Consider the following 144,179-nt stretch of genomic DNA (forward strand, 5'->3'; position numbering starts at 1 on the left):
AATATTCTACATATTCCACAAGCCACCAAAAGTCTGATTTCTGTTCATAGATTTACCAAAGACAACAATGTCTATATTGAATTTCACCCTTGGTATTTTTATGTCAAGGATCTGGCCACGAGGAAGGTACTTCTCAAAGGTAGATGCATCAAGGGCCTCTACACCAATGTTTCTTCAGCACTATCCAATAATAAGCGAGCTTTTAGTGCCATCAAGCCTTCAGCTTCGAAATGGCATAGCCGCCTAGGACATCCCTCGTCTCGTATTGTTCAACAAATTATTAGTAAACATCAGCTTCCTTGCTCAAATAAGCCTAGTAGTGAGTCTATTTGTGATTCTTGTCAGAAAGCTAAAAGTCATCAATTGCCTTATGTAAGATCTACTAGTGTCTCCACTGCTCCTTTGCAACTTGTATTCAGTGATGTGTGGGGCCCTGCGCCATCCTCTGTAGGAAGAAAATCCTACTATGTAAGTTTCATTGATGACTATAGCAAGTTTGTGTGGATTTACCTTCTCAAGAAGAAGTCTGATGTCTATCAAATCTTTCATGATTTTCAAAATCTTCTTGAACGCCAATTTGATACAAAGATCCTTGCCATCCAATCCGATTGGGGTGGAGAATATGAGAAACTAAATTCTTTCTTCCAAAAATTCGGCATAGAACATCATGTCTCTTGTCCTCATGCACACCAACAAAATGGATCAGCTGAACGCAAACACCGACACATTGCAGAAGTCGGTCTTGCTCTCCTTGCCAATGCATCCATGCCTTTAAAATTTTGGGATGAAGCTTTCTTAACCGCCACCTATCTCATCAATATACTACCTTCAAAGGTCATAGCCAATGAAACCCCTATGGAACGCCTTTTTTCACAAATCTCCAGATTATGCATCTCTCCGTGTTTTTGGTTGTGCTTGCTGGCCCAACCTTCGCCCCTACAACAAACGAAAACTTGCTTTTCGATCCAAGCAGTGTGTTTTTCTTGGCTATAGTCATATGCACAAAGGTGTTAAATGTCTTGATGTCAAATCTGGTAGAGTCTATATCTCTCGTGATGTTGTTTTTGATGAAACGGTGTTCCCCTTTGCTGCCCTTAATCCCAATGCAGGCTCATTGCTACGGCGAGAAATTCTACTCCTTCCCGAGTCGCTTCGAAATCCATCGGTGTCATCTCATGAGGGGGAAAATAATTGTACTGATCTAACACCTAATGTCTCTGTAAATCCTGGTATTTCTAGTGCCTCTCAGGTACAGGAAGAAGTAGATTTTTTTTGGAGCAGAACGGTGTTGAAACGGACGCAAACGAAGCAGAAACATGTGCTACATCACATGTGTATGCGCCAGTCACGGAAGTCGATGTAGATTCGCCTGGGATCACGCGACGCGCCTCCGACACCAGCGGATTGGCATCGGGATCGCCACCGAATCCTCCGTCTCGATCCAGCATAGGCGCGCGGTCTGCCTCCTCACGTGGACGAGCAGGCACCGAGTCACCGCATGCCACGCGGAGCCGGTCGCTGTCGTCGGCCCACTCGCGGGACCCACAACGTGCGTCTCCTGCAATGGACACTGCGTCGACGCGCATGGACTCCTCCGTGGCGGGATCAGCGCCGCACCAGGACAGCACACACATGCATGCTCCAGGATCTTCTGCATCAAGGCTTCCTGCGGTGCAACCTGCAGCACCAGTTCACAGAACAAGATCAAAAACGGGTAACTCAAAACCAAAAACTTATACTGACGGTACAATTCGATATGGCTTATCTTGTACTGTAGATGAACCTGAAAATCTTGAAAAAGCTTTAGCAAATTCAAATTGGAAAAATGCTATGGATGATGAGTATAGGGCCTTAATGGAAAATAAAACATGGCACCTAGTACCATATAAAAAAGGTAGCAATCTTATAGATTGTAAATGGGTCTATAGAATTAAAAGAAAGGCTGATGGAACTATTGATAGATATAAGGCTAGGTTAGTAGCAAAAGGTTTTAAGCAAAGATATGGTATAGACTATGAAGATACTTTTAGTCCTGTTGTAAAAGCTGCTACTATCAGACTTGTTTTAGCCATTTCAGTTTCAAAAGGATGGACCCTAAGACAGCAAGATGTGAAGAATGTGTTTCTTCATGGCGTTCTGGAAGAAGAGGTTTATATGAAGCAGCCACCTGGTTATGAGAATTCACGAGCACCCTCCTTTGTGTGCAAACTGGACAAGTCATTGTATGGACTTAAACAAGCTCCAAGAGCATGGTTCTCCATGCTAAGTTCAAAGCTGCAAGCACTCGTTTTCTGGCATCCAAGGCAGACACATCACTATTCATATATAACATGTCAGGTATCACCATTTATGTGCTAGTGTATGTTGATGATATCATTGTCACTAGCTCCTCCAACAAAGCCATTACAGCACTCCTTCATGATCTTAATTCATCTTTTGCATTAAAAGATCTTGGTGACTTGCATTACTTCTTGGGAATTGAAGTTAAACAGTCTAATCATGGTATTGTTCTAACTCAAGAGAAGTATGCTTCAGACTTGCTTGACCGAGTTGGGATGAAAAAGTGTAAAACGTTTCCCACACCGTTGTCAACCTCAGAAAAACTCTCAGTCACAAGACGAGAACTTCTAGGACCTGAAGATAGTACAAGGTACAGAAGTATTGTTGGAGCATTACAGTACCTGACTCTTACACGGTCAGATATTGCTTTTTTTGTTAATAAGGTATGACAGTTTCTTCATGCCCCTACTACTGTACACTGGACAACTGTGAAAAGAATTTTGAGGTATGTCAGTGGTACAACAAGTACTGGATTAACCTTTCGGAGATCATCCTCTACTCTTATAAGTGCCTTCTCAGATGCTGATTGGGCAGGTTGTGTAGATGACAGAAGATCCACAGGGGGTTTTGCAGTATTCTTTGGGCCTAATTTAATTTCTTGGAGTGCTAGAAAACAAGCAACAGTGTCCAGGTCAATCACAGAGGCTAAATATAAATCTCTAGCTAATGCTACAGCTGAAGTCATTTGGATGGAGTCTCTTTTAGGAGAACTTGGCGTCAAGAGGAAACAAATTTCTTGCTTGTGGTGTGACAATATGGGAGCAACATATCTTTCAGCTAACCCTATTTTCCATACCAGAACAAAGCACACAGAAATAGATTTCCATTTTGTAAGAGAAAGAGTAGCAAATGAGCAATTAGAGATCAGATTTATTTCCTCTAAAGACCAAGTGGCAGATGGCTTCACAAAGGCATTACCAGCTCGAGAGTTTGAAGCATTCAAGAACAATCTCAACCTCAAGAAGGCTGTGATTGAGGAGGGGTGTTAAACAACATATACACGGTTAGAGATAGATAGAGTTGTTAGGAGTTTGTTCCCTATACAACTTGGGCTTCACGTTGTAAACCATCGGACCCAGATGAGGATCACGATGGCTCCTTCTTTCTCTCCCCTCTCGTTGTAACAACCTCTCGATGTAATCACTCGGGCTTTGCCCCTATATATTAACACGCAGACCGATGGGAGGCCAACCATCGTTAAACCCATTACGTGAACTATCACACTTAGTAGTTTTCATGCATCCTCGCGTTTGAGTAATTAAGTGCAACAATTTACCAAGCCATTCCTCTAATAAAAACTGACCATTTAAGACCACCGATCATGCTTGACATCTCCACTTATATCTCATCTGTGAACACCTCCACCTTAGCAGATTGCCATTGTGCTACCAGTCGTACTCACTCCCAGTTGAGGCCTCCACCATTTCGAAGATGCCCCAAGACAGGTCCTCATTTCTCTCTTTGAAATTAAAATTTGTTCTTGTGGATTACATGGAAAATATTATTTGCACATTGGGAACTTGCCGTATAGGAAGCTTTATATGCACATTGTTGCCATGCGGTATTGGGATCATATATTCGAACGATCTAAGGGATCTGATGCTTCTGGGACAATCCTCTCGTGCCTCTCATTTTTCTTTAGTTTTTTTTTTTTTTTTGCTTCTTGAATACTTTTGACTAATTCTATTCTGCTTTATGGCAAAGATGATGGCTAGATGAACTAATCCATTTCAACTCAACCATTTCAGATTCGTCCAAGAGTCAAGAAACTAATAAGTATTTCTAGATGAATTATTTGTATGTTGAGAATAGAAATACTTCTAAGCATGATATTTTAAGTGTTGGATGCAGAAGGGGAAAAACATGTAGGTAACCAAGCTGTAAAATTTTCTATTTACATGATTTTAAAATTATATCTGCTTTGGAAAATATATCCTATGAGTATGATGCCTCTTTGCAGAACAAAATGGAACATGCTGGGAAGAGGTAACTAAACTTTAATGATTTGCTACTTACCTCAATTATAAAAATATTGTATGTAGTGAAATGATATAGATAACGATGGAAGCATGCAACACTATAGTTTTTTATCACCATTGAGTATATGAAGTAGGCATATGCAGGTCACATGTTTGATATGTATGATTTTACTTTAACTGTAAAGCTGTCGTTCCGCTGTCTGATTTTTATTAACCTGATTAGTGTCTTAGGGATGAAGCTCAAAGAAATCCTAGGTGTTGCAACAAATAATATTCTAGGCAATGGTAAAAAATGCCTTTAGGTTAAATTCATTTTAGGGTTTAGTTAATTGTGTTGGTTGGTGAACAGAGCACTTCATAGCCCATACTTTCGATGATATTATCTCTCAGTTGTTCAAATATATCTTTATGCTTTAATTGTCAAAATCTACAAAGTGCGAGATTTGTATTTGCACAATTCGGATATAAATGAGTTTTGTTGGATAACTCTCTTTTCTTTCTCTCAAGTCTATATATGTAATGTTGTATATGCACCTATGCTATTGAAACGATACTTGATCGATATTAAACATTGTTAACTTCAGCTAATATGTAAGATGTATCCTCTGATAGTTCATATGTTTGCATTTTACTTATATCAAACAATTATTATTTATAATGTACTAGGTATTCTCGCTGCAACGCGCGGGTTATCATCTAATTAATTTAACGTAGGGCTGTTGTACAGCTTATAATGTTTAAAAGCTGAGGGTGGATATTTGTTTTTTTTTCTACAATCAATACCACATATATTCATAGTAACAAATAGTACATGGTAGAGATACATGAACTGACTTCAACGATTACAAAATAAAGTCTTAGAGATAGTAGCAAATCTTCAAGGTCTTCAAATTCTTTCTTCTTCCAGAACACAATCTTGTACACTTCTGAAGGCAGCCAAAGATCAATAACGAACCATAGACTTGTAAATACCGACGAAAGTTCAAGGCCTTGTTCGGTTTCATGGGATTGAATCCCAGTATCGATCTAATATAGATATGGTTTGGTTGATCCATATATGTCATCCAATCCCCTGCCGGTTAATTAATCATAATACATGTCTTAAGGTTTGCGTTCGGTTATCCCACAAACCCACGATGGAGGGTGGCGGAGGAGAGTGCGATGTGCTCTCTCCTGTCGTGGAAATCGTTGCACGCATGGAATGGAGATTATTTCTATCCAGACCCAGTCAATGCAAATGGAGGGGATGGACTAGGCAAGAAATACCATAGGGGGCAAAACGAACCATCTGAGGCTTTGACGGTCACTCAGAAAAGAGGGTGGTTAACAAGCAAACCCTAACCTTGTTGACGGCGGCGATGGAGGCGGAGCTTGGTGGTGGGGACTGCATCGGCCACAAGAGGGCAGATCCGGCGCGATTCTCCGGCGGCGGTGATGCCAAGAGGACGCGCGAGGGCAACAACGACCTCGACCGCTCCTCTGTGGAGATGGATGACGACGACGTCGACGAGGACTGCTCATCGCCGGAGAATACCCTCGACCACCATCGCAAGTGTTGGATGGACTCGTATGGCAGCTTCTACTCCTTCGAGGACGAGAGTACGAGCTATTTCTCATCTAGCTTTCCCGTCTCTTTATTTCCCCCCTTCAATTCTTGGTTTATACGTGTTTAATTTGCACATGCCTTATGTTACTAGTCTGATTGATGGTTGAATCTTGTCTTCGCGATGTATCATACCGGAAATTTCATACATTTTGCAGCTGAATTTCGTCCCATGGCCCACACCGACGGACCGATGCTGCCCCTTCATGTTGATCCCATGCACACTATGCAGATCTTCTCCGTGAAGGTGACTCAGATCAGCAGCGCCCTCCAGTGGCCTCTCGATGTCTATGGACTTGTTGCCGTGCGTGACTCCATGGATCATAAGCGCAACATCCTCTTCCGCCGTTGCAGGGATGAATGCCAGACCCTCACATCGCTGCAGGCATGCGCATAAGCCTTTTTGTCTATTTTATCCTAGTGTTCGATTCAATTTCAACTCTTTCGATATGTATTAACTATGTGCTGTAATTGTCTGTCATCATAGTATAGTACCCCTAACATCTAAAATTTCTGGGGAAATGAAAGAACGATCTACATGAGATGGATCAGGCATCAAGTTCCTTCATTGTTCTCTTTGAGTTCTTGTCTTCCCAACTATACGGTGTTGGTTAGTTCTTGTGCGATTTTCAAAATGAATATCATCATGGCCTTCATGTCATTTTTACAATCAAAGCGGTTTAATCCGTACAGCATATTGCTCTCATGTTAGTGTTGTTTTCTCTCTATTTTCTGTTGCTAGCGTCCCTATAAAATGCATCCATTTCATTATCTGCCATTGAAACATTAGGATGCAACTGTCTTACTTGCATCGGTCCACCATTAGCAGCAATCTAGAACTCACAGTAATGAAATCATGCCACAATTGACGCAAGAAAGATTTATGATATGACTTTCCACACTAGTGTTTTAATTTACTAATCTTGTGTACACTACGTTTCAGAGTTGATTAGCTGGCCTCACTTCTGTTTGTATAATTTGTACAGGATTCACTATTGGAACTTACAGGCCCAAGCCGCGCTGTTCTGCTGTTGGACTGCCCTGCTTTTGAGATTGACCTCAAAGTGAAGAGCAAAGAATCATCATCGCAAGACAAGACTTTAAGTTACTACGCCTTTATATACAACAACTATGCTTACCATGGCAACGCCAGCTACGCCATGACAGAGGTGCTGCCTAGCGAGCACAGCACGATGGAGGTCAGGTTTGCTCATCTTCCAAATGCTGTTGAGGCGACCATCACTGTCCGTGTTGTCAAGGGATCGAATGGTTTCCAGGCGTGCTTTACCGCTCGCACTAAGAGCATTGAGGATGATATGGTGCTTCTGGACTCCAAGTCTGCAAATGTGGCTGGTGACAACAGTGGACTTTTTGTATTGCAGCGCAATGTTGTTGTCGTGGAGGAGAAGGGCGAACTGATTCTTGGTGTCAAGGCTGCACAAGCTGATGGTGCTGTGGGGACTGAAGGTGTTGTTGCCAAGCAGAGAGCGTTCTGTGCAAGGTCCGCTTTGAGAAGTGAAGACTATTTCGATCTTGGCTTTAGCAGGCTGCATGTCGTGATCGCGTGGTCAATGCTTCCATAACTCATGGTTTCAAAGCAGCCATCTTAGTAGGTATGGTATGATAATTACCTCGTGGCTAGTAGTACCATGTATGACTTGTGAACCACACGTTGTGCGGCTCAGAGACTTAATTTTTTTTTTTTTTGAAGGAAAAAGCACGTGTTCATAGATAAAAAGCAAAGTTACAGCAGCAACACACGCACTCACACTCACGAAGGCACCAGAAGGCCACCTGTCCTGGAGAAAGTGCAAAAGAACCCTGGCTAAAACAAAAATAACAAAGAAGCCCCAGCAGGATCCCGTGCACAACCACCAACCAACTCGTCTTCGTCGAGCTGAAGCAGCACCGGATCGAGTCCGGCGAAGAAACCGACGAGCCCACCACACGCCTCGGACGACGCGAAGCTCGAAAGCAAACGCTGAAACACCGCAGAAAACATCCGGCCGACGCCGGAATCGACGACGAAGAAAGAGCATCGGTGGGGATGAAACCCTGAGCCACCGCCGCCTCGCCCTCGCCACATCCGGAAGACACCAGATCAGAATACGAAGACGCCCTCCAACAACCACAGAACCGCTCCAGAGCAGATCACCGCCTGATAGCCTCGGCCGAGGCTAGGCTGTTACGCAGACCTCTAGGTTCCCTCGGCGGCGCCGCAGCCGAGCACCTCCGAAGCAGCGGAGGAATCAGAGGACCAAAAGGCCGAGCAACGCCAGCACCGCCACTTCGCCGGCACCGCCCAAAGCCAGACTACCCCCAGCAAGCTCACCAGCGACGCCAACAACGCCGTCGGGGTGGAGATCGAGCTGCAGGGGACCAACTCCAAACGCCGGCAACACCTCCACCAAATCGCCGCCGAAAGGAGACCTAACCCTACTATTTACATGCCGGAGACACAGATCCGGGTTTCCCCCACTCTCCCGCCGCCGAAGCGGACGCCGGAGAGGGAAGGAAACCACGGCTTGGCCACCGACGGAACGAGGGGACCTGGACGCCTCCTTTTCGCCTCTCACGAACAGTGGTGGGGTGAAGGGGAAAGGGGTGATCCTCAGAGACTTAAATTTTGTTGCCTATAACTGTGCTCATCAGGTTCTTAGGCAGGACCTAAGTCAGCCTATCTACAGCTGTGTACGTTCAGCTCATGCTAATTCTCCATGTCCTGCTATCTCAATCTTGCAAAATTTAGTTTGCTAGGACTTTGTAATTCACGCTGTACTTTGCAATTGAGCTGAATGAAAATTTAGCGCCTCTGGCGCCTCTTGTTGTTCAAAAAAAAAAAAGGTGAACCATACGTTGTGCGGCTCAGAGGGACTATAAAAGAAGGAAAACGCTGAGGTTCCCCCGGACCATCGCGTCTTCGTTCCTCCGGATGCAGCGCGCTACGCGTGTCTCCGGGCCCACGTTATCTTCACCCAGCTCTTTCTTCCCGAGGAAAATATCTCCCTTAACTTCGATGGTTTCCAACTCCGATTCCTGCACGATCATCGGCGCTCCATATCGATTCCCACGCGCAGCCGCTGCCGGTACCCGCGCCGGCGGCGCGCCCTCCGGCGCCCGCCGCCGCTTTTGCTCGCGTAGCAGCTGCTGGTACCTGCGCAGACGTCGCGCACGCCGCCCCAGCCAAGCACCGCCGTAGCACTAGCCATGCGCCGCCACTTTTCCCCTCGCAGTTCTAGTGTCGCCGTTTCTCTCCTCCTAATCACACGCCGCCGCCGTTCCTCTCCCACCTCGCGTGGCCGCCTCCTCCCCTCCAGTTGGTGTGCGCTCGTATGAGCCCACGCCGAGCTCCGTCGGTCGAGCTTCTGGCCCTCGTACTTGCGGTGGCCTCGACGTCGACGTCGCCTCCCCAACAGCTGCGCGGATCCCCTGTCCGCTTCCGAGGGCACATGGGGCTCCTACATGTGTGGCGCCACCGGCGGTAGCCGTTCCTAGCAACTGTGGATGCCATTGGTAGCAGCGGCGGCCGCCGTTTGTAGCAGCCGCGGAAGCCGTGGTTAGCAGCGGTGGCGGCGCTCGATGGTGCTACAACTGGCGGCCGGTACTAGCAGCCACAGAGGCCATGGGTAGGAGCGAAGGCGGCCGTTCGCAGCAATGGCGTCGGCCGTGGGTAGCAGTGGCGGCGATGCCCGGCCTTGCTACAATCGGCGGTTGATAGTAGCGGCGGCGGTAGCAGCAGTGACGACTGTTCGCAGCAACGCGGTGGCCGTGGGTAGCAATGATGGCCTTTTTTTTATTTCATTCTGGCCAATAGGCTACATACCTATATTTTTCTTGCTATTTTCGTTATGTGTTTTTGCTATATTCAGATAAAATTCATGGTCCCAGGTTTTCAGAGTGAGTCTCCCACAAAGTCACTTTTGCTACTTTTGTTCTTGGTTTTTGCTATAATAGCATATTTTTTTGCTACAAGTTCTCCGGCGAGTCTTCGACGAGGTTGGTTTTGCTATAATAGCAAAAAAAGAATTGCTACTTGAGCATATATTTTTTGCTACTATGTCTCCGGTGAGTTTCCGGCTTTGCCTCCGGCGAGTTCCTGGGTGACATCTCCGGCGAGTTTTTTTGCGAGGTCTCCGATGAGATCGGTTTTGCTACAATACCAGAATTGTTTTGCTACAATAGTACAGCATGTTTGCTACATCGTCTCCGGCGAGTTTCCGACGAGATCTGTGTGTATTTTGGGTGAACCGTGTTTTGCTACAATTAGATTGATTTTGCTACAAACGAACCGTTTTTTGCTACTTTGGTACATTATGGTAGCAAAAGTGGGACTAAGATATACTGTGACACATGTTATGATCTGGACGGTCCAATCAAGCTAATCCAACGACTGTCCACCCGGGGGATTAGAAATCTAATCCCCCGGGGGACGCTCAGCAATCCCCATAAAAGAAGGACACTGCCGAGGATTCTCGGGATGATAAATTCGTTCCAGACTCCTGCTTCCCTGAAGTCCCACTTTTGCCTCATTGAAACATAAAATGGTTCGCCTAGAAATAACAAAATAAATCTGCCGGACACGGACCTTGCCGGAGACTTCGCCGAAGTCTCGCTAGAGACCTCGCTGGAGACCACACAGCACAATTTTTGTACTAAAGTAGCAAAATAGAAGAACAATTGTAACAAAAAAGAACGTCTATTGCATTGCAGCATTTTGTGCTATTATGGTAAAATCGAGCTCGTTGGAGTAGGCGAGGACCTCCACCAGCGGCCGGAGGTGAGGGCGCGGTGGATCGAGGATGTCCGCGAGCCAGGCGCATCTCTTTCGACGGGGAGAGGTGTTTGGGAAAACTAGGAGAGGATGAGGTGCAGGGCGGCACCGGCGGACGATAGGGAGGCGCAGTGCCGGCACGGTGGTCGGGAGCAGATCATGGTTTTAAATTTCAGTTTCATAAATATTTCAGTCGCTACCAAAATCGTTCAATTTCAGGCAATTTCAATGATTTCAATTTTCCTTTGGGCCGAAGGGCCGAAATTTTCTCCAAAAAGTCATCAAAATATTTATATTTTAAAAAATAATTTAAAATTCATTTGAAACCATGTGCATTACTGAAATTACTGAAATATTTTAATAAAACGTGTTTATTTCTGTGTCTACTGAAATCACTGAAGTTCAGTGAATTTCGATGAAATATCAGTGAAATTGATTTCCATGGAGCAGATACGGTGCTAGGTGGGGCTCCTGCTGCGTCGTTTCCACGGGTTGACCGCATGATTGAAACGATCGAACAGCCCCACATTCGGAGGTTGCATGCAACAGGTTCTCCACCTGATAATAATCATTTTTCATAGAAGAATTACCGCCCAGTGAAGGAGATGAAATAACGAATAGCAGTAGGGTGATACAAGATGGCCTATGAACACCCCATCTTTGGAGAATGTGTTGTGGTTGTCAATTTTTGTGATAGGTGACACAGAGTTTGCTTTTCGCAGCACCTCCGGCCCCGCAGCGACAAATCGGCCGCGTCGTCGCCGCTCCCCCAGCCCTCTCAGATTGCTTGAATTTGGCCACCGCCGACATCGATTTGCTGCGGCAGCCCCCCTCCCGCTTGCGTGCCTGGCCGACAACGGCGCACACAAGGTGCCAACATCGACTTCATCGTTTTTGTTCGTTGATTTAATGAGTAGTTCAATGCGCGTTTGTGTGTACATGAGTTTGTTGTACGATTCGGTCTGATGAGGAATGAGATCTTTAAGAAGAAGTCGATTTGAAATACCCATATCACCTTTTGGTTGTATATATTAATTTGTTGCCGTTTCTGCAATTGGGAAAATGGCACCATTCCGTTGATCTGAAAGTTCTGCTCTTGTTAACACTTCAGATAATAATATTGTTATTGACATAACTGAGCACGTACGGAGGAGCCTGAATCACACCACAGGCATGGCCGCATGGCGGAGAGGACGAAAGCTCTTCTCCATTACCATATTTTTTGGGGAATTGATGCAGCCCCGCTCAAGGACGGCACTACATCATGGCCAACTAATCCCCCAAGTGGAACGAGGACTCGAGCCCAAGTGCAAACTACCCATGACAAGGTGAACTCACTCCTCTCTATGCTTGACCTAGACACATCCCCGAATGGAATGCTACCTCATGCCAACATACATGTGTCATTAGGTACGGGTCTTGTCAATGATTCAAGGAGGAGGGAGCCCCATGGTCCAAGGAAGAAGAGGAGAGGATCAAGGAAGGTGAAGAGAAGAAAGAAGATGGAGAGAAGAAGAGAAGGTGGGTCAGACGGTCATACCGGCCCCCATGGCCGGTAAGACCGGCCCCCACCCCACTCAAGCTTCACATCGCGTCAAAGCATGGACCAGGAGCTCGGGCCGGTTAGACCGGCCGGCCAAGCCGGTACAACCGGGTGCACCCGGTATGACCAAGCCCCCAGGGCCGGTATAACCGGCTGCCCATCTTCCAGCGGCCACGGGCGAAACCAGGAGATCTGGCCGGTCATACCGGGTCCCCTGGCCGGTATGACCGGGTGGCCTCGGGCTGAAGCCCTTTGACCTCATCTCAACCATCCATTTAGCCATCTATGCTTAAGTAAACTTATGTGTAATGCCCCTTATGCCCTTGGACGAAATCTGGGCTATATGTATCTCTTTCCCCTCCCCCAATTAGGGTTAGACAAGATTTGGCTTAGACTACATGAGCTCTATCTCCCTAGAACTATGTTCTTTGTATCAAGGCAATCTTGAGGGATCTCTACTCTTCATGGATGATTCAAGGCTTATACCTCTCTCATCCAAGTTCTAGTTGAATCTCCATCACCAATCTCTCACTTCTTGGATTCTACCCAAGGATCTCTCCAAGGAGTGGTTCTATTGGCTTGGTCTAACCTACCAAGGGAATAAATTTGGTTTGTGTTGGGTTGTGTGTGTTTTGATTTGTGTTTTGCGTGTGTTCTTCCCCTTTCCCACCTTTCCCATCCACACACTTGGTCAAATTCGTGAGATCTGGACAAACCCTAGCCCTTAGGCCTCATCAGGAATCCTTCTAATACCATCGAAGGTTGCAATTGCTTAAACTTCAAATTGCAACATAGCTTATGTGAAATAAATCCCTCCGGGAAAATCTACTTGATATCTGAGCATTTAGTACACTATAAGCAAATCACGCTGCATATGTATTGTTTTTACCCCGAGTTTTTTAAACGTTAGTTTAACCAACTTTTAAGTTGTTTCCTAGTACTATTCCCTCACTCCTATTTCAGTGAGCAAAGGAGAGTTACAGGAACACCTTCATGATCTGCCTCAACCGGATATGGAGTATCCACCTTTCCAGTTCCAGTGAACAAGCATCTAGAGTAGACTTATTCTTGGGGATCTAACCCTCTAGAAGCCAGCTTGGCTTGCTTGTTGTTAATAGGACATCAGGAAACACCATTAACTTTGATCTTGCCATGGAGCTCATGCTCTCAGAAAAAAGCACAAGGTGTTTCTTGGTTGGCTTCTTCTCCATAGCATACTCAATACAAGGGAGATATTCCAAAGAAAAATATCTTCCCTGCTAGATCACAACATAGCAAAGGCATACATCAAGAGTTTTGAATCACCACATTAAAGACCAATGAGGGCACCATCCTGGAAAACATTGCCAAGTTTGTGGAGCTATGGATGAAGATAAATGAGGTGCAACTAACCCAGGGTACCGCAGACGAAATCACATGGAAGTTCACGACTTCGGGATCATACATGACAGGCCTATAGGGCCATATTTGAGAGCATGATCTGAACTCCTTCAAGCTGGAGGCGGTATGAAAAATTGACACCGCCGAAATGCAAGCTTTTTGCTTGGATTATCTTACAAGACCGGGTGTGGACGACCAATCGACTTCAAAGGAGTGGGTGACCAAATTGTGGTGGCTGTCAACTTTGCAGAAGGGAACCCTAAACCGCGGCTCACCTACTTTCTTGGCTAGGGATAATGTTGGTTGGACACATCAACTTGGGCAAACTTCGACACTGTGAACAATTGGTGTCTTAGCTCTATCTACCCCAATGGTACTAGAGGAAAAACTTACGAATCTCTCATCATGCTCACCTCTTGGGAGATTTGGAACGAGTGCAATGTAAGGTCTCCACGGTGCCAATTATTGTTGTGATTAAATTACTAGATGACTGGTTGCGCTATCGCGCAAATGGCGGAGGCTAACCATAAGGTTTGGCTTATTTTAGTACCGGAGGTTGTAGCGGAGCTCTTCCACCGAATAAAGGGGTATTAGGGTTAAATGGGCATCCAGTTTGAGCTATAGTAGTATCCGACGGGGTGTGTTGGAGCTCTTCTCTGGTTAGTGTGTTTGCTCACCATAAGTCTTGGTTTATTTCAATACCGGAGGCTCGGGAGCGCGAAGTGTATCTCTTTCGACCGCCATCATCATAGCAGTAGCAAAGTGGGAGTATTAGGTGAAATGGCCATCCATGGTGAGCTATAGTAATATCCGGCGTGTTTCGTTGGAGGAAATGCCCTTGAAGGCCCTTCTACTCTTGTTTGGCTACTCCGTTTGCTTCGGTTGAGTTATAGTATAATCGATGGGGTAGGCTGGAGAAAATGCCCTCGATGTCCCTTCCACTCTCCTTTGGATACTCCACTTGCTACCACTCGAGCGGTAACAGGGGAATATTACGGCTAAATGGCTGCGATTTCTTCTTCGGTCACTTGCACATTTGCCTCTTCCTCTTTCAACCTGTTAGACACACTCGGGAAGCAGGGCATTGGAGCTACTCGTAGTTGAATTCGGTGTATTGCATAACAACTTCATTTTTTGGTCAATTGATTGCATTACAACTGAAGACTTTATCAACTGATGGCAATAAAATATTAGAATATCGTCGTTCTGTCTAAGTTTACCTATGCAGGGCGTTTTAATAACTTTCAAATAATTTTTTATTGGGAGTGGGCTTACCAGGACTAATACCTGAAGGGTCGGTGATGTGTACAACTATGTGGCGAGGGAGCGGAGGGGTCGGCACATATAAAACCTTCGTCTCCCACAGCCGCATCCATTCCCCCCTTCCCCGGCCACCACTCCCAAAATCGCAAAAAAAAAAAATCTCTCCCTCTCGCTCACTCCGCCGCTAGTGTAGGTTTCTTATCGTGCGACTCCAGTAGAATAGGCGACGATGGAAGCTGGGGGAAGAGTAGGCAGTGTGGAAGATGAGAGGAACCACGATGTCACTGATGTTGCTGGAGCGGAGGAGGTCGTTGGAGGCGAATGTGTTGTTGTAGAGTCCACCATGAGCGCATGCGCTTTGAGGTCCATCGGCGTGGATTCCTCCGTCGTCGGCCCAACAGTCATCGGGTCAACCGGCATCGGCTCGATCATCGGGGAACCGGCAGATCTAGGAGCGATTGACTCGGCTACAGTAGGAGGCGAAGGCGATGCGGGAGCATCCACCATCGCCTGGCGCAACCGTCATTAGGATGGCGGGCCAAGCGTCCGCCGAGGTCTCACTGGTGAAGCCGGACATGCAAAAGGAGTTATCTGTTATGTGCGCATTTATTTGTTTTGGATTAGTCCGGCTTATTTTCTTCCCCTCCCCCACGAACAAAAATGTACCCAAAGTTGTTCTCAAAACAGAAACAAAAATTTGTTACTGAAGCCGTGCACATATTGTTGACAGTGGTGCATTCACTATATGATGCATAGCTTGTGCATTATTCTTCACACTCGACTCCAACTCTTCCATCTCGATGTCCACTGCCTTCAAAGCATCACTCAAAGCTGCCATCTTCGCCTTTGGGGCTTTCATCTCCTCTGTAGCATGGTCCTTCACGTGCAAAAGCAAGATCGCACATAACCATAAGTTTTAATCGGCTAATGTTAGGTCTTTGAGACCCTTCGACCTGTTGCTCCCCGGCACAAATGGCAAAAAGCAATATTCAAGCCATGTGTAATAGTATAATATATCCGATGCATGGGGAGGCTTCTTTTATGGTGTCGGTCACAGAACCTAATTATAGGCAAGTTTAACCGAACAAAAGCCATAATCCGATTACAAAATCATAAACCAAACACCTTGTTAGCATCCAGATGTGTGGTGACCATATGCACTAACACATTACAACAAGTTGGATATAAAACCATTGAACACTAAATGATACATAGCCCGAATACAACTTCAAGAATGAAACAAATTACATATTGATTATAGTCAATTTCCCGCTTTTTTACAGATTTTTTGTACAGAACAACTATAATTCCATTAATCACAGGCCCAGTAGCTGAGTCAGCAACGCTCTCAAGCTGCTGGCTCCCATAGGTATTTGCATATAAACTGCGCAGCCAGCTGTGAGGCAAACTGAACACCTTGAAAATAATCAACAGCAGAAAGACTTCGCATCACTCCAATCTCAGCTCCTAAGTGGGTGTATCAGGAACCGGGAATCAAAAGTTTCAATTTCAACATGGAGCATTTCCCAGCTCACCAGTCTTCATGCCGTGGAGATGGGTTTCTGTTCTCTTTGCAGTGCCCTGCTTGATATTTGATAAGAAAAACCATACATAAATCTGAAAAATGTTTTGAAACTGGAATTAAGAAAGATGCACGGGACTGCATGATAATTCATTGCCTATATTCTCGGAAAGATAATTCATTGCCCGAGCTGATGCATGTTTCATAGGGTAGTGGTTATTAATTATTATGAGAGTAATTGTAGAGGGGTATTTCCTATTTTCTTCTTAAATGCATTACCGAGCAAGAGATTTTACTGAAAAAGAAAAGCAGAGAGTTGACTCACAAGTTATCATGACAATGCAACTACTTGAAAGGCAATGTAAACCTTCTTGGTTAGATAACCATAATACTGGAAAATACTACATATATATGCTAAATAGTAAAAAAACTCGCAGAACGCAAAATAATAAATCACCATGACCTCTCGTTGCCATACAATTGTAGAAATTAAGTTACTTGCCACATCCTAAACGTGTTCCCTTGAACAGGCCTATAGAAAATGGTGCAATTTCAGGAAATCATAGCCGCAAAATGTGGCCTCTACAGAAAATTGTGAAATATTTATTGGCCGGAATGTGGAGTTTCAAATATGTTTTCTTTCTTCACTAAAATCAAGCAACCTACATGCTTATACAGGGTTTGCTAGTAGAATAATGTGGGTTCAGGACCGAGAACTTGCAGTGAAGTAATAAATCAAATACATATGAATCTATATTCCCCTTCTATATTCCACAGTTGTTTGGTTTTCTGAAAAAGAGGTTGCCTTCCGATTTCCATTTTCAGAAACTAAATTAGTAGTTGGTAATCTACCCCTAAGAAAATTAAAATAAAAAAAGGGACACCTAGCGAATTGAAAAATGACAGTGAGGGTAACAAATCATACCCGCTCGAGTGCCATGAAGACAATATTGTGGTACAATGGTCTTGGCCACCTCCACAAGCACTACCAAGTACAGGACCGCCACTTCAATTTGAAGGTAATTACAAAATCAGCATACACTACTACCTCAGAGCTGCCTAGTTGCTGCAACAATCCATAAGTAGATGTGCTCAGATAGGTTGCAACTTATAGAAACGACCAGTCCAAAGATACTCTTTCCTAATTGTAGTTAGGATTAAAACAAAGATTGTAGATAATTGTGATGGTATTTAAGGTGGATCTGAACTGGATAGGTTTGACATAGTGTTATCACCGGTTTTTAGCCAAATAAGGAGATGGGCCATAATTGAGATGGGCTTAGAGGATATGCACGCAAAATATTTCCGAATCGGCCTCGTACGAGAGTTTGGGCTAGATTGCCCGTGTATTTGTACATTATGGTAGATTTTGTTAGAATTAAGAGATAGAAAGTCCACGGACTATAAATATGTACCTAGGGTTATTGAAAAAGGAGGACGATCACGTTCACAACAAACCAATCTAGGCGCATAGCCACCCCTTGTTTCGAGGGTTTCTTCTGGGTAAGCGCCATGCTGCCCAGATCGCATCTTGCGATCTGAGCAGTATCAGTTTATTCGCTGTTCTGTGTGTTGCTCGTACTGAAGCCTTGTTGATGGCGAGTAGCACTGTTATCATAGGTGTTTTGGGGCTAGCGTCGATGCTTTCTTGATGTATTTGCTTAGTTATGCTATCCCTAGATATCTAGCTGCCCTTGCACCTATCTTAGGTGTAAGGGCAGCATCTTGCTTAGTCTTTATTCAGTAGATCTGATCTATTATGGTTGTTCCTTGGTCCCCAAGGATTAGTTTGATATCCGTATGGTTAGGCCTTGCAAACGGGTTGAATGATCCAGTAGTGCGTAAGGTATGGTTTGCCGATCCAAGAGGAGTCATTCCGGGAATCAACTCCATGTTGGTTTTTAGGCCTTTTCTAGGACTAGTTTTCCGTTATCTTGTGTATCTGCCAGGCTCAACTACGTGTAGGACGTTTCAGTTATGCGGTGAAAACCCTAGATCGTCGTAGTTCATTTTAACTTAATATTGATCAAGCAGGGCCTCCATGTTATCGTAGATCCAATACGAACCATGGGTGGATCGGCTCCTTGAGCCGATTCACAGGATAACCTGAGAGCCGATCGAGGCCCGGATTTAATGTTTGCGTGTCTGCCATGCAGGAAACTAGTTGAAGCAATCCATCACCTTCCTGATCAGGTATAGGTCAGGTGGCACGCCCTAGCACCAGCCAGGACGTGTGCCGGAGTTTTGCGGGCCGTTGCCCGAGGGACCAGGGCCCACCAGCAGTTCTGGGAGCCTCCCGGCTCTTCGTGTTGCTCGTCGCTGCTCGCCGGTGGGTTTTGGCAGGCAACACATTCTGGCACGCCCGGTGGGACTTTCTACATCAACTGCGTCAACATCTACAGCAACTGCGTCAACATCTGCAGCTGAGATGGCGGAAGCACCAATCACATACGAAGAACTGACTGAGGAGCACAAGAAGAAATATGATGAGATTAAAGCTGTCTTCGAAGCCGACCTCATCGGCTCTTTCGAGAGGACCCGTAAACATGGCATTAGGTGGAAAGGGTTCTCACCCGAAGGTGCTCTCGATGAAGTAGATCTGTCTCTCCCTTCAGAGGAACGCACCAGAGCTCTGCGCCAGGAAGTTAATTACATGGTGGCTCATTCGCTACACCGTCATTATGAGAGCCTGGTGAACGCTTTCGAGCGCGTTGCGGTTCGCGTGGTTCAGGAAATCATGAAACATCAGTACTCTCCGTCAGGACCTGCCCTAGGGACTCACCATGGAGAAATACCGTTCCAGACCAGACCGCAGCTGCCATTCTCGCTTGCAGCTCCAGAGCCGCTGGGTTCACCGGCATACGTCGTCTACAAGATTGGAGGCGATCCTGGTGATTACCAGTTCCTGCATGAACCGCCTAAAGAAATCCCGCATGGATACGTGTGCACGTACGTGCCGGACTGCAATAACTTGGCGCGCATGAACCAGATTGCAGCAGGAGGGATTTCTGGAGCAGCATGAGGGATTTCTGGAGCGGACACCGATAAACAGGCGTGGCTAGCTAAATATGCCACCGAAACGAGTCATGAAAGCTCAGCCCCTGCAGCTCATACCGTGGAACAAATCAGTACAATCTTGAGAGACCAGTTCGGCATTGTGCCAAAGAGGAGAACAATCGGCTATTCCAAGCCGTACCCCCAATGAATATGATTTGATTCCACTGCCGCCCAAGTATCGGCTCCCTGAGTTCTCAAAGTTTAATGGATTAGAAGGGTCTAGTTCAATTGAGCATGTGAGCCGATATTTGGCACAGTTGGGCATGATTTCAGCATCAGACCCGTTACGTGTAAGGTTTTTTGCGCAATCTCTCACAGGGCCAGCTTTTGGGTGGTACACCTCGTTGCCACCAGATTCAGTCCGGACGTGGAAGCAGCTGGAAGAGCAGTTTCATATTCAATATCACTCAGAAGCTACCGAGGCTGGCATTGCCGATCTGGCGCAAGTGCGACAGAAGCATGGAGAAACGGTGTCGGAATACATTCAGCGTTTCAGGACTGTCAAGAACCGATGTTATTCGGCTCGTTTGAATGAGAAAGAAGCAGTCGATCTGGCAGTGTTGGGCCTCGCGGCGCCGATCAAGGATCTGGCTTTCCAAGTGGAATACAATTCACTGGCGCACATGGCCCAGAAATTAACATTGTATGAGCAGCGCCACCCAGAATTGTATCAAGACAAGTTCAAACGCCCGATAGGCCTGGTCGAGACAGAAGAAGTTGGAGACCCTGCAGAAGACCAGGAAGTAGCCGTGGCTGAATGGGCTCGGGGGGCAGATCCCGTGTCCTGCAAATGGGTGAAACAACAAGGTCCTGCAAAAGGGTTTGACTTCGATGTAAGCAAAGCTGAGCAGATATTCGATTTATTGCTTAAGGAGAAACATCTGAAGTTACCCAAAGGCCATAAAATCCCTACGGCGCAAGAGATGAACGGAAGACCATACTACAAGTGGCATCACTCGTTCACCCATATCACCAATGATTGCAAAGAGTTGCGTCGGCATATCCAAATGGCGATAGAACAAGGCCGTCTGATCTTTGGTCAGTTTGCCATGAAAGTGGACACGCAACCATTTCCAGGCGTCAACATGGTGGAGTGCAATCACTCCGTGAGGCGTCAGCTAGATTTCTCATTCGGTGTTAACATGGCAGGGCCAGTGTACCACCATGGCAGGGATAAAGAAGAAAGCAGTCGCTCTCGTGGCAAGGAAAAGGAGGAGGCCAGCCCACGCGACCGGCCCCGATATGATGACAGATGGTACATCACAGAGGAACAAGTGAGAAACGTGCGGTACCAACGACCGCTCTCCGAGCATCTCCTTAACAAATATGAGCGTCAGTACGACCGACGTCGGCGATACGACGTAGACGACGAAAGAAATCGTCGGTCTGGTGTAGACAACAGAAAATATCGTCGGTATGATAGAGACGACGAAGGATATGAGCGCCGCGCTAAGGGGAAGCCAAGAGAGCAGGAAGACATGGACAAACACTGGGATTGTCCTTTCTTTAAGCACTGCTGGGATTCAGGAATGAGCCGATTGCCTACAATCGACAACTGCCCGGAATGCAGACAGAAGAAGGAGGACACAGGTGACGTGTCAGTGTTCAAACGTCCAGGGCCTCTCCCATCTCAGAACAGGCGAGCTGAGTCATCTCGGGTGGAAGATCTCGAGGAGTCGGAAGATGAAGAAGAAGAAAATGATAGATACAACCGGCCAAGGTGGTGCCCTGATGGACTCAGTCACTCCCAAAAGCGTAGGGTTCAGCGGCTACGTAGCTTGGAGGAAGCCGAGGCGCAGTACCTGCACACGTTGAGGAAAGCGCGGCACGATCTGGCCGTGAAAGTTCAGCAAACTTTGGACGCGGAAACTCGTCCACAGAAGAAAGAATGGTGCCCCAAACAAGTAAAAACCGATGCACAGACATCGGCTGGCACAAATATGGTGTTCATACTTCCGTCGGAGTTTTGTGCGCCAAGAACCGAAGAAGCGCCGGTGGCACAGTTTGACTGTGGCCCACGGCCAGTTATCTTTGAAAAGCCACGAGAGAAGAGCTACAAACATTTGAAGGCCCTGTACCTAAGAGGTTATATCAACGGGCAGCCTGTCAGCAAGATGTTAGTGGACACTGGAGCGGCGGTCAATATAATGCCATACTCCATGCTACGGTGTTTGGGACGCTCTAACGCAGATCTAATCAAAACCAACGTCACACTAAGCGACTTCAACGGCCAAGCATCAGAAACGCAAGGCGTTCTGAACATAGATCTAACCGTGGGCCGAAAAACCATCCCTACGTCATTCTTCATCATCGACAACAAAAGCACCTACGCTGTCCTGCTAGGGAGGGATTGGATTCACGCCAACTGCTGCATTCCATCCACAATGCACCAATGCCTGATACAGTGGGATGGAGATGAAGTGGAGGTCATCCATGCAGATGACTCAGTCGAGATCTCAATAGCTGGCATGAATATTTGGGATACGGAAGACCAACAGCCGATATCTGGAGTCAGTTTGGACGGCTGTGAGCGCATCGAAGCTACAAAAAACGGGGTGAGGCTGGTCTTATCCACCGGCCTGACAGAGTAGCAAGAGCAAAATCAATGGATGTACGTGGCAAGGCCGATCCCTGCGATCGGCCCCAAAAAATAAAAAGCAATGATCTCACCTCAAGCAGGTCACGTAGTCGTAGTAGAGCACCAATAAGTTGTAAACCTTCATTGAGCAATGCAATCAAAAGGGGGGCCGATTCCAGCAATCGGCCCAAATTATCCTCCCCATACGTTTTGCCTGTGTTCAGCATCGATCTAGCAGGCGACGGAAAGCTAGGATATGGGTTTACATCGGCTGATGAGCTACAAGAGATTGACATTGGTCCTGGGGATAAGCCACGACCAACTTTTATCAGCAAAAAGTTAGATCCGCATCTAAGGGGCCTGATGATAGCTCTGTTGAAAGAATACCCAGATTGCTTTGCCTGGGATTACATAGAAATGCCTGGGTTAGGCAGGAGCATCATTGAGCATCGGCTCCCTCTTAAGAAAGGATTTCGGTCGTTCCAGCAGCGAGCACGACAGATGAAGGCCGAGATTTTAGAAGAAGTCAAGAAAGAGATCGAGAAAATGTTGAACGCTGATACGTCTCCGACGTTTCGATAATTTCTTATGTTCCATGCCACATTATTGATGATATCTACATGTTTTATGCATACTTTATGTCATATTTATGCATTTTCCGGCACTAATCTATTAACGAGATGCCGAAGAGCCAGTTGCTGTTTTCTGCTGTTTTTGGTTTCAGAAATCCTAGTAAGGAAATATTCTCGGAATTGGACGAAATCAACGCCCAGGGGCCTATTTTGCCACGAAGCTTCCAGAAGACCGAAGAGGAGACGAAGTGGGGCCACGAGGTGGCCAGACACCAGGGCGGCGCGACCTGGGCCTTGGCCGCGCCGGCCTGTGGTGTGGGGCCCTCGTGTGGCCCCCTGACCTGCCCTTCCGCCTACATATAGTCTTCATCGCGAAACCCCCAGTACCGAGAGCCACGATACGGAAAACCTTCCAGAGATGCCGCCGCCGCCAATCCCATCTCGGGGGATTCAGGAGATCGCCTCCGGCACCCTGCCGGAGAAGGGAATCATCTCCCGGAGGACTCTTCACCGCCATGGTCGCCTCCGGAGTGATGAGTGAGTAGTTCACCCCTGGACTATGGGTCCATAGCAGTAGCTAGATGGTCGTCTTCTCCTTATGTGCTTCATTGTCGGGTCTTGTGAGCTGCCTAACATGATCAAGATCATCTATCTGTAATGCTATATGTTGTGTTTGTTGGGATCCGATGGATAGAGAATACTATGTTATGTTGATTATCAATCTATTACCTATGTGTTGTTTATGATCTTGCATGCTCTCTGTTATTAGTAGAGGCTCTGGCCAAGTTTTTGCTAGTAACTCCAAGAGGGGGTATTTATGCTCGATAGTGGGTTCATGCCTCCATTAAATCTGGGACAAGGATGTAAAAGTTCTAAGGTTGTGGATGTGCTGTTGCCACTAGGGATAAAACATTGATGCTATGTCCGAGGATGTAGTTATTGATTACATTACGCACCATACTTAATGCAATTGTCTGTTGTTTGCAACTTAATACTGGAAGGGGTTCGGATGATAACCTGAAGGTGGACTTTTTAGGCATAGATGCATGCTGGATAGCGGTCTATGTACTTTGTCGTAATGCCCAATTAAATCTCACTATACTCATCATATCATGTATGTGCATGGTCATGCCTCTCTATTTGTCAATTGCCCAACTGTAATTTGTTCACCCAACATGCTATTTATCTTATGGGAGAGACACCTCTAGGGAACTGTGGACCCCGGTCCATTCTTTTACACTGAATACAATCTACTGCAGTACTTGTTCTACTGTTTTCTACAAACAATCATCATCCACACTATACATCTAATCCTTTGTTACAGTAAGCCGGTGAGATTGACAACTTCGCTGTTACGTTGGGGCAAAGTACTTTGGTTGTGTTGTGCAGGTTCCACGTTGGCGCCGGAATCCCTGGTGTTGCGCCGCACTACATCTCGCCGCCATCAACCTTCGACGTGCTTCTTGACTCCTACTGGTTCGATAAACCTTGGTTTCTAACTGAGGGAAACTTACTGCTGTACGCATCACACCTTCCACTTGGGGTTCCCAACGGTCGCGTGTTGTACGCGTGTCAAGCTAAATTTCTGGCGCCGTTGCCGGGGAGATCAAGACACGCTGCAAGGGGAGTCTCCACATCCAATCTCTTTACTTTGTTTTTGTCTTGCTTTATTTTATTTACTACTTTGTTTGCTGCATTATATCAAAACACAAAAAAATTAGTTGCTAGTTTTACTTTATTTGCTATCTTGTTCGCTATATTAAAAACACACAAAAATTAGTTACTTGCATTTACTTTATCTAGTTTGCTTTATTTACTATTGCTAAAATGGGTACTCCTGAAAATACTAAGTTGTGTGACTTCACAACCACAAATAATTATGATTTCTTATGCACACCTAGTGCTCCACCTGCTACTACAGCAGAATTCTTTGAAATTAAACCTGCTTTACTGAATCTTGTTATGCGAGAGCAATTTTCTGGTGTTAGTTCTGATGATGCTGCTGCCCATCTCAATAATTTTGTTGAATTGTGTGAAATGCAAAAATATAAGGATGTAGATGGTGACATTATAAAATTAAAATTGTTTCCTTTCTCATTAAGAGGAAGAGCTAAAGATTGGTTGCTATCTCTGCCTAATAATAGTATTGATTCATGGACTAAATGCAAGGATGCTTTTATTGGTAGATATTATCCCCCTGCTAAAACTATATCTTTGAGGAGTAGTATAATGAATTTTAAACAATTGGATAATGATCATGTTGCCCAAGCATGGGAAAGAATGAAATCTTTGGTTAAAAATTGCCCAACCCATGGATTGACTACTTGGATGATCATCCAAACCTTTTATGCAGGACTGAATTTTTCTTCACGGAACCTATTGGATTCAGCTGCTGGAGGTACCTTTATGTCCATCACTCTTGGTGAAGCAACAAAGCTTCTTGATAATATGATGATTAATTACTCTGAATGGCACACGGAAAGAGCTCTACAAGGTAAGAAGGTAAATTCTGTCGAAGAAACCTCTTCCTTGAGTGATAAGATTGATGCTATTATGTCTATGCTTGTGAATGGTAGGACTAATGTTGATCCTAATAATGTTCCGTTAGCTTCATTGGTTGCTCAAGAAGAACATGTTGATGTAAACTTCATTAAAAATAATAATTTCAACAACAATGCTTATCGGAACAATTCTAGTAACAACTATAGGCCATATCCTTATAATAATGGCAACGGCTATGGTAATTCTTATGGGAATTCTTACAACAATAATAGGAACACACCCCCTGGACTTGAAGCTATGCTTAAAGAATTTATTAGTACACAAACTGCTTTTAACAAATCTGTTGAAGAAAAGCTTGAGAAAATTGATATACTTGCTTCTAAAGTCGATAGTCTTGCTGCTGATGTTGATCTTTTGAAATCGAAAGTTATGCCTAATGAAAATCATAATAATAAAATTGTTACTACAGCAAATGCCATCCAAGTTAGAATTAGTGAGAATATAAGATTGATGGCCGAATTGCGTGCTAGGTGGGAAAAAGAAGAAAATGATAAAGAAGATAATATAGCTAAAGTTTGGACTATTACCACCACTAGCAATGCTAATGCTCCACATGTTGCTGCATCTCCTACTAATAATGGTAAAATAATTGGTGTTAGCAATGTTTCCACTTCTAATGCAAAGCGCGAAAAACTGCCTGAAACAGCTAAAACTGCTGAAACTGCTTGTGATAAAACTGCTGAAATTTTTTCCAACATTGGGGATGATGATCCCATTGCTTTAGATTATAATGTTTTAGATTTTGATGATTTCCATATCTCTGAAGTTATAAAGTTCTTACAAAAACTTGCTAAGAGTCCTAATGCTAGTGCGATAAACTTGGCTTTCACAAAACATATTACAAATGCTCTCATAAAAGCTAGAGAAGAGAAACTAGAACGCGAAGCTTCTATTCCTAGGAAGCTAGAGGATGGTTGGGAGCCCATCATTAAGATGAAGGTCAATGACTTTGATTGTAATGCTTTATGTGATCTTGGTGCAAGTATTTTTGTTATGCCTAAGAAAATTTATAATATGCTTGACTTGCCACCATTGAAAAATTATTATTTAGATGTTAATCTTGCTGATAATTCTACAAAGAAACCTTTGGGGAGAGTTGATAATGTTCGCATTACCGTTAACAATAACCTTGTCCCCGTTGATTTTGTTGTCTTGGATATTGAATGCAATGCATCTTGTCCCATTATATTGGGAAGACCTTTTCTTCGAACTGTTAGTGCTGTTATTGACATGAAGGAAGGTAATATTAAATATCAATTTCCTCTCAAGAAAGGTATGGAACACTTCCCTAGAAAGAGAATGAAGTTACCTTTTGATTCTATTATTAGAACAAGTTATGATGTTGATACTTCGTCTCTTGATAATACTTGATATACACTTTCTGCGCCTAGGTGAAAGGCGTTAAAGAAAAGCGCTTATGGGAGACAACCCATGTTTTTACTACAGTACTTTTGTTTTATATTTGAGTCTTGGAAGTTGTTACTACTGTAGCAACCTCTCCTTATCTTATTTTGTTGCATTGTTGTGCCAAGTAAAGTCGTTGATAGTAAGGTTCATACTAGATTTGGATTACTGCGCAGAAACAGATTTCTTTGCTGTCACGAATCTGGGCCTAATTCTCTGTAGGTAACTCAGAAAATTATGCCAATTTACGTGAGTGATCCTCAGATATGTATGCAACTTTCATTCAATTTGAGCATTTTCATTTGAGCAAGTCTGGTGCCTCAATAAAATTCGTCTTTGCGAACTGTTCTGTTTTGACAGATTCTGCCTTTTATTTCGCATTGTCTGTTTTGCTATGTTTGATGGATTTTTCGATTCCATTAACTTTCAGTAGCTTTGTGCAATGTCCAGAAGTGTTAAGAATGATTATGTCACCTCTGAACATGTAAATTTTAATTGTGCACTAACCCTCTAATGAGTTGTTTTGAGTTTGGTGTGGAGGAAGTTTTCAAGGATCAAGAGAGGAGGATGATACAATATGATCAAGGAGAGTGAAAGCTCTAAGCTTGGGGATGCCTGATGTCTACGGGAGCTTCTATTCTTGTAGACAGTGTTGGGCCTCCAAGAGCAGAGGTTTGTAGAACAGCAGCAAGTTTCCCTTAAGTGGATCACCCAAGGTTTATCGATCTCAGGGAGGAAGAGGTCAAAGATATCCCTCTCATGCAACCCTGCAACCACAAAGCAAGAAGTCTCTTGTGTCCCCAACACACCTAATAGGTGCACTAGTTCGGCGAAGAGATGGTGAAATACAGGTGGTATGAATAAATATGAGCAGTAGTAACGGCGCCAGAAAAGTGCTTTGCTGTCCAGGACTGGCGTGTGGTTGATGGTGGTAATATTGCAGGAAGTACAGATGCAGTAAAACAGTAAACAAGCAGCGATAGCAGTATTTAGGAACAAGGCCTAGGGATCATACTTTCACTAGTGGACACTCTCAACATTGATCACATAACAGAATAAATAAATGCTAGACTCTACACCTCTTGTTGGATGATGAACACCACTAACTGTGTAGGATTACACGAACCCTCAATGCCGGAGTTAACAAGCTCCACAATATTCGATGTTCATATTTAAATAACCTTAGAGTGCATGACAGATCAACATAACCAAACCAAGTACTAACATAGCATGCACACTGTCACCTTCACGCTACGAAAGGAGGCATAGATCACATCAATACCATCATAGCAATAGTTAACTTCATAATCTACAAGAGATCACAATCATAGCCTACGCCAAGTACTAACACGATGCACACACTATCACCATTATACCGTGCAGGAGGAATAAACTACTTTAATAACATCACTAGAGTAGCACACAGATAAATTGTGATACAAAACTCATATGAATCTCAATCATGTAAGGCAGCTCATGAGATTATTGTATTGAAGTACATAGGAGAGAGATGAACCACATAGCTACCGGTACAGCCCCGAGCCTCGATGGAGAACTACTCCCTCCTCATGGGAGACAACAGCGTTGATGAAGATGGTGGTGGTGTCGATGGAGAAGCCTTCCGGGGGCACTTCCCCGTCCCGGCGGCGTGCCGAAACAGAGAGTCCTGTCCCCCAGATCTTGGCTTCGCGATGGCGGTGGCTCTGGAAGGTTTCTCGTACCGTGGCTTTTCTGTCTCGAAGTTTTAGGTCGAGGACCCTTAAATAGGCGAAGAGGCGGCGCCAGAAGGTCAACGAGGCGACGTCACCACAGGGGGGCGCGGGCCACCCCCAGGCCGCGCCGGCCTACCATCTGGTGGGCCTGTGGCCCCCCTCTGGCCTCTCTCGGATGTTCTGGATGCTTCCGGGGATTCTAAGATGCTGGGCGTTGATTTCGTTCGATTCCGAGAATATTTCCTTACTAGGATTTCTGAAACCAAAAAGAGCAGAAAACAGCAACTGGCCCTTCGGCATCTCGTCAATAGGTTAGTTCCGGAAAATGCATAAATATGACATAAAGAATGCATAAAACATGTAGATATCATCAATAATGTGGCATGGAACATAAGAAATTATCGATACGTCGGAGACGTATCAGCATCCCCAAGCTTAGTTTCTGCTCGTCCCGAGCAGGTAAACGATAACAAAGATAATTTCTGGAGTGACATGCCATCATAACCTTGATCATACTATTGTAAGCATATGTAATGAATGCAGCGATCAAAACAATGTAAATGACATGAGTAAACAAATGGATCATATAGCAAAGACTTTTCATGAATAGTACTTTCAAGACAAGCATCAATAAGTCTTGCATAAGTGTTAACTCATAAAGCAATAATTCAAAGTAAAGGTATTGAAGCAACACAAAAGAAGATTAAGTTTCAGCGGTTGCTTTCAACTTATAACATGTATATCTCATGGATAGTTGTCAATGCAAAGTAATATAACAAGTGCAATATGCAAGTATGCAGGAATCAATGCACAGTTCACACAAGTGTTTGCTTCTTGAGGTGGAGAGAGATAGGTGAACTGACTCAACAATAAAAGTAAAAGAAAGGTCCTTCAAAGAGGAAAGCATCGATTGCTATATTTGTGCTAGAGCTTTGATTTTGAAAACAAGAAACAATTTTGTCAACGGTAGTAATAAAGCATATGTGTTATGTAAATTATATCCTACAAGTTGCAAGCCTCATGCATAGTATACTAATAGTGCCCGCACCTTGTCCTAATTAGCTCGGATTACCTGGATTATCATTGCAATGCACATGTTTTAACCAAGTGTCACAAAGGGGTACCTCTAAGCCGCCTGTACAATGGTCTAAGGAGAAAGCTCACATCGGATTTCTCGCTATTGATTATTCTCAACTTAGACATCCATACCGGGACAACATAGACAACAGATAATGGACTCCTCTTTTATGCATAAGCATTCAACAATTAATTTCCTCATATGAGATTGAGGATATTTGTCCAAAACTGAAACTTCCACCATGGATCATGGCTTTAGTTAGCGGCCCATTGTTCTTCTCTAACATTATGCATGCTCTAACCATTCTAGCGGTAAATCTCCCTTACTTCAGACAAGACGGACATGCATAGCAACTCACATGATATTCAACAAAGAGTAGTTGATGGCGTCCCCAGGGACATGGTTATCGCACAACAAGCAACTTAATAAGAGATAAAGTGCATAAGTACATATTCAATACCACAATAGTTTTTAGGCTATTTGTCCCATGAGCTATATATTGCAAAGATAAAGGATAGAAATTTTAAAGGTAGCACTCAAGCAATTTACTTTGGAATGGCGGAGAAATACCATGTAGTAGGTAGGTATGGTGGACACAAATGGCATAGTTATTGGCTCAAGGATTTGGATGCATGAGAAGTATTCCCTCTCGATACAAGGCTTAGGCTAGCAAGGTTATTTGAAACAAACACAAGGATGAACCGGTGCAGCAAAACTCACATAAAAGACATATTGTAAACATTATAAGACTCTACCCCGTCTTCCTTGTTGTTCAAACTCAATACTAGAAATTATCTAGACCTTAGAGAGACCAATTATGCAAACCAGATTTTAGCAAGCTCTATGTATTTCTTCATTAATAGGTGCAAAGTATATGATGCAAGAGCTTAAACATGAGCACAACAATTGCCAAGTATCACATTATCCAAGACATTTTAGCAATTACTACATGTAGCATTTCCCGATTCCAACCATATAACAGTTAACGAAGCCGGAGGCGCTGGAAATCAAAGACTATAGGCCCATTAGCCTTGTTCATAGCTTCGCAAAGCTCTTCTCTAAGATCATTGCGAATCGACTCCGCCCCAGATTGGGCGAGTTGGTGAGTATGAACCAGTCCGCGTTCATCAAGCGCCGGAGCTTGCATGATAATTTTGTGCTCGTGAGACAAGTGGCTAGGAAGATCAACACTAGGAGACATACGGGGGTGCTCCTCAAGATTGACATTGCGCGTGCTTTCGACTCTATCTCTTGGAGTTTCCTGTTTGAGGTGTTGAGGAGAATGGGCTTTGGTGAGAGATTCCTGAAGTGGCTAGCGCTGCTACTTTATACCTCCAACACAAAGGTGATGGTGAACGAAGTTCCGGGAGGACGCTTTTTTCATCGGAGAGGCTTGAGACAAGGGGACCCCACATCCCCCATGATTTTTGTGGCGGCTATGGAGGCCCTGACCAGGATTGTTGTTAAGGCGGTGGAGGCAGGTTTATTTGGAGATTTGGCCTCTATCTCTCCCTTACAGAGGATTTCCGTGTACGCGGATGATGTGGTTCTTTTCCTCAAGCCGCTACAGGGGGAGCTATGGGCCACGAGACACATCTTGAGTCTTTTTGGTGAGGCGTCAGGGCCCCATGTGAACTTTCGAAAAACTACTGCCACGCTGATTCGTGGATCTCATGAGGAGGAGGAGAGGACGGCCAGGATCCTGGGATGTGAGCTGGCGGCCTTCCCAATCAGATACTTGAGGCTTCAGCTCGCACTCCGCCCCCTCACTAAGGCGGAGTGGCAACCACTTCTTGACCAAGTCACCAAGAGCGTCCCAGGGTGGCAGAGGGGACTCATTAGCAGAGAAGGCAGGCTTGTCCTTATAAACTCGGTGGTGGCGGCAAGAGCGGTCCACCAAATGGTGGTTGCGGAGGCACCGACCTGGATGTTGGAAGAGATAAACAAGTGGATGAGGGCCTTTTTCTGGGCCGGTAAGGAGGACGTGCATGGTGGATAGTGTCTAGTGGCATGGAGGAGCATATGTAAACCTAAGGAGCTCGGCGGGTTGGGGGTCAAGGAGTTGAGGCTACAGGGCCTCGCCCTTAGAGTGAGATGGTTATGGCTTAGACGCACAGACCCGGAGAGGCCTTGGCAGGGCCTACCTGGGCTAAAGGATCCAGAAGCAGAAGGGGTCTTTCAGAGCCTAGCACAGTTTACGGTGGGAGACGGACGTCTCACCTACTTCTGGAGGGACAGATGGATCGGAGGTTACACAGCGGAAGAGTTGGCACCGGAGGTTTTTGCTAGGGTCCCTACAAGGAGGAGGAACTCTCGCCTGGTGGCGGAGGCGCTGCAGGAGGACGTGTGGATTGATGACATTCATGGGGAGATGACTGTTGACCTTTGGATGCAATGCCTAAATCTGTGGGAGGCTGTCGAAGAGGTGGAGAAAGATAGCACGAGACCTGATAGCATCACCTGGAAAGGTGTGGAATCAGGAACCTACACGGCAAAGGGTACCTATAAGATGTTGTGTCAGGGAGGCATTCGCTGGGCCATGAGTAAGCCGGTGTGGGGTTCCTTCTCCCCCATGAAGTGCAAGGTGTTTGCTTGGCTGACCTTGAGATATAGGCTTTGGACCTCGGACAGGAGAGCGAGACATGGGCTCCAGGAGCATCCAGATTTGTGTTACATATGTCTACAAGAGGAGGACAACGTTGATCACATCTTCACCCTTTGCCCCTATGCCAGACAGGTGTGGTACAGAGTCCTTAGGAGCGCGAACCTACGGATTGCGGATCCTGGGTTCACGGGGAACCTACAACGATGGTGGACGGAGGCCCGTAAGCGGGTGAGGAGGTTCGACAGGAAGCGTTTTGACACCATGGTCATCTGCACGGCTTGGACGCTCTGGAAACAGAGGAACGCAAGGGCTTTTGGGAATGAAAGGGAGCAGAAAACGGTAGAACAAGTCCTAGTGCAGGTGAGAGATGATTTCCACCTCTGGGAGAGGGCTAAGAGAGGAGGGAGGCTAGGTGCAGCGAGAGAGTAGGCCTAGGCAGAGGGAGGTGGTGTGTGTGTGTGTTTCAGCACTCTTGTGCTTTCTTGTAAAACTTTTGCTTCTCCTTCTATAAAGATAAGGCACGCGTTTTGCGTGCTCTCGAAAAAAAAACAGTTAACGAAGCAGTTTCAACCTTCGCCATGAAAATTAAAAGCTAAGAACACATGTGTTCATATGAACCAGCGGAGCGTGTCTCTCTCCCACACAAGCATTTATTCAAACAAAAAAAAAAACAAAAGCACACAGACGCTCCAAGTAAAGTACATAAGATGTGACCGAATAAAAATATAGTTTCAAGAGAAGGAACCTGATAATTTGTCGATGAAGAAGGGGATGCCTTGGGCATCCCCAAGCTTAGATGCTTGAGTCTTCTTGAAATATGCAGGGGTGAACCACCGGGGCATCCCCAAGCTTAGAGCTTTCACTCTCCTTGATCATAGTATATCATCCTCCTCTCTTGACCCTTGAAAACTTCCTCCACACCAAACTCGAAACAAACTCATTAGAGGGTTAGTGCATAATCAAAAATTCACATGTTCAGAGGTGACACAATCATTCTTAACACTTCTGGACATTGCCCAAAGCTACTGGAAGTCAATGGAATCGAACATATCCATCGAACATATCAAAACAGGCAATCCGAAATAAAAGGCAGAATCTGTCAAAACAGAACAGTTTGTAAAGACGAATTTTATTGAGGCACCAGACTTGCTCAAATGAAAATGATCAAATTTAATGAAAGTTGCGTACATATCTGAGGATCACTCACGTAAATTGGCATAATTTTCTGAGTTACCTACAGAGAATTCAACCAAGATTCGTGACAGACAGAAATCTGTTTCTGCGCAGTAATCCAAATCTAGTATCAACCTTGCTATCAAAGACTTTACTTGGCACAACAATGCAACAAAACTAACATAAGGAGAGGTTGATACAGTAGTAACAACTTCCAAGACACAAATATAAAACAAAGGTACTGTAGTAAAATAAACACATGGGTTATCTCCCAAGAAGTTCTTTCTTTATAGCCATTAAGATGGGCTCAGCAGTTTTAATGATGCACTCGCAAGAAATAGTATTTGAAGCAAAAGAGAGCATCAAGAAGCAAATTCAAAACACATTTAAGTCTAACATGCTTCCTATGAAAAGGAATCTTGTAAATAAATAAATTCAAGAAGCATAATGCAACAAGCATAGAAAGATAAAACAAGTGCAGCTTCAAGATTTTCAGCAAAAAGAGAGGTGTTTTAGTAACATGAAAATTTATACAACCATATTTTCCTCTCTCATAATAACTTTCAGTAGCAACATGAGCAAACTCAACAATATAACTATCACATAAAGCATTCTTATCATGAGTCTCATGCATAAAATTATTACTCTCCATATAAGCATAATCAATTTTATTAGCAATAGTGGGAACGAATTCAACAAAGTAGCTATTATTATTATTCTCATCATCAAATATAGGAGGCATATTGTAATCATAATCAAATTTATCCTCCATAACAGACGGCAACAAAAGACTACTATCATTATAATCATAAATAGGAGGTAAAGTATCATCAAAGAAAATTTTCTCCTCAATGCTTGGGGGACTAAAAATATCATGCTCATCAAAGCCAGCTTCCCCAAGCTTAGAATTTTCCATATCATTAGCAACAATGGTGTTCAAAGTGTTCATACTAATATGTTCCATCGGTTTTTTAATTTTCGGATCAAACCATCCATGTCTTAAATCAGGAAATAGAATAAGAAGCTCATTGTTGTCCATTATGCCTTACTAGTGTAAACAAGAAACAAAAAGATGCAATTGCAGGATCTAAAGGAAATAGCTTCGAGCACACACACAATGGCGCCAGAAAAGTACTGTTACCTGAAACCGGAGTATGAGTGCCTTTTACCTTTCCTCCCCGGCAACGGCGCCAGAAAAGTGCTTGCTGGCGTGTAGTTGACGAGGGAGGAAATGGTGTAGCTTTCCTTCGTTCCCCGGCAACGGTGCCAGAAAAGTGCTTGATGTCTACGGGAGCTTCTATTCTTGTAGACAGTGTTGGGCCTCCAAGAGCAGAGGTTTGTAGAACAGTAGCAAGTTTCCCTTAAGTGGATCACCCAAGGTTTATCGATCTTAGGGAGGAAGAGGTCAAAGATATCCCTCTCATGCAACCCTGCAACCACAAAGCAAGAAGTCTCTTGTGTCCCCAACACACCTAATAGGTGCACTAGTTCGGCGAAGAGATGGTGAAATACAGGTGGTATGAATAAATATGAGCAGTAGTAACGGCGCCAGAAAAGTGCTTTGCTGTCCAGGACTGGCGTGTGGTTGATGGTGGTAATATTGCAGGAAGTACAGATGCAGTAAAACAGTAAACAAGCAGCGATAGCAGTATTTAGGAACAAGGCCTAGGGATCATACTTTCACTAGTGGACACTCTCAACATTGATCACATAACAGAATAAATAAATGCTAGACTCTACACCTCTTGTTGGATGATGAACACCACTAACTGTGTAGGATTACACGAACCCTCAATGCCGGAGTTAACAAGCTCCACAATATTCGATGTTAATATTTAAATAACCTTAGAGTGCATGACAGATCAACATAACCAAACCAAGTACTAACATAGCATGCACACTGTCACCTTCACGCTACGAAAGGAGGCATAGATCACATCAATACCATCATAGCAATAGTTAACTTCATAATCTACAAGAGATCACAATCATAGCCTACGCCAAGTACTAACACGATGCACACACTGTCACCATTACATCGTGCAGGAGGAATAAACTACTTTAATAACATCACTAGAGTAGCACACAGATAAATTGTGATACAAAACTCATATGAATCTCAATCATGTAAGGCAGCTCATGAGATTATTGTATTGAAGTACATAGGAGAGAGATGAACCACATAGCTACCGGTACAGCCCCGAGCCTCGATGGAGAACTACTCCCTCCTCATGGGAGACAGCAGCGTTGATGAAGATGGCGGTGGTGTCGATGGAGAAGCCTTCCGGGGGCACTTCCCCGTCCCGGCGGCGTGCCGGAACAGAGAGTCCTGTCCCCCAGATCTTGGCTTCGCGATGGCGGTGGCTCTGGAAGGTTTCTCGTACCGTGGCTTTTCCGTCTCGAAGTTTTAGGTCGAGGACCCTTAAATAGGCGAAGAGGCAGCGTCAGAAGGTCAACGAGGCGATGTCACCACAGGGGGGCGCGGGCCACCCCCAAGCCGCGCCGGCCTACCATCTGGTGGGCCTGTGGCCCCCCTCTGGCCTCTCTCGGATGTTCTGGATGCTTCCGGGGATTCTAAGATGCTGGGCGTTGATTTCGTTCGATTCCGAGAATATTTCCTTACTAGGATTTCTGAAACCAAAAACAGCAGAAAACAGCAACTGGCCCTTCGGCATCTCGTCAATAGGTTAGTTCCGGAAAATGCATAAATATGACATAAAGTATGCATAAAACATGTAGATATCATCAACAATGTGGCATGGAACATAAGAAATTATCGATACGTCGGAGACGTATCCATGCCCCGGTGGTTCACCCCTACATATTTCAAGAAGACTCAAGCGTCTAAGCTTGGGGATGCCCAAGGCATCCCCTTCTTCATCGACAACATTATCAGGTTCCTCCCCTGAAACTATATTTTTATTCCATCACATCTTATGTACTTTGCTTGGAGCGTCGGTTTGTTTTTGTTTTTTGTTTTTGTTTGAATAAAATGGATCCTAGCATTCACTGTGTGGGAGAGAGACACGCTCCGCTGTTGCCTATGGACAAATATGTCCTTAGGCTTTACTCATAGTATTCATGACGAAGGTTGAATCTTCTTTGTTAATTGTTATATGGTTGGAATCGGGAAATGCTACATGTAGTAATTCTAAAATGTCTTGGATAATTTGATACTTGGCAATTGTTGTGCTCATGTTTAAGCTCTTGCATCATATACTTTGCACCTATTAATGAAGAAATACATAGAGCTTGCTAAAATTTGGTTTGCATAATTGGTCTCTCTAAAGTCTAGATAATTTCTAGTATTGAGTTTGAACAATAAGGAAGATGGTGTAGAGTCTTATAATGTTTACAATATGTCTTTTATGTGAGTTTTGCTGCACCGGTTCATCCTTGTGTTTGTTTCAAATAACCTTGCTAGCCTAAGCCTTGTATCGAGAGGGAATACTTCTCATGCATCCAAAATCCTTGAGCCAACCACTATGCCATTTGTGTCCACCATACCTACCTACTACATGGTATTTCTCCGCCATTCCAAAGTAAATTGCTTGAGTGCTACCTTTAAAATTTCTATCCTCTACCTTTACAATACATAGCTCATGGGACAAATAGCCTATAAACTATTGTGGTATTGAATATGTACTTATGCACTTTATCTCTTATTAAGTTGCTTGTTGTGCGATAACCATGTTCCTGGGGACGCCATCAACTACTCTTTGTTGAATATCATGTGAGTTGCTATGCATGTCCGTCTTGTCTAAAGTAAGGGAGATTTACCACATATTTAATGGTTAGAGCATGCATATTGTTAGAGAAGAACATTGGGCCGCTAACTAAAGCCATGAATCATGGTGGAAGTTTCAGTTTTGGACATATATCCTCAATCTCATATGAGAAAATTAATTGTTGCTACATGCTTATGCATTAAAGAGGAGTCCATTATCTGTTGTCTATGTTGTCCCGGTATGGATGTCTAAGTTGAGAATAATCAAAAGCGAGAAATCCAATGCGAGCTTTCTCCTTAGACCTTTGTACATGCGGCATAGAGGTACCCCTTTGTGATACTTGGTTAAAACATGTGTATTGCGATGATAATCCCGGTAATCCAAGCTAATTAGGACAAGGTGCGGGCACTATTAGTATACTATGCATGAGGCTTGCAACTTGTAGGATATAATTTACATAACACATATGCTTTATTACTACCGTTGACAAAATTGTTTCTTGTTTTCAAAACCAAAGCTCTAGCACAAATATAGCAATCAATGCTTCCCTCTACGAAGGGCCTTTCTTTTACTTTTATGTTGAGTCAGTTCACCTATTTCTCTCCACCTCAAGAAACAAACACTTGTGTGAACTGTGCATTGATTCCTACATACTTGCATATTGCACTTGTTATATTACTTTACATTGACAACTATCCATGAGATATACATGTTATAAGTTGAAAGCAACCGCTGAAACTTCATCTTCCTTTGTGTTGCTTCAATACCTTTACTTTGATTTATTGCTTTATGAGTTAACTCTTATGCAAGACTTATTGATGTTTGTCTTGAAAGTACTATTCATGAAAAGTCATTGCTAAATGATTCAGTTGTTTACTCATGTCATTACCATTGTTTTGATCGCTGCATTCATTACATATGCTTACAATAGTATGATCAAGGTTATGATGGCATGTCACTCCAGAAATTATCTTTGTTATCGTTTACCTGCTCGGGACGAGCAGAAACTAAGCTTGGGGATGCTGATACGTCTCCGACGTATCGATAATTTCTTATGTTCCATGCCACATTATTGATGATATCTACATGTTTTATGCATACTTTATGTCATATTTATGCATTTTTCGGCACTAACCTATTAACGAGATCTTTGAAGAGCCGATTCTTTGTTCTGCTGTTTTTGGTTTCAGAAATCCTAGTAAGGAAATATTCTCGGAATTGGACGAAATCAACGCCCAGGGGCCTATTTTGCCACGAAGCTTCCAGAAGACCGAAGAGGAGACGAAGTGGGGCCACGAGGTGGCCAGACACCAGGGCGGCGCGGCCTGGGCCTTGGCCGCGCCGGCCTGTGGTGTGGGGCCCTCGTGTGGCCCCCTGACCTGCCCTTCCGCCTACATATAGTCTTCGTCGCGAAACCCCCAGTACCGAGAGCCACGATACGGAAAACCTTCCAGAGACGCCGCCGCCGCCAATCCCATCTCGGGGGATTCAGGAGATCGCCTCCGGCACCCTGCCGGAGAGGGGAATCATCTCCCGGAGGACTCTTCACCGCCATGGTCACCTCCGGAGTGATGAGTGAGTAGTTCACCCCTGGACTATGGGTCCATAGCAGTAGCTAGATGGTCGTCTTCTCCTTATGTGCTTCATTGTCGGGTCTTGTGAGCTGCCTAACATGATCAAGATCATCTATCTGTAATGCTATATGTTGTGGATATACTTCATAGGTATACCATCGACACTATATGTTGTGTTTGTTGGGATCCGATGGATAGAGAATACTATGTTATGTTGATTATCAATCTATTACCTATGTGTTGTTTATGATCTTGCATGCTCTCCGTTATTAGTAGAGGCTCTGGCCAAGTTTTTGCTAGTAACTCCAAGAGGGAGTATTTATGCTCGATAGTGGGTTCATGCCTCCATTAAATGCAGGACGATGTGAGAAAGTTCTAAGGTTGTGGATGTGCTATTGCCACTAGGGATAAAACATTGATGCTATGTCCGAGGATGTAGTTATTGATTACATTACGCACCATACTTAATGCAATTGTCTGTTGTTTGCAACTTAATACTGGAAGGGGTTCGGATGATAACCTGAAGGTGGACTTTTTAGGCATAGATGCATGTTGGATAGCGGTCTATGTACTTTGTCGTAATGCCCAATTAAATCTCACTATACTCATCATATCATGTATGTGCATGGTCATGCCCTCTCTATTTGTCAATTGCCCAACTGTAATTTGTTCACCCAACATGTTATTTATCTTATGGGAGAGACACCTCTAGTGAACTGTGGACCCCGGTCCATTCTTTTACACTGAATACAATCTACTGCAATACTTGCTCTACTGTTTTCTGCAAACAATCATCATCCACACTATACATCTAATCCTTTGTTACAGCAAGCCGGTGAGATTGACAACCTCGCTGTTACGTTGGGGCAAAGTACTTTGGTTGTGTTGTGCAGGTTCCACGTTGGCGCCGGAATCCCTGGTGTTGCGCCGCACTACATCTCGCCGCCATCAACCTTCGACGTGCTTCTTGACTCCTACTGGTTCGATAAACCTTGGTTTCTAACTGAGGGAAACTTACTGCTGTACGCATCACACCTTCCACTTGGGGTTCCCAACGGTCGCGTGCTGTACGCGTGTCAAACGCCGGGTTCATCAGGCCATGCAGGTATGCTGAATGGATTTCTAGTATCGTACCTGTACAGAAAAAAGACGGCCGATGGCGTGTCGCCATAGATTTTCGGGATCTCAATAGAGCCACTCCAAAGGATGAGTATCCGATGCCGGTAGCAGAGACATTGATCAATGCAGCTGCTGGTCATAAGGTTTTGAGTTTCATGGATGGCAATGCCGGCTACAACCAAATTTTCATGGCTCCAGAAGATATACACAAGACTGCATTCAGAGTACCAGGTTCGGTGGGCTTGTTTGAATATGTAGTCATGACATTTGGACTGAAAAATGCCGGCGCAACATACCAAAGAGCCATGAATTACATCTTTCATGATCTGATCGGCAAATTGGTGGAGATTTACATTGATGACGTGGTGGTCAAGTCTGTTTCATTAGAAGGACACTTGGAGGATTTGCGACGCATCCTGGACCGAACCAGAAAATTCGGGCTAAGAATGAATCCGAAGAAGTGTGCTTTTGGTGTAACGGCCGGTCAGTTCTTGGGTTTCTTGGTTCATGAACGCGGAATTGAGATCGGCCTGAAAAGCCAGGAGGCAGTGCGAACAATGAAGCCACCTACCACGAAGAAGGAACTCCAGTGTCTCATCGGCAAAATCAATTTCGTCAGAAGGTTCATCTCCAACCTGTCAGGGCGAATCGAGCCGTTCATGGGACTGGTGAAAATTAAATCTGATGAGGAATTTCGCTGGGGGCAGAGCAACAGCGAGAGTTTGACGAGATTAAAGAGTATCTGACAAAGCCACCTGTGTTGGTTCTGCCCCAGCAAGACAGACCATTCTATATTTACTTGGCAGTGGCTGACACTTCCATCGCATCAGTGGTGGTGCAACTTTATGATGGTCTGGAGAGAGTTGCTTTCTACCTCAGCAGAAGGATGTTGGATGCAGAAACTAGGTACCCTGAGATCGAGAAGTTGTGCCTCTGCCTATTTTTTACCTGCACCAAGCTTCGTCACATCTTGCTGTCAGCGGAAATTGTCATCATATGCAAATCAGATGTCATCAAACATATGTTGTCGGCTCCTGTATTGAAAGGCCGACTCGGTAAGTGGATGTTTGCATTATCGGAATTTGATCTCCGGTATCAGCCTGCGAAAGCAGTCAAGGGACAAGCGTTGGCCGATCTTATTGCTGAACGAATCAACACTGATATAGCAGCACTGTCTGTACGTGTATGGGCCATGTTTTTCGATGGATCGGCTTGTGATGATGGTTGCGGCATCGGCATTCTACTCGTGTCGCCCCGGGGGGCAACATACTCCTTCTCCATCAGGCTACCTACCCCTTGCACCAACAATGTCGCTGAGTATGAGGCAATACGCAAGGGAATGGAGTTGCTTTTGGAAGTCGGGGCAGAAGCAGTGGAACTTTTTGGAGACTCAAAATTGGTGATTTCCCAACTCACGGAAGAATACAAATGCGAGAGCGAGTCGTTCTTCCCATTATGGATGCAATGCCGTGAGCTGATGGCACAATTTAGGTACATAAACTTCAATTGGATCCCGAGGTCGCAAAATACCGAGGCCAACGATCTCGCACAGATGGCGTCAGGCTCCAAGGACGTAGCAGGTGGAGCCGATGTTCAGGTACAATTCCTGGAACCGGATGACTGGAGAGCCGATATCTTCAATTACTTGAAAGATCCGGCTCGGGGGGCACCTAAACGGATAAGGTACAAGGCCATGAAGTATGTCCTTATAGGAGATGACATGTTCTACAGGACTTTGGAAGGGTTACTTCTCAAATGTCTAGGACCAGCCGAGTCAAATCGGCTCTTACACAAGGTACACGAAGGCGCCTGTGGAACTCACCAATCGGCTCATAAGATGAAATGGTTGATCAGGCGATCGGGGTTTTATTGGCCCACCATGCTTGAGGATTGCTTTAAGTACTATAAAGGGTGTCAAGCGTGTCAGATGTTTGGGAAAATTCAGACGGTACCCGCATCAGCAATGAACCCCATCATCAAGCCTTGGCCATTTCGAGGTTGGGGCATGGATATGATCGGCAAAATCAATCCTCCATCAAGCAAAGGCCACGTGTGGATTTTGGCCATTACAAATTACTTCACTAAATGGGTGGAAGCCGTCCCTATGAAGTCAGTGAAATCAGAAGATGTTATCAATTTTGTGAAAGAACATGTCATTCATAGATTCGAGATTCCCCAGACTATCACGACCGATGGAGGTTCGGTCTTCATTTCTAAAGAGTTTAGAAAGTTCTGCGAGGACATGGGAATTAAGTTGATCCGATCGTCTCCATATTATGCTTAAGCAAATGGGCAAGCTGAAGCGTCCAACCAGAGCCTTATCAAGCTGATTAAGAGGAAGGTCGACGAGCACCCTAGACGTTGCCACGAGGTACTGTCAGAGGCTTTGTGGGCTTATCGCATGTCATGTCATGGAGCAATAAAAAACCTCGCCATACCATCTGGTCTATGGACAAGAAGCCGTATTGCCCTGAGAAATTACGGCTGGGTCGAGACGTATTACGTTTCAGAATGATTTAACAACTGAAGAATATGTAGCCCTGATGAGTGATAGCATTGAGGATCTAACGGAACTCAGACTTTGGTCGCTTGAGAAAATTAAAGAGAACAAAGCTAAGGTAGCTCGCGCATATAATAAGAAGGTGAGACCAAAGGAGTTCCACGTTAGTGACCTGGTATGGGAAGCTGTATTGCCATTGGGGACTAAGGATGCAGTGTATGGTAAATGGTCTCCAAATTGGCACGGGCCGTACAGAGTCGACCAAGTTTTAAAGGGTAATGCATACATGCTCGAGGAGCTGAACGGTGTGAACTTCCCAGTGGCTGTCAATCGTCAGCATCTCAAGAAATATTTCCCAAGTATGTGGGATGATGAACAGTAAAATATAGAGGCCGATGCATGAAATCGGCCAGTAAAAAAATTAAATATGCAAAGCAACAGGACACAAAGTACAGCCGATGCACGGACATCGACTTTAGACTAAAAAGCCGATGCACAGCCATCGACTCTAGAGGTACAAACTGTTACATAGATAGGCTCTACTGAAGGATTGCCTCGAAGGCACGAAGGGCGTCAACACGGACACGATCCACATTGGCGATCTCGGCCTCATCGTCTTCGTCCTTGCCCGTCACCAGCTGTTTGTTCAGGGCACGTATTTCTGCCAGATCAGTTTTCAGTTGAGCTTTGAGGCCTTCTGCTTCCTCTTGGGAACGGGCAATAAGAGCTTCCTTATCGTGGATAAGCTGTTTGGTTACCCGGACCCTCTCTTCAAGGTCCTCCAGTTCCTTTCGCAAGGTCTCAAGTTTGACGGTGCTGACAGAGGTGTCAGTTTTGGCGTCCAAGGCCTCCTTTTTCTCATTAAGCTGCTGACATTTGTCTGCAATATCGGCTTTCAGCGGGAGTTGAGCGTGGCGTAGATCGATTCTCTGACGAGCTGACTTCACCCTTGACCTGTAGGCAGATAGAGTCACAACTGGCCAAAGTTTCACCTGCAACGTTACCGGGAGGTGGTGCTGGATTTCTTCAAGAACGATCTTCACTTCCTCGGGGTCCTCGACCAATGTCTCGATCGAAGAGGAAAGCAGGGCTTTAAGACGCTGGAATTGACTCAGGACAGCGCTGGGTCGTGGTTCATCGCATGCCATAGAAGGAGCTGGTTCGATGGATTCAGGGTCGAACGTTAGCAAGCTCGAGAGGTCACAACCCTGACAAACAGAAACAGCGTCAGTATGCAGCAAAAGGGAAGGGTAAAGCCAAACAAAAGGAGCGTACCGCTCCTAAGACCAGAGGGACAGCCGATGATGAGGTGATCGGCTCTTGTGTTTCTGCTTGGGGCTTGGCCAAGTTGGCAACCTGGTCAACGACACCTTTAGAGGTTGCTACATCCAGGTCTGCGGAGGGCATCAGTACTTCCTCGACTTCCCCACTAGAAGTGTCATCGGTCTGCAAAGGAGGTGGTTAGCCGATGAGAGCAGCAATAGATTAGCAGGAAAGATGAGCCGGAGAGAGTATGGAGGGTAATTACATTTGAAGCCTCTTGGTTCGATGAAGGGGCTTGCGGTTCCTTTCGAGCTCTCTTGATGCATCGGCTCTTTGTGCGTAGACCGCCCTGCCCCGCTTTGATTGGAGCTTGGGGGCAGCAGGTTCAGGAACTGGCCTTTTCTTGGAAGCCGATGGTGGCAAATCTGGCTGGCTCTGCGTGGTGATTTTCCTAGAGTTGCCCGAGCTCGAATTCCCTCGACTGGATTGCGTTTCCTCGCTGGAGTTGTCTTCGGTGGAGGCCTATAAGAGAAGAGTTAGTAAGCATAAAGCATGTTTGCAGAAGCCCATGAGGATAAACGAAATCAGTCAAGGCATGGATCAACGTACATGCAAGCTCTCTTGATCCGGAGGAGGGCTCCAGCGCTTCAACGTCTTCCTGGCAGCTACTTTCCTTACTGCCGTTCTCGCCTTGACTGAGGCTCGGGGGGCAGCTGGCCCGGAAGATACTTTGATCTTGGAAGTCGATTTTGGTGAAATCGGCTGGCTCTGCATCACAACCTTTTTCAAGGGTGGTGAGCTTTTGCAGAAAAGGACCACCGGAGCTGGTGGGAGGAATTTAAAGGGGGAGCCGTCATCATGTGCAGGTTCTGGACCATCTTGTTGCTGCAAGGAGACAGAGCAAGGTTATAAAAATCATTGTAAGCCACTTCAAGAGAATTTGTGAGTAGTGGTACCTGTTCTGCAGGGATATCATATTCAGCATCAAGTTGTTTCAGCAACGGTCCCAGAGCTCTCCTGAAGGCATGAGTCTTCCACATTGACCACCAGGTCTCAAAACCATCGGTTGATGAGGTGAAATAGAGGTTGTTAGGGACTGGAATGGCTAGAGCATCAAAGAAGGAGTAACACCTCTGACCGGTGAGGACATCGGGCAACTCAGCTCTCTGTTAAGTGGTGGAGGAAGAAATGGGGAGACACCTGCCCAAGACCAAACTGCCGGGCTGCTACGACCGGCTGATATGACTCATATTCAGGTTTGATTATTCTGTTTGATGTGCTCATGCCAACTGGAAGGAAGCAGGGACGGATCATGGTGGAATACAATTGCCGGGTGCTGGTGTCATCGGCAAAGCTGTCTAGCCTGAAGGAGACTGGATTTTCAAAATTTTCAGACTCCGTGTAAGGAAAGAAGAGAGGATTGTCCAGGCCTTGGAAGAAAATTCTGAACCACTCTGATGCTTCCTTGGGGATCAGTTTACTGCCTGGAAGGCTATATAAAGCTTGGCCGTAGCTAGTGCATCGGATTTGCTTCCCGTTAGTATCTGGAAAGGTGCAAGTGGCCAAGAGTGGGAAGTTTGGGATGTGATTCTGGAAATACAGCTGAGCCCATAGCTGAATAAACCACCAGGGACCTCCTGTTTTGACTGTCTTTTGGGCAAACAAATTGACAGACATTAGTTGGAGATATCGATAGACCTCTCCAAGGAACAGTTTGCCGATACCAAGCTGGGTGCCTCTGGCGAGTTCATAGGCTAAAGAAAGATAGTTCTTGGTCGGAGCAAGTGAAGGGCCACAAAATATGAAGTGTTCCAGCCAGAAATTTAGGAAGGCCGTGTGTTCTTTCTCTGTTACAGGGCCTTTATTTTTCATGTGGCGTCGAAGATAAGCACCCCAGTTTGTGCACTCTGTTTTGGAGGAGAGTTTGAAAGGGACCTTTGGCAGCATAAAAGCAGAGGGGCTGGGGGATGTAACGTCTAGACCAGTGATCATGGCCACATCTAGTAGAGTTGGTGTCATGGGGCCGTGGCCAAACATGAAGCAGTTCAGAGCATCAGACCAGAAGTAGCCGATGGTTTTTAGAAGGTTTTCATGCTTCTCAAGGGGAGACAGTGATAAAGATAAAGCATCGGCTATTCCTGTGGTTTCCCATTTGGCTTGGTGAGTTTTGGATACTCTACTGTACCATGACACCCAATCTTTAGGAGGGTTAGGCCAGGCTCGTAAGCAGTCGGCCCAAGAAGTTAGATCTAAGTTCTGGTTCACGAAGGGAATTCTATTGGCCTCGCAAGAAATCAAATGGGCAGGACTCTCGGTAGTACGGGGGCCAATGCAAAGAGAATTTGGAAGAGAAGGATGCGGCAACAGAATGTCTGATACCTAAAATTAATGGTGAAATAAAGCATTAATTCAGATGTTGCTATTAGTTCTAGCACTATGCTCGGATGGTGATGGGCAGTTAAGGATTACCTTCAGGCCAGAGACCGTTGCGTTGGCGTTGGATGATTCCGCCATCAGATTTGCTGCGGAGATGAATCTGCACGATTAGGGATCTGGGATTCGCGTGGCTGTGAGTTGAATCTGTTCGATGGGCGATTTGGGGATCTGAGTTCGGTCCTTCAGACACGGGTCGCAGGTTACCGTTTGAATAGGCAACTAAGTCTGGCCTTACTAGCGTTTTATGGTAAAAGACCGATGCGTTGCCATCGGCTCTTTGTGCGTTGACCTACTTTGACAATCGGCAAAATCGACATGGAAGCATCCTTCATTGATGAAGAGGGTTTTTTACAAGAAGAGCCGATTGCTCACAAAAGGAAGATCTGCTACCTAATCTACTACTACTAGTCCTATTCTAGTAGTCCCTAATCTAGGGGCCGGCGCCGTCGCCACCGTCGCTGCCCTCGTCGTCGCCGTCCTCGCTGCCATTGGCGCTGCTGCCGGCGAAGTCCTCGTCGCTGCTGCCGAAGCCGTCGGTAGGGGCTTCTTCTTCTTCCTCGTCGTCGTCGTCGTCGTCCTCCGACCCGGCGCGGAAGCGCTTCGCCGGCGGGTACTCGTCGGAGGAGGTGTCGTCCTCCGCTTCCTCCTCCTCGTCGGAGGAGGTGTCGTCGCCCCAGGAGAAGGCGTCGTCGTCGCTCTCTTCCTCCAACTCCCCGTCAACGAGGAACTGGAGGTTGTCCTCCCCGTCGGTCAAGGGTTCGTCATCCCCTGACCCGACGGCGGTCAAGGGTTCGTCATCCGACTCGACGGTGAAGTCCCAATCCGCCTCGTCCCAATGCTCAGGAGCGAGGGCCTCGTACGCCGCTATCGGGTCGTACTCCGGCGTCGGCTCACGGGAGGAGGAGGATTGGAAGGAAAGACCCGAAGAGGCAGAGGAGGAGGAGGCCATTGTTGCAGAGGAAGGGGCTTCGATTGCTAATGTGGAGCAAGAGGATGAGGAGGCGAACTGCTCGGATGCGATTAAATAAAGGGGATATAGTGGAGATGATTCAATGTTGTGGCAGTTTTCGAGGATGCGATGCCAAAACTGTCAAATCGTGCACTACGGAGAAGTTGAGAAGACAACGCATCGTGATGGAAGGGTACTGTAGCGGTTCTGCTCTGCAACGCGTAAACCGGTGAAGGAAAAAAATGAAGTGGTTTTGGAATTACTATTGCCAAAACCAGGGGGGCATGTGTTATCACCGGTTTTTAGCCAAATAAGGAGATGGGCCGTAATTGAGATGGGCTTAGAGGATATGCACGTAAAATATTTCTGAATCGGCCTCGTACGAGAGTTTGGGCTAGATTGCCCGTGTATTTGTACATTATGGTAGATTTTGTTAGAATTAAGAGATAGAAAGTCCACGGACTATAAATATGTACCTAGGGTTATTGAGAAAGGAGGACGATCACGTTCACAACAAACCAATCTAGGCGCATCGCCACCCCTTGTTTCGAGGGTTTCTTCCGGGTAAGCGCCTCTGAGCAGTATCAGTTTATTCGCTGTTCTGTGTGTTGCTCGTACTGAAGCCTTGTTGATGGTGAGTAGCACTGTTATCATAGGTGTTTTGGGGCTAGCGTCGATGCTTTCTTGATGTATTTGCTTAGTTATGCTATCCCTAGATATCTAGCTGCCCTTGCACCTATCTTAGGTGTGAGGGCAGCATCTTGCTTAGTATTTATTCAGTAGATCTGATCTATTATGGTTGTTCCTTGGTCTCCAAGGATTAGTTTGATATCCGTATGGTTAGGCCTTACAAACGGGTTGAATGATCCAGTAGTGCGTAAGGTATGGTTTGCCGATCCAAGAGGAGTCGTTCCGGGAATCAACTCCATGTTGGTTTTTAGGCCTTTTCTAGGACTAGTTTTCCGTTATCTTGTGTATCTGCCAGGCTCAACTACGTGTAGGACGTTTCAGTTATGCGGTGAAAACCCTAGATCGTCGTAGTTTGTTTTAACTTAATATTGATCAAGCAGGGCCTCCATGTTATCGTAGACCCAATACGAACCATGGGTGGATCGGCTCCTTGAGCCGATTCACAAGATAACCTGAGAGCCGATCGAGGCTCGGATTTAGTGTTTACGTGTCTGCCATGCAGGAAACTAGTTGAAGCAATCCATCACCTTCCTGATCAGGTATAGGTCAGGTGACACGCCTTAGCACCAGCCAGGACGTGTGCCGGAGTTTTGCGGGCCGTTGCCCGAGGGACCAGGGCCCACCAGCAGTTCTGGGAGCCTCCCGGCTCTTCGTGTTGCTCGTCGCTGCTCGCCGGTGGGTTTTGGCAGGCAACACATAGGAAGGAATACATAGGAAGGTGGATCTATTTAAGGCATCCCACCATTGCAAAATATTTGAGCATTACTGGAGGCTCTAAAGGGAAGACAATAGACCTTCCCTTTGCAAAATATTTCAGCATTACTGGAGGGAGAAGCAAACCTGACCAAATCTCAGCCCATTGATGTCGTTGCTGCTTGACATCGAGAACAGTTTCCCTTGATACTGATTTGGAGATAATGGTATCGTTTCAGGAAACCACAACAGAAGCATTTGACCTCCTTTGTCCAGTCTCAGAAGTCTCTTCTACAGTTTGTGAGGTCTGCAGACCTAGACAGACAGTAGAAAGGTGTTCTTATGACACACAATTTTAGAAACTCGTGAACATGTTTCTCAGTGAAAACGATCAGAAATCTTAAGCGATGAACATATATGAATAAGGTAAAATTAGTATAGTAGTAATAATATAATTTCCCAGACTTTGCATGGCAGGATAACAAACAATTTGAGATTTAAAAACTAATAATTATATATTTTCAAATATTTAGATTTTTAAACTAATATGATGAAAAAACATGATGATTTCCTCTATAATAATGGCATTGCTTATAATTAAAGAGAACATTTTTTGGCAAGTAACTTTCATGAATCACAACAACTCAGTGGATTTTTGCAAGAGAACCTAAGCCAAGCCCTTGCGGCATTACTCTTTTTGGCAAAAGGCTTTCTCGCAGCGAGAAATGATATTTCTAACATACATGCAGACAATACGGGTTTGAATTGAAACGAAACAATTACCAGAAACATGCATGCCAAACTATGGATAATGAGAGGGCTCTTCCTATGTCCATCAACACAGGGCAGATTATAATCCTACACCACAAAGCATAAAACGATAGCGTACAAAAAAAAATCCTGAATTTCATTGGCTTGTGTAATTGTTGGATAAACCTAGAAATTGGCTCACATCCATCATCTAATCCCGCATCAGATGGGAGGATCCATTCCCACTACGAATAGATGCACAGTCAGGGATAATGCAGAGAAAAAAAGATTGACATCACATATACCTTGTGCTGGCCAGGAAATATCACCGGTTGGAGAGGAGCGGTGGGTCGACAAACTTTGGTTGATATTTTCAAAATGTTCTCAAACTGCTTGACATCCGCACATTGATAAGCATATATAAACAAATCTTGACTTCAGCCTATGATACAAATCTTCCAAATATACCTTCCACCGTGTCCAGTTCATCTGTAAAAGAAAAGGCAATACTAAGAAATAATTGGAGACATGATTATTACTATGTCGTGGTTCAAATCGACCCACAGCCAACAATATGGAATTCCAATAGGATTCTATTTTTCTTACCTAAAGTGGAGGTTGAAAATAAAGCACCACAATTTGAGAAAAATGGAGATGCAAGCCCCCCGCACCAGAGGAGAATTGATGACCTTTCCATTCTCGCCAGACCACGAAAACCACAATGAATATGAAGAAGCTTTATGAGCTCAAAATCCTGGTAATCTAGGAAGGCTGCAAGAAAAAATGGAGATATTTGATGACTTGCAGGAGAAGCAGATTCACCATCATATGTGTTAACGAATCCAGAGAGATATTTTAGCATGTTCTCACCACTCTAGGAGTGTTGTGCTCCTCACCGACTTCCATCAAGATCCCCTGGCCTTTGCTGGATCCAACACCACATAATCAATCGCAACGCAACCCAGCACGAACACCCATGGAATATTTAGTTACTAACAATAAGCACCAATTAAACAATTGCTCGGGTTAAACTTGATTGTGTTCACAAGAGAGATAAATCACCTTGGTCTTCTTCTCCACCATACTCTTTATCTAGAATCTGCTCTTCTTTCTCAGTCCTGCGCACATTGTGTTCAGGAAAAGAATCAATTAGCTAGCAATTGAAAATCAGAGTGCTTTACTCAAGAAAAAGAAAAAGACCAGAACGCTAGAGGATGACAACTATGAAGCACCTCAATAACAAACACACGGTCGCAAACCATCCTAAACCCAAGGCCTAATGCGGGTTGTGTACATATAATTTCAAGCTCAGATATGTCACAAACAAATTTGCACAGTTACTTGTTTATGATTAATTACCTCATTTGAAGATACGGTATCTACAACTACCTGCTTGTGTCTGATCTGAGCGGACTGCACCACCAGCGCACGGGACACAGAGGCCACATCAGTAAGTAAACCTGATGATGTCTTGCTCCCTTAAATTAGATTGTGAGAACCATTTTCTTAAAAAATAGAAAAGAAGGGACATGATGCGTTTTCTAGTAGAGCCATAACACTTAATTTAAGATGCACAGGGACAACAATAATAGGGACATAACACTTAATTCAGATGCTAAATAAATAAGTACCAAGAAGAAGGACAATCATGGAAAAGACTTGCATTATGTAGAAATGAAGATTTTCTTAATCTACATGCACTACTTTTATTTCAGTATACTAATGTAATAGTATCAATGAATTATAAAGAGCAGATAAAATCGGTAAAAGAATTATAGGTCATATATTCATCACGCATGTAGAAGGTCATCTCTAGTAATATGGATTGAGCTGGAATCTACATCAAATGAAGTAAATATAATTATGCATGTCAAGTACAGTACTGCTCCAAAATACTCTACATGTCAAGACGGGTGAAATATCCAGTGGTCTACTTTCCAAAAGAAAAACGTGAGGCAAATGGATGATTCTTACTCTAACCACCATGTTCATGCATCATATACGAATTAGAAGGACACATTGGTACACTTCTCAAAGTATTAATGCATGAATGGGTAATCAAATTCTTAAATACGGCCTAATGTACATCAATAAATTAGATTTGCGTCCAACTTTCAAAATATAAAGCCACCGATTTGTTTTCCAATGTTTGCCACTTAGAGTTCATAACTTTGAAACATGTAACGATGTATTTGCTGCTGGAGATAAATCGGGGAATGCAACATAAGCCTTTCCCACAACGAAACACTATTTTATTGTACATAGCAGCTTAACCAAAAATCTAACCATGTAGGGGAAAGAAGATAGCATGGATTGTCACATATAGAAACAATCAAAACCGAAACAAGGAAAAAAAACAAAAAAGAAGGAACAAAGCTTTCTCACCCTCCTCCAACACAACAGTTTTGACCAGTACTGGTCGCCTCCTTCCTACAAATCACCTTCGCGGGACTCTTCTTTTTTGCTCAGATCCATGACAAAGCTGCAAAAACAGCAGCAAATCCTCTTAACCATCAACAATTTTATAATGAGCTAAATAATAGTTACATCAATATTATTACGGCAACGTTGCTAATTAGTGTCCAGTGGAATCATTCAAGATTCAGAGCCATTCAGAACTTACTCCATTGCTGCCATCCTTTTGATGATGCCCATGATAATATGGAGGCTCCAAATAAGCTCGCATCAACAACCAGCGCCTTGCAAACCAACAAGGCCTTGAAGCTCTTCACCTTTAGACCAACCTACTCAAGAAAGAAGCAAAAGTTAAACCTCAAAAGCATCAGTTGGTGGCTGCAAGATTTACTACTACACTAACCACATCAAATCAGCAAGATTAGAACTTACACCATTGCTTCCATCCTATTGATGATGCCCAAGATAATCTGGAGGCTCCAAATAAGCTCGCATCAACAACCAGCACATTCCAAATCGACAAGGCCTTGAAGCTCTTCACCTTTAGACCAACCTACTCAAGAAAAAAGCAAAAGTTAAACCTCAAAAGCATCAGTTGGTGGCTGCAAGATTTACTACTACACTAACCACATCAAATCAGCAAGATTACAGCAGAAATAAAAACGATATATTTAGGATACACTAAGATGAGATTGTAGAACCACCTGATCTCCATATTATAAAAATACCACAACCCAGCCGGCATGAGCTCCTATTCTCTTCATCTCCATGCTCCTCAACCAGTACGGTTCATACACACCTTCTGATTTTCCACCTCTCAAGAAACATACCTCAATTTGGGAGCAAAAATAAGTTGAAAAAATCTCATAGTAAAAAGAAGGGTCTATAAATGAGCAAATAGCACCTCTCAGTATCAATCTCAGTCCAAATCTCACACTGAGCCTGCACTACAACCAGAGAAAACGTATTAGCCTATGTGAACAATTCATTGAATCAATTATACAAATTCAAAGCAGATCCAAAGCAGAATACATCAATCACGTCATCTCCTCCCAGCCAGGAAGAGCACACCCCCTGCGTGCCATCCTCCTTGTGCATCTTCTCCCCGTCACCAACTCCGTCGGCGCTCACCCCACTGCAGCGACTTCGACCCAGCTCCTCCGCAACGCGTGAGCCGTCTTAGGAACCCTTGTTCCGCCACGAGTCACCGCTGACCGAGGAAAAACTGGGGAGGAACTCCGCCAAGGATGTTGGCGGGGAAGATGCAGACGACGCCGGGGAGGAACGCTGCCACGGCCGCCTGCCCATCCTGACCATAGGCCGCGACATAGGCGAGCGCCGCGCAGTGGCCCGATGCGCTCCTTCCTCGCCAGAACGCCGGTACGGCCGCCTCCCCGCGCCGACATCCGAAGTGGAGAGGACGAGGCCGCGACGTAGACGAGCCGCGCCTGGCGCCTGCAGTCGCCACCGCCGTGGATCCGCCCCGCGCGAGCCCGTCGTCGCCGGAGCGGATCCACCCTGCACCGACCTATCTCCGGCCGCGCCCGGCGCCTCCAGTCGCCGCTGCCGCGGATCCTCCCAGCGCGATCTCGGCACGCACCACGAGTGGAGAGGCGGCGCGGCGCTCGCCTCCATCCACCTCCGAGATGCGGTCATCCAACGCCTTCTGCGGCTGGGAGAGTGCCCTCTCACGCTTCTCCAGCGCCTGGGGAGTGGCCTCTCCGGCCTCACGCGTGGCTGCAGCGGGAGAGAGAGGTCAGCCGGCGATTGGGGAGGAGAAGAGGCGTGGATTGGGGAGGAGAGGAGGAGCGGGGATTGGGGATTGGGGGGAGTGGATTGGGTGTGTCCCCGATCTAGGTTTTCACCGTTCAGCCGCTGTAGACTCAAAGCCGACGCGAATTAACACCCGTAGCTGCCTCTGACCGTTGGGCCCCGCATATTGCTGAACCCACGCGTCATAGACTCGTTGGGAAGATGAGCAGGTGAGGAAAAAACTCACCGATCGGACGGCTGTTGTGAAAAGTGGGACTGAGTATTTACTGTAGAGGGTGAAACGGACGACCAGGATTGATGTGCCCCTCTCAGGTGCCTTGGATGGCCGGGTCATCTTGGGACATTTATAGATAGAAATGTGTGAAGCGACTCGTTGGAGCATGATAGGTGCGAAGCAGTTGGGTTAAACATGCCACGAGAGTGATTATAGCTTGGCTTAGCCTGTAGCAAACCTAAACTTCTTCTTAATTAATAAATGGGCAAAGATTTTGCCCCTTTAAGAAGAACAACAACTGACAACTGCAGTCATCCATTGAAAACGTCCTATTTTTTGCGGGTTTTTTTTTTTTGCGGGGCATTGAAAACGTCCTATAAATCGCCATGATTTTTCGTTTTCTGAGTACATACTCAAAGCCCGCAAATTGGGGAAAAAGAAGTATGCGGCAAGAATTCTTATTGTTTCCTTGTATATACAAAAAAATGAACCATGGTTGATTGAAAATATTTATTCAGTGGAAGGCGGCGTTTCCGTCGATAGCGAGACGCCTGTGGTGACTTCGTCAATTTCAAGATCCAATCCGCGGCTCAGTCTTTCGAAGGTGCTCATAGGGATAGGGTGTACGTGTGTGCGTTTATAGGGGTGAGTGTATACGCGTGTATGTGAGTGTCTGTTTGTAATATGTTTCAAAAAAAAAAGTACGACGAGTGCTGCACATAGGCCAAGCCCAGTTACCAGTAGGCTATCGGTCAATCGGGCCCGACTCGTGCAGAAACGGGAAATCAGTATTACGTATTCCCCTGGAAGAGACGTATTCCGGAACCACTTCAACTCGCTTCCACCGCCGCGCGTGCCGTTTCAGGCGACCATCGCACAGCTCCGGCAGCCGCCACGGAACATCAGGACCAAATCCCCGCCGGCTACCCCGAGACGAGAGCGAGGAGGTCCAGAGACAGAGATGGTCTGGGCGCTGACCCCCGTCGTCACAGCGCGCGGTGCGCCAACCCCCGTCCCCGCTCCGATTTCACTGACCTCCTGTACTAGTTTTGGCTTTTAATCTTTTTTCCCCTGGGTTCTTGCAGGGGCGCAGAAGTACTACATCTCCGCCGCCGGGACGTACACGGTCGGCCGCAAAGGTGCCCTTTTGGCCCTCCCTCCCTTGCATCCCCTGTGATATTTATGGCTTGTGTTGGTTCACTCAGGTTTTGTTTCTGCATGCTATTATTGATCATCAGTACATATGTGGTGAATGAGATAGCTGTGTTTGTGGTTCAGTCCATGTTCTGGGATTCAGACATGCTGATTCCTACTATTTTTAGTCTGTGTCCTGTCTCTTCACTACATTTCTCTGAAATGCAGTCTAGTGAAGGCTTCTGTCTCTGCTATACTAAACCATTCGAGTATAAGACCCGTACTCTTGTTTCAGTAGAGTTCTGTATCGTCTCCGTATGTGCAGGCCCTAGAAACGATAGATTGTCAATATAATAGCATGTGATTTAGAAATGCTGGTTTATACAGTGAATATTGCTGTGCAATATTTGTAGATTAACGTTGGCATTCCTGCTATAGGTTGCGATATCACGCAAACGGACACATCCATGTCCCGAGTGCATGCGGAGATCGCAGTTGAAAAGATGGTTGCCTGGGATCCACAGTCTGGTGCTCCAGCCAGCCCTTCATGTGTTAGTCTAGTTGACCGCTCAAAATACGGCACATTTGTCAACAAGGTACAAGGATCCCAGGGCAGCCGGCTACGTAAAGATGAAGACGTGATGCTTAGCGATGGAGATCTTTTGACTTTTGGAACTGGCAACACAACCTTCAGGTGAGTATAAAAGAAAGTGTGGCTGCAACATGCTTGTGCCTTCCCTGCTTCTGCATCTCTTTTATTAGATGTGTGATTATATGTAAGAAGCAATTTTCAACGCATGCAATTATTTTTAATGTAATTGTTTGCTTAATTCATATATGACTGTTGTTTTGGTTCGAAAAGGTGGATGTATAACTTGTGCTTACTTCTGGTGATGTTCCTGACAGGTTGTCCTTTGTCCCCATAGTGGTATTTTTTCATGGCAAAAAGTCAGCACGAATTGATCGATCATTGCAGGCAGCAATGACATCTATTGGTTAGTAGTATAATCTGCACTTATATGATGTACTTAAAGTGTTGTTGATTAATTAGTGACCATATGTTTTGTCATGCTTGTTGCTATTCAATTTTTATAACCTGGTATCTCTTTATCTTTCTAAGGTGCATATGTTACTCGTAAGTGGAATGATGCATGTACACATGTCCTTGTGGATGAATCCTCTCCATTGACACCTGAGCTTCTCGATGCAATCGTCACAAAGAAGACCATCATCTTGGGAAGCTGGTTCAAGGTATGTTTCTTTTTCCCTATTGCTGTATTGCTTGAATGCTCTAATGCTATTTGTAGCTAGTAACTTGAATTGTATGAATTAAGTTAACACATTACTAGCTGGCATATAGAATATACGAGTACACAAGGAGGTCTCCGATGTGATTCATTAAATTTATGTGGCAATGAACAGCTAGTTCCCTTGTGCCACGTACACTTTTCTATTCGTATGTATATTCCAGGTTTGAGTTTTTTTTTTAAATCTGTTTTCAGGCAATCGCGGAAAAGAACATACACGCAGAGATTCCTTCTTGTACACAGTAAGCTGTGGGAAATCTTCAGTACCTGAGATTGTAGTTTCTATAGATTCTTGGATCAACTTGTGTTTCTCCCATAATCACATATCGATGAAATTTGTGGTACTTGATCCAGATATATTCCAAACCTGACTCTTGATGGGATGGATATAAAGATGGTTGAGAACAAGCTCATGGAAAATTGCATAGAAGGCCATACTTTTATTCTGGGATCATCAGAAAAGGTGGCGTATTTATAATGTTAAAGGATTTCATCAGGCATTTTGCTTGTGACTAATATTATTCAGTTGCAGTATAAATTTGGAGAGAAAATACAAGCGTTATTAGAATTAGCTGGAGCAAAATATCTCAATATCGAGGAGTATTGTGCTGACAGCGAGGTGAGTGCTCGAATATGTCATGAACATGTTCCTTCTTTCTTTTGAAGATATCTTAGAGGAGCTATGAATTTTCTCTTCAAAGAACTACTAAGGCACCCAAACTCAAGTTGAAGATGGCTTGAGCTGGCAATAGTATCGATTACTTTTTCTGGTGTTACCGTATGCGATTGCCTCATTGCCTATAGTCGCATGACGATTTATCTTGTTATTGTTGGATGTGTACTCTTTTTTATGGGAGGTGCAAACAGATGAATGACTTAAACATGAAATTAACAGAATTCTGGAACTGGAGAGAATGACCAACAGATTCTTCTTGTTCCTGCAAAATCTCCTCTGGAATTCAGTAAGATACGTGCTCTAACTCCCTTGGCCAAGGTCACTGACGTGAAGCTGTTTGCTGCTATATTGTCTGGTCGCTTGGAAGCAGCTGCTATTGAACCACCTGCTTGTAAGTATTAAAAGTACCATTCATATACTTTTTTGGAGAGCGTGCAAAATATATGGAGATCATATCATTAAGCAGTTGCATTTGCATATATACTAAAGTATACCACCAGCCTACATTTTTCTGTTGACTTCAGAGTTTACTTAGCATATAGCAAGCCTTTTCTGATGGTACTGTTTCCTTGTGTAACATCAAGCCTACAAATCTATATATTCAATTAATTTTGTTTCTGGCAGTCATAATTACATCCTCAGAGACAACGGATGAAACTATTGTGGCGGATTCTGACGTTGAAACTGATACTGCAATATCTGATCATACTGTTGGTGCTAGCAAGTCTGAGCATCATATTCAGCATATCTCAGACAATAAAGCAGAAGGCAAAGTTATAAGCGGTACGAATGCTGCAAATTTAGGAGAAGCAGAGGTCAACACTAGTATTCACGTGGACCTGGAGAAAGACAAAATTTCGGAATCCATGGAGGAAGATGTTCAGGTCATAGAGAAAACAGCAATTCCGAGGTTCAAAGCTGGAGGTGAGGATGTTCAGGTCATAAACAAGGTGCTGGAGGACGAGAACATTGACACTACCAGGGAAAAGACTTCTCATGCTGTTTTTGTAAACAAGGCGCTAAAGGACGAGAACTTGGGCACTAGTGGGGAAGAGACCTGTCATGTTATTTTTAGTCAAAATCTGATTGTCAAAAGGGTCCTTCGGCCAGCTCGTGCTGCATCAGCTAAAACTGGAGGCATTAACTTCAAACGATTTAAAAAGGTATGTTCTGTAGGCCTTATTCATGTTGTCTTGTTGGCACAAAACGTTGAATGCCAACACAGCACTAAATTCTTGACCTTCCAACTTCTCAGAGGGAAACCGTGTCTGGAAACAGCTTCAGGGCCCTGATTCCATTTGCACGAGAACCATACAGGTAAAGAATTAGGAAGAGTTCGGATGGAATTTGAAGTTGACCAGTAGGTTTGGCACTAAAAAGCTTACTAAACCTTCTTTCCTTTCCGTAGAGAGTCTGATCAGGAAAAGGGCACCTTAACTGATTTCATGAGAGAGGAGAAGCGGCGAAAACAAATGGAATCCATTGCAGAGGACCTCTTCAACAATCAGAAGGTATACCTTGTAGGCTTACACGGTACCCCCATAACCTTTGTGTATGTGTATTTAAACCCTGTTTTGTGATGGTGGATTTTCAGCCAAAGAAGAAGGCAGCTGCAGGCAGTTCCATTCAGACCCTACTCACCTGTTGCCGATGAAGTCTAGGAGAAAACTTGCAGCATATGCTTCTTCTGTTTGACTCTTCGCTGGAATACCCTCTCCCGAGGCACATTGTTTCTCAACTTTTTACCTTAGGATTTCTGGATAGGTGGTTGGCTGGCTTTTCTCTCCCAGGGTTTTTTCCTCGTCCCAACAAGAAGCAGCGAGCACAGGTACATAGGAATGGAAGGGTGTGTGTAGGATATGAACTGTGACCTTCTCATTTTGGCAATACATTTGCATTATTGAATGCTCGTCCAGAAATGGAGCAATTCTCACGCACATCAGTAATCTTGAAAAATGTCCCTGCTTTTTTTCTGCCGTTTGTTATGAACATCATCACACGGAACGAAAAAATCATTCTGCCTGATGTCCAGTTTCAGCTAAGAGTCCAAGGAGAAGAGACGATGTATCGGTGTTTGTTTTGTACTGGTCACTCCAGCACTCCCATGGGGGAGAGTTTGCTGAGCAAATGGGTGCCCAGAAAAAAGGACACTGTGTAACCTAGCACAGGGTAGGCGCATGCGAATGTTATGTAGAGGTCAGCACCTAAATAGTATGGTGGAGGATTCCCATTTCCCCATTATCTCTGACAATGGCTCGGGCAGTCTCAACAAGATCGCACGTCCATGGTTCCACCATGATAATCCCAGTGAAGAAAAGTGCAGCTTGCACAAACCCACAGTGTACAACTGCAGATGCGAAACATTCCCTGCAAAGACAAACAGAGTTTTTTTTGGCAAGGAGCCTCGATCTCATCTATCACACAAAGCAGGAAGGCTAGCTAGGTGGGTTCATGACGAAACAACATTGATTGATTAACAAATCTGCACAAAGAGTATCGGCAACGCACACTTCCTGCCACGGCAATTTCTGTGCCTTGTGTACACGGCCTAATGGACAGAGACAGCGACAACAACAGCTAAAACCAACATTGTTCCACCAAATAAACAGGCTGTAAATTCCTTTGTCTTTCGATTGTCTGTAGTATAACTCACGGTGGCTCATGAACATTCTAGGCATTTGGGCGCATCGCCAAGGGAACCTGCAAGGAGATACAACTCTTGTTAGTAGCTGGTACATACTGCAAAAGGGAAGGGCAATATGTGCCTGTAAGTACTAGGCCAAGAGAGGAGACATGCTGAATCAATGCACATGCAAGGAGTAAAATCGAAGAAGTGAATAAAAGAAAAAATACATATATCGAAACTTATATACTGTAGAAAAATGTATACTGTACTAAACTGACTTCCAGTGATAGTAGTATGACATACACAACCAGGTGTACCATGTTTCTAAGACAATATAGGAACTTCCTTTATAACAGTTGAAACAATATATTCCAGATCAAGTGTTCAAGCTTTTGAAATATCAGTGGTACTAGATAGCTCTGCATTTCACTGTTGTGAGAGCTCGCGGATGAACCTTTGATTTCAAGGACATAGACTTGGAAGTAGATGGGAAACCTTTTATATATATAAATTACAAGGTGTCAAAAAAATGTAAGGTGAGGTACCATTGTAATCAAAAGGTATATCCTAAGATGGTTAATTTACTAATGGCAGATATAATACAGAAAAGATGAGTGGTCAAAATAGCTGAATAAAGGAGCTGCCTGACTAGTCCTACGAAAAATGGAAAGGAAAAAATGGGACTGTGCATGCATCCTGAACTTAGAAAAATGTGGGTCTTTTCTGTAACCAAACTTGAGGAAAGATGTGAAGGGAAATTGCACACAAGATGTAATTTGAGCACTCCTCAACAAATCAAGCCATCAATAATACCTACGACATATCACTGTGTAGATCATTCAAGAGCTAAACCAACAGAACACACAGGCATGTAGATCCTTCAATTTGAACTTTGAAGTAGAACCTAAGAACACATTTAGGCCTTGTTTACTTCTAGTGTATTTAAAGTGTATTCTAGTGGATTGGAGGGGATTATCTGGGATCCCGAAAAATCCCAATAGTGTTTTACTAAGCAGGTATTGGATGGGATAATCCCAAGATATCCCCCACAAACCCTTTCATTTTTGTTTAAATTAAAACTCTCCAGCATGCTAGTGTATTGGGGTGGAAGTGTATTTGAGGGGATTGGGTGAAATGGAGGGATTCACCAAATCCCTTTCCATCCCTAAACCCCTAGGGGGTGGAAATGCTGTAGAGGTAAACAAGGCCTTAGGAGATGAGCTGAATTGAGGATGGTGATTGGGTAAACCATATGGCACAAACACAGCAACATAACAGAATAATCTTGGAAAACAACTGTGTTCCAGAATGATACAAGAGTAGGGGCTAAGCAAGTTCCAAAGGTAGCTCGTACAATAATACTAGAAGAACTATGTTGGCCAAAACTACGGATGGACAACTATGTTCCTCTCATGGAGATTTCATGCCCAAAAGTTAACCTGGGTGCTCATAGATGGATAACTATGGAAACTTGATGGAAATTATAATTATGCTGACGACAGATTCTTAACTTATTAGCCAATGAATCCGAAGTTCCTAAATACTAACAAAGAACCGTATCTTGATGGCTCTGCTACATATTTTGTCCAAAATTCTGCTCCATGATTAAAAATTATTTCTGTAGAAGAAAACATATGGCAGTTTCCAAAATCAAAAAATAAAGAATAAACTATTGCCATTATTTGGCTGGTTACAAAAGTCAGTCCGGAGTCTGATGTGAAAATTTTGGCCAATCAATCTTAAATCAGCAATGAGGAAATGGTCAACATGTCTGAAAGTACACTAATGCATCCATACATGATACACAAAAGGCTGATTTCGGCAGGAATTTTGCAAAAGAAGGGCCCTTGACAGTCTAAAGTTATGCACACCAAGCCTGAGAAAAGTATCACAAGATTAGAAGCCTCAGACAAGGAGACCCATCTTTTAATATTCCTATTAAATTTTGGAAGATCCCCTACAAATATGGTTCAATGGTCACTAGCTGGTCGAAAGGATACAAGGCATCTTGCATGAGTTGCTGCTCTGAGAAAATCAGTAATCGACCTATTTGATGACAAGGAACATCCTTTGGAAAGAGCTTTGACACCCAAGTCTTGAAGTTGAATGGCTATAGGCGAAGGAACATACCTATTGGGATATGACGGTTCTAGAAGAGCTAGAAAGATTTTGCTTAATTCATCTCTTGTCTGATCAAATAAAATACAGTACAAACCCCTTCTGTAGGAATGGCTATCATTACCCGTAACAAACAATAATTAAAACTTCTACAAATAAACTAACCAAGATAAGCATAGAAGATTAATCAAATCAACATAACCCCAACAACGCAAACAAAACTCGTGATGAAGGCATGGACACATGGCAAAATCTCTCAGACAGCATACTAACTTCATTGAAGATTTTTCTATTTTTCGCAGTACTTAAAACTGACAGCCATGGTACTATCAACTAAATTATCACATTTAAGAGAACATGAATTGCGTTACTCCTGGCTGGAGCTATGCAAATTTAAACTTGAAACAATAATCTGTTAACTCGAAAATGCCTGGACTCACAGAAAAAAAAGACAAGTTTTAGATTTCTGAATATATTAATCGCAATCAGTGCGTGAATTCATATATTCAAATTCAGTCTTGACTCAAAATTACATGATTTGAGAACGGGCATGAAATTTCAGCAAAAAAGATACGGCCCTGCTCTGCTTATACACGTGCAATGATAGAATCCTCACTACAAATAACCTAATCACCACATAATGTCTTCTTCTAAGACATCTAGTGAAACTAGATGTGTGGATGAGACTGTAAAGGTTGGATCATCCACTGGTTTTCGAGACCACAGAGGAAAATTGCATGTCAATGCACTAAGATTGAGTGAAAGAAGTGCTTGAAAGCTATAATATCCTAACTAAAAAAACCTGGACTCGAAAAAAAGAAAAGATGTTTTGTATGTTTAAAATTCAGGTTTGACTCACAATCACATGATTTAAGAATGGGAAGTGAAATTTCAGCAAGGAGGTAAGGCCCTGTTCTGCTTATCCTGGCCACAAACAACCTAATCAACATGTATTGTCTTTTCAAGACAACTAGTGAAACTAGATGCGTCGCTGAGACTGTAGAGTCAGTCATCCAATGTTTTTCAGACCATGCATGTAAAGTGTGCAAGAAACTCTGCCGTTACAGTTTCCAAATCGTCCAGGTAGAGACCATGACAATGTTTAGCTGCATCACAACTGTTTTTCTTCAAAAATTTGTTACTCTCTCCGTCTCATGAAACTTGTCTTAAATTTGTCTAAATTTGGATGTATCTAGTTACTATTTAGTGTCTATATACATCCAAAATTTGACAAAGTTACGACAAGTTTCATAGGACGGAGGGAGTATTAAATGTTCCAAATGAGCTAATAAACCTGTAGAAGTCTTTTTCATCACAAATAAAATTCAGCAGTGTGGCATTGTGATAGCAGCTGCTTACTACCTAATACAAATTGGTTACGATGAACTTAATACAAGTCTGAATGAGCATATGCAAAGTGTTACTTTACATTTTTAGAATGGTACAAAACCAGCAGATCAGTAAAGTGCCTCAAATTGGATGTGAGCAATCAAGTTTCTAGCATAGCATCTCCAGATTTTAAGTCCTAGCCCTATTCAATAATGGAATACAGTTGCATTTAGCAGGGTTTTCATCAAATTTGGATCTCTCTTTCCCTTTTAGTCAGTCAAGAAAATAAAAATACTAGTTCTATAGTCGAAAAACAGATTGAAAAAAATTCTGCAGGAGTTGTATAAAGAGTTGTGAACTAATCTACCAACTAAATTGCACCGAATACAAAACTGTGATTTACTATGTGTGTAAATAATACCTCCAACGGATGACATGTTTGTGTTCAATTCTTGTTGCTGCCTCCATCCTGCGAGCCGCTGTCCTGTGAGCTACTGCCAGCACCCCCATCTTGCTGTGGTGTTTGGCCTCCCAATCCACCAAACGGCCACGGCAGTGACACATTAAACCTCCTTTCCACCACCCTTGCAGTGTCGTCCCTTCCTTCCTCAGCGGTACTAGAGCTCCTCCCAGATGGAACTACGGCAGCGATACCAACAGCCGGCTGTGGGCTTGGGGCCTTATTGCCCTCATAATCAGGATCATCAGTTGGCAGCTCGAAGCGACAAATGGGGCAGGAATTGTGGAGCTCCAGCCAGGGGACAATGCAGTCGGCATGGTATATGTGCTTGCAGGGCATCTGCTTGGCCCCATCCCCAGGTGAGAAATCTTCCTTGCACACAGCGCACTCAGCACCCTCCGCCGCCGCGACCATGGCATCGGTCACGACAACGTCAGGAAGCGTGGACAGGGCCGACTTGGCAGCAGGCGGTGTGCCGTAGCGGTTGGGGTCGTTCTCAGCTAGCTGCTCGATGAGTTGCTCCAGACCTGGGCCGACGAAGTAGTCCCCGAAGCTCGCGCCACCGGCACGGCCGCCGCCTAGGCCCGGGGAGAGGTTGACGCTGGCGTCGTCGAGGAGGACCTGGATGTTAGCGCCGCCCTCTACGAGACCCTGGATGTAGTTCTGGAAGAAGGTGAGCGGGTCAAAGGAGTCAGGCTCGTTCTCAGGAGTGGCCGTGCCGGCGGCGGAGGCAGCGCCGCTCCCGCTCCTGGACCTGGAGCGGCGGCCATCCTGGAGGTCGAGGAAGCTGGTGAGGAAGTTGGAGAGGTCGCTGGAGGGGGGCGCGGCGGTGGTGGAGGAGGAAGAAGATCGGGATGGGGAAGAGGCGGGGAAGGTGAAGGGGAAGGGGATGATGGTGGGGGCGGGGACGGTGACCTCCTCCAAGAAGTCGCCGCGGCACTCGGGACAAGAGAGCTCACCGGCGGCGGCCGCGGAGGCGGCGATGAGGACGGTGCGGTTGCATTGGTAGCAGAAGAACTGCTTGCGCGCGAGGGAAGCGTAGTAGGCGGCGCCCGGAGTCGACATGGATGCGCCCGGCGATCTAGGCGGCGGCGATGCGAGTTTTTTTCTTTCTTTTCCCAAGGAATTTAGGTCTTCGCCTCTCACTATCTTCTTCTTCAGTCCCTCTTTTTTTCTTCGGGTTCCCTGTCCGATTTTTCACTGAAAAAGAAAGGCAGAATGGCCGATAGACGGTTACAGCTGCATACACGCCCGAAACAAACCGTAAACCTATTTTACAGTAGTATGTCAGGCGTCCAGCCCCCATCCATAGTTTTTAAATTCTAAACATTGAAATTTCAAATTAATAGCTCCATCGTACGAAGGTTATCTGAGATTTAACAAAATTTAGATGTATCTAGACAATAAATAGCTAGATACATCTAAATTTTGACAAGTCTCATACAACCATGGAGGGAGTAATATTTTTCAGATTTAAAAGCATGGGCTAGATGAAATAATCTTTCACAAAAGTATGAATCTAACGCCCCATAAATCAACACCGAACACAACACTGTTGTCGTTGATGTCATCACCGGAGCCATCACCGCACTATCGATGTTGACCTTGTTCTCCTCTAAAATGCACTACTACAGAGCAACGCTAAGGACAACGACATCGATACGAGCTACGGTTAAAAATATCTACGTGTGTTCGAGGAGGCCCGCGAGAAATGGACCCCAGTCGCGGAGACAACATGGGACACGGTCTTAGTTTTATGCTCATCGCCGAAATATTACCAACGGAGGTATTCCTCATAAATGACTCTAAAAACAGTGCTCCAAGAAAAATCCATTTTAGATAAAATACATGCCCTATAAATACAATACTCAACCCTCGCAGAAACCATACCCTCACTCTCTCCCTACTCTCTTCTTGTATTTGAACCAGACGTGGTGATACATGCATTTTCTATCATCGTATTTGCATCCTATAGGGATAGTTTATATTGTTGTTCGCATTAATATTGCATTATTTCCACTTATTTAGATGATTTATGAGACTTCCTTACAAAGTCTCTTGTTTTGGTAATTAGTTTCTGAGAGGCAGATAACGTCTTATTCTATATTTTTAAGTTTCAAGGATCTTCGGGGACTCAATTACATCAAGGAAAAATACCAGAAAGTTTTTCATCAGAGAGAAGAACATGCGCACAAGAAGTCAACGAGGAAGGCCACGAGGCCCAAGATGTGGCCCATGTCACGGCATGATGCCCCTGCCGCGCCATGGGGGGCCATCTAGCCCCCGTGCGTCACCTCGCCTCCATCTTTTTATGGGGAGATTTTTATCACGGAAAAAGTTATGGCGTGATTTTCCTGAAATTTATAGAGGCAACGGAGGAGGTGGAAGTCTTCTCCTGCTCAGAGGGAGGGCAGATCTTGCTGCTCTAAGGCCTTCGCCGTGGGGAATCGATCAAAACTACCATCGCAACAACTCATCCTTGGTGTAGGTGTAGGTGGTTCTCTCCATCATCCCCAACATCATCAGTGGCTCTATCTCGAAGATCAACTTCATCCCCTCATAGTTTGTGAGAGACCAAAACCCTAAATAAGTTCTAGTATTGTGTGCATGCTTGTGCTCGGTAACTTCTTGCTATTTGGAGGAGAAGTTATATTTTCAGACTGTTTTGTATACCATATGTCCATATGCCACTAATCATTGCCATGTTTCACAATCGTGAGTAGTTCCCCGTGTTCCTAAGACACAAGATGGATTGGCTATGATTTATGTATAGTATGCTATGAGTGTTTGGTCAAGTTTTATACTTTTATGTGGTTCTACGATGGTAACATACGAACGTCAAATGTGTGTTACTTCACCAATATGAACTCATAGGGTTTCACACTGGTGTAATGAAAAGGAGTACGGATAGTAGTAGATGATAGAAACCTTGTCCAAATCTTTAGAGTTGCATTGGGTGGTTTATATGATCCGGGACCTTAGAAGTTAAAGTATTGGTTGGACATTTATGTCTTAATGAACCCCTTGTTGGCTCATGTAAATGGCTTAGGGACCAATTATTTGGGATGTGTTTGCTCATGCTTCTAGATGCACCTAATTTAGGCTCCATGAGAATAAAACTTGAGAAATATTTACCATGCTTTTCTAGAAATATTTATGTCATGAAGTCTGTTCTACCCTCGGGAACGCTTGCCTCATATAATAAGTCCGTCCTCTTGCTGAAGAGAGAATTGATTTTTTTCTGAAAATAGTATTTACTTTACCGGACCACTATTTTACTTTACTTTTTATTTACTTTCACTCAAATTATAATGCAAAAAATACAAATCCATGCATCTTTCATTTTTTACTTTGTTGAATCTGATGAGCAATACCTTCAGCTCCTCGTGGGCCCAATAACTTTTTATATTTGAAAGGTACTAGAACTTATCTCCTACACTTGTGAGTTATCACGCGGCGGAGGCGCTCGAGGTGGCCTAGGGTTCTCTTGTGTCTTGTCCTGACACGAGGGAGTGCATTTTTCGTGTCTACACACGACGTCTCAACATTGTCCTCTTGAAAGTTCAGAGATGGTAAACCTAGAGGGGGTGAATATGTTTCTACAAATTTTCTTTGTTTCTTTTGCAAGTTTAGGCTTTGCGGATTATAAAGTGAGCCTAATGCAAACTAGGTGAGGCAACCTATATGATGAAACAAGATACTCAAGCACGAAGGCTATCACGCAAGTAAATAACACAAGTAAAGAGATCGGTTAGAAATAACCGAGGCACGTGTTCCCTTCCTTTGCAAGAAGGTACATCACGTTTGGAGAGGTGGGGATCCCACGAAGGATTTCCTAACACCACGAAGGCTCAACCCCAAAGGGATTTGAGTTTGGTTGGAGGAGCTTATCCCACGAAGGAATATCTCACTCACTTGTGGTAGACTTTAAAGGTAGCCTCCAAACCCTCACAAACTTCTTCTTGGAGCAAATCCACAATCCGGATGCTTCTGAGTGACTCATTTAGCCACCTAGGGTTTCCCAAAAACCCAAGGGCACCCAGCTAGCACGATGAACTCAAGGGAAAATGAGATTTGGCTTGGTGGAATCGTAGATCAAGGCCTCCTCAAGCTTTTCCCCATAGGGATTTGAATTTGGTTGGAGGAGGAGGGGGGATCTGAAGGTTTTGGAGCTCAACAATAGAGTATGAGGGAGAGAGAAATATCTTGAGCTTTTGCACTAGTCACCTTACCCCTTCAAGGAAGAAGAAGGGGCTTATATAGTCCTCCCGAGAAAAGAGTCGTTTGAGAAGTCAGAGTCGAGGCACGCGACATAGGACCCGGCAGATACCGAAAATTTCGGTGTACCACCCGGCATGCCGGGCCACATACCGGGTACCCGGCAGCAGCACCCGGTATGCTGGGCTGTGTGCCGAGTTACCCGGCAGCAGCACTCGGCATGCCGGGCTGTGTGCCGAGTTGCCTGGAGCTGCAGTTCTTCCCTCCTTCTCGGAACAACTATACCTCCCAGCATTTTTCGTTTGAAGATTATGTGGTAGGATGTGTATATGTGGCTTTTGGTAACATCCCCTTTAAGCTCATCAAGACCGCTCTCTTAGTAGAGCAGTGATTCCTATAGACTCAAATATAACCAATAGAGAAAAGAGCCAAAACACCGTCACTTCTTGAGAACATCAATTGGGGGGTCTCTCACCACCTTGCTTCCTCGTATGCAGACTAAAACCCTTTCTCACCACCTTGCAACCTCATATGTGGACTAAAACATGTGTATACACTTATAGAAACCATTAGTCCACACAATAACTACAGTGTTATTGTTAACCAAAATAACGGTTAAGGGAAAATACCCTTACACCTCTTCGTCCATATATGGTAGCACCGGGTTGGAGGTGGCCCACACTAGAGATCGAAGACGAAGTTTGCCGGATGTGGGCGGATCAGGCTAGAATCGGCCTCATCCGGATTCCTCTTCGGCCTCCCCCGTCTGGTGGTGGGTGGCGCATCTGTGGGATGTGCGGTTGTAGGCGGAGCAACCAATGATGAACCAGTTGGACCTGAGGGCGACGCTGACGTAAAAATCCCGCGTAATCTAAGGTGTAAATCTTTATAGTTAGGGCTATTTTCACAATCATAAATCGGTGTTCCAATTTGTGTTCCATTAATCTGGTTTACGTGTTTGTGAAGGAGTTGTTTATGCTATTGTGGATGGGTTGTTTATGGCTTTATGCTATCCTGAAGGTATGTGTTGCTTAATTAGGACCTTAGATTATCCTGAATGTTCTAGAAAAGTGTGGTATATTCTAAAAAAAAATCAATGCTTGTAGCTTCAGTTAATTGTGGGAGTTGTTTATAGTATCAAAAGAGGTCAGGTGTTACTTGTATAACAACACATTATCACTGATTCGTTATAGTTTATTATCCTTTGTACCTCTCTTATTTAAAAAATTAAGTTCTCTTGTGATTAGATTAGAACTCATGCATATAAAAACAGGAATCTATTTTGGGGACAACACATAAAAATGGAAACATATAATTCTCTTGTGATTTCTTTATTGAAGGAATTGGGACCAAGTCACAGTCACCAATAGAGTTCTCTTAGTTCATGCAACTGGCTTTGATAGCTGGAACTTATTTCGATGGCAATGCATACGAAATGACACGTTGATTGCAAAATATAATGAACTACTAGTGGATGGTGCGCCTAGCCTTGAAAGCCATCTCAATTAGGCTTAGTTGAATAAATTGTTTTGAAAACTTTCTTGGATTTAAATTGATTATGTACTTAATTCTGTCGATTAACTAACTTTATCCTTGTTTTTTAGTTACAAACAACTTCTCTTAACATATCTATCACCATTCTCATCCACCCTATGCCAATTAAATTTCGGTGACTGAACATAAGAAGGTCAGAGTTGATGTGGGCTTCTACGGCAAGTAAATGTTGATGTCAAGACTCCCCTGATGTTGCTGACATGATTTTTTCCTAGCTCAAGATAGACTACATCTAATGTGGATTGTCAGGTAATATGAAATGAGAAATTTGCCAATATGTAATCGTCCATATAAATATAATGCTACAGATGTGATGATGGCATTTAGTATATGAAATTAATGAAATGTTTTGTTTTAGTTCTTGGTCTGAAATGAATTAAATCTATTTTTCGGCCTTTGTGCCGTGAGTTCTTGATGTGTAGAGGAAATTATATTAATTATAGGACACCACACTACAAATGGGTATAACAGAAAACTGTAGCTGATGACCCACATATAAGGAAAGGTAAGTTTGTAATTGTTGCCAAAAAAGGGGCATTAGAGAATCTCTAACAAATACCCTAATAGGGACCACCCGTTTTTTTATAGGGCACTAGAGGGCAAAATACAGTCTCCAACAGGTGCCCTAAAATAAGGCTGCCCCAAAGTTTGCTCCTCGGTGCCCCATATTTGTGGTAGAGGGGTTTGCGCGCGGACTAGTGCCCTATCCAGGAAACATTGCGCGATAATTTCTTATGTTTCATGCCACATTATTGATGATATCTACATGTTTTATGCATACTTTATGTCATAATTATTATGCATTTTCTGGAACTAACCTATTAACAAGATGCCGAAGAGCCAGTTGTTGTTTTCTGCTGATTTTGGTTTCAGAAATCCTAGTAAGGAAATATTCTCGGAATTGGACGAAATCAACGCCCAGGGGCCTATTTTGCCACGAAGCTTCCAGAAGACCGGAGAGTCAACGAAGTGGGGCCACGAGGTGGCCAGGGGGTAGGGCGGCGCGGCCCCACCCTTGGCCGCGCCGACCTGTCTCTGGGCCCTCGTGACGCCCCACGACCTACCCTTCCGCCTACAAATAGCCTTCGTCGCGAAACCCCCAGTACCGAGAGCCACGATACGGAAAACCTTCCAGAGACGCCGCCGCCGCCAATCCCATCTCGGGGGATTCAGGAGATCGCCTCCGGCACCCTGCCGGAGAGGGGAATCATCTCCCGGAGGACTCTACACCGCCATGGTCGCCTCCGGAGTGATGTGTGAGTAGTCTACCCCTGGACTATGGGTCCATAGCAGTAGCTAGATGGTTGTCTCCTTCCCATTGTGCTTAATTGTCGGGTCTTGTGAGCTGACGAACATGATCAAGATCATCTATCTGTAATGCTATATGTTGTGTTTGTTGGGATCCGATGAATAGAGAATACCATGTTATGTTGATTATCAATTTATATATATGTGTTGTTTATGATCTTGCATGCTCTCCGTTATTAGTAGATGCTCTGGCCAAGTTGATGCTAGTAACTCCAAGAGGGAGTATTTATGCTCGATAGTGGGTTCATGTCTCCGTGAATCTGGGGGAGTGACAGAAACCTCTAAGGTTATGGATGTGTTGTTGCCACTAGGGATAAAACATTGATGCTATGTCCGAGGATGTAGTTATTGATTACATTACGCGCAATACTTAATGCAATTGTATGTTGTTAGCAACTTAATACTGGAAGGGGTTCGGATGATAACCTGAAGGTGGACTTTTTAGGCATAGATGCATGCTGGATAGCGGTCTATGTACTTTGTCGTAATGCCCAATTAAATCTCACTATACTCATCATAATATGTATGTGCATGGTCATGCCCTCTCTATTTGTCAATTGCCCAACTGTAATTTGTTCACCCAACATGCTGTTTATCTTATGGGAGAGACACCTCTAGTGAACTGTGGACCCCGGTCCAATTCTCTATACTGAAATACAATCTACTGCAATAATGTTCTACTGTTTTCTGCAAACAATCATCTTCCACACTATACATCTAATCCTTTGTTACAGCAAGCCGGTGAGATTGACAACCTCGCTGTTTCGTTGGGGCAAAGTACTTGGTTTGTGTTGTGCAGGTTCCACGTTGGCGCCGGAATCCCTGGTGTTGCGCCGCACTACATCTCGCCGCCATCAACCTTCAACGTGCTTCTTGGCTCCTACTGGTTCGATAAACCTTGGTTTCATACTGAGGGAAAATTTGCCGCTGTACGCATCACACCTTCCTCTTGGGGTTCCCAACGGACGCGTGCTGTACGCGTATCAGCCAGCCACCACTCCCATCCCCACGCCGCGCCGCCTCCTCGCTCGATTTGCCTCCCGCCGGCGACCTCTGCGCCATGGACGACGGCGAGGCCATTCCGCCGACCTTCTCCACCTCTCTAGCCGCCGATCCCCGCCCATCCCCAGCTCCGCCCGCCGCCACAGCCACCTCCGTCGCGTCCACCGTCGCATGAAAAGGTATCCTTGAAACATGAAAAGGTATCCTTGAAAAAAAAAAACAAGTTTATAACGAACATAGCGTGAATAGTACATGAGGTTTGTTCAATTTTGTCTTTTTTTTACCCCGGGTACAATGATAGTAATTTCCTCGCGAAATATTTTTATACAAGTACAATACTTGATCATATTTGGTTTCCATAAAAATGGATTTTTAAATCTTTATTTAAATTACCGGAATATTTTGGATGTACGGGGTGCTTGGCACCCATGAGCATTGATGTATTTTCCTAATTTAACCGGATTATCCTAGTAATTAAGAAATTTAGACGATTCATAAAAATGGTGGATAATCCACATCTGCCAAATAATTGCAATACCATATCCATCTCGAATATCCGCACGAGAAATATCCATATCCGTCCGGTTTGAATAATTCCGTACCATTTACATCCCTAGCTGGCGGTGAGATGATTCTGTATTTCATTCAAAATATTTCTGCTAAATACATTAGAAACTATGTTGCTCACGTGACTGAACATGCCCATACAACGGATGGATAACTATGTTCATGTCCTGGATATGTATACCATTATCTTGCCAGTTAGAGAAATCAGTCGTGAATCTAAGGCGAAATTTTTGGCCAATCTATAAAGGGAGGATTGTTTCATTGGTCCAACACTTTTTTGGACCGATTTACCCCCTCCACCAAATCAAATACAACGCACTATTGCCACCAAACCATTTTTTTTTTTTTTTCCAGTCCATCGTCCCGTGCTCTCTTCCTCCCACGGAAATAAATCAGCCCCCTCTTTTCCGAGTTCTGCTGCCTAGCACCTCTGTGCCATGGAATCAGCCGATATTGACGCCGAGACGGCAGCCCTCTTCCTTGCGCGTGGCCATAGACAGCCTACATCGCTCCAACTTGCGCCCTCGGTGTCCGCTAAAGTTGTGAGTCTTCCGGCGCGCACGAATCCTAGATCGGCGAGGTGGTAATCCATCCCCACAGAACCGAGATCGAGACCCTGAATGGGCTCTGCACAAGCTCCTCGGGAGAGAGAGGATAGGAGTACGAGCGGGACACGATTTGAGGCCACAGCTCTGCCTCTCCGCCGTGTAGCCCCTTCTCCCGTCACACAGGAAGAAAACTAACTCTCTGCTTGTTGCTCCATCCACCCCCAACTTCGAGCGCCTCCATGGCCGTCCACCCACGGCAGCACGTCGCCCCTGCTCCCAAACTCGGCCGTACACCATCACGCGACGCGCCTACCCACATCGCCTCAGGATCCCGCCGCCACGGCAGATCTGAAGCTGGCCGAGCGGTGCCGAGAGGCGATCTGAAGGGGAGGCGGCGCTGACGAACCCGAGAGACATTGACCTGCTTGGCCTATTCGTCTGCGGTCTGCCCTCGCCTGCTCTGGTATCTGGCCAAGGCGACATACACCCCGTCTGGTGAACCGTGTCCCAGGTGGTGAACTACAGCGACCGATTCCGGCCTCGGATGATGCAAGCCCGAGTCTATTTTCCAGTGGAAGCGAGCTCCTCTCCTTCCCCAATACCGCGAGGTTATATACTCTGAAGTTCTTGCGACATGCTTCTCTGCATTCTGCAGGTGTCACGAAACAAAGGCCTTAGTTGGACTACAGAGGTGGATTGTGTCAACATTCTACACATACCTTGAGCAAGAAAAATAACTAAACGTCGTTTATCTGATACCCACAAGCAGTTTTCCTGGATGTACGAACTCATCTATCATTCCCAGGGACAATATGAAAAGGTTGCTGGACATTATCCCTAGCTTTTGCAGTCTGAGGAAGCCCTGCAATGGCATGCTTTGATGAGGGGGCCTTCCATTCAGCTTGGAGTTATCTTGCTTTGACTACTAAAAGCAGCAGCAAGATCACATGATTTATCAAGGTTGCAGCATGTGTCCGAAGTATACATATAACACATGCAACCATGACAGAAGTTTTTACTGACGCCAATCAGCTGGCTTGCTGTGAACTTCATGCAGCATATATGATGGATCGTAACATACGTATGTGATGAGCCCAAAGTGAATTGCTAGCTGTGAATTCCATGCAGAAGCTCTGATCAATTTTAACGTACGCAGAGATAAATTCTTAGTTGTTTTCCTGTAAGTTCTCTTTACAACTCTAAAGCTTAATTTCAGATGCTGATCTTAGCATGTGTTTGGTTTGTGGTTAGTCGACGATTGTTCAACCAAGTTCTTTTCCGAAGGTTTAGCTTCTGCTACCGGAATGGTAGGTTTTTTTACCGTGGGAATGGTAGTTACAAATCAGAGCATTCAGCAGCATATACCGTTAAAGTAAAAAAACTAAGTACACTCATGTCCTTTTTCTAGCTTAGAATGATCATAATATTTATTTACACATCAGGTCACTTTAAACGGTCTCTTCCTTAGAACGTACTTACACAAGTACTACTGTTCCATTGTAAGATCCCATCACGGTATATCTCATCTATGTGGCAATAAGATACTCTTGAATATCATTTAGGAGCCATCTTTGCTGATGCCTCGATTTGCTCTTCGTTGGATGGGGCTGTCGGCATTGCCTTTTGGAGAATGTGGCCGCCCCATGCTGGCTCTTCTATTCCAATTGACTGACAAACGACTTAAATTGACCTCTAATTTTTATTATTGTATTTTGAAAATTAGAAAATCGATGCTATGCTATTTCACATTACACTACCATATTAAGGATTTGGCTAATATGTGGATTTAACACATGAACTGGTATTAGATTCGGCGTCGTAGACCGTAGCAACGCACGGGCTTTGGACTAGTCAATCTTAATGCACCAAGGACAAAACGGTTGACGTATCTGCAAGTACCAACTCCCAAAATGCATCCATAAATGGGAATGAGATGTACACAAAACCTGACCTGAGAAAAATACCGGCAGATTAGAAGAAGGCAACCCATCTTTCCCTACTCAGTATTCACATTTAATCTTGAAACATCATGTACAATCATTCCAGCCAGGCGAAAGGATAAAACACATCATACGTGGATTGCTGCTCTCAGCAAATCTGGTATGAACCTAGTTCGTGACAGAGAACATCCTTTCCTTTGGAAAGGGGCAGGACACCAAAGTCTTGAAGTTCAACGGCTCTAGGTGAAGGAAGGTAGCAACTGAGATAAGTATGGTTCCAGAAGTGCTAACAAAACATTGCTTAATTCATCTCCATTTGATCGATACAGTCTCAACCTCCTGTAGGAATGTCTAGGTATAACCCTATCAATAATACATACCATTTGGAAAGGAGTCAACGGAAGATAAGCATCCAGACTAATCAAAAAGTACAATGACCAATATAGGAAATTAAGCTCGTGTGAGGCCAGACTCACACTCACCCCTGGAAGCCGGCACTGACTTCATTGAAGAGATTTTCTAATTTTAGCAATAGAAGTGACAGCCGTAGTACACTGAACTCAGAAATACCTGGATTCCCGAACTTGCTAACTGCAATCATTGCATAATCTTTTATTTTGGTTGTTCCAAATTCAGGATTAACTCAGCATCGCACGATTTGAGAATGGAAGTGAAATTTCAACAAATAGGCAATGTCCTGTTCTGCCTTATATATGTGCCAAGATGGGATCCTCAAAGTGAAGGATTTTAGGGTTTATAGCACTTAATTAGATTTATCCCAAACATGAGGATGTCAAAATAACTGAAGATTATGATCACCTAGAATCAGGGATACACTAATCCAAATCGGTTAAAGGAGATCCTCCGTGCTGAAACAATGCAAGTGCCGTGTGCGCAATGATGATTAAAGTACCAGAGCTACCATGGAGCCCTAAATGCCCAGGGTTCACAGGTGCACACAACTGGGGAAGCTCATCCCAGATTGAGTAAGATCTGCAGTAGCTTCTTGTGATTATTCTAGAAAAACTATGTCATTCCTCTGTCCAGATTATCCAGATGGAGAAGATGACAATGATTAACTGCGGTGTGACTGGTTTTTCTTGATAAATTTGTTATGAGGTGTTTCAAACAAAACAATAAGCCTCTACAAGTAAAGGATATATTTTCTGTTCATCACAAACAATATTGCAGTCATTGTGTCTACAATGGTACAAAAGAACAAGAAAAGGGATTTGCCTGAAATTGGATGTGAACAATCAACTTTCTATTATAGCATCTCTAAAGTCTCAACCGTGTTGGATAAGGCAATGCAATTGCATTAACCGAGTTCTCAGCGAATTTGGATACCAAGTCAAGAAAAAATTGTACTCCCTCCGATCCATAATAAGTGTCGTGGTTTTAGTTCAAATCTGAACTATAACCACGGCAGTTATAGTAGTTCTCCAAACATAGATGGAAGAAATTTCTTCTAAAAATGGAAATAGCAGATAGTTCTGAACATGATATAATCTATAACCTACATTGCATCCGATATAAAACCGTGTTCACTATGTAAATAATACCTCCCAACTGATCACCTAATTGAGTTCAATTCTTGTTGCTCGCAACTCCATCCTGCGAGCCATTGTCCTGTGAGCTACTGCCAGCACCTCCATTGTTCCCATCTTGTTGTGGTGACACATTGAAACTCCTCTCCACCACCCTTGCAGTCTCCTCCCCTCCTTCCACAGCAGCAGCAGCAGCAGCAGAGCTCCCGGATGCAGGTGCGGCCGCGATGCCAACAGATGGCTGCGTCTTTGAGGCCTTGTTGCTCTCGTAATCAGGATCATCGGTGGGTAGCTCGAAGCGGCAAACAGGGCATGAATTGTGGAGCTCCAACCAGGGTATGATGCAGTCGGCATGGTAGATGTGGTTGCAGGGCATCTGCTTGGCCCCCTCCCCAGGTGAGAAATCTTCCCTGCACACAGCGCAGTTGGCGCCCTCCGCCGCAGCGACCATGGCATCCGTCACGACAACGTCAGGAAGCGTGGACAGGGCCGACTTGGCAGCGGGCGGCGTGCCGTAGCGGTTGGGATCGTTCTCAGCGAGCTGCTCGATGAGCTGCTCCAGGCCAGGGCCGACGAAGTAGTCCCCGAAGCTTCCACCACCGACACCGATACCGACACCGCCGTCTTCTATGCCGGCGGCGAGGTGGTCCATGACGTCCTCGAGCAGGTCGAAGATGTTGACGCCGCGCCCCCTGCGGCCGCGGAGGTAGTCCTGGAAGAAGGCGTGCGGGTCATAGGCCTCAGGCTCGTTCTCAGGTGTGGCCGCGCCGGCGGCGGAGACGGCACCGCTCCCGCTCCGGCCACCCTGAGGGCCCATGATGGTGGTGAGGAAGGTGGAGAGGTCGATGGAGTGGGTCGCGGCGGTGGAGGAGGAGGAGGAGGATTGGGGTGGGGTTGAGGCGGTGGGCATCATAGTCATAGGGGAGGAGGCGGCGGGCACCATAGGGGGGGAGGCGGCGGTGGGCACCATAGGGGGGGAGGAGGCGGTGGGCATCATAGTGGAGGCGGAGGCGGTGGGCATCATAGAGGCCATGGCGGAGCGCATCGCAGGGGAGAAGTCGAAGGTGAAGGTGGGGATGGTGGGGGCGGGGATGTTGACCTTCTCCAGGAAGTCGCCGCCGCACTCGGGGCAGGAGAGCTCGCCGGCGGCGGCGGCGGAGATGGCGAGGAGGACGGTGCGGTTGCATTGGTAGCAGAAGAACTGCTCGCGCGCGAGGGACGCGTAGTAGGCGGCGCCCGGGGTCGACATGGCGGTGGCGGCGGCGGCGCCCGGCGATCTAGGCGGGGCTGCGGCGGCGATGCGAGTTTTTTCTTTTCGGAAATTAGGTTTTCGTGTTTCTGGTATCTCGTTTAGTCCTTTTTCTTTTGTTGGGATTTTATCAAGAGCGGTGACTCCGGAGCTGGCACGTATTTTTTTTTAAAAAAAATCGAGGCCGGATAGGATGATGCGGCCGGTTTGCTTGCGGATCAGAAAACGTGAGGAGATTGAGTTTGGGTTGAATCTCTGCACAGGATTGGTTTGAAAGAGATTTTACAAAGGCTAGCAAAATGTTTTCCAGTTTGATGGCTTTTCTTTAGAAAGGCTAGCTGATTAGCTAAATTGAGTTTAGATTGGACTTATGATTTGTTTCGATTTTAGTTAGGATGCATTTGGCATTGCGGTGTATTATCATGACTTTGTTTGCTACACTTGTTTGACTCGTTCTTATAATTTTATCTACGTTTATAGCTAATATTTAGTATAATATCTTTGTCGCTTTTCGGAGCCAAGGGAGTATTAGGTTACAAGATAATCATTACGTATCACAGTTTAGCCGCTACAAATTAAGTCTTAAAGAGAAGAGGACAACTAGTCGAGACTTGGCGTGGAAGCGGCACAAAGAGGTTATTCATAAATCATACAAGGAGGACAACTAGTTGAGTGGTGTTTAGGTGATAAAGACGATTAATCACAAGATATGTTAAATTATAAATGACAACATCACAACGGAGGTAATGCCAAAGTGGGGGAGGAATTTTAATTATTTTACTATTTATGATGTTGTTTGTGCTTAAAATCGGCCACATACAACATATATAGACTAGTATTTAGAAGAGTTGAGAACTAGTATTTAAGTTAGATGTGGTGTAAAAGTTTCAAGTGACTAGTTGGAATTATCAATAGGATTGAGAGTCAATAAAATATATTTTAGGTATGTTTCAGGGATGGTATTGTGATCGAGTGTATCTCTACAAGATTTGATAGGGGTTTAATAACAATGAATGCATTGATTCAAAGGATATTTTATGGTAGAGTAAAAAAATACTTAGGGATGGATCCCGAAGATCCACCTTTTCCTCCTTCGAGCAAGGTTTTTCTCTCTCCCATCTTATTCGGAAACCACCAAGGTTTTCATAGAAATTTAGAAAATCAAGGGTGGAGGATCAAAATGGTTAACCTAGAGGGGGTGAATATGTTTCAAAAAACATGTACCTTTTCTTCCCAAGGTTTAGATTTTCCGGATAACAAAGATGAGCCTAATACAACTATATGAAAATATGCATGATGATATATCAAATTTCAAGCACGAAAGTTATCTAGTGAAAGAGCTCGGATAGAAATGACCGAGTCACATCAAGACAAAGATAAATCATGTTTTTCTTTTCATTGGGAAGAAGATAATCAATGTTGGATAGGTGTGGGTTACTACGAAGGTTCCTAAACGCCGCTAAAATCTCACCTTGTTCTGCTTGAAGCTCATCCACTCATTAGGGACTCAATCACTAGCGATAGGCCTTAAAGTGATCTCCAAACCATCACTAACTCTCTAGGAGCTTGACTCCACATATTTGATTGCTCTAGGACGGCCCTAGCACACCTAGGTTTTGCCACAAACACAAGAGTAACACGTATCTTCAAGGACACATGGAGGGATCATGATTTGGCCTGTATTTCTAGATATGGATCTTCTCTCTTATTTCCTCAAAGGGATATAAAATTTGGGTGGAGGAATTAGGAGATCTCGAGCTTCGAGGTGCCCAATGATGGAAGAGAGAGACAAAATGTACACGAAGAAGTTGAGGCTTTTATAGCATCACCCCAAAATTGCAATTGTTAAATATGTCACACCCCAACCCCCGATGTCATGTACTTCATTCACTACCCTCACTTGAATGAAAATCGAGGGGAGGACATTAGAGCTCGAAGACACGTTCACGGAGCCTAGGGTCGAATCTCAGAAGGCTCATATGACTCGAATTGACGTTGAGTAAGAGTATGTTGGGGTCATCCTCAAGAAATCGCGCAAGGGTCAAACTGTCTACCAATTCTTCCTCTGTGATTTACTAACATAATATTGAGTCAACCTCAAACAAGAAGACCGAACCTAACCATAAGGCCGGTGTACACAATATGTACCCATTCCGTGTCGGTGCTATATGTGAAGAGATACCCTAATCTAGTTATTACTAGACAACAATAATATTCACCCATCGAAACTTGTAGAGATTTGTCTTTTGTATAGCCTAGAAAATATTTCACCAAAATAATTAATGGATTTATCTTCTCAAACCTCTGATGTTTGACTATGTCTCGTTTCATTTTCAAACATTTACGATGTATTAAGTTTCTTAACGACTTCAGATAAATTTTCTTGTTCTTCTTATAGAATACATAGTTCACTATGTATACGCGTATTTATCTGATTATTGTTGTCTACTTTAGATCCAAATCTGTTCCGTTTTCGATTCAAATTTGTAGTCTGATATAATTCGTATTTAAATCTGCATCCCATCATTATTCGATCCAAATCCGTAATGTAGTAAAGAGTATTCAAGTGAGGGTAGTGAATGAAGCACATGCCATCGGAGGTGGGGGTGTGACATATTTAACAATTACAATTTCAGGGTGATGCTATAAAAGCCTCAACTTCTTCGTGTGCATGTCTCTCTCCTTCATTTGTTGGGCACCTCGAAGCTTGAGATCTCCTACTTTCTCCACCCAAATTTTATATCCCTTCGAGGAAATAAGAGAGAAGATCAAAAAGTACTCCTGTATACCCCTGCAAAATATTTCACCAAAAAAATTAATAGATTTATTTGACTACAATTTGATCCACTTATGTCTAAATAATATACTTCCCATGAAAGTTGTCTTAAATTTGTTAAAATCTGGAGGTATCTAGACAATATTTAGTGTATGGATACATCTAAATTTGGACAAGCTTAATGGGATAGATGGAGCAGCACAGAGTGAAATCTGATCCGTTTACACCCTTTACCCATGCAAAATATTTCATGACAAAAAAATTTACTCCCGTTTACCCCTGTAAAATATTTCTCCAAAAAAGTAACAAATTTTATCTGATTATTGTTGTCTATTCGAGTCTGTTTCGTTTTCAATTCAAATCAGTAGTCTGATATAATTCTTTTCCGAATATGCATCCCATCATTATCCGATCCAATTCCGTAATGTAGTAAAGAGTAAATCTGATCTGTTTACACCCCCCTTACAAAATATTCCATAACAAAAAGTACTCCTGTATACCCCTGCAAAATATTTCACCAAAAAAATAATAGATTTATTTGACTACAATTCGGTCCAGTTTTGTCTAAATAATATTCTTCCCATGAAAATTGTCTTAAATTTGTTAAAATTTAGTATCTAGACAATATTTAGTGTATGGATACATCTAAATTTGGACAAGTTTAACGGGATAGATGGAGTAGTACAGAGTAAAATCTTATCCGTTTACACCTTTACCCCTGCAAAATATTTCATAACAAAAACAAATTACTCCCGTTCACCCCTGCAAAATATTTCTCCAAAAAGTAACCTTCAGTTAAATTGCCCCCATGCAGGATCGAACTACAGACCTTCAGTTTACAAGACTGACGCTCTACCACTGAGCTATAGGGGCCAATTTGATTTCTTTGAGTAACCATTTTTATTTATACGTTACTATAAGTCCTGGCCCTGATTTTGCTTATTGATCGCTCTCGCGGCCTGGGCTCTTCCCTTCCCCCTCCCTGCCCACCAGTCAGTCCACCGCCGCCGCCTCTCCTCCCCTCTCCCCTTCCCATCTCCCCGCCGGCGGCGGCCAGAAACTAACCATGGCGAGCCCCGCGCGCATCGAAGTCGACAAGCTCAGCGTGGAGCAGCTCAAGGCGCTCAAGGAGCAGACCGATCTGGAGGTCAATCTCCTCCAGGACAGCCTCACCAAGATCCGCACCGCCGCCACCCGCCTCGAGAACGCCACCGCCGCCCTCCACGAGCTCTCCCTCCGCCCTCACGGCACGCCTCACCCAACCCTAACCCTCTCTTCTTCTCCGCACCTGCGCGTTCTTTCCACGGGGTTACCCTTTGGTTAACGCTTTCGTTTCTGATTCCGCGTCTGCAGGGAAGAAACTGCTTGTGCCGCTCACGGCGTCCCTCTACGTCCCCGGCATGCTTGACGATGCCGAGAAGGTCCTCGTCGATGTCGGCACGGGCTACTTCATCGAGGTACCTTGCTACTTGCAATTGCCAGACACCTGATTGGGTTCTGCAATAGCTTACAGTGTGTTAGTTTGTTCAGTACCTCAGTGAATCTCTCTCTCAACCTGGTGATATACATTGGGCTCATGAGCTTCTTTGGTTATACAGAAAAATATCGTATTGGTTGGTTTTCGGTGACATTTTGATATTCAGTCAACAACACACGATCAGCACAGCATCAATGCCATGAAAGTTCCATTGTTGCACAGATATTAGGCAATAACCGGTTGGCCTGTTCTTGTTCCATGTCTGGCTCAGCCTTTGTTTACCGAGAAGCGCTAATCATGAACTCTGGCTGCCTGTGATTTTTGGCCCGTTAGCTGCTTGTTGAATGAGGCATTGCTTAGAACTTTGTCCTGTTACTCATAAAATTTCATGTTTTCTGGTCTCTTTTAGAACCTAGTGAGCAACGCAGTACCCTAAGTAAACCATATGCACACTGAAATGATGTACGGAGTATCTATTTTTTGTTTGCATCTGTTGCCTTTCATATGATTATTTTTTCTTGTGCGCAGAAAACTATGACTCAAGGAAAAGAATACTGTGAAAGGAAAATTAATTTGCTCAAGTCCAATTTCGATGAACTACTTGAGGTAATATTGACAGACTGCACTGCTTTTCTCGATGCTCATTTTTGCCAACCTGGACTGGAGGATAAATTGCTTTAGTCTTCATGTTTGTTAAAATTCTAACTGAATAGAAGCAGTCAAGATACTGAAGTTATAAAGGCATTTTGAGCCCGAGTAACTTTTAGTTGAGGGACGTAGAAAAGGTCTCATGATGAAATTTGTAAGAGAAAGGTTTCCATTCACATGCTTAGAGCATCTCCAACAGGCGCGCGAAAATTCGGTGCGCTATACCTCCCTTCTGACGCGCTGTAAACGGTTGCCGCGTGCTTGGCCAAACTTTGCCCCGCCGGACGCGTCAAACTGCAGCGCGTGCGCGGGCGGTAAAATTGGACCTCCGTCGGATGCGCCAAAATACAGCGTGCGCGGCCACGCGAACGGCTAGTTTAATCGTATATCGTTTGAAACGGATCAAACAAATCAAATAAATTACGAAAATTTAACTGAAAATTATGAAATATATTAAAAGTTCGACAAACACCGACATTTTATTTAAACTAAACTAATCTACTCGGAGTCCTCCCACTCGTAGTCCGACGATCCGCTAGTCGGAGTCGTGTCGGAGACTGGAGTGGTCGTCCACTCGAAGGAGGACGAGGTGGGCATGTTCGTCGATGGTCCGGCGCCTCTCTTCTTCTCCTCCGCCCTCTTCGCCCTCCGCGCCGCCTTCTCTGCCCTCCCGCCTTCCTCGCCGCCGACTCAGCGCGGCGCCTGTCGCGGTCGGCCTTCTTCTTCGCCGCCGCCTTCGCCTTCTGCTCCTTCTTCTGAGCGTAGAATGCTTCCATGGCGGCGACGTCCTCCGGGAACGCGCGCGCCCACTCGAGGCGGAGGCGCTCGTCCTGCTCCGCCACGCGCAGGCGCTGCTCGAGCTCGCGGGCGCGCTGCCGTTGCTCGGTCGTGACGGCCGGTGATGGCGGCGCGAGCATCTCCGCCGCTCGCGCGTCCAAACATCGTCGAAGTTCATTTGCCGGCGGTGGCGGCCGAGGCGCCGTGCGACGGCTTTGCCCGCGCCGCCTCGTGCGCGGTGTCGAAGGTTCCGAGCCGGATACGCTCCTCGCCGGAGCGGATCTCCGCGTCGAAGCGGCCGCTCGGCCGCGCGCGGACGTCGCGGTAGCCGGAGGCGGAGCGGCGGCGCGGAGGCATCTTGCCAGAGCCGAGGGCGGAGCGTCGGCGCGGGAGGTAGAGCTGTGGAGAGAGGGAGAGAGAGAGACGGAGGCGGAGACACGCGGAAAGTTCAGCGGTTGGTGTACGCGCGTCGCTTCGCCTTTATAGCGCGCGCGGCAGCCGACGCGACAACTTTCCCGCGCGGGATAGCGCGAAAGCGCGGGCGCGGCGCAAAATTTTTACCACGTGCCTTTTTCCCGCGTCTGCTGGGGGTTCGCGCGGGCGCCCGCGCGCGCCAAACTGGCGGTTTTTTTGCCGCTCACGCGTTTTGCCGCGCCTGTTGGAGATGCTCTTAGGTCATATAGCCATCGTGTACAGGCTCCTCAAACTGGTGCTAATCCTCCCTGTAGCATGCAGACCTAATAGTTTGGTCGAATTTATCTTATACGCTTAGGTCATGACTTGCGTCGACACACCAAAGCATTCTGTGTAAAAATTAATTCCGTGTCGCCACCAGATTAACCTTGTGCACCGTGTCACTGGCCAAGTTGATGGAAAGATATAATTTAGTGCCTAAACTGCTGAATATATTATTAACATTTTTGAGAAAATGATTTGTTATGAGTATCAAAATCAAGGTTTAGGGCTTCCCAAATTCAAGTTGTAGAATACAAAGAGCGACATATAGGGGGCACCATTATTAGCATAGAACGCACCTGGCTGCAGTAGGAAGAATACCAATGCCTGCTAAGCATGTTATGAATATGCCATTGTTTACTAGTTTACATTAGTTATGCATATTTTGATCAATAACAATTCTTGAACTGTGCAATAGCCTGGTGGAAAGAAGTGCATTTATATTGCTGATGATAGCCACATGAATTGATTTCTTTTTACTCATTTCCATTACTAGCTAGTCATCACTATTTGTAAGGCATAAGCTAGTCCCTCAATATGATGTGTTATATAGTTGTGCTAATTCGTCTGCGTGATATCAAAAGATGGGCATTTCTCAACTGCAAGGAACATATGTAACATGAATTCAGTACAACACTCTCCCTTAGCTGATGAACATTCTCTTGTTCATGTGCAGATGGCGACGAAGAAGAAAAGCATAGCAGACGAAATGGGCATGCTCCTACAAGCTAAGTTGCGGCAGGCATCAGCAAGCCCAAGCTCGTGAGAGCCAATTGTGCGCCATGTCCCTCATTTTGTTGGATGGCTGCCGGGTGGTTGGTTTGCAGCACTCAGGACACATAGAACAAGGTTTAGCTGTTTTGGTTGTGTGTGTGTGAGGTTCTATGAGATGGTTTACCTGACCAAACCCTGTTGCCATACTCCATCCAGTGATTTTGAAAGTCAGTAGTATCGAACATGCAGCTTAGTTGCACAACTTGTACTTTATGACTTTGCACGATGCCGCTGATGTATGAGCATCAATCCTGAGTTTGTTGCATTTTTACATCTGAATGGTTGGTTTTGTTTGCACATCTCGTTCTTTTCCTGGTACTTCCTGGAGTTGTCATGTGATTTAAGAAGTAATTGTACTCGTGTATGCACCTAGCCGCCTATATGGGTACAACCAAGTTGTGGATGTAAAAACAAATTCCCCTATAACCATGTTTAAAAATCTATGGAAGAAATTGATGAGGGAAATAGCTCGGGAGATCACCCGCCTTACACTATGTTGCTGCTAAAATGATTAGTTGAGGCGCTGTCAAGAACAGAGCATATAGGTTATAACATACTCCGTTCTTTACATTTCTTAACGTGTTCTTCATCAAATTGGTATATATACATGAAAGCTGACAGCTTATTGACACTAAAAGATTCACAAACTGGCTCGATGATAATTAATTTAGACGGCAAGGCTCGGGATAATATAAAGGTTCACAGACCACTCGACAGTTAACATGAAGATTCACGGCTTATGCGTTCAACTAATACAGAGAACTTACAAAGTAGTAGATAAAATTACAAGGTAGTATTCATAGCTTGGAAACGAGATATGATGGCCTCATCCTTCACTTGCGCAAAGATTTCTCGCTCAAGACATGTAACCATGCAATCATTCGCGCACTGATCCGACAACTTATTTGTTGCCTTGTTGTTCACATAATTCACTGAAGAAAGGTTCCTCTCAACACTTGCAGTTGCTACAGGAAGGATTAGCACCAGTTTGAGGAGCCTGTACACAATATAAAAAACACGGTCCATCCTTGTTTCGACAAGCTTGATAGTAAGTTCGGCAAGTGTTTTCACTTCTCTAAACCTTTCATCTTTACGCATAGCATCAAAAAATGTTTCAAGTTGGAAGGGAAGACACCCCAGTTCAAATGTTGAGAAATCTTCCGGATAAAAGTGTGCAAGCTTAACCAACTTGTCCACATCACGAGCAGCATACGAGTCAGCAGGGTTGAATGATGCCATGCAAATAAGTAACTCCGTGTTTACCTCATCAAACATGTCATTCAGTTCTCGAATTTGACTATCAATGACATCCAAAAACATACCAACATGGTAGTAATGGAGATTCGTGGCTTCTTCGTAAAACCCTGGAGATCTTCCAACCGGCTCATACAAACCATCCATGTCCACAACTCCGACATCGTGTTCCAGACAGAAATAAGTGACCTTTTGAAGAAAACTGTCCCATCCAACATCTTCTCGTAACGACTGCAACCGTTTCTTCGTCACAGAAACAAGATCGATAGCAGTAATGATATTGTGTTCCCTCTCTTGCAAAGCACTGCCTAAGTCCTCTGTATACTCAAATATGGTTAGCAACAAATGTGCTATAAAAACGAACTCAAATGATTCGAATGATGTGAAGATGATCTGAGCTCGTACTGATTCTATGCCGCTATGCTCCTCTCCAATCGTAATGAGAGTTCGCCAAATGGAAGGATACAAAGAGATAACATGCATCACAGTTTCATAGCGAGATTGACGGCGGGTATCACAAGGCGTTCCCAAGCTCTCATGATCAAAACCATATTCAGATTCAAATGACTCATCCAATTCAAAGGCTTCAATGATATCATTAGCTTCAGCTACTCCAAGCATTCGTATCTTTCCATAGCACATCACAAAAACATCCAACAAATTATCAAGCTCTTGAAAGACCCAACCACAGTGAACATTGTGCTTAGCAAGAGCAACAATATTTGACTCAAGTTGATGGCCAAAGGAATGGACGTAATAGACAGAAGGAGACTCATCCACGATCAGCTTCTTCAGACCATTAGCATAACTCTTCATGCAACTAGCGCCATCGTATCCCAGCCCACGGACCATACAAAATTTCAAAGAGTGCGCCACGAGCAGGTTCTCAATCGTTGTTTTAACCGTCAAAGAGGTGGTGTCTTCAACTCCAACGATACCAAGGAACCTTTCAACCACCATTCCTTTTAAACCAACATACCGCAGGCAAACAGCCAGCTGCTCCTGCTGTTCCACATCACGAGATTCGTAGACAAGCACCGCGAAATAATCGTCGCCGAGATCTTCCATGATAAGCCTGCTAGTTTCTTTGGCGCAAGAGTTGATGAGCTGATCCTGTGTCTTCTTGTCTACCATTTTACGGTTGATCGGAGCGTCCTTTAGACCCAGGTTTTTAACCTCTTCAACGCCTTCTGCCAGCCAATTCAACATCTCGATAAAATCTCCCGCGTTAAGCGAGCCTTCACTTTCGTCATGTCCGTGGACCGGCAGCCCCTGTCGCAGAACAAACCTCAAGCACTGGAGCGAACGGGTCAAACGGGACATATCTAGAGCAGCCTCGGCCCGCAGCTGGTTACTGTTTGAAGCAATGGACTCGTCGTCTTCGTCACCGCCGGATCCATCAGCCCCTGCCATTGGGGAGCGTCTTTGTGCCTGTGCAGGTACCACCTGGAGCGTACTGGAAGGAGAAGGATTGGTTTGATTCCGAGGCTGGCTTCCAGCTTCAGTCGGTAAGGGTTTTGGCGTTGAGGTGGACGCCGTCTTCTGTTTCTTCGAAGCTCTGTCCCACAACGATTTCAAGTCCATGGTCTTCTTCATTTTTCACGGCCGCTCGGAGCCTCTAAATCTGTCGCTACACAAGGTGGCAAACACAAACAATTATTCACCACTGATCATTTGACCATTCAAAAGAAAAAAAAGCTGATGATTGTAGGTGCTACTGTCATCTGGACCATAATGGAGATCTAGAAATGATTAGTGTTTTGAGAATAAAAAAGTGCAAGATCCTTTTTGCCTTGTTAAAATGGTTGGGTATTGGTTGAATTCTCGGGAGATTTTGCAGAAAGAAGCGGCCACGCAAGATGGTAGTGGTGGTGGTGGAAGTGTAGTCTGTCAGTTCTAGAAGCTGTACTGAAAGTTTTGGCTGTAATTTCAGGTTGTTTGCCTGTGATTCTTGTTCATCAGTGGGTGGTTTCTCCCCGTGGGCTTGTCCAGGAGTCTCAGTGGCCGGTTTGCAATTAAGTTTCAGCTTTGCTACAGCGCCGGCCCCCAGCTAGTTGCTGGATCAGAACCATTGTTTCTACAACTAATTCCTTGGTTTTTGATTTCTGTAGGATTTCACATGTCATGACATACTATTCCTGCGTTTCCTATTCATGTGCTTCTGAAATCCTTTGAATCAAACTGGCCCTTATACTCTACTAATTAGCAACTGGAAATGACAAGACTAGATTAGAGAACTCACGGCACTGCCGAGGCGGGATTGGGGATTTGAAGAGTGGGGACCGGTGGCCGCAACCGTAATGCTGCAAGCTCGCACCGGGCCACGATTCCACCGTCGGGAGCTGCGGAGGGGAGCCGGCGGCGCGCGCCGTACAGGAGTTCGGGTGGCTTGCTCGGCTACTCGCGCCTCTCTCTGTTTTAGGCCAGAAGAAGAAGAAGGAAATTGAGGTGAAGACAGCAATGCGCAAGGCCAAGGGGGCCTCAGAGACGGGCCAAGCCCAAAGCTGGGTAGTACAGTAGGCAAGTGGGGAGATCAGCAGGGTTGTGCGGCCCACTATGTCTCGTACCCTGATTTGCTTAAAGTTATTTTCTTTTGGATACTGCTGGGCGACCCCTGGATCTGATTCCCCAGCCCCCGGGTCCCCAGCCGTCGGATCAATCATTTTGACGGTTAGATTTGTATGTAGCAAAAAAATACCTCCGGCAGCAAATGACTGAAGCAAAAAACGGTTCATTTAGAAAAAAAATAAAAAAGGCTGGGCTCGCCGGAGAACTCGCCGGAGACCACGTAGCAAACATATTATGAAGATGTAGCAAAACCGCAAATAAATTGTAGCAAATTTTTTTATTCATATGCTGCAAATCCTCTAAGACATCAACGGAGACATCGCCTGCAGCCGGCAGCAACGCCGTCCGAGGTTGCAGCAACTCCGTCCGTTCCGCCACAAGCTGCTAGTAGCAACGCCCTATGCCTATGGTAGCAAAAATCCACCCTCCGCCGGTAGCAAATGCCGGACACCTTAAATAGCAAAAACGACCTCCGCAGGTAGCAACGCCGCAGGCCTAAGGCAGCAAAACTCCTAACGAAGCAGAGGAGCGCGAGATGGAGGCGGCACTGGTAGCATCGGCGGCGACCGCTTGTAGCATCGACGCCCTAGGCTGATAGCACCAGTGACAGCCACTAGTAGCATCCCAAAAAATGGGCTACATAGCAGCGTCGTTGACCGAACATGGCTGTAGCACGTCGACGCCTGGCCCTTAAAGGTAGCAACGCTGGCCTCCGCCGGCAGCAACGCACGACCTTGCAGCATGCCGTCGATGTCTAGTCCGTCTTGCAGACGTCGCCCGAACGCTGCTTGCTCCGACAGCGCCACCGCCCGCGCCAGCAGCACCACAATCCCTCGCGTCGCCTCCTGGACTTGTAGCTTCATCTACGCCTTGTGGTAGCACCGCCGTTGGTCTCGACGGCCTCCTTGCAGCACGGCGGCGCTCGGTAGCAACCGCCACCGGCGTTTACAGCAACAGCTTGTGCCGCTTGTACCAATATTCGTCGGCGTAGCAAAACGCCGCATGTGTAGCAACCACTGCCGCCCAAAAGTAGCAGACGCCGACGACCTGTGTAGCAGCCACGCGCTCGCATATGTGCAGGCCTGCGGCGGGATGGCTCGCCGGAGGACGCCCGTGAAGCACGGAATCGCCTGCAGACGCCGGCAGCCACACGCGGCGCAGAGGGCCTCGAAGGCCGCGGCACGTCGTAGCCGGCGGCGCCGGAGACGGTGGAGGCGACCGGCACACGGGAGAATCGGCGCAGGCACCGACAAGGATGCAGCGCGGCCGCGCGCAGGGGACGCTCTGGCTGGGCTCCGACGAGGACGCGGTAGGGCGCCTGAAGGAGGACAAGGTAGGGGGCTGCTGCCGCTGGCGAGGGCGGGGAGACTGCTGGAGGAGGTCGGGGGAGGCGGGCCGGCGATGAGGCGAGAAGCTCGACGCAGCGGGAAGGTGCAGTGCCGTCGACGGGGAAGTCGCAGTGTCCGTCGGCGGGGAGGGCGCGGTGGCCGGCTAGGTGGGGCTGGCCAGCGGCTAGCGAGAGGCCGGAGCCGACCTCGATTGAGTTGTGTATCAGGATTTGGGGCGAAAAAGGGGAAAAGCAGGAGGTAGGAGACGACGCGGTTAGGTGGGGCCCAGCGACACGCGTCGCACGCACAAGCAGGAGGCTGCGAGACGTTCGTCCCCCGGGGGATCTAATCATTTTCCTTTTCTTTTTGAGATGAGATGCTTAAAGTTCTCTTTTACGGAGTAGTTAGTTTCTTTGAGAAGTTGAGATTGATGAATGCACCTGACTCGCTTTGTGCCGAGTATTGCGAGCTAAATATTACCTAGATGGGGATATCCTCAATGCCAGATTGCAGTGGCGGAGCCAGCATCCAGCCAATGGGTGTACATAGCACCCTAAACATCGTATTATACTTAGATTTTCTCATTGATTTAGTCTACAATGCTCTAGACATATGCAATCTAAGCCTTTTGCAAAAATTAATGGGTGTACATCTGTACACCCATGTACCCACATAGTTCCGCCCATGTCGGATTGAAAAAGGGAGCGTCGTTTACTTGGCAAAGTATTCATGCTGGGTTGTGTGTGGAGAGTTCGTAATGGAGCAAATATAAACAAATGGAGTGACCCCTGGATTCCATCAAGCACTGATCCTAAGGTTATATCTAGCCGAGGGGAGGCTATATATACACGGGTAGAGGATCTTATAAATCCTGTGACTGAACAACGGGACGAACAACTTCTCCGAAGTCTTCTAAATCCAGTGGATGTTAATAGGATTCTTGAGATACCTCTGAATGTTGGTGCCTTTGATGATTTTCTGCATATCACGTAGAGTGGAAATATCAATTTGGATCACGGAGAGGCCCCAACACAAGACAAAGTTCTCCTTCTAGCTCTAATCCTGTTTGGAAGAATTTGTGGAAGATGAAAGTTCCTAGTAAGGTGCAATTTTTTTGATGTGGTTCGCTATCTCTGAAATCTATTTTGGTTAATAGACACGTGGGAACATCAGGACAATGTCCGATTTACTTCCAGGGAGCTGAGGATGTGAAGCATCTCTTGTTCACCTGCCCGGCTGCTGTGGAGGTCTGGTCTAAGCTAAAATTACTGCAGGTGTGATGGGATTCGTAGCATAGAAAACAAAAAATTTCCTACCGGGAGAACGCAATCCAAGCCAAGATGCAATCTAGAAGATGGGAGCAACGAGGGGATGAACGAGACTAACCCTTGAAGATTTCCAAAGCCTACAAGAGGAGGCTCTCGTTGCTGCGGTAGACGATCACTTGCCGCTTTCAAAAGCGCGTAGAAGATCTTGACGGTGCCACAATCGGGCAGCACCTCCCTACTCGGTCACACGTTCGGTGTTGATGACGACGTCCTTCTCCCCGTTCCAGCGGGCAGCGGAAGTAGTAGATACTCATCGGAATCCTGGCAGCACGACGGCGTGGTGGCGGTGTCGATGGAGAACTCCGGCAGGGCTTCGCCTAAGCGTACGCGGGAGTTGTAGGTGGAGGAGGGGTGCTAGGGTTTGGGGAGAGGGGTGCCTTGGGCGCCGGCCACAAAGGGGGGCAGCCAAGGTTGGAGGCTTGAGTGGCCGGCCAGCCCCTCCCCTCCTCTCTTTATATAGGTGGAAGCCCCAAGGATTAGGTCAAAAGTCTCCGAATAAGACCCCAACATAAACCTTCCATATGACCAAACCTAGGGGGAGTGGGACTCCCCCCTTTCCTTGGTGGGGTGGCCGGCCACCATGGGGAGGAGTCCACTTGGGACTCCTCCTCCCTTAGGCTGGCCGGCCAAGGTGGTGACTCCACCTTCCATCCTGATTTCTTCCGGACTCTTCTAGAACCTTCTAGAACCTTCTAGAGAAAATACCGGATCATTTTCAAACCTAGAAAATGACTTCCTATATATGAATCTTATTCTCCGGACCATTCCAGAACTCCTCGTGATGTCCTGGATCCCATCTGAGACTCCGAACAAAACTTCGAACTCCATTCCATATTCCATATCTACTTAAACGACATCAAACCTTAAGTGTGTCACCCTATGGTTCGCGAACTATGTAGACATGGTTGAGACTTCTCTCCGACCAATAACCAATAGCGGGATCTGGAGATCCATAATGGCTCCCACATATTCAACGATGACTTTAGTGATCGATTGAACCATTTACATACGATACCGATTCCCTTTGTCACGCGATATTTTACTTGTCCGAGGTTTGATCATCGGTATCTCTATACCTCGTTCAACCTCGTCTCATGACAAGTACTCTTTACTCGTACCGTGGTATGTGGTCTCTTATGAACCATTCATATGCTTGCAAGCTATTAGACGACATTCCACCGAGAGGGCCCAAAGTATATCTATCCATCATCGGGATGGACAAATCCCACTGTTGATCCATATGTCTCAACTCATACTTTCCGGATACTTAATCCCATCTTTATAACCACCCATTTACGCAGTGGCGTTTGATGTAATCAAAGTACCTTTTCGGTATATGTGATTTACATGATCTCATGGTCGAAATGACTAGGTAACTATGTATTGAAAGCTTATAGCAAATAACTTAATGACGTGATCTTATGCTACGCTTAATTGGGTGTGTCCATTACATCATTCATATAATGACATAACCTTGTTATTAATAACATCCAATGTTCATGATCACGAAACCATGATCATCTATTAATCAACAAGCTAGTTATACGAGAGGCTTACTAGGGACTCTTTGTTGTTCACATAACACACATGTATCAATGTTTCGGTTAATACAATTATAGCATGGTATGTAAACATTATCATAAACACAAAGATATATTATAATAACCATTTTATTATTGCCTCTTGGGCATATCTCCAACAGTCTCCCACTTGCACTAGAGTCAATAATCTAGTTTACATTTGTAAAAATATAACACCTTGGCCTTCCGGTGCTTTATCATGTTTTGATCACGGGAGAGGTTTTAGTCAACGGATCTGACACACTCAGAAACGTATGTATTTTGTAATTCATTTTCATCTCAACGCATCACTCATTTTCAAATGAGTCAGCATTAAATATGTTTGGTCTTCTGGTGGAACCTTAATTCCGCGGTCTGAAATATGTCACTAATATTGTCACACACAATATATCTTCAAAGTTCTGACTCTGTCGGAACTACACCAAGTTCTCAAAGAACCTCTTGACTTAACATCCTTTGTCATTGTCAAAACAATGACATACTCTGTCTTCTTTTGTAGAATCCGTCACAATATTTAGGACTCTTCTAAATCTAGCATAGACAACTTCTAGGACATTGTGCTACCTTTTAAACAACACTTAGTCTAACTTGAGATTTGAAATTCATTTTTATATGTGATCAAACAAATATCGGTGCAACATCTTACAGCGATTTATTTGTCATTACCCCATATAAAACTATATATATATCCTTGGTTCTTCTAAAGCACACAGGGATATTCTTACTGTTTGTCCAATGATCATCACATGAATCATTCTGGTATATGATCCTAACTTTTCAGAGCATAGGACATCTGATTTTGTACATATTATTCGTGATCTGAAATCACTCATGTGTTTTTACTCATTGAGTGTCAGATACACTCAAGTCTTGTAAAACCTTCGCATGAAAAGAACACCTTCTTTAATATTTCTATATTGAACTACTTCAATATCCATTATATGTACTTTGACTTAAACTTATTATGTGTTTCAATCTATCTTCATAGATCTCGACACTAAATTTGTTTCAGTCCATATCCTTTCATTGAAGTTAATTCTCAATGAAACCTTTTATAATCAAGTATATAATTACATTATTTATAATCAACTATATGTCATATACATAAAGTATTATAAATATGTCTCAGCGCTCCCACTTAATTTCTTGCAAATGCAAGCCTCTTCATCGTCTCTGATGAAATCAAAAACTCTTTGACTATTTCATCTGGTGAAGATTCCAACTCCGCGATACTCACTTCATCCAATTGAAGTTTGTATACCTATCTAGTATTCGACGGACCAGCAAAACTCTTGGTTGTATCTTGTATACACCTTTAATACATACTTCTGATAAGTAATGTATTTTGCCATCCTACTAGCATATCTCACAAAAGAAATATGTAGTGTTTACTAGAATAATCCACATAGACTATAAGCATTGCTACGGAAGATCTAATCTTATTGTAGTCAACTCTTTGAACTTTGTCGTAAACAATTTTTCGACAAGTCGAGCTTCTTCAAGAATATTTCATCCAAGTCCATCAATTTTATAGATCCATTTACTTTCAAAAAGTATTCATCTATCTTGGATTTCATGGCGTATAGCCATTTTAACGGAGTCAGGGCCCATCATAACTTCTTTGTATGTAGTTGGTTTATCATTGTTCAAAATCAATCCTTTGTCCACAAATCATTTATTTGATCACAAGGTAAACCATACCTACAAGGTTCAATAAGTACTTCGATCTCCATGGCTAAAACACTTTGTAGTCATGGGAGCCATGATCATCGTGGCCGCTTACGGAACCAATTTCCGATTCTGCGCTACTCTGATCATTATGCTTAGGTTCATAAACCTTATCAAGTTCTATTGTCCTCCCACTCAAAACTTCACTAGAAAATAATTTCTTGGAAATAAGCAAGTAACATTAACAAACACTTTTGTCTTTTACTTCATAGTGGAAAGAATTCCCAATCAATTCTTTGGGATAACCAACAAAGACATTCATCCGATTTTGGTTGTAAACTTATTTACTTATGCTATGCATACCAAAATTTAAGAAAAGACTATTAGGATTCATACCCATGTCATAACTCGTATGATGTCATTTCTACGGATCATGATGATGCTCTATTTAGTGTAAAAGCGGTAGTCACTAAAGCATAATCCACAAAAATATAATGGCGTCATAATATTTTATCTCATCATTAATCCAACAAGGTTTGGATACATCTCTCGGATACTATATCATCATTATGATACTCCAAGAAATGTGAGTTGTAGAACAATTTCATGACTCTCTTAGATGTTCGCTAAAACTCGTAATTCAAATATTTCCACCATGATCCAATCATAGATATTTGACTTTTCTATTACGATGATTTCCACTTCATGCTGAAATTTATTTGAATCTATTCAAATGTTTCAAACTTCTTCCTTATCGAATATATTCTCATATATATACTCAATTCATTGTTGGAAGTTTTCATGAAGTAGAAGAATCTCCCGCACACAACTATGCCCAGTGAACCACATACATCATCATGTATTTTTCCACTAAGTTAGTTGCCCGTTCAACTCTTGGCCTATGAACGGTATTTTAGCCATTTTCTTTAGAAAAGATTTGCAAGCGCCAAATGATTCAAAAAATCAAATGACTCCAAAAATCCATTTACATGGAGTTCCTTCATGTGTTCCTTTCTAACATGACCTAAATGGAGGTTCCACAAATAAGTGGAATTCAAATCATTTTCCTTATGGCATTTTAGCGTCAGTATTATGTGTGATTCACCATTAAGATTTATAATAACTTATCCATCGTATATGGAGTAATGTCATAATTTGAACAACTCATTGTCTTTATTTGACCAGAGCAAAATAACAATTATTAAGTTCTTTATTATAAATTCTAAGGGCTAGGTAGAATGCCAACGACAAACATAATAACACTTTATTATGTTCCAGACGTGCATTATTACCATATTCCTTATCAGTCACTTAGGCCATTGTATTCTTGTATTGCGTTGTTTTGTATGACACTTCATACCAACCAATATGGTACAAATACCCAAGAATTTCATTGTGTGACCAAACTAGGAATACAACCATAACATGTATATCATTTATATACACCTGAGCTGGACTTTCTAGTCTTTTCTTTTCTTTCTGCCAAAATATCTTTTGTAGTTTCTCTTTTAGCTTTCCTCATTATTCAGAAAAATACTTCAACATCATTAACTTCTAGGTTTGTTGGTCAAATACCAATAACCTTGAGGTTCTTACTTTGAAGTTGATCATCATATGACAAGTGTTCCAGATTTCACTATTAGTAACTTTGTAATATGATGAACAATTTCACTCATAATTTTATCCATCATATTATGACGACTTTCCGAGACCATGTCTGTACATGCTAGGCTCGTAAAGTTTTAACCTTAGTATTCGCATGTGCAAATCTGGCTTGCACCCGTTGTATGCACACGTAGAATCTATCACACCCGATCATCACGCGATGCTTCGAAACGACGAGTCTTAGCAACGGTGCATACTAAGGATGATCACTTCATGGATATGCGAATATCGTTAGTGCCCCAATAGTTGGAGGATTGTGACGCCTGGCGTCTTCAACCTTCATACATTCCCATAAAACTTATGAGTTTATGTAGTCTCACCAAATTATATTCTATCATCTTGCAATAAGGTCTTAGATATCACATATATCTCATACCTTGATTATTTCTGAAAACTAAAATTTCAGCTCCTTACTTTTCAAACAGATTTGAACTTCAAGTTTTACGGAGACAAGATAACTTTAGGTACTAATTGAAACCATAGCTCTTTGAATCAACAATGTGAGGTTTACTAAAAGTTTGCAATAGGACTTAATCATTTCTTGATTCTTTAACAATACGGTACCAGTCCGTAAAGTTTCTTGTCAGATTTTAACAGTATTTCTATCTCAATAACAAGACTAGCGCATGGTAGAAAAACGGATGCCAATACTACAAAATTAATTCAAAATACTACTTAGACTATGTTTATGATAGTTAGTTCATGTTTTAATCTAATTATTAATGAACTCCCACTTAATACTACATCCCTCATAGTTGTTAAGTGGTACACGATCCAAATCCACTACACCAAAACCGATCATCACGTGAGATGATGTAGTTTCAATGGTGAACATCAACATATTGATCATATCATCCATATGACTCGTGTTCAACCTTTCGGTTTCCGTTGTCCCGAGGCCATGTCTGTACATGCTAGGCTCGTCAAGCAAACCCAAGTATTCCGCGTGTGCAATATTGCTTACACCCGTTGTATGTGAACGTTGAGTCTATCACATCCGATCATCACGAGATGCTTCGAAACGATGAACTGTTACAACGGTGCATACGAGGGGAGAACACTTTATTATCTTGATCTTAATGTGAGAGATCATCTTATAATGCTACCGTCGCGTTCTAAGCAAAATAAGATGCATAAAGGATTAACATCACATGCAATTCATATGTGATATGATATGGCCCTTTAGTCTTTGCGCCTTCGATCTTCATCTCCAAAGCACGAACATGATCTCCATCATCAACGGGCATGATCTCCATCATCGTCGACGTAGCGTCAAGGTCCATGGCGCCGTCTTCATGGTTGTTCACCTCATGTAGCAACTATTACAACTACTTTGAAATACTACTCAACATGAAATTTAAAGACAACCATAAGGCTCCTGCCGGTTGCCACAATACAATAATGATCATCTCATACATATTCATCATCATATTATGGCCATATCACATCACCAAACCCTGCAAAAACAAGTTAGACGTCTCTAATTTGGTTTGCATATTTTACGTGGTTTAGGGTTTTCGAGTGAGATCTAATCTACCTACGAACATGAACCACAACGGTGATACTAGTGTTGTCAATAGAAAGAGTAAATTGAATCTTCACTATGGTGGGAGAGACAGACACCCGCAAAGCCACTTATGCAATACAAGTTGCATGTCGAACGTGGAGCAAGTCTCATGAACACGGTCATGTAAAGTTAGCCCGAGCCGCTTCATCCCACCATGCCACAAAGATGCAAAGTACTCGAACTAAAGACAACAAAGCATCAACGCCCACAAAATAATTGTGTTCTACTCGTGCAACCATCTATGCATAGACACGGCTCTGATACCACTGATGAGATTCGTAGCATAGAAAACAAAAAATTTCCTACCGGGAGAACGCAATCCAAGCCAAGATGCAATCTAGAAGATGGGAGCAACGATGGGATGAACGAGACTAACCCTTGAAGATTTCCAAAGCCTACAAGAGGAGGCTCTCGTTGCTACGGTAGACGATCACTTGCCGCTTTCAAAAGCGCGTAGAAGATCTTGACGGTGCCACAATTGGGCAGCACCTCCGTACTCGGTCACACGTTCGGTGTTGATGACGACGTCCTTCTCCCCGTTCCAGCGGGCAGCGGAAGTAGTAGATCCTCCTCGGAATCCCGGGAGCACGACGGCGTGGTGGCGGTGTCGATGGAGAACTCTGGCAGGGATTCGCCTAAGCGTATGCGGGAGTTGTAGGTGGAGGAGGGGTGCTAGGGTTTGGGGAGAGGGGTGCCTTGGGCTCCGGCCACAAAGAGGGGCAGCCAAGGTTGGAGGCTTGAGTGGCCGGCCAGCCCCTCCCCTCCTCTCTTTATATAGGTGGAAGCCCCAAGGATTAGGTCAAAAGTCTCCGAATAAGACCCCAACATAAACCTTCCATATGACCAAACCTAGGGGGAGTGGGACTCCCCCCTTTCCTTGGTGGGGTGGCCGGCCACCATGGGGAGGAGTCCACTTGGGACTCCTCCTCCCTTAGGCTGGTCGGCCAAGGTGGGTGGAGTCCCTCTGGGACTGGGACTCCACCTTCCATCCTGATTTCTTCCGGACTCTTCTAGAACCTTCTAGAACCTTCTAGAGAAAATACCGGATCATTTTCAAACCTAGAAAATGACTTCCTATATATGAATCTTATTCTCCGGACCATTCCGGAACTCCTCGTGATGTCCTGGATCCCATTCGAGACTCCGAACAAAACTTCGAACTCCATTCCATATTCCATATCTACTTAAACGACATCAAACCTTAAGTGTGTCACCCTACGGTTCGCGAACTATGTAGACATGGTTGAGACTTCTCTCCGACCAATAACCAATAGCGGGATCTGGAGATCCATAATGGCTCCCACATATTCAACGATGACTTTAGTGATCGATTGAACCATTTACATACGATACCGATTCCCTTTGTCACGCGATATTTTACTTGTCCGAGGTTTGATCATCGGTATCTCTATACCTCGTTCAACCTCGTCTTATGACAAGTACTCTTTACTCGTACCGTGGTATGTGGTCTCTTATGAACCATTCATATGCTTGCAAGCTATTAGACGACATTCCACCGAGAGGGCCCAGAGTATATCTATCCGTCATCGGGATGGACAAATCCCACTGTTGATCCATATGCTTCAACTCATACTTTCCGGATACTTAATCCCATCTTTATAACCACCCATTTACGCAGTGGCGTTTGATGTAATAAAAGTACCTTTCCGGTATAAGTGATTTACATGATCTCATGGTCGAAAAGACTAGGTAACTATGTATCGAAAGCTTATAGCAAATAACTTAATGACGTGATCTTATGCTACGCTTAATTGGGTGTGTCCATTACATCATTCATATAATGACATAACCTTGTTATTAATAACATCCAATGTTCATGATCACGAAACCATGATCATCTATTAATCAACAAGCTAGTTATACAAGAGGCTTACTAGGGACTCTTTGTTGTTCACATAACACACATGTATCAATGTTTTGGTTAATACAATTATAGCATGGTACGTAAACATTATCATAAACACAAAGATATATTATAATAACCATTTTATTATTGCCTCTTGGGCATATCTCCAACAAGGTGACCAATGATGTTTTACCAGAAGATAGATTGGGATCATCGATTCTATAGATTTTACTGTGGCACCCTGGACAATCTATGGCAAGATTACCCCAACTTAATGTCCGTGAACTTATTGCGGTAGCATGTTGGTACATTTGGTGGATTAGAAGACGACGAACCCATGATGAACCGGTGCCACGAGTTAAGTATAGGGCCACATCTATTCTGGGACTAACAACAAATTTTATCAGATTATTTTCTCATGGTGAAGCTCCGAGTGGCGCAAAGTGGATGCAACCTTTGTCACAAACTTAGTGCGTGCAGGTGCAACGGCGGCGGTGATTAGAGATGATAAGGGCTGGCAGGAACATGCGCCTTCCTAGAACACGTCGAATCGGCGGCAACCGCAGAAGAGATAGCTATGCGTAATGGCCTGGAGCTTGCTGTGAGTTTGGGCTGCAATAGGGTCGAAGCTGAATTTGATGCAGTCCATGTTATTGATGCATACAATGGCGAGGAGATGTGGTGGAGCTCGGCGGCATCGATCTACGCCGACTGTATTTATTCTATCGCAATCTTAGGGAAAGTCGAGTTTAGGCACTGCCTAGGGAGTCAAATGAAGTTGCTCATAATCTTGCTAGGTTTTGCTATGATTCAAAAATTCCTGTAACTGGGTTCGATGAACCCCCTACTGTATTTTGAGCAAGCTACTAGCTGATATAACTGTTATGTGATTTGGAAGCGGCAAGTTTTAGACGCACTCTTTCCTTACCAGGGTTCCGAAGGAGACTGTAAGATTTTTAATGAGGCGGCTTGCAGACTTAATATATTATGATTTCAAAAAAATTCCTTTGAGAAGTTTATTTATAGGGCAAGCAACAATTATAAAAAAAGTTTATAGGACACGCACTAGAATCGCCTGGCTTCCCGACCCGCCCCATCTTTTAAGTGAGCGAAGTTTATGTGTCTCATCCTTTAAGTGAGCCACTTTTGTGCATCACATCATTGCAAAAAAGTTTCACATGTAGCATTTTTTCTCGGTGCATCCAATATCTATTTGCGAGCAGTTTGGTTGGAGCATAATGCTCGCGTCTTCGTCATGCATTGCTTCGGCCCTGAGCTCGCGCGTTACGGGAGAATGACAGGAGACATAGAGGTATAGGTAGAATCCAAAGAGACTGCTGGGTGTTTGTGTGGTGGTGTTTGGGTTCTAGGCTTCTGACACCTTTGTACCCTTGTAACAACAACTCTCTTTTTTCACTTAATTAAAGATTCGCAGATCTCGAAAAAATATATGCTCCTGCAAGTTCTCGAAAAAAATCTATTTGCAATTTTTTTTTCGCGGAGACAACAAAAGTCTGTGAAAAAAGAATGCAAACATATCAAATGTATTGATGTAGCAAAATGACAAACATATGCAACAGATCCTTGTTTGTTACAGCAAAAAAATGTTCGAATTATTTCTACAAATTTGGTCAAACTTAAACTAGTTTGACTTAGGTCAAAACTCGAACTTGAGTTATTCCCGCTGAAAATTTCCTCGGCACACCTCCCATTCCGATGCAATGCGCTAATTGCAAACTGAACCTCGTACTCGCGCGGGGCGCCGGGTTCCTCGCGCAAGATCTCCTTCGCCATGAATTCCGCGGCGGGGAAGGCACTCGGAGAGCGGGGGACGCGGGTGCGGCAGGGCGAGGTCCCTGACTTCACGCGTGGCGGACCCTGCTCGTCCGTCCCCCCAAGTCTCGCGCCGCCATGAGCGCTTCGCCCGAGCTGCCCCTAGTCCCCTCCCACCCGCGAAGCCAAGGAGCTCTACCTCGTAGGGCGGCGAACTCCTCACCCTCCCTCCGCTGGACTGCCGTGGATGGAAGTGGAGATCCATCAGGACGCGGTTCCTTTCGTTGGTGAGGACGCCCTAGCCCCTATCTCGCTTGGTTGATGTTCCTTTCGCTCTCGTTTTATTTTACTTACCGTGAATGCTCGAATCAGAACAGATCTCTCCTCTTCGTGATCCTTGTCATTTTACCCACATCCTGCTGATCCACAAATAACCTGGGGGTTCAACTGTTCTGAACCATTGTGTTCCACTATGTTTCATCCTGTGGTGATTTTTTTTTCTAGTTTCTGCTGATTCGGTTGTTCATGCGGTGTGTTAGGCTAGAGAGAAGAACTCCCTTTCCTTTTTCTTTTAGATGAGAAAATGCCAATTTATCTCCATGACAGAATTTACAGCGGTTGTCTTAATGAAGCAATGGTGATTATGACTGCAGGGACTGAAAACAGCTGGATGGCGGGTCTCCAGGAACAGCGATTTGAAGAATTGTTTGGTGGGTTTTTCTTTGATGAAGACGCCTTAAGGTACTGCAAATCCTAGTATCACTGATGAAATATGTACCGTGTATCACTGCAACTCTAGTTTTTTTTTTTAAAATCACGTACCGGTGAATTCTGCGAGTACTTTGTGCAATGACTGTAAATGCAGAAGTGCAAAAGGCTTTAGGCATTGTGGAGCAATTCCATTAGGTTATATTTGCAGACAGCAATATGTATATTGATTACGTGCCGCCCACACTGTATCCGCCTATGGGTTACAGTGCATGCATGTGAGAAGAATATCGGGCAATATCCGCTTCCTCCCGTTATCTTAGTTAAAACATATTAGCTGCCGTGAAAGTGTTACATTGTCCGTTTGTGCTAGAGAAGATTACTTTCTGCAATCATGGTTTCCTAATTGTTGATTATTGTTGGAATATTGTAACAGTGAGGATATATCATTGGATGGGCTGGAGCAAGAACTTGAGGAGCATAAGAACTACGATGTGAGTCTAAAGCCCATTTATTCCAATTCTCCATTTCTAAATAACAATGATCCGAATGAAATGTTCTTACCATTGGAATGAGCTGTTAACAACTTACTTTTTAAAGAGAGTGTATAGTTGGCATTTGACTTGATGAAGCAATGATTACATCGTATTTATTTCCTACCCTTGGTTTTGACAAGGACTCTGTATTTTGGACTACTAAGTCTCAGTTATCTGATTCCTGGACCATTATGAAAGACTTTTTCCATTCTTTTTTTCAAAACATAATTAAAAATTCCTGAAGCAAATGGGATCTAGGCTATGCACCATTAATTAGCTTCACACAACATACACCGCTCAGGTTGTTTGAAGCACGATATTCCTTTCCTCATACGCGATCATATCAAAGGTCATATGCCTCTCTGTGTTGATCTGCAGGTGCTAATAAGTATTCTAGCCAACGGTGAAAAACAGCGAGATATGGCAACCATGGTGGAAGGCAACCTTGGCGATATCGAACAGGATCTAATTCAGGTAGGTGTTTCTGCAAGCTTTAATTATGTCATCATCAGTGCGCTGATGAAACTACAAACAGAGTTGCCGCACATTTGTGCTTCCAAGTGATGGATATGGGATTATTTATGCTGACTTTTTTTTGGAATAAGAAAATTGTACAATTTTTTTTGCTGAAGCCATATTCCACGGAAAGGAAAAGGGATTGGATGATTCATTGGTTATGCCAGCAAAAAACAGGAGTCAGGACAAATACGATTCCTAACAATGAACCATGGTTTTAAAGGTGCCGCTTAGGCATCGCCTAGGCATCCAAGCGCTCCCCCTCCGCCTTGGAAAAACGGCCACCTTAGGCGCTTAGGCGTCCAAAGCGTCCGCCTAGGCATCACCTAAGTGTCAGAGCGCCCCCCCTCCTCTCTGAGATGCCTTAACGGCTTTAAAACCATGCAATGAACCCTACTCAGCTTTTATTTTAGCCAAGCATGACTAAACTTATTTTTTGAATTCCCTTATTTTTTGTTTGCTTGCTACAAGGTCCAAGCAATGTGTATATTTTATGTGCAAGGCTCATCTGCCCAGATATTACTATGAACTATAAAATATTGTCAATGCTATCTCACCTGTTAAAAAAAAGTCCATCTTAGATATCATGCATTTCCCTTTTGAATGACTGTTATGTTGCTCAACAGCTCAATTCAAGACTCTCCAGATAAGCATGGACATGCATAAGTCACAGATTGGAAGTAATATACAACTTGTATTAGTGCTAGTGCTTAGACATGACATGATACCATTTTCTAGAAGTTATTTGATTCTGATACTAGTCTGGAGTCTGGACCTTGTGTTATGACTTATATTTTGCTAACTTTGTGCGGTTCTTGTAATGTATGAAATAATCAAGGAAAGGTCTCTTGCATAGTTAGGCACGTCAATGTTGATATATCTGTACTGTGATAATCAAGGAAAGGTCTCTTACATTTCTGAACTCTTAGGCACGAATGTAAAAGTATTGCATGAAACGTTCAAGACTTTAAGAGGATATTTCTTATATCTACAGGACTATATCGAAGACAATGACAGCCTATTTCTGTTGCGTGATCAGATTCATGACTGTGACATTATCTTATCTCAAGTAGGATCACTTCTTAGCGGATTTCAGGTATATTTTTGATTACTTGTTTAGTTCCTAATTTTTTTTCCTGTTTTCATGTTGATGAAATGATTGCTCCTGCTAGCCTCGGGCAAGATAAACATGCAGTAGATTAGCTTTCTTTCTGAGTGAAAATATGTATAGATTTGATATTCTAAGGGAAATGTTGGGATCTCATACGCATCGATGTGTAAAGTGTTTGGATGTTGCTGGCATGGTGCGACTTCTTAACTTTTAAATTCTCGTTTCTTAAAACTGATGGATCGTCAGAATTTACTTCGTCATACACGGTAACCATCATGCTTTAAAGCATCCCACTGCCCACCTGAACTTTATGTTGCTTCGAAAATAGGTAGGGCAGACAAGCACTGCAAATCAGTACTGCCAGTGCCAGGAGTGTGTGTGAGCATGTGTTGGCTGGGGTACAAATCAAGAAAATAAGAAAAATGGAACAAAACCTATAGTATGCAGTCCCTTACTCTTTTCTCGCCCATGATTGATGCTTTGAACCTATGCGGTCGCATGGTGGATAAACTCTGGTTGGTTATAAATTGCAGTGGCTCACTATGCTGATTCATGCTCATCAATTGTTTTCGTTGCCGTCCTACTGCCATGCCCAATAGATTGCTGCTCCATGGCCTTGCCACGCTGCATGGCTTGGTACCAAGCCTTCTGCGGTCTGGTTGCTCAGTCAATGCTTGCAGAAATGGGACGGAAGGGAGAACATTGGGATGTGCATTAATCTGTTTTTTTTTTGTTGTTAATCGTAGTCTATGGGTGCGTGTTGTACTCTGCCCCTGAGGCTTAAACTTCCATCTTTTCAATATAATGAGACACAAAGCTTTTGCTCTCTTGTCGAAAAAAGGAAAACATTGAGGGCCCGTTTGCTAGATTTAAAAAACACAGGAATTTGCAGGATTGGAATGCCATGACATGTGGAACCCTACATGAATCTAAAATGCAGGAATCAGTAATAAAAGTTGTTTGGTTGCACCACAGGAAAACCACAGAAAATTTCTATAGAGATTGAGTAAATAAACATGTCATAGTTGTTAGACACATATGGAAATTTCCAAGAGGTCTAACCTCTTGCTAGAAACCTATGAAATTGTCGGAAAGCAATCCATAGTAACTATAGAGGATTCATTCCTAACCAAATGGCCTATATAAGAAAATTCTTATGGATTAGAATCCTACAAAATTCTCTTGAAAATCCTTTGAACCAAAGAAGCCCCGTGATAGATAATGCGGAGATCCAATGGGGAGGGAGTGGATCTAGAACTCACTAAGACAGTATTAGGCATAGGCTTGCCCATTGTAATAATACTCATGAGATGCCGTCAGTCCCATTTATAGTGCAGCAGATGGAAGAAGGCTACCCATGTTTGGTGGCCGTCTGAGTTCGCTAACTCATGGTACTTTGCCCATTCTATGACGCCTACCGCCATGCACCCTTGGCCATCTAGTTTCCACTCTATATTGCCTCCGGAGTTGGAAGAGGTCACTGAACTTAGAACGAGCAATTACTATCGGAAGAAGGCTGGGCATGGGGAATCTTGCTAACCTGGCTTCGGCTTGGAACTTGATCAGACAGTCGAAGACAAATGGGTTGACGATTCCATGTTACCAGCCAATTGATTGGACGCTGTCGTCAGCTCACAAAGAGCACTGCAGTTTGATCGAAAGAGTGAGAAAGAGAGAGGCACTTGCTACTGACGCGATCTGTGCGACCAGTGGGGCAGTGCTAGACAAGCCGAGTATCATACCAGAACTGTTGCACCTCTCAGCACTGCTGCCGATCCGACATCCATTACAATGCAGGAGAAAGGGAGGGTAGGCACTGCCAGAGTTGCTATCCTAGTCCCCGCTAGAGGCGTCGACTTGCAACGATGACTGTAGGGGGAGAATCCCTTTCATCAACGAAACCCAAGAGTGTGGGAGAGTCTCGGATGGCCAGAGCAGGTGGGGGACTGCTTGCACACTAAAATCTGTAGTTTTGTGATACAATTTGCAAACAGATGTTCATTACTAGTATCTCCTAGCTTCTAAATCCAATTAGTGCGTGATTGTCATATCACTTAAATTTCGTGCTGTGGCATGACAGGTCCACATTGGTTCTATAAGCTCGGAAATTAGAAGTCTCCAGGAGAAATCCTTGGACCTGGGTGTTAGACTGAACAACCGTAAGGTAAACATAATCCTGTTAGGCTGTTACTGATAAAATGCTGTATTCTTTTGTGTGTAAGTTTTTTCTGCATTTCAACAAGTTAGGTTATATGAGTAACACGATTTATTCAGAAGTATAATTTGTCTTTATGATGATCAAATAGCAAAGGTTTAATGGGCAGTAGTAGTATAGTTTATGCACAGATACGGTTCACTAAATACAAATGTGCTCACATGAGAATTTGTACTGTACAGTTGGTCGAGACAAAGCTTGCAACATTTGTCGAAGAAATTGTTGCTCCTCCTGGTTTGGTGAATGTTATCATTGATGGAGAGGTAAGCACCTAATAATAACTCTGCAATTTGATTCTGGGGTTCTACAGTATGATAGTTTTGAGTTTTTTTTTTTGTTGCAAACTGCAAGTGTTGACAGTTTTCAGGTAGCTGTGACTAATAGTTTAGTCTTCATGCACATCAGCACATTCAGATAAAAGCATATTTGCATCTGTGCATGTGATAAAAAGTTCCTGTACCATTATAGTGTATGTTCATGCGCTCTGTAATAGTGATTTCTTGTTTTAGTTAGACACAATAAGGGTGAAGTGCAGTAAAATAGTGACATCTTAACGAGTTCAGCACCACCCTACCACTATCCTCTTCAATGGTTAGGATGATCTAGTATATCTTATCTATTTCTACCAAATTAAAAAGTTTGATCTTTTTGCTGGTTTTGCTCATCTATTTCGTCCTATTTTAATAAAAGCCAACCTGTGCAGATAGTTCTGGACCCAGAGATATATATTCTTTCTTACCTCACTGAGGATGGCCAGACAGCATGGTTGGTGGTTACGTAAGGCATATGTTAGGATGAAAGATGTAGATGATCGATCAATAGCAAACAGAGGAGAGAGCAGTTTCTTATTGCTCGCGTAAAAAGATCTATAACATCCTTATATTCTGGAAGCTTAGGCTTTGACTTTCTTTTTCGCGAAAACGCAAAAGCCTTGCGTTTCGATGCATTGATAGAAAAGAAGAGTTTATGTACAAGTCCAAGCACGGACCCAACACGCCGTACAACTCAACCCAAGAAAAAGGAAAACTAATCTAAGGGAGTAGCTGGCGCACACCCCGGGCTCCCGCGTCCGCCCATTGCCGCGCGTCGGCCACTACGTCGTTGAACAAGGATGTCACCGAAGGTCGCACGTTGTCAAAGACCACCGCGTTCCGATGCTTCCAGATCCACCATGCCGTGAGCATGATAACCGACGAAGTGCCCTTGCGCAGCTGGCGAGGGGCGGTCCGCACCGCCTGCGACCACCATTCCGCGAAGTCACCCTCAATCGTTGGAGGGCCTGAGGTGGATCGGATCCACGACAGGACCTCGAACCAAACCGTTCTGGAGAAGGAGCACCCTGTGAGCAGGTGGCTCATGGTCTCGACAGATTGGTCGCAGAGCGGGCATCTAGGCGCGTGCGGGAGCCCACGCCTTGCGAGTCTCTCCCCCGTCCAGCATCTGTCGAGGCAGGCCAGCCAAATAAAGAACTTCACCCTAGGCGGCGCCCAAGATTTCCAGTTAAGCTTCCAGGAACCTGAGATGACCGCCCCCTGGAAGAGGGTATCATAGCAGGAGCCGGCCGAGTACTGGTCATCTGTCGTCTAACGCCACACCAGCCTGTCCGGGTCCGCCGATAGTTGGATGTCTCTGAGTCTGCCCCACAGCTGTACGTACTGCCACAGTGCCAGTGCGCTCGGTGCACCAGCTATTTCGGGGATCCAGGTACGTTCAACCAACGCCTCACGGACCGTTCGAGCCTTCCGCCGACGTTTCGGCACTAAGGCGTACACCTCCGGTGCCATCTCGTTGATGGACCTGCCGTCCAGCCACCTGTCCTCCCAGAAGAGGGCAGATTCCCCGTCGCCGACCACCATGGAGGTGGAGGCCGCGAAGACATCAAGCTCCGTCTTCGATGGCTTTGACTTTCCTATACAGGAATGAACTATTTCCTAATCCAGTTGGGCTCCCTAATATATCTTTCCCTACCCAGAGATACATTATATTCTGGTATTTCTGGACTCTACCCAAATCCTGTATATTCCTATTCCTGCGTGTCTGACTTGGCTCCATAACTCCAATACAACCAATCCAATATGCCGATCCTGCTATCCTTGTCCAGTACTCCTATATGTACAACATGGCTCATTGGCTCCCTTCCTGGAGAAACAGATGGTCCTGAAGCTGCCTTTAAATATGAACATGCTTTCACTAAAGTTAAACTCTGGTATCCTTCTGAAGGAGCCAGGAGAAGTTCTCGTGCCTGTTTTGCCTGTTGCTTTTTAGCTGGTGACTTTTCGTAACTGTTGTCCAGTGTTCTAAGAAAAAATAGGCATGCAAGAAGGAAAAAGTTGGTTAGCCAAACGATAAATACGCAAAATCTGGTTGGGTAAACGGGATTGACATGACTGTCGATTATGATAATCCCGTTTGCCTAAGCAGATTATTCTTATTTTAGCATTTGGCTTACCATTTTCCCCCTGCTTTCTTGCCTATTCTTATATAGCATTTTTTTTTTTAAATCAGCAACCACAATCTTCTGAGCCTACTGTGTTTTCTGTCTGTATTAACTGCATGTTGAACTGCTTTGAGATGTTGTTTAAGCTTTCTATAAATGTGGGGTTGGTCCTTTTCCTGAAGAAACCAGCACAAAACTTTAGGTCTTTTTTCCTTTTAAAGAAAACATCATGGATCTAGTAGCATATTGGAACTAGCAAGCTGCCCAATACATGATCATTATTCTTCCGTTTTCCTTATCACTATGCTAGTTACAAGGATGCATAAATATAATATAGTTCAATGACTTGCTATTCCAGTTTCATTTTGGCAGGTAAATGATGAATATATTAAAAGTCTAAACATATTGAGCAAAAAGTTGAGATTTGCTCAAGTTGATCCGATGATTAATGCATCAAAAGCTCTGAAAGATATTAAGCAAGAACTGGAAAGGCTTCGGAGAAAGGCACTATCAAAGGTTACATCAGAATGCACTCATATAGATTGCTTTATGAGCTTGTACTCAAGTTAGCTGAAAAATATTTATTGCTGAAGTGATGCTTCCCATTTATTTCCCCCTCGGTTTTACTTTGTCAGGTGTCCAACCATATCACTGAGATATTCTCTTCCATGCGAAAGCCTGGAACTAATATCCAAATACTGCAACAAAATCTGCTTCAGAAGTATAGGTATATGTTGTGGGAAATCAAATTTTCATATAGAATAACTAGCTATGCTTTCCTTTCCAGACAATAGTTATCTTTCTGGTATTAGATCTCATGCTCCTGGATATATAAGAATCTTATCCATACTCTTCCCGCTCTTGTATTTACTCATGCCACCCCTTACATTCAACTATACCGGTCTGAAATTTGTATGCATTGCCCCTCTTAAATGTTGGTTCCTGCTTTGTAACGTTCCATATTCTGATTAACGTGATATTTAAGGAAACCATCTGAGATTGGAATAGTCAAAAGCGTGGAGAAACACAGAACAAGCATCACTTGCTAAGACGAGTATCGTAAAGTTGAAGGCCTGCTATTTCTAATGTTGTTTTCTCTGGTGTATATTGCCAGCTAATGTCATTCCCTTTAGTCCCATGTTTGCCCTAATGAATAAAACAAGACAGCATGATGCCATCATTTGCTTTATTTGAACTAGTCATGTCACTGTTGCTGTTGCATCCGCAAGACATGGTAAACATTTTCTGTTTATTTGCTACAGTAGCTGATGGTTTTACAGGTATCTCGTTTTCTTTCTTAAAGAGCATGGGTTGGAGACGTACAATGATGTCTGTGCAGCGTATGTTGATAAAATGAACAAGGTAAAGCCGTGTGACATTATTTTCACTTCTTTGTTTGAGTAAAGAATAAAACTATTTTCATGCCTGTCCATGAGTACATGATACTGCATGAAGTCAAAAGTCTCAAAAACGTATCTCTAGTGTGATGCCTGCCCTACTAGGTACCGGTAGTATTGGAGATCAACCAACATGTTGAGCGCATGACATTTGGCTGGTAATGAAATGTGACATTCTTGGTGGTTGAAATCCTGGTGAAAATAGATGGCGGTAGGCCAAGGGCTTCGTTTTCTCTTGATTTTCTGGGTCTTTTTGATGAATAGATTTTCCTCCAGTAAAATATCTACATTCAGATGGAAGTTTGCTTCCTTTCATCTGGCATGGGGCCACAAAGCTTGATCTATACCTCTAATCCTTTGCTTGTCCCCGGTCTGCCCCTTAAGTCTTTTGCTATTGTCAATCGAACATCTTATTTCGGACAGTTGAATCACATCATCACCTATCCTACTAATAGGAGGTCATCTGTTGTGATGTGTTGTCGATACATTGTTCCTTTTTGCATAGCCACCTGACTCACATAGTGAGATGATATGTCTGCTTGCATGGTCTCTTATCTTGTTGGTTATGGTCACAAGTTGGTGAACAGTCAGTACTGTATGCGACTATACCAATTTACCCATTTGACATAACAGAATCCTTGGTTTCTCAAATTGATAGATCACCATTTAATATTCATTCTCCACTCGCAAAGGCACGATCATGATTTCATAATATGATAAATGAATATATCATAATTTCTATTGTCCTTTTTCTGAAATAGGTGCTGAGTGTAGATTTCCGTGTGTACGTAGAAGCATTGGAGAAGTTGAAGCTAGATATTGGTGTATCCAGTGATGTGATTGGATATGACACCAATATCGTTGACCTTATAACAAAGGGGAGAGAGCAGTTGAGAAATCACCGCTTTATGTTTTCCTTAGGTGAACGGTCAAACATTTTGAAGGTACATCAATAATGGTTGTAAGCTAGTTGAATATTATATTACTCGAAATTTCACATTAGTTGTATTTGCAGCAGTTTCATGGAAACATTGTTACCTCACTTTGCAGGAGATTGATCAGCCTGGTTTGGTACCTCGTATATCTGAAGCCAACTCTCTAAAATACCCATATGAAGTTATTTTTAGGAGTCTACAAAAGCTTCTGATGGACACTGCTAGCTCTGAGTAAGTGAGTATCTATTTATTCAATCTGAAGTACGGTAACGTTGCTAATAGTTTCCCGTTAAACATACTTTTCAGGTATCTTTTTATCGAAGCATTCTTTGGCGAAGAATCATTGTTTTATAGAGTTTTTGAAGGTGCATTCTTTTATTTTCTTGCAGTTCACCTCCTCTTCCTCTGGTCCCTGGCGGCTGGTGTGGTTTTTCTGTCTTAGGGTTAGCTCTCCTCCAGCTCCCTCCTTTTATAGGTCAGCACACATATGGGCTTTGGGCCACTTGGGCCAGAAACATGTCCAGTATTCAACACTCCCCCTCAAGATGGATGGTAGATATCTATCAATCTCATCTTGTCACATGCCAAGTTGCATTCCCTTGTTCCCAGTCTCTTTGTCAAGCCATCAGCAATTTGCTTCCCAGAACTGACATGAGTAAGGCTGATAATCCCAGCATCAAGTTTCTCTTTAATGAAGAAGCGATCAATTTCCACATGTTTTGTCTTATCATGTTGGACTGGATTATTTGCAATACTTATGGTTGACTGATTGTCACACCAAGCTCTCAACGGCCCCTTTCTGAGAAGCTTCAACTTGCTCAGGAGATGCTTCACCCAGAGCATCTCACACACCCCTTTAGATAAAGCTCTGTATTCAGCTTCTGCCGTTGATCTGGACACAACTGTTTGTTTCTTACTTCTCCATGACACCAGATTTCCTCCCACAAACACACAATAGCCTGATGTTGATCTTCTATCATCTCGACAACCAGCCCAATCAGAGTCGCTATAGCCATCCACCTCAAGGTGCCCACTCTTTGCAAACCACAACCCTTTTCCCGGAGTTCCCTTCAAGTATCTCAAAGATTCTGTGCACTATATCAAGATGCCCACTCCTTGGTTCATGCATGTATCTGCTCACCACACCCACGGCATATGTAATGTCAGGCCTGGTATGACACAAGTAAAGGAGTCTCCCAACCAATTTCTGATAATTTTCCTTATTCACTAGCTCACCTGATTGTGCAGTCACTTGATGATTTTGTTCAATTGGGGTAGGGGTTGCACGACATCCCATCATGCCCATGCCACTCAAGAGATCTAGGGTGTATTTCCATTGACATAAAGATATCCCCTTCTCTGTCCGAGCCACTTCTATGCCAAGGAAATATTTTAGGTTGCCCAAATCTTTCACCTCAAATTCCTTGCTCAGACATTCCTTCAATCTCTTTGTTTCCTCTTGGTCATCTCCAGTGATGATAATGTCATCCACATAAACTGCAAGAATGGTGATCCTCCGCTCAGCGTGTCTATAGAACACCGTGTGGTCACCATTGCATTGACCATACCCCATACCACACACAGCTCGTCTAAACCTATCAAACCATGCCCTTGGAGATTGCTTACCATACAAGGATTTCTTCAGCCTGCATACTTTTCCCTTGGTCCGTGAGGTACCAAAACCTGGTGGTATCTCCATGTACACTTCTTCTTGCAGGTTACCATGTAAGAAGGCATTCTTGACATCTAATTGATGCAACTTCCACCCAAAGTTAGCAGCACATGAAACCAATATTCTTACTGTGTTCATCTTCGCCACTGGAGAAAACGTCTCATCGTAGTCAATTCCATAAGTTTGACTAAACCCTCTAGCGACGAATCTGGCCTTATACCTTTCTACCTTCCCACTTACAACTCACTGCCTTTTTCCCTGCTGGCAATGTGGTTAGCACCCATGTCTTGTTTTTCTTCAGTGCTTCCAACTCTTCTATCATCGCTTCGCGCCACTTCGGATCTTGCTTTGCTGTCTTCCAATCGTTTGGAATTGACACGATTTGTAGAGAGGACACAAAAGCTCTATAGGAAGGAGACAAAGCATTGTAAGAAACAAATTTGCTAATGTCATGTTCATCAGAAACAATTTGTAGAGCATGCATTTCGCAACGAGCCTTCCTTGCCACTTCACCCTTTCTGGTTGCTTCACGTGTCTCCTTTCGCAATGCAATTGGCAGATCCATTATGTCAGATGGGCTGCTAGCACTGCCTTGTTGCTCCCCCTGCACATGTGGCTGCTGTCCCACTGTGTCAGATGAACTCACATCACTACCTTCCTGCTCCCCCTGCACATGTGGCTGCCGTCGAGTGTACACTTCGAGATTCTGTGGCCACCGATCCTGAACAGGAGCAGGAATCTGGGGAGAATCAAGCGGAATTGTACCCACTATTGGTTGGACTTGAACCTGCACATCACCATCAGGTTTAGTACCCATAGAATCACCCTTAGTGTGAGACATTACCTTCTCCCCCTCATGACCATCTTGCACAGAGTGAAGTTGGTCAAGTTCTGCAAACAACAAGCTCAAATCAGTTGCTCACCATAGAATGGCTCGGATTCCCTGAAGGTGACATCCATACTTACAAACATATGTCCTGCATGGGGGCACCAACATTTATACCCCTGCTGACTAGAGGAATAACCAACAAAAACACATTTTACTGCCCGTGGGTCTAACTTCCCGATTGATGGTCTATGGTCCTGAACAAAGCATGTACTGCCAAATAATTTCGGAGGGACAACAAACTTATTTTTTCCAAACAACAACTCGCATGGGGATTTCATACCGAGTATCCTGGAGGGTGTCCTGTTAATAAAAAAAAATGGCTGTCATGACTGCTTCACTCCATAGGAACTTGGGCACATTCAGTGTGTACATCAGCGAGCGAGCTACTTCCAAAACGTGTCTGTTTTCCGCTCTGCCACACCGTTTTGGGGAGGGGTATCTGGGCAAGTTGTTTGATGAAGAATACCTTGTTCAGACAGGAAGGCCCCAAAGGTGGTGTTCAAATACTCCGTGCCATTATCAGTCCTGAGCACTTGAGCACTTGCACCTGTACTTGAAACTGATTCTTTACATATGCATGGAAGTTCTGAAAACAGTGAAACACCTCATCCTTGTGGCGCATCAAATAAACCCAAGTCATACGAGAATAGCAGTCAATAAAGGTAACAAAGTACTTCATTCCATTCACTGACACCACTGGGGAAGTCCATACATCTGAATGAATAAGCATAAAAGGAGATATGCTCCTAAGCCCCTTACTCACATATGAGGCTCTTGTATGTTTAGCATATTCGCAAGCATCACATGTTAACTTGCCATTGCTTATTCCACACATAATATCAGGAAATATTCTACTCATCTTATCGAAAGACACATGCCCCATCCTACAGTGATGGATCATAGCTTGTTTTTCCTTGTCCTCCATGGTTGCAGCATACACCAACTCTGGCTGCACCCCCTTTTCCACATACCAGAGCCCCTTACGCCTGGTGCCAGTCCCAACCATCTGCCTCGTCTCCCGCTCCTGAATCACGACACCAAACTTGTTAAGAGTCACACTGCAGTCTATGTCATCAATGAGAGCACTCAGAGAGAGCAAATTAACAGGTAACGCTGGGACGTGTAGAACAGATGACAAAAAAATGTTTGAAGTGCACTTTACTGTGCCTTCTCCAACAACAGGTTGTTTTGTACCATCAGCAGTTTGAATGGTGCCTTTGTGAGTAGAAGGATGCTTAATGTAAGACTCAAACACACCGAATTTACCCGCAACATGCTTAGATGCGCCAGAGTCAAGAATCCATTCTGTATCATTCTCATTAGTAGCAAGGGATGCTTTTTCAGAATTACCTTCATCCATGGAGACCAAGTTAGCAAAGTTTCCATAGGCAGCACCATCCACTTCTGCATCCTTTGACGTCCCATTGTCCACTTCAGTTGCCATGTGTGCACTCTGACCACCGGAGTTTCCGGTGTGTCCTCCTCTACCTCTAGCAGTTTGACGTCCCGAGTATCCACCTCTACCTCCTGACATCCTGCTACTTCCCCCTCTGTTATTGCCTCTACCACGAGTTGGGCAGTACCACTTTAGGTGACCAGTCTCCCCACAAATGAAACAGTCCCTAGTCTCTTTCCACTCTCTACGCTCGGTCACAACAAACGTTGGAGCTGACACAACTTTCTCATCTGCTGGTTCCAGAGAGAGCCGCACCTCCTGTTGAGCCATTGCTGCAATGGCCTCGTCAAGAGTGGGCAAGGAGGTGTGGTGCCATCAAGGCACTTACTTAGCCCCTCCAAAAACTTGAGCACACGCCTTGGCGCTATCCACTTTTGCCCTGACTCGATGGAGGCTGCATCATAGAGTTCGAGAGGGTTCTGATCAGCCCATAAGGCTTGCAGCTCTGCCACATATGCCATCACTATCATGTCCCCCTGGCGGAGATGGCGAATCTTCCCATCAATCCGAGCAATGAGCATGACATTGCCCTTACCAGAGTACTGGATGGACAAGGTCTTCCATATTTCAGCAGCTGTGGACAACCCCTCCACGGAACGCCCAATGGAGGGCACCACCGAGTTCAACAGCCACCCAATAATCAGAGAGTTGACGGTTTTCCATTTCTTTCCCTCAGCACTAGTCTTGTCTCCTGGTTCTTTGACAGTCCCCAATAAGTACCCATCAAGATCTTTCTGATCCACAGCCAACATTGCCCTCCGAGACCAACTCAGATAGTTGGTAACCCCCTCTAGCTTGATGTCTGTGGGTGATAGGTCAATCTTCTGAACCACTTCTTGTCGGGGAACAATGGCCTCAGAGCCACCCCCTTTTGAGAGAAACAGCGTGAGCTGCTCGAGAGCCTCCGCAAGGCCTTTGGGCTCACCCATCTGCACTCTCACCTTCACCCAGCAAAAACAACAGACAACTTCGGGGCACGCTTACCAGCAACCTCCTTTCACCAGCAGCAGGCACACACAACTTGAGAAACCCACCACCCTTGCTTCACTCCTGGACGAGCAGCTGCACGCAGCAGCAAGAACCACAGTCCAGCTTGTCCTTCTCCTTCCCCTTGCACACAGCACCACCTCGTCTCCTCTCCGCCGCGCAGACCCACTCCCTACCTGAACCGGCTTCCCTTCAGGCCCCACTGCCACCTTGCTCTGATACCATGTTGAAGCAGCAGCTCACCTCCTCTTCCTTTGGTCCCTAGCGGCTGGTGTGGTTTTTCTGTCTTAGGGTTAGCTCTCCTCCAGCTCCCTCCTTTTATAGGTCAGCATACATATGGGCTTTGGGCCACTTGGACCACTTGGGCCAGAAACATGTCCAGTATTCAACATTTACTTATTTACATTAGGGTTTTCTTTTTGCACCATGCGGCGGGTTCAGAGCGCAGGGTATAGTGTTTATTCCCCACACAGGCAAGCATGAAGAAGATTAAACTGGCTACATATTTCATATTATCTCCTTCAGTGACTACTTTAAACTATATCTGGTCCTCATTTTGTAGTTCCATATATGGATTAACTGCAAAAGGTATGGTATGCAAAACCCCAAAAATTGAGAAATATGGTACAAATTCGTGGACCCAAAATAATGTTCATTATAGTGTGGAAAGTTACAAAGATTCTACTTGTTTCCATTTATGAGCATCTGAAGGTGACAAGATCTCAGTCACAGCCTCTTTTATCCTTGTAATTTTCAGGACCTTTTACAGTAATTAATGAACATTTGAAGGTCACTCTTCAAAATTTTCATGATGCAGTATGCCTCATGCTCATGATCTGCATAACCAAGAAGCACCAGGTAGGAAGGCATTTGCTATTTTCCCTTCACTGGGGCACAAAACTGAACTAATGTTGTCGGTCTCTTCTTTTCTACAATAGAGATAAGGAATGCGTAAATTGATAATAAATAAATTAACCATCATAGTAACCAAGTATTATTCAACAAGTGACCATGTACTGGTCGAGAATAGTAAAAAATTGGTGAAATGTAACCAAGTAACCAACACATCATCTTGATCTTCATTTTAATAAAGAGAAGGGATAGACAACAGAATACTTTTTTGTCAAAGATGAGACATTTAACATCATGCTACCCTTCAGAATTAAATGTAGATTTATACTCTCCAAAGTGAAAGTAGTCATTTGTCAAGTAAGAAACAGTGACAAGAAAAAACCCCTAGCTATAGTGGCACAAACTTTAGATGCTTCAACGTCCATTGCTTAAAAAAACCATATCAGTGGTGCTTCTGCTGCAGGCTGGCTCTTTTCTATGCAATAGATTTTGCCTGTTAATCTTACTCTGTCAAATGTTTGCAAAATAAGATAACATGAGTTGTTTTCCTTTTTTTTAAATTTATTTCAGTTGGTTATGTCCAGCAGGCGGCTTCCTTGTCTTGATACATATTTGGATAAGGTTTGTGTTGAGGCATCAGTTTATGCTAAATGCGCTGCTAATTATGTTCTTAACTATAGTATTCTCTTTTGTTTATGTATTAAATAAATTAGACCCCTGTCCTCTTCTCTTTAGGTTGTCATCTATCTCTGGCCACGTTTCAAGACAGTGTTTGATATGTATATTCACAGCTTGTACCAATGCGACCTGAAAATATTATGGGTGGATGGGACTCATCCACACCACATTGTAAGGTGCTATGTGGAGTTCACAGCATCCCTTGTTCAGCTTAATGCTGAATGCGGAGATGGTCAGGTTAGTTTAGTTACATGAGTAACTAACCCTTTAGCATCGGATTCTGCTAGCATTTGCTTCTTTCTTTTTTGAATGCAAATCTGTGTGTCTAAGCAGTCAAACGTTCTGAAGTCCTATCGGTAACCAGTAATTTTTTTTCTCGAGTACGCACCAACATGCGTATCTTTTTGTTCTATATTTATATTTCATAGCATGTTTCTACTCAATGACCTTGATCACCTGCTTGCACTTATTTAATTGTTCGATGTTCATTTAAGCGTCTCATGCAATTGTGGCATGTTCTATTAAAATTTGGATTAACTCAGTAGTATCATCCAAGAAATATATTTTATGAACTACTGATGGATCTTTGGTGCACACGATGTTAGGCACAAAACAGATACACATGAGCATATCCATATAGCATAGCTGTGAAACTAGCAACAGTGAGTTTGCACTACAGAAAAAATACAAGGATTCAAAGAATTGAAATGTGAAATAGTAATGGAAACTGTATCCAAGAACAGGAATTCAAGTACATACATTGTTTTCTAGTAAAATCAACTTTTATCATAGAATATATATATATCTTTAAGGGCAAGCAGGATTTCTGTTCCAGCTTTAGCAGTATCATAGCACCAGTATCTGTTTTTCCGATAGCTTCCCTGGTTCAGCTAAATATCCTGTGTTTTCTTCATTACTTTTTATACGTTATTTAATATGATTTATGTAGCTTGATATGAGCTTGGAAAGGTTGCGGTTAGCTGTTGATGACTTACTCCTTAGATTTTCCGGAAAGTTTGCAACTCCGAAACTGCGACACCTGTTTCTCTTGAATAATTATGACATGTCCATCTCTATCCTGAAGGTTAGTTTCTTGCCTTGATACGTACAACTATTCTTCTTGTGCCCCTTTAACCTTTTGGGGTTTACTGCACCTGTTTATTACAGGAAGCCGGTGATGATGCAAAAAAATTGCAAATATATTTTGAAGAGAAGCTGGAAAATAGCCTGGTGTCATTTGTGGTAAAACTGTCCTATCACCAATCATGTATGAGCAACTGTGGTTTAAGCTTAACTATTAGATTGTTTCTTGACTTTCGGTGGGTTCTGGTTTAGACATGATTCTGTGGAACTCCACTGGATTTTGTTGGAGTCTGGAAGTTAATCACCTGTTTCAGTTTCAATTACTCGACGGCTGATTTTTTCCTTTATGATATTTTTAATAATATTCTATTAAGTATTAATAGTATCATCAAAAGTTAGGCACAGATGACAGATGTGGCATAGAAATAATACCAGCATCTTCATCTTTTTTGTTTTTGTTTTGCTTTTGATGTATATTGTTGACAATCCAGCACCAATTAATGCCAATTGTGCTATCAGCCCTCCGTAGAGTCTTGTATTATCGAGTTCCATCCTATGGTCAGAGGTATGCTGCTGATTAAAGCGGCCTGGGAGTTTTGATCTGTTGTTGTAGCACTCCCCGCAGAGGTCAAACCCGATTCTTTCTGTGCAATCCTTGCATCTGTATCAGATGTTAAATTCCTTAAATTGTGTTAATCATTCTGTTTAAATTTGTCGACAGCTTAGCGTATAGTACATGGATGCAGTATGCATGCTATTAATTCCTTTATCAAGCTAAAATTAGCTGGTTTATAATGTTATTTTTTCTGAATTAATCTACTTAATTTTCTTCATGGAGAGCTTATGATGTTTTTGCGATCTTTGGTGGTGTACAGGATGAATTGCTTATGGAGTATTTTGGTGATTTAATTAAATTTGTGAAGAGCCACATTTGTAAGTTAAACCAAACTATAATACCATTTTATGTTCTTGTTGTTAGTTACTCACAAGAATCTGCAAAAAATGACTCCATTTGTTTTTTTAGCTGAAGACCTGATTTCTTACACGGAGCCCCCAAAAATTGCTGATGTGGAGCCAGTTGTGAAGAACTTTGCCGTGAAGTGGAAAACTGCTCTAGAGCTCATGCACAATGAAGTTGTAACTTGCTGCAGTAATCTTTTGTCTGGTATGGCGATTCTAAAAACAGCGATGGCTCAGTTGCTTAATGACTACAACAGACTCTCAGAATGTGTTAAGATGATCCCAGGTGGATCTTCTTTGAACAGGAATCTGGTTTCTATCACCACGATTTCATACGAAATCAGGAAATATTCAAGACCACTCTAGTTACTCGAGTGGTATGCTAGCTGGACGCATATCTACTGCGTATATCCAATAAAGGCTCAAATGTTGGAATAAACTCTTGAGATCCATGCTGGGGAGAAACTTGTGCTTCTGTCAAAGAAATAGTAAAAAAGCTGAAAAATGCTTTAGCGTTGATATATTTAATCCCTCCTGACCAAATAATGTCGCTGGATTACAAAACTAGACAAGATTACAATTTTGGATATTTTGTACATTATTCTTATACTGCTTATTTTCTTGGATTTATTGTTGCTGAAGACACTCTTCAATGCTGACCTAGTCAGAGATTATTCCAGGAAGTATTATTTGAACTACCGCTGCAGTAATTGTGCCAGTTTAAGAGAAAGCGTTGATGTAGTACATGTTAGGTTAAAGTGACCGGTAAGAATCCCTTTTATTACCAAAATCCCAATTCATGAATAGCCTTATTGGTTGTCCAGCTTTAATTATGATAATTCCTTTTATATATGATTCGTTCATGGGAAAATGTAAACGAAAATCAAGCTCATATACAGTGTTCTGATTTATACTTCGCACTGCCCTGAAGCTTGGTTGTATGATAGAACTACCATAGCGTGGGGTCCATCAAATCCTCCAGGCTCTCTTGGGCTTATCATTTCGGTTCACTCATCATTGTTGATTGGTGAAGGGAAGTACAAGTTAGCAGTAAGTTCAAACCAGCTAAACCGTCAAACTGTTTTTGCCCACCCCTAGCCCCAGTGAAGAGGAAAAAGGAAATCCACCTTATGAAGGGATATAGCAGAAGTCCCCATCTTGATCGTACAGCTGATGTTATCCATTTATCTATCACTTGCAATCCTCCCAAGATCTCTTTTGATCAAAAGCTGGACAGGAGTTTTCTCCCTGAACGTATGGTGATATCAGATAATATCGGTAAAGCGGCGATAGTACGATCATCCATGCAGAATTAGGAGGAACATAGTTGACTAGACGGTGAAGGATAGACAGCTCCAGGCTGCGTCATTTCGACCCCTGCGTGCACTGCGTTTCAACCTAGCTGTCTGAAAAATCCACATGAAAGAGAATACGGTTCGAACTGCTTTCCATGGCTTCCCTCTGTAGTCTGCGTTGCTCCTCTGTAATCTGCAAGATCTCGTGCGTTTTAAGAGAGAGAGAGAGAGAGAGAGAGAGAGAGAGAGAGACTGAGATGCATACATCACTTCAACTATTCTGCTTATGTTTCTTTGAGATATCTGTCACACCTTTCAGAGAGCGAGATGGATGCCGGTCCGGTGCATCGCAACTTTGCAACAAACGGCCCTCCACTTGGCTGGAGCATGCATGATCATTTCCTCGCCGTTCCAGGTACCCGTCGGCATCCATGACCATCCTGGTTTTGTTTCCCCTCTGATCGATCATGTCTCGGAAGAACAGAATCAAAACCATGGAAAAAAATAGCGCGCTATTCCAACGCTAATAGCACGCTATAGCATATCTGGAGAGCCGACGCTACGCTATTTCGGCGCTATAGCGCGCTATTCGCGTTAATAACACGCTATAACATGCTAATAGCGTATTTTTAGATCCACGCTATTTTTTTATAGCGCGCTATTTTTTTCCTTGATCAAAACACACGAAAAATCTGGGCGAGTGAGAGTAGCAGATAGTAGGAACCAGTAGAAGACAGTGGCGGTTGTTGGCGATAAGCCGATAGGCCATCGTCGATGTCCCTTTTGGTGCCTAGCTTATACTACTACCTTTCATATTTTAGCCATGTCGCGGAGGTGGACTACCTATCTTTTTTTTTTCTTTGCAGTTTGGACTGTGCATGTTTTTGTTTTTTTTTTTTGAGACCCCTCGATCTGTGTTACAGCTGTAGCATCTGAACTTATGCACTAACTCAACACCACACTCACACCACACACACGCACACCACTAGTGCACAAGCTAGACTCTAGAACTATACACACAGCACACATAATTTGGGTGTCCCTAGGAGCTAGTAGTTGTGGCACATATGTGTGGAGGGGATTTTATTCTGGGGCAGAGCCCCCGGTGAGACACCAGAAAATCGTCCCTCATGGGAATCGATCTCGGGCGGGCAGGCTGGCCACTGCCAAGCCTAGCCACCGCGCTAGCCACGCGTCCTAGGGTTATCTCCTGCGAGCAATTCCTCCACCTACGTACACTGCATCCACAACTCCGCCATGTTTTGTCGCGGCAATTTTGGACAGGGGGCATACGGATTGGAGGCGCAGCGACTCGAGCAAGGCGGTGGAAGCTCCCACGGCACCTCCACCGAGGAGAACGGGAAATGGGTCTGGTTGAAGGGCGCGAAGAAGCGCGCTGTGAAGAAGTGGACCAACCACGACATGCCGTCCCTCCGCGCATACGCGTAAGCCTGGGAGGCGGGGTCATCTTCCTTCACGATATCGGCGTCATTCCCACACCCCTCCAACAATGATGGGGGCAATCAAGCTGATTTTGCATCTGAATCACGAAGAATCTAGCGATGAACTAGAATGTGATCACTGCATGCGAACTATGTTTTTCGAACTTCTCGGTTCCAAGTTAGGTTTCTGATCTGCGCTTCACCCAGTTGAGCATGTACTCGCCTTTTTAGTTGTAAATTGAGCGTATCTGTTGAAGTTGCTCTTACTTGTCAATCTAAGGCTAGATTTAGTTACTAAATGAAACTTGATGATACACGGACGCACTAATCTCAAAGCTCCAGAGCAACGGCTAAAACATGCGCGGGATAACCCGGGGGCACGATACACACAGGATATAGCATGCTCTGTACACTTGTATAGTATCCACCAACAGACGTACAGTACCACTTTTTCTTCTGAAAGGAATTAAGGAAGATAACTTTTGCCATGCCAGTCCCCTGAACATAAATATGTCCTGTAACTTCACAACGACATGTCTAGGAGTATAGCAAAAGCACAAGATTCGGTTGCGAGAAAGTTTATGCGCTGCTTGAACGTAAGCAAGCTCGTACTTATCGCATGGATGCTACATAATCTGTTGCGTGGAGCACCTCCTGCCTCGTAGCCTCCAGTCAAGTTGGATGCAAGCAAAACAAAATCGAACATAAAAGATCAGGAGCTGGATTACGGAATTGAATGCGACGTCGCGCTCGTGGAGGCATGTGCGTGTCGGTCCAACTGCCGTGGCAACGCTCATGTCTCATCACAGGAATAAGTGAGATGTTTAATTGCGCTTTTCTCTTTCGATCTTCTCTAGACTAGATGGGGTCGTGCCGTAGTGGGTGCGCGCCCCGGCATACCGATAAGCGAGCCTGATCGAGACATCAAAGATAAGAGCATCTCCAGCCGCGTTTCCCAAAGCGTTTCTCAAACCGCGTCGGATTAAGCGTCTGGGGCCGTGTTTTGCGCCTTTGGGGGACGTCGTTCCCCAGCCGCGTCCCCCAAACGCCGCCCCAAACATTTAAATTACTTTTTTTAACACAAAACCATTTATCAAATATAGCATATGAATAAAAATGTTTGCGAGGATTGTTTTCAAATTAAATTACAACAAATAATAAAATAAGTAAACAAATATAATAAATAGGGGTAGATGCTACATCAAGGTGCCACGGTATTTCCTTTGATCCTCCACAAATGCTCAACGAGATCAGCTTGAAGTTGCTCATGCACATTGCTGTCACGGATCTCTGCGTGCATGGCGAGAAAATCAGCAAAATCTGCAGGCAACTCATGATCAACCTCCGCAAGAGGGCCTTGACACTCATAGGGACCAACATGTGACCTAGCATGATTCTTGCGGTCATCCTCGATGATCATGTTGTGCATGATCACACAAGCCTGCATCACCTCCCACATTTGGTCGTGAGACCAGGTTAGAGCAGGGTACCGGACAATGGCAAATTGTGCTTGAAGCACACCAAATGCCCGCTCGACATCCTTCCAGCAAGCCTCCTGTCGCGTAGCAAAGTGAGAATTCTTCAGACCTGATGGATTCGAGATTGTTTTGACAAAAGTGGCCCATTTTGGATATATACCATCGGCTAGATAATAGCCTTTGGTATATTCGTGGCCATTTATCTCATAGTTGCATGGTGGAGCATGCCCTTCCACTAGTCTGCTGAACACCGGAGACTGTTGCAACACGTTGATGTCATTGTGTGATCCCGCCATGCCAAAGAAAGAATGCCAAATCCACAGGTCATAATCTGCCACAGCTTCAAGCACCACACTGCAATATCCATGACGGCCTTTGTATATACCTTGCCAAGCAAACAGGCAGTTCTTCCATGCCCAGTGCATGCAATCGATGCTTCCAAGCATTCCAGGAAATCCTCTAGCAGCATTTTGTGCCATGATCTTGCAGTCTCTTCCTCAGTTTGCCCTCTCAAATAGTATTTGCCAAACTTTCCCACCACAGCTCGGCAAAACTTGTACATGCACTCAATGGCAGTAGACTCACTCATGCGAAGGTAGTCGTCCTGTGTATCGGCAGGTGCTCCGTATGCAAGCATCCTCATGGCGGCGATGCACTTCTGAATCGACGAGAACCCGAGGACGCCTACAGTGTCGACCTTGAGCTTGAAGTAGGGGTCGAACTCTCGAACGCCGTGGAGGATATTCATGAACAACCCCTTGCTCATCCTGTACCGGCGCCGAAAATTGTCGGCCTGTGTTGCGTCGTCGGCGAAGTAGTCGTTGTGCAGCATGGCATGCCCCTCCATCCTCTGCCGGGGCTTCGACTTCTTTCTTCCCGGCCTTGATCCTCCGCGGCGCGGCCTCTTCCTCTTCTCCGCCTCAGCGTCGAGCAATTCCTGGAGGGACGCGATGATCAGCAAATGCTCCCGCAGGTCGTTGTCGAAGGCTTGCTCGTCCTCCAGCAGCAGGGCAACCATCTCATTGTCGCTGTCCATGGCTGAGCAAAATCAATGGTTAAATTTGCGCTGAGGCAGACGACGCAACAAACAGCGGCCAATCGCGCCTACCTGGCAAGTCGTCGAGCACCTTCTGTGCGCGGAGGTGGGGCGGATTTGACGGCGCGTTCTGGGACGCGCTGGCGACGCGGCGGCGGCACGACCGGCGGGAGCCCCAGCCGCGACAACGGTTCCGACTCTCAGCAGAGATCAGACGCCCAATCGGCCGGGAAATCCAGCGGCGGCGGTGGGGTGGGAGGCGCGGGAACGAAGGAGCGACGAGAAAAGAGGCGCGAACCAACGGTTTATGCAAATAGTCGCCGACATGTGGGAGCCCGCCTCGCTTTTCGTTGTGTCCGGCGTCCCCGGTGCGTCCTCTGTGGGACGGGGACGGGCTCGGGGCGCCGGACACCGTATCGGACCGTGCCGGACAAAAATGGGCTTTGGGGGACGCGGCTGGAACGCATTTTTTGTCCGACGCGCTCCAAAACCCTTTGGGGGACGCTTTGGGGATGCGGCTGGAGATGCTCTAAGCTAGGCGACGCAGGTAGTCTGCTGCTCCAGCTCTGGGGCTCCATTGGCTTGACAGACCGGCTAGGTTGGCTACACCAATGGGTACACCTATGCCAAAGATTAATGGAGATAAATTTAAATGATGACCAAGATAGGTTTATTTGGGGGTTAACTTCTTCTGGGAATTTCACTGTTAAATCTATGTATGGTGATATGATAAATGGACAGAGGAGATATCCTCGGAAGTATCTTTGGAAAATAAAAATCCCACTCAAAATTAAAATTTTCATGTGGTTCCTTAGTAAGAAAGTCCTTTTGACCCGCGATAATCTAGTAAAGAGAAATTGGAATGGGAATACCAAATGCTCTTTCTGTGACAATGAGGAATCAGTTGAACATTTATTCCTTTCCTGTCCTTTTGCTAAGCTTATTTGGCGAGTGGTTTTTGCTGCATATAATATCCCACCTCCTTCCAATATCACAAATATGTTTGGGAAGTGGCTTAATGGAACTGACAAAACTGATAAAGCTAGGATTCGTATTGGGGTTTCCGCTTTATGTTGGTCAATATGGAATTGCAGAAATGATATTGTTTTTAACAGAAAAGACTCTACTAATTTCTTACAGGTTATCCACACTATGGTTCACTGGATCCAGCTCTGGCGTTTCCGGCTCCCGGAGGATCAGCGGGAGTGCATGGTTTCTGGATGCAACCGCCTTCGAATAGTTACCCAGGATATTTTCTACCAGGCTACTTGGCGGCCTATTAGAAGATTGCAAGATGCCTAGCTCGCTTAGCTTTTCCCTATTTTTTCGATGGCTGATATTTGTATCGACCCTCGATGATCCTTGAGTTGTAAACTTTTGAATGATCTTTATTAATAAATGGCTGTGTGCATCAACCGATGCAGAGGCCGGGGTAATCCCATTTCGAAAAAAAAACCTCCCTCCCACGTTATCATACTCAAGTTCTCGCTCTGGTTTTAAATACTTGTCGTAGATTTATTTTACCAATATTGTTTGTCCGTTCTACTGATCTTATGGACGTGTTTGGTTCGGTACCTGATTACTCTAATCGTGTACAATGGAATCTGATAACGCTAATCCTGTTTGTTTCAAACAAAGCGTTACCAGCGAAGCCATCCGCGGCTCCCATCGGCCCTTCGCCGCTCCACCGTCGGGCGTCCATCGCCCCTCCGGCGAGTTCGGAGAGTCCGCCGTCGTCGGCGCGGTACATGCCACCTTCCATCCCACCCCCTGTGTCGGAGCAGCAACGCCTGCGAAGTTAGGGCATCTCCAGCGGCGCGACGCAAACATACGCTGAGTGACCGTTTGTGTCCGGCATGATCGGAAATGCGTCTGGCACCACCTCCAGCGGGGCGACGCAAAGTAACCGGGCTGTCCGCGGAGATGCAAACCTGGCACAACTATGCGTCAGGTTTGCGTCTCTGCGGACGCTCGGCGGACGCGGAATCTGTCCGCCTTGGGTGCATCCGGGCCCGGTCGGCAGTGAGTAGGTAAGCAAAAGATTTTTTCATTACTATTGATTGGCCAAAAGGACCATCTTTACAGAGATGGTTAGTCGAGTTAACCTAAAACTACAACGGCCGTACCTACTCGCCATCCTACACCGGCCTCGGTTACTCGCAGTTGCGCGCCCTACTACTGGCCCCCGGAAGGGCCGGCGCCGTCGTCGAAGCGGGAGCGCTTCGCGCACTCCACGCGCCGCGCACGGCGGCGAACGGACATCTCGTCCTGCAGCCTACGCCGTTCGAGGGCCTCGGCCAGGGTGCTGTCCCACAGGGCCACCGCATGTGCCTCCGCCACCTTGGCCTCCGCCGCCGCCTGGGCCTCCTCCTCCTCCGCCGCCTGGACCGCCGCCGCCGCCGCGTCCTCGTTCGCCTGGGCCGCCGCCTGGATCGCCGCCACGTCGGCGACGAAGCGGGCCCTGTCCCTAGCCGCCGCCACCGCTTCGTCCCTGGCGGCGATGTCGGCCTCCAGCTCGCGGTTCTCCTGCTCGACCCGCGCGGGAGAAGGGCCCCTACGCTGGAGCGAGTCCAGGTTGGAGCACATTAACCCCCTAGCCATGGTCATCGCATATCTGTAGGCTTCCTCCTCCGCCACCCAAGCCTGACGGCGCTGGGCGTCCCCAGCCAGGGACTCGAAGGACGCGAGCAGAATCCGCTGGTCGCCGGCGCACTCGAAGCGCATGGGCACGGGGACGTCGTCGTTCGCGATGTCGTGGATGACGGCGTCGGCCGGAGGGGCCACGATGGCCGCCCGCGCCTCCGCGAGCTCGGCCCTGGCGTCGGCGAGCTCGACCATGGCGTTGGCGATCTCCGCCCTGGTCGTCGCGAGACGCCCTTCCGCGCGCTCTGCCGCCTCCGCCTCCGCCGCCGCCACCTCCAGGTCCAGCTGTTGGGCCTCAATGTCGGCGGCGGCTACCTCCTCCTCCTCCTCCGGGTGGAGCTGGCGGCACATGCGAACAACGTGCTCCCAATTCATGTGGTCGGCCATGGATGGATGGTAAGGTTAGCTTGAGGTGTGCCCGTCGCCCCCGCCGGTGTCTACCATATATAGCCACGGCGGGGCGGGAAACGGCGTTGGCGCGCAGGGCGTTTCCCGCGCGCGCGAAACGCCGGCGAAACTTACCAATGTATTGGGCACGCGCGGGAACGACTGTCGTCGCGCGGGAACAGTTAATCGCCGGCGTTCCTCGACGGGACGTAAAACACCATTAGCGAGCTTGACGCTGTCCCCGGTTAAAAAATGCATCCGCACCGCTCGAGATACCCCAGACGCAAACGGTCGTCCTGGGCCACATCGCGTCCGCGGGCCGACGCAAACGGACATTTCGGACGTCCGAAATGCGACGGCCCGCTGGAGATGCCCTTAAAAAAGTTTTCTCCATGGAAATAGGAGATGATAGATGCACACGATGCTGATGCTAAGAGCATCTCCACTCGTTGGCGCTCCCCACGCCCAAATCCGGCGAAAGTTTCGTCCGGATTTGAGGAAAATTAGGCATGGGGAGCGCCGAAGTTCCAGCCGTCCCCCCGGCAGGACACCCCCAACTTGGGGCATTTGACATATTTCAAACAAATTCGACATAAAATTTAACAAGTTCGGCAAACAAGATTCAGAAAACTGCTGAAATAAATTCGGCGAAAAGCAGTACAATGTTTAACAAGCACATAATTTCACAAGTTTTGATACAAATAAATAAAGACAGACTAGTTGGCGTCGGCGTTGGCGTTGCCTCGGAGCGTCCATATGTGCTCCACCAGATCATCTTGCAGCTGTTGATGCATTGTAGAGTCTCGGATCTCCTGGCGCATAGCAATGAAGGCGGCCCATGATGTCGGCACCTGGTGATTAGGCTGTGCAAGAGGTCTCTCTCTCTCATATGGTGTTTGTTGCTCAGCCAGAGGAACGAGATGTTTTCACTCATTTTCAATAATCATATTGTGTAGGCACACACAGCAGTTCATCACCTCCCACATCTGATCTTTGGACCAAGTCATAGCGGGGAACCGGACGACAGCAAATCTCTGCTGGAGAACACCAAATGCACGCTCGGCGTCTTTTTGGCAAGCTTCTTGTTTCGTCACAAACTCGCAAAGTTTGGGGGTGCCAGGTTTCGAGATAGTCTTCACAAATGTTGCCCACTTTGGATAGATACCGACTGCAAGATAGTATCCTTTGTTGTAGTGCCGACCATTGATCACACAGTCCACCGGGGGAGCATGATCCTCAACAAGCTTGGAAAAGATCGAGTAGCAGTTTAGGACGTTGATGTCATTATTGGATCCAGGCATACCAAAGAAAGAGTGCCAAATCCAGAGATCATGGGTAGCCACTGCTTCAAGTATCACAGTGCAGCCATTTTTGTGACCCTTGTACATTCCCTGCCACGCAAACGAACAGTTCTTCCATTTCCAATGCATGCAGTCAATGCTTCCAAGTATCCCTGGAAAACCCCTAGCTTCATTTGTTGCAAGGATCCTCTGAGTGTCTTCGACAGTGGGTGATCTCAAGTAAAAGTCCCCGAACACTGCTATGACGGCCCTGCAGAACCGGTAGAAACAATCAAGGGCGGTGGACTCCGCCATCCGAAGATACTCATCTGCACCATCACCGGGAGCTCCATACGCCAGCATCCTCATAGCCACTGTGCACTTCTGCAGTGACGAAAATCCTACCAAACCAGTGCAATCCTCCTTGCATCTGAAGTAGGGATCAAAGTCTCGGATGGCATACACAATTTGCAGAAATAGCTTTCTGCTCATCCTGAAACGACACCGGAAAACACTCTCACCATGCAATGGATTGTCGGCGAAGTAGTCGGCGTACAACATGCAGTAGCCCTCCATTCGTTGTCTCGGCTTGCACTTCCGGCGACCTGGTGCCGACCCACCACGTCGACCAGTTGCCAGTCCGGCGAACATGCTTGACAAGCAACCGAGGATCATCATGTGCTCCTCGTCTTGGGCGGTGGCTGCCATCTCTTCTCGCATAAGCTCGATGAACATCTGTGTAATATCCCAGGTTTAGAGACGATCGAGGGGTAGATTTTAGAAAGGGATGTGCATGGCATTGCAAATTCTGGGAAAATTTCGCGCTTTTAAACAAAAACTGCATCGAACGGGGACAAGTTTCTCTCTCGACACCTTACAGGGTTAGGGTTTCGAGAGTGCGACAAACCTGTTCCTTATTCAACTAAACTAGGGTTTTGAGAAGAGAGGGGGGAGTTTGCATCACAAATTTAAGTTGCATGATTGAATTCAATTTTAAGTTGCATGATTGAATTCAAACCTAGAGTTGAATTTGAATTTCAAATTCAAACATCAAATAGATATCTCATAATTCAAACTTGAGATAATTCAATAAACAATAATAACTAATACACAATCTAAACAATACAACAAATAAGTAAAGCTCATTAGAGAAAACCTTGAGCTTTATTGATTATCACACAAGATACATTGTCTTTACAATATTCCAAATTGATATAAAGAAATAGTACAACACATTACAAGAATTGGCAGAATAGAAAAAGGAAATAAAAGAAAAGTACAATGTCAGATTTTATCCTAAACACTTTAAATTAATCTTCATTTAGTCTTGGACTTGATGATCTTCATGACCATTTGATCATCCCCAAGTCCCTGCATACACACAAAGAGAAGAAACAAGTTATGCCAAGTGGCAAAGCCACTTGGCAGATTAGAAAAAAACAGTGAAATGGTGGATAATACCAAGCTATGCCGAGCTGATCCTCTCACAGCCCAAGTCCCAAGCACCAGGACACACACACACTAGCTGCTCACACAGCTAGTGTGCATGCACAACAGCAACACACACACAGGGAGAGTCACCAAGTAGTGACAGGCACTGCTGTCGACCAAGAGAGCCATGAGAGGTACATATATAACCTTTTCCACCGCCAGAACTCCAGCAGTTCATCAGCAGCAATTCACCAGGGTAAGTTCACCAAGAACACAAGAACAGGAAGAACAGCCACTGCTGTTCAACCTGCTCAAATAGCCACATAATTTAATCAAGCACCACCAGCTTGCAAGGAGGAGCAGGGCAAGCAAATCAAGTAGCACAGAAGCAATCCTCTACACCAACACCAAATCTAGGAGCTGGAGTGAGGTATAAACAAGAAATCATGGGCAAACATCTGTTTTGCTCATAAATAAGCATACACTTGCATCACAGAAGCAAAGTGGGTATGAAACCCTGTTTTCATCATCATCTGGCTACTAAGCCATTTGGTGCAAGCAAACTGAAGATTAGCCAGAAGGAATTCACCAAGGGAACATTGGTGTGTCAGAATGGTGACACTACCAGAGAAATCCAACATGGATTTAATCCCTAACTAGCCATCCAAACTCACCTAGCACCACACAGCTAGTTACACCATCAGATTATAGACATCTAATTGTCTAATTTGCTTTCAACATCAAAAGCTATTGGTAATCCAGACATGGATCAACCAGATAGCATGAGAGAGTCATAACAACAGCCACAGAGTGGGGAGCTACCCTTGACAGCATCATAGTGCTGCCAGGGTCACCTCAACCCAAGCCAACACATAAAACCACCACATCATCATCCATTTGGATTCAGTAGAGGGCTAGGGTACCAACCAGTGGTTGTCATCCAACTAGCCCTAGCTAATTCAATTAAAATGATCATCACTGTGTCACAGTTCACATCATTCATCCATTTAGCAAGGAAAAATAAACAGATAAATGAAACAGACAAGCAACTAATGCACAGAGCCTTGCAGATGATCCAATGGATCATTGCAAGCATCCACTGATGCTTGGGCAAGCACCAGCACACACAGGCCAAGCCTGTAGGATGCACACATAGCACTAGATGAGCACCAGTTAGCCACAGAGAGGAGCACACAATTTCTCACAAGCAATTACTGATCAATTGATCAACAGAGCACCACTAGCTCTTGCTACAGATTGCCTCATCCAAGTACAGCAACAGGAAATAACCTGATACTGAAGAAATCCAACCATGTCATAACTGAATTCACAGATAATCACATAAATGATTTATGATTGTATCCAGTAGCACATCAAATGCTTGATGAACCACTGGATCATAATACACAAGCAAAGCACATATCAATTCATCACTGAATAACACTGATAAGCCAACAGTAATGCTCAATTGAGCATAATCATGAATTTGAGCACAAGAAATAGCACACAATGGCTCTGGCACTTGCAAAATTGCAAGAATGATACACTGTCATCAGGCCAGGGCAATATAAATGAACACACTTGAGTGTCTGGCAAGCATAATAACATGAATAGAGGCACAGAGCTAGAATCAAGCAAGAAAGGCAAGCATAGGCAGGCACTGAGAATAAGAAATCTTGCACAGAGGCATGGCAAGGCTGCACACAACAGGAGCACAAGCACTGGCATGGCCATGGCAACACTGGCCAAGGCCAGTGGAGCCCAGCAGCAGGAACATCATAGCAAAGAGCAAGACAAGAACTCAACACAATGAAGAAGATAGCAACCCAGCGAAGCAGCTGCACAACAACTAGCACAACAACAGCACAGCAGCATATGCTTGCACATTGAGCATGGCACGGCAGAAGAGCATGGGCACAGCAAGCCTCTCCACGAGGTGGAGCAACCGTGGCCAGAACTAAAGGAGGAGGAAGAAGAACAGGCACAGGAGAGTGAGAGAGAAGGGTGGCACACGTACCCGGGGCGAGCAGTCAAGCAGATACGGCCATGGCGGCCACGGCGGCTCGCGCGAGTGCTCGGTAGCACCTGGCCAGGCCAGGCCATGCTCCGACAAGCGCCGCAGTGCCCCACACCACCGCGGCGAGGCCCACGGCGGCGCCATCGCGCCTGGAACCCTGGGAGCAGCAGGATCGCCACGATCCCGTGACCCTAGCACCAGAGAGGGTCGAGGATGAGAGCACCAGGTCGCCCGCATCAAATCGACGCAGATAGATCGACGCGCCGTCAAGAGCCGCGTCGATTGCGCACCATGGCGGAGGCCAAGTCCGGCGGAGCTCGCCGGAATCGAGCGGCGACGGCGAGGGCGACGCAGGTCGCCAGAGCTCTAGGGTTAGGGTTAGGACACGGGCACGAGATGGTGGGCGAGTGAGCGACCACTCGGGTCGGTTGGACCCAAGCTGGTTTAGCCCAACCCACTGGGCCACCCTGACAGGTGGGCCCAGGGGCAAAAATGACTTTTCACAATTCAATAAAAACATGAAACTTTGAAATTCAATAGAAAATTGATAAAAGATCTTAAAAATAAATTAAAAATATGAAAAAGGATCAGCATAAAATTCTCTATTTAAATAAAATATCAAAGAGAATTTTTGAAGACAATTAAGAATAAGTCCTATTTTAAAGTTTTATATAATGATTTAAATCACACATATTATTTTCAATAATGAAAATAAGTCCATCAATGCAATTGGACTTTCAAAACACCTTGACAATATTTCAAGGTTGTATTTACCCTAAATCAAGTATCTCCAAGATGTTCTTAGTATTTAACCTCTCACATAAAATTACAACGACATCGGAAGGGGGGAACAAACCCTAAAACTGGAATCATGCATAATTGCTTCTTTAACCATTGCCCTTATCGGACAATGATGCTATTTTCAGAGACAGAGGACAAGGGTCAGTCCACACCATCCAACTGCAAAACTTTGCAGTGTTCAGGCAAGTTCATCACTTGCACATGTCATTTGAGTATTTCTATCAAATTACTTGCAAAGTATTATGGTTACCACTATTGCATAAAAATCAAAACCACTACTTTCATAATTATGAATATGACTATGTGGTGGGCAATGGAACCATGGATTGTGTTGATATGGTGGAGGTTCCATTGCACGGGTTTATATCCATCTAGGATTAAACAACAAATGTCGCCAGTGATTCTTGTGCCGTAATACCCGTGTTAACCATAAGATCCGGAGTGGGACGGAGTAGTCAAAAGTGTTTCCACCTCTCGTTCATCAACGAATGCGCTTTACCGTAGACACTTGTATCTGTCAGGGCAAGCGGTTGGCTGGGGAAGCCTTAAGTCCCCACGGCATAGTCCGTAGACACTTGTCGCTCGAAGTGGAAGCGGTTGGCTGGGGAAGCCTTAAGTCCCCACGGTATTGCGGTCTATGATGGGTTGCAGCTACCGGCGAAGGAGTTTGGTTAACGAGTCCCAAACTGTTGTCGTGGTCGGGGTCCACCCGTGAGTGGGAATAATGGGACCGGCGAGGACCCAGGGTCGGGGCATGCAACAAAGGGTGGGTGTTCGAGGTAGCGGAGGAACATGATTGGCTAGACCTTATACCAGGCCCCACACCGAAGGAAGTATGGACGGGAAAGCTGCCCGGTTGGCACCAAGGTTAAGATCTCTTATGGGTAAAGCAACACACCTCTGCAGAGTGTAAAGAACTGTGACCTGTCACTCCCTGTTCTGGGATAAGGAACTACGAACGCGGCCGGAAAGGAGCTCCATGAAGTTCTAGTAAACCGGTGAAGGCTGACGGACATAGTTCTTTGGAATAAAAGCAATCTCTTGAAGAAATGTTTATCAAAACTTGTACTCCCTCCGATTCATATTAATTGACTCCAATATGAATGTATCTAGAACTAAAATGTGTCTAGATACATCCATATTAGAGTCAATTAATATGAACCGGAGGGAGTATTGGTATTAGACTTTCTGGTCTAATATCATAGCTAGAGCATTAAACACCTCTTATCTATAATGAACTTGTTGAGTACGCTCGTACTCATACCACTCTTAAATCCCATGCTTAGATTGTCTGAATCATCTGGAGGAGGACTACGACAACAATGAAGGAGCCGAGATCATCGGCTATGAAGAACCAGACCTCTCTGGAGGTATAGAAGGCGTAGACTACCTCATCGTCTACGGATCCGGGGAGGCTTCCGGAGGAGATCAAGCCTAAAGACATCTAGTAGTAGTAGTAACCGAGCAGCCCGAACTCTTAGTATTTAGCTGCTCGAGGAAATAAATGTATAACTTAATGAGACTCTTATATTGTAAGCTAAGTTGGGTTCGCCTCGAACCCAGGAGTATTCCTCTTAGGACCCAAGAGGAGCTCCAAGACGACATGTGTATGATATTTGTAATAATAAATGAATGAGTTATGGACCTGCTATGTTCTGTTGTACTACTCTGAGGGATGTAATATTTGCGGAATGGTACTTCGTGAATGTTATATCAACGACTGGCATACTACAACATGCAGTGGTATGCAGGGTCACCACAGTTGGTATCAGAGCAAAAGCTTTGACCTTAGGTTGGAATCTAGTAAATGGCACCAAACGTTAGGAGTCAAATAGGATTAGTAAAGAATTCTCTAAAAATATGGTGTATATTCAATTGAGAATACAACAATCATATCTTTTAGTGCGATAATTCTTTATTATCTCTATTATGATGCTTTATTACTAATCTTATAATCTTTCTATTTCTACAGCCAACATGGCAAGTTCACGTCCGGGACGAAACGTGAAAGTGATGGATTCCACACTGAGTGAATACGAAGGAGGACTTGCAGATATTCTACGAGCCATGTTACTTGAATTTGGGTGTGATCCCCAGATTCAAGTTAAGAAATACATGTACTACGATGGTACTGTATTAGCCAAGTGTTGGGTAGGACTGCGACTTCCCGAATCTTTGGGAATGAGCGTAGTAATGCCAGCAGGGGAAGACAGAACTATCAATACAGCCTACCATATAGCTGTTATGAGAGCCATAACCGACATTCGGGAGCATAAGACGAAAGAGCTTATGGGTTCCGAATTCACCCACATTCCTCATAATCAGGAGGAAGAAGATCCCATGCTTAACCACTACAAATATGCAAAACGCAAACCAATAGCAGCTGCAAAATACATGGATAGTAGCCGCAACTTCATATCATTACTCTTTCAGTTGAACCATCATCTGACGGGAGCAATTGATACGATGCTAGAGGAGTTTACTGAACCCAAGGAGGAGATTAGGGGGAAAGAACCTATGGAGAATGTGGTGCACACACCAGTTTACTCAGCTGGTGACTACATTAGTATTAATCCTCTTGAGCGTGAAACTACACCTGTTACACCTGGGAACTATCTAGGAAGTTCCTATGGGGGATATGAGGGCGGAGAGGAATCCGGAAACAATCAGCGTTCCGAGACTCCTATAGAAAATTCCACAGGTTGGCGTTGGGGATCTGATACTGGAACTCATAGTACTTCTGTGTATTATGATGGGGAGATGAATGATGACGCCACAACCCAGAACCAGAGTTATCCTAGTAATGAAGGAGTTGATGGAGGGTATCCGACACAGGTTGAGTCGGGTACGAGTGTTGGAAACACCTATGGTGGAGCTACAGGGGAGTACACCCGATGGGTGGACTATGATGCACTTAACGATCAGTTTGTGAACACTGATTTCTCCCTAGGATCATCATCTGATTCAGACTACCAGCCGACGGGGAGACCTTATGTTCCAGGGTCTATCAGGAGGACGACACGTTCGACCGGATGGAAGCCTGGGATGTACCGGGAGTGAAGATCGACTAGAGTCCACCAAGGGAGGTGAGACTATAATACACAAGTACCACGTGTATTATAGTATGTAATTTTTTGTATAAATTTGTACATATACTTTAATAAGTGAGTTTGCATACTCACATCGACTTGAGTATTGTAATAAGACCACTTAAGTATGTATATACATGGTATATGTTTTGTATGATTTGGATTTGCTTCTTGATTTCCATTGCGTGACTAGTTCTGTGCACAAAGTTGAGCTCAGAAAACTTGCGCATGGAGTAATTATGAGTATCATCTTGTGTTGCAGAACTAGGGGGTTATGTCGGGAGCGTTAGGAGAGGAGACCGAAGCGCAGCGCATGGAGCGCGAAGCAAAACAAAAGGAAGAGGCTGAGGGAGCAGCCAGAGATCAGTTTCCACCACCACCACCACCCATGACGCAGCAGAATTTTGTACAGTACATGCAGCTGGTGGAGGAAAGACAACGTGTAACGTTGGAGCAGCAGAACAAATTCTTCCAAGAATTGCTGCAGCAGAACCGGGTAGAGAGACCCGAGAATCCGGGAGTCACTCTAGCAGACTTCCAGAACACCAAGCCTATATCTTTCGCATACGCGCCCGAGCCAATGGACGCGGAAGATTGGCTTATGGATACAGAGCGAAAGCTCAATACCGTTGGATGTAACGACCAAGAGAAGGTCCGTTATGCTACCCACCTGCTGTGTGGACCTGCCGCATCATGGTGGGACAATATAGTAGACGTTTATCCGGCTGGAAAGGTATTTACCTGGGAGGAATTTGCAAGGAAGTTCAGGGAATCCAATGTCCCTGAAAGTATCGTGGAATTGAAGCGTCGAGAATTTGAAAGTCTCGAGCAGAAGGACAAGGCCATCCTGACCTATGTCAGGGAATTCTCAAAGCTGTCCCGGTATGCGGTTGAAGAAGTCAACACCAAGGACAAGAAGAAGAAAAGGTTTCTGAGGGGGTTAAGTCCCCAGTTTAAAGTACAGCTCCGTATGATGAGAGCGACGGAGTTTCAAGAGTTGGTGGATGCTGCCATCACTCTGGAAGATGATTTCAAACAACTGCAGGAGGAGAAAAGGAAGAAGGCCAAGTTTGAGCCTAAGAGGTTTGTTAGCAACAAGCCTAATACCAGCTTGAGTTTCAAGCCCAGGTACAGCAACAACAACAACAACAACAACAGCAACTACTACGGTAGTAGGAGGAACCAAGCTTTTCAGACTGCCAATCCAATGGTCTGTCGAAGCTGTGGACTTCCAGGGCATTTCTCTAGGGATTGCAAGAAGCCAAAGATTATATGCTTTGGTTGTCGTCAGGAGGGGCACATGCTGAAGGACTGCCCCAAGAAAAATAGTGGAGGAGGTCAGTCAGGAGGAGGAGGAAATCGTGGAGGAAACACCGGAGGGAACTGGAGGAATAAGAAGCCCTTCGGCAAGCTGAACTGCACTAGTCTGGAGGAGGTGGTCAACTCCGATCAGGCGGTGATAGGTACGCTCCAGATACTCACTCATCCTGGCAAAGTACTTTTTGATACTGGTGCAACTACATCATTCATTTCTCAACAATTCATCATCAATCATGGGATTAGTTGCACTAAGTTAGATACACCCATAACCATACTTTCTGCGGGGGGAACGATAGTAGTAACCCATACCAAACAAAAACAAGTCATCATGATCAATAAGTGCGCGTTTGACGCGGACCTGTTCATTTTACCGATGAAGGACATTGACGTCATTCTTGGTATGAACTGGTTGGAAGCTAATGGAGCATTGATCGACTGTGTGAACAAGACGGTATCTTTGAAAAGCCCCGATGGAAGTAGAATGATTTACCAAGGCAACAAACATACACAGATTGAAGTGGAGCTACAGCTGAACAACATGAAGGAAGTGAAATTGGAAGATATACCTGTAGTGAATGAATTCCAGGATGTATTTCCTGCGGAATTACCTGGTATGCCACCAGATAGGGAGATAAATTCACTATCGACCTAATTCCAGGAACAGCTCCGATTGCTAAGGCACCATATAAGATGGGGCCTAAAGAGTTGAAAGAACTTAAGGAGCAATTGGATGACTTGGAACAGAAAGGATTTATACAAGAAAGTGTTTCACCATGGGGATCACCTGTGATCTTCGTGGATAAAAGAGATGGAGGAAGAAGGATGTGCGGAGACTACAGGAATTTGAACAATGTGACCATCAAGAACAAGTATCCACTTCCAAGAATACAAGATCTATTCGATCAAGTTAGAGGCGCGGGAGTCTTTTCCAAAATTGATCTAAGATCCGGTTATCACCAGATAAAGATCAAGAAGGAAGACGTTAGAAAACGCCTTTGTCTCAAGGTATGGACATCATGAATACCTTGTAGTGCCTTTTGGATTAACCAATGCCCCAGCAATATTCATGAATCTCATGAATAAGATTTTCATGCCATATCTAGACAAGTTTGTCATCGTATTCATCGATGATATCTTGATATATTCCAAGAATAAGGCCGAACATGCTGAACATATGAGGCTAGTGTTGCAAACACTAAGAGAACATCAACTCTATGCCAAATTCAGCAAGTGTGAATTTTGGCTAGATCAAGTGGAATTTCTTGGTCATGTCATTAGCAAAGATGGAATCGCTGTTAACCCGAGCAAGGTAGCAGCAGTTCTAGAATGGGAAGCACCCAAGACTGTCAAGGAAATCCGAGGATTCCTAGGAATGGCAGGATATTATCGGAGATTCATTGAAGGATTCTCCAAGATAGCAGGACCCATGACAAAGCTGTTAAGAAAGAACACACCATTCGTGTGGTCAGAGGAGTGTGAGAAGAGTTTTCAAACTCTAAAAGAGAAACTCACCACGGCACCGGTGTTAGCGGTTCCGGAGGTTGGCAAGGATTACACTGTGTACTGCGACGCATCCAAGCATGGATTGGGTTGCGTACTCATGCAAGATCGGAAAGTGATATCTTATGGATCGAGGCAACTCAGACCTCATGAAGTGAACTATCCAACACACGATCTAGAATTAGCAGCAGTTGTATTTGCACTCAAAACATGGAGACATTTTCTCTATGGAGCTAAGTGTGAGCTCTATACAGATCATAAGAGCCTCAAATATTTCTTCACTCAGAAGGAACTCAACATGAGGCAGAAAAGATGGCTTGAATTGATCAAGGATTATGATTTGACCATCAATTACACTCCAGGGAAGGCCAATGTTGTAGCAGATGCCTTGAGCAGGAAGAGCACCGGCGGAGTGGAACAAGAAATATCACCGGAATTGAGGAAGGAAATAAGTCAAGCCCAAATACAACTTTGGGAGAAGGAAGCTCATGAAGGACTATCGGCTTTACAAGTAGCCGATGAGCTAAATGTCAACCTAAAGAATGAGATAATGATGGGTCAGCTGGACGATCCATTCATCGTGGAGGAGATGAGAAGAATAGATGAGGGAAGACCATCAGAATTTCACCGCGGAGAATCTGGATCATTATGGTTTCAAAAGAGAATTTGTGTTCCGGATATTGCTGAAATTAAGGAAGTAATACTCCGGGAAGCCCATCAAACACCATATTCCATACATCCGGGAAGTACAAAGATGTACATGGATCTAAAGGAGTTATTCTGGTGGAATAATATGAAGAGAGAGATAGCACAATATGTGGCGGAATGCCATACCTGCCAGAGAGTGAAGGCTGAACACCAGAGTCCGGCAGGAAAGTTACAACCTTTACCTATTCCAGAATGGAAATGGGAGGAAATAGGGATGGATTTCATCACCGGACTACCCATGACTAATAAAAAGAAGGACATGATATGGGTAATCGTGGACCGGTTGACGAAGAGTGCACACTTTTTAGCGGTAAATCAGCAGGACAAAGGAGAGAAACTCATCGATCTTTACATCAAAGAGATCGTGAGTAAGCATGGAGTGCCCAAGAAGATAGTGTCGGATCGAGGATCCGTGTTCACATCAGCATTTTGGAAGCAACTACACGAAGCTTTAGGATCTAAGTTGGACTATAGTACCGCTTATCATCCTCAAACAGGTGGACAAACCGAGAGAACCAACCAGATCTTAGAGGATATGCTTAGGGCTTGTGCCCTAGACTTCGGAGGATCATGGGAGGAACACTTGCCACTAGCAGAGTTTTCATACAATAACAGCTATCAAAGCAGCATCAAGATGGCACCATTTGAAGCTCTGTATGGAAGGAAGTGTAGATCACCGATATGTTGGTATGAAGCCGGAGCAAGCAAAGAGTTCAACCCTGATTATGTCAAGGAAAAGCAACAAATAATTGACATTATCAGAGATAGGTTGAAGATAGCCCAAAGTCGGCAAAAGAGTTATGCCGATCAGAAGAGGAGAACATGGGAGCCACGAGTTGGAGACATGGTATATCTTAAGGTAAGCCCGATGAAAGGACTCCAGAGGTTTGGAGTAAAAGGAAAGCTCAGTCCTAGATACATCGGACCTTTCAAGATTTTGAGTCAAAACCGAGGGTTAGCCTTCGAATTGGAACTACCGGGAAGGTTATCTCAGGTTCACAACGTATTTCATGTGTCGCAACTCCGAAAGTGTCTGAAGACCCCCGATGAACCAGTATCACATGAAGAGCTCGAGTTGCAACCAGACTTGACCTACATCGAGAAGCCAGCAAAGATTCTCGAGGAGAACTGGAAACAACTCAGGAATCGAGCAATAAAGTACTGCAAGATACAATGGAAGCACCATCCCGAGAGGGAAGCTACCTGGGAAAAGGAGGAAAACTTGAGGAAAACATACCCCGAACTCTTCAGGTATTACAACCACAACTTCGGGACGAAGTTTTCTTTAAGGGGGAAAGGCTGTAATATCCCAGGTTTAGAGACGATCGAGGGGTAGATTTTAGAAAGGGATGTGCATGGCATTGCAAATTCTGGGGAAATTTCGCGCTTTTAAACAAAAACTGCATCGAAGGGGGACAAGTTTCTCTCTCGACACCTTACAGGGTTAGGGTTTCGAGAGTGCGACAAACCTGTTCCTTATTCAACTAAACTAGGGTTTTGAGAAGAGAGGGGAGAGTTTGCATCACAAATTTAAGTTGCATGATTGAATTCAATTTTAAGTTTCATGATTGAATTCAAACCTAGAGTTGAATTTGAATTTCAAATTCAAACATCAAATAGATATCTCATAATTCAAACTTGAGATAATTCAATAAACAATAATAACTAATACACAATCTAAACAATACAACAAATAAGTAAAGCTCATTAGAGAAAACCTTGAGCTTTATTGATTATCACACAAGATACATTGTCTTTACAATATTCCAAATTGATATAAAGAAATAGTACAACACATTACAAGAATTGGCAGAATAGAAAAAGGAAATAAAAGAAAAGTACAATGTCAGATTTTATCCTAAACACTTTAAATTAATCTTCATTTAGTCTTGGACTTGATGATCTTCATGACCATTTGATCATCCCCAAGTCCCTGCATACACACAAAGAGAAGAAACAAGTTATGCCAAGTGGCAAAGCCACTTGGCAGATTAGAAAAAAACAGTGAAATGGTGGATAATACCAAGCTCTGCCGAGCTGATCCTCTCACAGCCCAAGTCCCAAGCACCAGGACACACACACACTAGCTGCTCACACAGCTAGTGTGCATGCACAACAGCAACACACACACAGGGAGAGTCACCAAGTAGTGACAGCACCTGCCGTCGACCAAGAGAGCCATGAGAGGTACATATATAACCTTTTCCACCGCGTAACTCCAGCGGTTCATCAGCGGCAATTCACCGAGGTAAGTTCACCAAGAACACAAGAACAGGAAGAACAGCCACTGCTGTTCAACCTGCTCAAATAGCCACATAATTTAATCAAGCACCACCAGCTTGCAAGGAGGAGCAGGGCAAGCAAATCAAGTAGCACAGAAGCAATCCTCTACACCAACACCAAATCTAGGAGCTGGAGTGAGGTATAAACAAGAAATCATGGGCAAACATCTGTTTTGCTCATAAATAAGCATACACTTGCATCACAGAAGCAAAGTGGGTATGAAACCCTGTTTTCATCATCATCGGCTACTAAGCCATTTGGTGCAAGCAAGCGAAGATTAGCAGAAGGAATTCACCAAGGGAACATTGGTGTGTCGAGAATGGTGACACTACCAGAGAAATCCAACATGGATTTAATCCCTAACTAGCCATCCAAACTCACCTAGCACCACACGACTAGTTACACCATCAGATTATAGACATCTAATTGTCTAATTTGCTTTCAACATCAAAAGCTATTGGTAATCCAGACATGGATCAACCAGATAGCATGAGAGAGTCATAACAACGACCACAGAGTGGGGAGCTACCCTTAATGACATCATAGTGCTGCCAGGGTCACCTCAACCCAAGCCAACACATAAAACCACCACATCATCATCCATTTGGATTCAGTAGAGGGCTAGGGTACCAACCAGTGGTTGTCATCCAACTAGCCCTAGCTAATTCAATTAAAATGATCATCACTGTGTCACAGTTCACATCATTCATCCATTTAGCAAGGAAAAATAAACAGATAAATGAAACAGACAAGCAACTAATGCACAGAGCCTTGCAGATGATCCAATGGATCATTGCAAGCATCCACTGATGCTTGGGCAAGCACCAGCACACACAGGCCAAGCCTGTAGGATGCACACATAGCACTAGATGAGCACCAGTTAGCCACAGAGAGGAGCACACAATGTCTAACAAGCAATTACCGATCAATTGATCAACGAGAGCACCACTAGCTCTTGCTACAGATTGCCTCATCCAAGTACAAAGAACAGGAAATAACACGACATCGAAGAAATCCAACCATGTCATAACTGAATTCACAGATAATCACATAAATGATTTATGATTGTATCCAGTAGCACATCAAATGCTTGATGAACCACTGGATCATAATACACAAGCAAAGCACATATCAATTCATCACTGAATAACACTGATAAGCCAACAGTAATGCTCAATTGAGCATAATCATGAATTTGAGCACAAGAAATAGCACACAATGGCTCTGGCACTTGCAAAATTGCAAGAATGATATACTGTCATCAGGCCAGGGCAATATAAATGAACACACTTGAGTGTCTGGCAAGCATAATAACATGAACAGAGGCACAGAGCTAGAATCAAGCAAGAAAGGCAAGCATAGGCAGGCACTGAGAATAAGAAATCTTGCACAGAGGCATGGCAAGGCTGCACACAACAGGAGCACAAGCACTGGCATGGCCATGGCAACACTGGCCAAGGCCAGTGGAGCCCAGCAGCAGGAACATCATAGCAGTAGCAGCACAGCAACCCAGCGCAACAGCAGCATAGCAACCCAGCGAAGCAGCATCACAACAACTAGCACAACAACAACACAGCAGCATACGCTTGCACATTGAGCATGGCACGGCAGCAGAGCATGGGCACAGCAAGCCTCTCCACGAGGTGGAGCAACCGTGGCCAGAACTAAAGGAGGAGGAAGAAGAACAGGCACATGAGAGTGAGAGAGAAGGGTGGCACACGTACCCGGGGCGAGCAGTCAAGCAGATGCGGCCATGGCGGCCACGGCGGCGCGCGCCGAGTGCTCGGTAGCACCTGGCCAGGCCAGGCCATGCTCCGACAAGCGCCGCAGCGCCCCACACCACCGCGGCGAGGCCCACGGCGGCGCCATCGCGCCTGGAACCCTGGGAGCAGCAGGATCGCCACGATCCCGTGACCCTAGCACCAGAGAGGGTCGAGGATGAGAGCACCAGGTCGCCCGCATCAAATCGACGCGGATAGATTGACGCGCCATCAAGAGCCGCGTCGATTGCGCACCATGGCGGAGGCCAAGTCCGGCGGAGCTCGCCGGAATCGAGCGGCGACGGCGAGGGCGACGCAGGTCGCCAGAGCTCTAGGGTTAGGGTTAGGACACGGGCACGAGGTGGTGGGCGAGTGAGCGACCGCTCGGGTCGGTTGGACCCGAGCTGGTTTAGCCCAACCCACTGGGCCACCCTGACAGGTGGGCCCAGGGGCAAAAATGACTTTTCACAATTCAATAAAAACATGAAACTTTGAAATTCAATAGAAAATTGATAAAAGCTCTTAAAAATAAATTAAAAATATGAAAAAGGATCAGCATAAAATTCTCTATTTAAATAAAATATCAAAGAGAATTTTTGAAGACAATTAAGAATAAGTCCTATTTTAAGGATTTAAATAATGATTTAAATCACACATATTATT

At 44.7% G+C, this 144,179-nt stretch overlaps 8 protein-coding genes, 1 non-coding gene and 1 pseudogene across 12 annotated transcripts; 5 read left to right on the plus strand and 5 right to left on the minus strand.

The window, feature by feature from the left end:
- Window positions 1-5,547: 5,547 nt before the first annotated feature.
- On the plus strand, window positions 5,548-8,348 carry LOC127301276 (uncharacterized). Its single transcript, XM_051331495.2, has 3 exons — window positions 5,548-5,918; window positions 6,081-6,307; window positions 6,909-8,348. The coding sequence occupies exons 1-3, from the start codon at window positions 5,678-5,680 to the stop codon at window positions 7,503-7,505; spliced, it is 1,065 nt and encodes a 354-aa protein (XP_051187455.1). The 5' UTR covers window positions 5,548-5,677; the 3' UTR covers window positions 7,506-8,348.
- Window positions 8,349-30,802: 22,454 nt separating this feature from the next.
- Window positions 30,803-32,398, plus strand: LOC139833000 (uncharacterized). Its single transcript, XM_071823023.1, has 2 exons — window positions 30,803-31,337; window positions 31,482-32,398. The coding sequence occupies exons 1-2, from the start codon at window positions 30,803-30,805 to the stop codon at window positions 32,396-32,398; spliced, it is 1,452 nt and encodes a 483-aa protein (XP_071679124.1).
- Window positions 32,399-54,078: 21,680 nt separating this feature from the next.
- On the plus strand, window positions 54,079-58,336 carry LOC127301282 (nibrin homolog). Its single transcript, XM_051331502.2, has 13 exons — window positions 54,079-54,244; window positions 54,332-54,385; window positions 54,819-55,074; window positions 55,287-55,375; window positions 55,501-55,631; window positions 55,883-55,929; window positions 56,042-56,150; window positions 56,220-56,306; window positions 56,583-56,754; window positions 56,988-57,526; window positions 57,619-57,680; window positions 57,772-57,874; window positions 57,958-58,336. Exons 1-13 carry the CDS (start codon window positions 54,208-54,210, stop codon window positions 58,015-58,017), a joined length of 1,746 nt encoding a protein of 581 aa, XP_051187462.1. The 5' UTR covers window positions 54,079-54,207; the 3' UTR covers window positions 58,018-58,336.
- Window positions 58,337-58,811: 475 nt separating this feature from the next.
- Window positions 58,812-64,067, minus strand: LOC127301292 (E3 ubiquitin-protein ligase RING1-like). The gene is made up of 2 exons (XM_051331509.2): window positions 62,858-64,067; window positions 58,812-59,063 (listed from the first exon to the last, which is right to left on the minus strand). The coding sequence occupies exon 1, from the start codon at window positions 63,959-63,961 to the stop codon at window positions 62,882-62,884; it is 1,080 nt and encodes a 359-aa protein (XP_051187469.1). The 5' UTR covers window positions 63,962-64,067; the 3' UTR covers window positions 58,812-59,063; window positions 62,858-62,881.
- Window positions 64,068-75,275: 11,208 nt separating this feature from the next.
- Window positions 75,276-76,940, minus strand: LOC127301304 (E3 ubiquitin-protein ligase RING1-like). The gene has a single exon (XM_051331521.2). It carries the CDS (start codon window positions 76,827-76,829, stop codon window positions 75,621-75,623), a length of 1,209 nt encoding a protein of 402 aa, XP_051187481.1. The 5' UTR covers window positions 76,830-76,940; the 3' UTR covers window positions 75,276-75,620.
- A 3,466-nt stretch (window positions 76,941-80,406) lies between these two features.
- TRNAT-UGU (transfer RNA threonine (anticodon UGU)) lies at window positions 80,407-80,478 on the minus strand. The gene has a single exon. It is a non-coding gene; the product is annotated as a tRNA-Thr (tRNA).
- Window positions 80,479-80,557: 79 nt separating this feature from the next.
- Window positions 80,558-84,313, plus strand: LOC127301316 (prefoldin subunit 5). Its single transcript, XM_051331531.2, has 4 exons — window positions 80,558-80,852; window positions 80,959-81,062; window positions 81,611-81,688; window positions 83,919-84,313. Exons 1-4 carry the CDS (start codon window positions 80,672-80,674, stop codon window positions 84,006-84,008), a joined length of 453 nt encoding a protein of 150 aa, XP_051187491.1. The 5' UTR covers window positions 80,558-80,671; the 3' UTR covers window positions 84,009-84,313.
- A 362-nt stretch (window positions 84,314-84,675) lies between these two features.
- LOC127301322 (uncharacterized) lies at window positions 84,676-87,762 on the minus strand. 2 transcript variants are annotated; one of them, XM_051331546.2, is made up of 2 exons: window positions 87,513-87,762; window positions 84,676-86,894 (listed from the first exon to the last, which is right to left on the minus strand). In XM_051331546.2, the coding sequence occupies exon 2, from the start codon at window positions 86,864-86,866 to the stop codon at window positions 84,800-84,802; it is 2,067 nt and encodes a 688-aa protein (XP_051187506.1). In that variant the 5' UTR covers window positions 86,867-86,894; window positions 87,513-87,762; the 3' UTR covers window positions 84,676-84,799. The 2 variants fall into 2 exon arrangements, with proteins under 2 accessions (XP_051187506.1, XP_051187503.1); XM_051331543.2 differs by having other exon boundaries at window positions 84,676-86,900.
- Window positions 87,763-100,655: 12,893 nt separating this feature from the next.
- LOC127301334 (vacuolar protein sorting-associated protein 52 A) lies at window positions 100,656-119,744 on the plus strand. 3 transcript variants are annotated; one of them, XR_007852004.2, is made up of 20 exons: window positions 100,656-100,901; window positions 101,268-101,355; window positions 101,759-101,816; window positions 102,237-102,332; window positions 103,369-103,470; window positions 105,566-105,649; window positions 105,883-105,963; window positions 108,510-108,653; window positions 108,773-108,864; window positions 109,418-109,499; window positions 110,296-110,478; window positions 110,585-110,700; window positions 110,776-110,834; window positions 116,231-116,331; window positions 116,896-116,946; window positions 117,061-117,240; window positions 117,953-118,087; window positions 118,171-118,270; window positions 118,962-119,019; window positions 119,111-119,184. XR_007852004.2 is itself a non-coding variant. In XM_051331558.2 (20 exons), the coding sequence occupies exons 1-20, from the start codon at window positions 100,862-100,864 to the stop codon at window positions 119,410-119,412; spliced, it is 2,127 nt and encodes a 708-aa protein (XP_051187518.1). In that variant the 5' UTR covers window positions 100,659-100,861; the 3' UTR covers window positions 119,413-119,744. The 3 variants fall into 3 exon arrangements, 2 of the variants coding, with proteins under 2 accessions (XP_051187524.1, XP_051187518.1); XM_051331558.2 differs by having other exon boundaries at window positions 100,659-100,901; window positions 118,171-118,245; window positions 119,111-119,744; XM_051331564.2 differs by lacking the exon at window positions 116,896-116,946 and having other exon boundaries at window positions 100,657-100,901; window positions 118,171-118,245; window positions 119,111-119,744.
- On the minus strand, window positions 113,869-115,747 carry LOC127301354 (uncharacterized; annotated as a pseudogene).
- Window positions 119,745-144,179: the final 24,435 nt, after the last annotated feature.

This window comes from Lolium perenne, chromosome 1 (assembly GCF_019359855.2).
Source record: "Lolium perenne isolate Kyuss_39 chromosome 1, Kyuss_2.0, whole genome shotgun sequence".
Classification (NCBI taxonomy): Eukaryota; Viridiplantae; Streptophyta; class Magnoliopsida; order Poales; family Poaceae; genus Lolium; species Lolium perenne.

Coding starts and splice junctions, on each gene's coding strand:
- LOC127301322 (XM_051331546.2), bottom strand. CDS start 86,866: ATGAAGAAGACCATGGACTTGAAATCGTTGTGGGACAGAGCTTCGAAG.
- LOC127301292 (XM_051331509.2), bottom strand. CDS start 63,961: ATGTCGACTCCGGGCGCCGCCTACTACGCTTCCCTCGCGCGCAAGCAG.
- LOC127301304 (XM_051331521.2), bottom strand. CDS start 76,829: ATGTCGACCCCGGGCGCCGCCTACTACGCGTCCCTCGCGCGCGAGCAG.
- LOC127301316 (XM_051331531.2), top strand. CDS start 80,672: ATGGCGAGCCCCGCGCGCATCGAAGTCGACAAGCTCAGCGTGGAGCAG. Junction 80,853..80,958: donor GCTCTCCCTCCGCCCTCACG/GCACGCCTCACC, acceptor CCGCGTCTGCAG/GGAAGAAACTGCTTGTGCCG. Junction 81,063..81,610: donor GCACGGGCTACTTCATCGAG/GTACCTTGCTAC, acceptor TCTTGTGCGCAG/AAAACTATGACTCAAGGAAA.
- LOC127301334 (XM_051331558.2), top strand. CDS start 100,862: ATGGAAGTGGAGATCCATCAGGACGCGGTTCCTTTCGTTG. Junction 100,902..101,267: donor GGACGCGGTTCCTTTCGTTG/GTGAGGACGCCC, acceptor TTATGACTGCAG/GGACTGAAAACAGCTGGATG. Junction 109,500..110,295: donor ATGTTGATAAAATGAACAAG/GTAAAGCCGTGT, acceptor TTTCTGAAATAG/GTGCTGAGTGTAGATTTCCG.
- LOC127301282 (XM_051331502.2), top strand. CDS start 54,208: ATGGTCTGGGCGCTGACCCCCGTCGTCACAGCGCGCG. Junction 54,386..54,818: donor GTACACGGTCGGCCGCAAAG/GTGCCCTTTTGG, acceptor TTCCTGCTATAG/GTTGCGATATCACGCAAACG. Junction 55,376..55,500: donor GGCAGCAATGACATCTATTG/GTTAGTAGTATA, acceptor TATCTTTCTAAG/GTGCATATGTTACTCGTAAG.
- LOC127301276 (XM_051331495.2), top strand. CDS start 5,678: ATGGAGGCGGAGCTTGGTGGTGGGGACTGCATCGGCCACAAGAGGGCA. Junction 5,919..6,080: donor CTACTCCTTCGAGGACGAGA/GTACGAGCTATT, acceptor TACATTTTGCAG/CTGAATTTCGTCCCATGGCC. Junction 6,308..6,908: donor AGACCCTCACATCGCTGCAG/GCATGCGCATAA, acceptor TAATTTGTACAG/GATTCACTATTGGAACTTAC.
- LOC139833000 (XM_071823023.1), top strand. CDS start 30,803: ATGGAGGCCCTGACCAGGATTGTTGTTAAGGCGGTGGAGGCAGGTTTA. Junction 31,338..31,481: donor GAGGGCCTTTTTCTGGGCCG/GTAAGGAGGACG, acceptor TTAGACGCACAG/ACCCGGAGAGGCCTTGGCAG.